Consider the following 144,179-nt stretch of genomic DNA (forward strand, 5'->3'; position numbering starts at 1 on the left):
TTCCACCCATTTTTTTTTCACTTTTAGAGCATTTATTTTCACAACACATTCTCATAAGTTAGTACTCTTAAAGCAGAAGTAAGACATACACTCCCACTTTCCCATGTGGTTTGTGTGAAGAGATGCTTTTTGAACTATACCCAAGCATGGAAATCCTGATATTCTTCTAAATTGGGTTTTCCACTACTTACATTTTAATCCCATGCCTTCAAAAATCATATACTGTGAAGACACTAGAAGCATCCTGAGGTCATGGAACAGTTTGATTGCCTGCTGGTTTTATGGTATATACATTGGTCAAAATTCATTAAACTATACAATTAAGATTATGCATAAATGCCCCATACATAAATCTTCTTCAATTGTAAAACAAAAACAAAAACGTGGGTCGTGCTGGTATTGTTTATTTGCATTTTAAGATGTCATTTATTTTATTAACAGAGACATAAACATGTGCTCCCTTCTTCTAGCTAAATCAAAAGGAATTAAGCTTGAAGTCTGGAATATGTGGCATCATTTTCACCTAGGAGCAGCGTTTTACTATTACAAGAATGAGATTGACAAGAAATGTCAGCACAAAGCTGAAAACAGTGAAAAACATGGTTTCACAATGATATAGCCATCTTTTAATTACTAGGGTTTCAGATTTCTTGTATTACTTTGGGACCAATGTCTGCTTTAATTTACAAAGAGCATCTAGAGTTTAAAGAGGCCTAATAAGCATTTTACATCACCTGAATGTTTCTAACAAATTGAGAAAAAAGGTAAAAAAGTACAAAATGTCAGTTTTATAAGGCTACCTTAACTGATAGAGTTAAGTGAGACCACGTGGGCTTGTTATCTCCTGAGCTTCCATCCAGGCCTGGCAGAACTCACCTGGGGAAGAGTTTAAGTCTGAAGAGCAAGTGCTCCTGTTTTGTTTTCTGTTTTACACTGGTTTGAGATGGAGATGGAAGAATAAATAAAATCCCCAGTGTTTATACTTTTTTGGTAGATTAGCTCTGTCAAATATAAAAATGCATACCAATAGATTTTGTCCAACAACCAGGTAATTGCTTACATCTGTGTAGATAAAAAGAAGTGGAGAAAGGGAGAAGAGTTTAGGGAACATTAAAATCTGAAGGGTGAAGGTGGGTCATTTCTCATTTAAAAATAATTGAAAGTCATATGCTGAAAATATGTGAAATTGGAATATGATTTTAGACATCACTGGCCTCCGTCCTTGACTTGATGTTATACAGATCACTATCATCAGATTTTAGTGACCTGCAAATGCATCAAAATTGTCCTTTGCCGACTTAGATTTTGTTTTATGTTCATATACTACAAAAACATCAATATAAAAAATTAAATTTTCAAGCACATTCATCAGGTACTGCTTGGTTAAAAGGCAAAGGTATTTGTCAATCCCTGAAAATTATTTCCCAGATCATAGTCCAGCAGTATCACCTGCTGGAATTAGCGGCAAATACAAGGTCAGGAGATTTCTGTATGTTTGATAAGATTATTACATCTTGGAGGTCAGAAAGAGTAGGAAAGAAATCAGACACAGGGTAGGACACTGAAGCCTGCTTGTAGGTGCAGCATCTTACCAGCAAAATGTCCAGGCCTCCTGTTACCTGTCTAAACACTCCAATAGTTTCTTATTTCACTCAGGGTAAAAGCCAAAGTTTTGTTAATGTCCTAGAAGGTCCTATATGATAAGGTCTGTTGTTACTTGTCTGTTCTCATCTATAACTACATACCCCTTGTTAAGTCTCATCTAGAAAACTTACTTCCTTTGTATTCCTCAGACACAGCAGATGTGACTCCATCTCAGGACACATCTGTATAGCTTATACTTTTATGTATTCCTCAGACATAGCAGATGTGACTCCATCTCAGGACACATCTGTATATCTTATACTTTTACTTTCTTCAATAATGTGTTTAAATGTTACTCTCTCAGTGAATCCTATCTTATGATTAAGTCAATGCTTCTGAAACCCCTTGCCCTGTTAGTTGTTTTCCATGGGACTTATCAACTGTCATTATTTAATGTACATATTTATTATATGAGAGTCTGATTCCCTTTACTAAAATACTAGATTCCACAAAAGAAAGTGTTTTCATCTCTTTTATTGACTGCTATATTTGATGAATGAACGAGTAGCCTCACATTGGATGACTAAAGCAGAGGGCATTCAGGATTTCTTGATGCTATAGGAAACATCTTCTGTTTGCCACGGTCTGTTATACTCCTGACACGTGCTCACCACGTGGCAAGCATTATCTTCAAGAACAACCTCCTTCTTAGGGATTTTCCCAGAATAATACTCCAAAGACCTTACTGCTTAGCTGTCTCTTTGATGCTTATCTATATGCCTCAGGACCAAACCTCAGTTCCTGGTCCCTTCATGTTGAGGATTGCTTTGGACTAACATTGAGCTGCTTGCCCTTCCATCTAAGTCTCCATATTGCATCCTTACTCACCATTCACCAGAATCACCTCCACCATCCTTCCTAATGGAGGAGGAGCAGCCTGCAGCCTGCTTCACATACATTTACATCTTTAAAATATGCAGCCTTCAGGGTATCAATTTGCCACCTACAATTTTGTACTTATAGCCATGTCTGCATTTTTAAAAATATTCCAAATAAATCATGTAGAACACAAAGAGAAGAGTCTCCTTCCACCCCTGCCATTGCCTTCATTTTATCATCTTATTTTCTCTGTTCCTCAGTTGATTTTCCTCTGCTTTCTGTTGAGTTACTTTCTGCTTGCCTTGGGGTCTCACTTCCCAGACAGTCTCCTGTGGGCCTATTTCCCATGCCATGCCTCCCTATATTTTAAATTTCAAAAGCAGGTGTGGAGTGCAGGCATCTGAAACACATCATCTGCCAACTAGGTACAGTGGTGAATACTGAGTGAAGGCCAGGGATGAAGCTGGGAAGGGGCTTGAAGCCAGGGCTGAACTGATTCATGCTGCTAAGCTGTGTAACAGAAGTCAAAGATCCAAGAAAAAGAGCCAGATATAAAGTTTTCATCATATAGAGGTTTTCATTCTGGGAACAAGAGTGATTTATTTTTAAATACTAGAGTCATCATTTGCTAGTGATGTTAAAACTTCAGAGAAAGTTTTATTTCTGCTGTTTTCATCTAGGACTGATAAAACCTGTTTTTACTGAATACATACACCCAACAAGCTCGGGTCTTCCCGAGGTTCACACCTTTGTGTAATAGTCTCCTTTGATTGTGGACAGGAGGTGTAGCCTGCTTCTAATACATAGAATTTGGCAAAGGAAGGTGAAGAGATGTCACTCCTATGGATATATCATATTATGTAAGATTCCATCTTGCTTTCAGACTAGCTCTAGGGACACTCCTTAGTGGCTTGATGAAGTCAACAGACATGTTAGGAAACCCAACATGACAAGGAAGGTAGCCACCTGCAGTAATTGGGGGAAACCTACAGCAGCTGTGGGTGATCTCTATCCACTACCCAGTCTGAAGCTGGGGCACTTAGTCATACAGTTGTGAAGAAAAATGAATCTTGCCAAAAATTTGAGTGAGCTTGAAAATAGATCCTTTCTCAGTCAAGCATCCAGATAAGAATGCAGCCCTGGCAGACCTATGCTGCAACCTTATGAGATGCTAGGCACACAAGAAAGCTCAGCTGAGCTCAGGCTCCTGACCCACAGAAACTGTGAAATGATGAATCCTGGTTGTTTTAAGCCTTCTATTTTTTTGTTTGTGATGATTTGTTACCCAGTAGGAGAGAACTAAGACCTAGTGGCTTCCCAATGACAAAAAAAAAAAAAAAAAAAAAAAAAAAAAGAAGAAGAAGAAGAAGACGACATTAAAGGATACTGTCATATCAGTAGACCCCACAGGAGCCCTGAATTTTATCAGATGAGATCATTTTTCCTACTATTCCAACAAAATTTGATTATACTAGGATTGAGCAACTGCCAGTTCCTAAACTAAGAGATGTTTTGACCTTAGTGATCACACTTAAAAATTGAACTGGACCAATGAGATTTTCTTTATGCAGTTGAAACTAAAAAATGGCCTACATGTCTCACAGGTTTTTAAAAAGAGCATAAAATTTGAAAGTGCGTATGGATGTGTTTACTATAAAGTGTTGCTCTACCCACACATAAGATATTAATATTTCATTTTAATTATGCCTTTCAAAATAAAAAGTACCTAAATGTCAGGTGTAGTCAGCATGGATTTACAATTATCTCTTCCGGGTTGTGTTGATGTTTCCATATTAGATGGATTTAAAAAAAGAAAAACCTTTGGTGATGTGTCCATTTATATTATTAAACACTCTCAAGTAAGAGCTCTTTAAATCTTAACTTTTTTTCTGATGGAAGAGAAGACAGTATAGGGCTCCTGAATTTAGTAAAGTGCAAAAGTGTGCTAATAGCAGAATGGTGTAGAATGTAAAGAAAAATAAATTTGTTAAATCATTTGAAATGTTTGGAGCAGTGCCTGGAAAAAAGAAAGTACTTGATATATGTTAGCGATGATTATTTTCATTGTGTTTATCACTCATTATCAGTGTCATTATTAGATATTTGGTGGGTGGGGATAGAGTTGAGTAAGAAGCAGTTCTCAACATTAAAGAGCTTGATAGGAAAGCCATAGTATATTTTACAAAAAAAAAAAAAACAACAACAACAAACAAACAAACAAAAAACAAGTGATATATGGTAAAGTTTGCTTCAACAAAGTTCGTAAACAAATATTGAACTCAGGTCAATGATTTGCATGCCAAAGTATTTAAGGATAAAGTGTACTGAGTTCTGCAACTGACTTTGAAATGTATCAAAAAGCTAAGATGGATTGATAAATAGATGGATGGATAGATATGGGATAAAACAAATATAGCAAAATGGTAATCATAGAATCTAGGTGGTAGATATTAGGGTGTTCAGTATATAACTATTTCAACCTTTATATAAGTTTGAGCCTTTTCATAATAAAATGTTAAGAATAGCATAAAAAGAAATTTGTAATTTTATTATGGTTTGTCTTGATGGAAATCCAAAATCAGTTTACCTTAATAGCTGTCACATAGTGTATCTGATGTATTTATTGTTTAAAAATAATAATTATTGAGTAGTACCTATTATGAAAGATGGCAGGTGCCATTGCTAAAGTGGTGAATATTTTGAAATAACTTAAAGAGTGTAATTGGATTGTTTGTAACTCAAAGGATAAATGCTTGATGGGATGGATACTCCATTCTCCATGGTGTGCTTATTTCACATTGCAAGACTGTATCAAAACATCTCATGTACCCTATAAATATATACACCCACTATATACCCACAACACTAAAAAAAGGTTAAAAAGGTATATAAAAAAAAAAAGGGTAAATAGGCACAGTACCTTTTGTCAAATATTTCACACCTATGGAAATATTATATATTTTAAATATTTATGATTTAACCATGATTAAAATTAATGATCCAATTAAAGACAAATATTTCAGCAATTAGTAAATGAGAAAATCCAGAAAGAAACTTTGATATTACATCTAAAGCTGTGACATTACAGAAGACATTACAGTGGTCCTTCCATGTCAATATATGCAGAACCCATGGATATACAGAACCAATTGTAAGAAATTTGAATATCGGTGGATTTTGGTATCTGCAAGAAGTCCTCGAATGAATCCCTTGAAGATACTGAAAGACGACTATATTCTTTTTTTAATAAAGAAAATAAATATTAACAAATATCTGCATACTAGTTGTCATTGTGAAAATCATCAGGAAGTTAAATTGTTTCAGATAATAAAATTGCCAAAGACCAATCCTAAATGACGAAAAGGTTTCCTTTCATAGTTCCAGAAACGTTTGATTTAAAAATTAGCAGGGCGTATTGGCGGGCGCCTGTAGTCCCAGCTACTTGGGAGGCTGAGGCGGGAGAATAGCGTGAAACCGGGAGGCGGAGCTTGCAGTGATTCGAGATGGCGCCGCTGCACTCCAGCCTGGGCAACAGAGCGAGACTCCGTCTAAAAAAGAAAAAAAAAAAAGAAAGAAAGAAAGAAACTTTGAATATATACATGCTTCTCACAGGGAACTAAATGCTAAACGTTGGAATTTTGTTGTAGAAAATAATGTTGATTCACTTAAATGAGTGAACTATGTTACAGGAAGTTGTCTGGATTGAAATATGAAAATACAAACAAGTCGCTCTGTGACCAGAGGAAGGAGCCACCAAAAAATAGAGGAGTAGGCGATGGTTCAGTTTTGTTTTGGAGAATGAGAATGAGTTGAAAATCAGAAAAGAAATAGCAGAAATAAGGACACAGAAGTGCAAAATAATTTTATATTAAGGACTGGTGTGTACCTTTATTGAAATTCTTCGTGTTAAGTATACTCAAGAAGACCCCTTTGAATATTTGTGGCACAAACCTCTTATTAATTACTTTTACCTAGTTTTAAGGTCCCGTCTCCTTTCTAAATAGTTCTAGGGTTATGATCCTACTTAAATTTTATGACCAGCATGAAAAATTCTAGAAATTATAGATCCTTATTATCTAGGATTTATATAACATCTGAAACTTGTTATTGATGTTATATAAATATAACATCAGACATCAACAAACAGACATCTCAGTCCATTTAATAGGGGAGTCATATACTCAGTATATTTTTAGAATATACTTTGTAATGGCAATTTCGTATATACTAAATTCTGTGAAGGGAGAGTGATGTGTAAGAAATACATGAAAGGAAATGTATAAATACCCAAAGAGTTCCTTGAGCAACGGAAATAGAACATTGAAAGTGCAATGTAAACTGTAGTGTGAATGGTTAATTTTTTGTATCAACTTGGCTGGGCCATGGTGCCCAGATGTTTGATCAAACACTGTTCTGGATATTTCTGTGAAAAAGTTTATTGGATGAGATTAACATTTAAATCACTGGACACCAAGTGAGGCGAATGACCTTCATAATACGAGTGGGTCTCATTCAATCACTTGAAGGCCTGAATGGAACAAAGACTGACCTCTCCAGAGCAAGAAGGAATTCTGCCAGCACACTATCATTGAATACAGACTGCATCTCTTCCCTGAGACTCCAGTTTTGTGGCCACGCCTGCAAATTTTGTACATTCACTTCCAAAGGTACATGAGTTAATTCCTTAGAATATTTTTTTATCTCTCTGTCTACATGAATGTGTGTGTGTGTGTGTGTGTGTGTGTGTGTGTGTGTATTCTATCCCCCTGACTAATACAACTGGTTTTGTAACAGTGAACATTTAATCACTGTGAATAATAATTTCCCATCTCTAAAATAAAGGAGTTGGACTAGCTGACTTCAAATTTCCTTGCATCCAGATTGTCTGTGAACTACAATTTTAGGTCATTTTCTCAACAAATTGTGATATAGCAAAGCTTGGATGCACTGTGTTTTATTTCCAGTGTTAATCACTTATAATATGTTCTTTAGTTCTAAAGGACAATAATTGTAATTACAAATAAATTACAATAGGAAATTTTACATACAAATTAAGTAACCATATGTATTTACTATGTTTCTAGAAAACAAGTTTGTAACTATATGAGACCAGCACAAATGTTTAGAGATGGAACATTTTTCTCAAAATATCACTTTGCTTATTTCTATGAATTTTTTCATGAACTGACCAGAACAACTGATACTTGGTTATCATTTTGGTTAAGAGTTATTGCTTTGATTGGAATTAAATTTATTTTCAAAGGTTTTTCCATGTTTACAACGTTATTTTGCTTTGAAAAGCTAATGATCTATGCAGAATGTTCATGCATATATCATCAAAAGCATTTACATAAAGACACAAAATAATTTATTTTTTCTGATAATCCATCCATGTTGGCAACTATGTTTTTTAAGCAGATGGCACTATGACAAATTACCCAATATGTAGAAATCATGGCATGAATCTGGAAACTTTGCACAGATGCTTATAATGAGATGTTCATGATCACATACTACTTGTACATTCAAAGAATAACAGATCCTTCTGTTATGAAAGAAGCTTATGTGGTGAGTTTTTTTAGAAATGTTTAGTGGCATTGCTTTGGTTTAAGGATGATGTATTCCTCAGTGAATATATTTATTATGTTTGGTGGTTTCAATCTTTGAGGTAAAATATGTTCAAGATTTTGATGGAATATATCAATTTAAAGTTTATTCATTTTATTTTAAAAGAAGCTGAAAATACCGTGGGCTTAAAGGTGTTTACAGAAACACCTTTTGTTCTGTAAACACCTTTAAGCCCACGGTATTTTCTGGATCTCCATACAATTTTACTATTTAACCACAGAGCTCTCCAGTCTATCATTTGAGAATAACTTCATTTTCTTACATGGAGAAAAATATTATTTCAAGTGAAAAATAAATGGTTATATCAAGATATATGAATTGAGGAGCTATATCAATTCTCCTCTAACTACAGGTTACAGAATAGGTAAAATGAACCATTCAGGAAAAAATAAAAGCTGTTATTCAAAGGAACAAGACTAATCAAACTGGAGTTGTAAAAGACTTTAGATAATATAAATAGAGAGCTAGTGACTTGGAATCTTGAGTGATAATTCCCAAGGAAGTCAAATAAATCACATGTAATATAAATACGAATAACTGGCAGAAACACAGATCATAATGGCATATTTCTCAGTTCTTTAATACTGAGATATTAAATCTCTAGTATTTGAATGTCTGAGTCTCAATTCTAACATCAATGTTGTTTCTCTGATTTATGTATGGAGAAAGACACAAAGGTTCTAGCATATTTTAGATCCTAGCTTATTTATATTACTCTCTGCTTTGTGTATGTCTCTCATTTACCACTCTGCTTACAAAAACACACTTTCCAAAAACTCAGTGGAAGAAGATACGAGACCATGTCGAACATACACAAATATTTCTGAATGTTTTAATTTCATTGTATGCTTTATATTTCAGTATTACAAATAACAATTCTCACCTAGCTACATATGTATTATACAGGCAGTCATTATTGAACTTTAAGAATACAAACCACAGCTGATGAATTATATGCCAATTTATGTGCCACCTATCTTTCAGTTTTATATTTCAAAACTGTATTACAAACACTTTTTACCTAGGCACATTTGAGAGTTCCTTCAAGTGTGTGTAAATTTGAATTTGGTTGATGCATAATAAATTTGATGTCTCCATTTTATTAAAATTTCAATATATCTGGAACTTTTATTGAAATAAATGATGACAGCATTAAAAACTAAAATTTAATGATTGTATGATGTTTTGATTATTCTTATGTGGTCCTAAGTTGTCATATTTTTCTCATTAAGAAAAATATAATATACATTTTTTTAACCATACTTTTGTAAATGTACCATACAAAATAAATCGATACAAATATGTGGAAACTGTGTTTTTCTTCCTTCAGTTTGTACTTCACATTAAATATACTCTGGCTTAGGAAAATTTTTTAAACATATAGGTAAATTTATAAGAGTATGACTTAAATAGACACAGAGAGAATGAATAGTTTTTCCCTATATTTCCTTTTTTTCTTTTGCTTATCTATTTACTTTTACATTTTTTTAATTGTTGAGAATTGTATTTAGTGGCTATAAGAAAACTACAGAACCATCCATGAATAATGAGGCCAGCAGTTTTTACAATGTGATCAGAGATCACATTTTCCCTAGGACCCTTTCGGGGTTTTCATAAAGTCAAACTATTTTCCTAATACTGAGACCTTGTTTGCCTTTTCACATTTATTATCTGAATAATGTATAGTGAAATTTTCCAGAGGTTGTACAACATGTGATATCATAACAGATTGAACTTAGAAGTGGATATGAGAGTCCAGCTGTCTTTTATTAAGGTAGAGAGTTAAAAGAATTTTCAAAAATGTGAAACAATGATACTCTTTTGATTATACTGTTTGCTGATCTGAAAAAGAGTTATTGTATATAAAAATGTATTTATGTTAACACGTAAGTGTATTACTGAATTAAATAAATTAATTCTTAAGTTTTAAAAAAAATTTTTAAAGGTCTAATTTTTAAAGTCATGTAGCTTATGCTTTTTATTGTTGTTTGGCAAAATCTTCATCAACAATTTCCTGCAGGTTGCCTGTGAATCATCCCGTGGAAGTGATTCTCACACATGCTTTTTTTTTAAAAGGTCTGTTAAAGCAAGATGCTTTAATAATAGGTATAATTTATATTTTAAAAATATTTAAAATATTTATATTAAATAATTTTTAAATATATAAAGGTGTCCAAAGTCTCAAAACTTTGAAAACTTCTGTCCTAGATTAATCTACAATTCGGAGATTACTGCCATTTTCTCCATGAATATGAAAACTTAAAATGACAAGTATCTCCTGCTTTTTTTCTCTTATCCTATTCAGTGAAAATATATTAAGAATTTTAATAATCAAATTATTGTACTAAGCATTGGGGCTAAAAGGGTCTGTAAAACCCCATGTCTATATCAGAAAAAAACAGTGTCCTGGAGCTATTATACGCTAATCAATAAAGGGGTGTTACCCGCTTGTGGTACTGGAGCATGTTTCTGACACAAAACATTGTTTACTGAATAGTGCTTTCAGTATTTCTTACGTTAATTATTTTGCCTTAGTTATTCTTTAGGAGAAATGGTAGCACTAAGTCAAAGTTATTACCTTCCTACACCTAAGATCCCAGTGCTTGAGTTGCGCAAGTTCTGGGGTGCATCTGGGCTATATATGCCGCCTCAAGGAAATTTAACATAGCAGGAATATAAAAAGAAGAAAAAAAGCCCTTACAATATAGGCTTTTCAAGGGTCTATTTTAAAATCAAGTTTTGATTTATAAAATTTAGCTTTTGTAAGAGAATAAAATTGTATTAATTTGCTTTCACACTGCTGATAAAGACATACCTGAGACTGGGCAGTATACAAGGGAAAGAGGTCTAATGGAGAACTGACAGTTCCACATGGCTGGGGAAGCCTTACAACCATGGTGGAAAAATGAAAGGCATGTCTCACATGGCAGCAGACAAGAGAAGAAGAAGGCTTGTGCAGGAAAACTCACACTCTTACAATGACCATCAGATCTCGTGAGACTTACTGCTACAAGAACAGCATGGGAAAGACCTGCTACCATGATTCAGTTACCTCCCACCAGGTCCCTTCCACAACATGTAGGAATTCAAGGTGAGATTTGGGTGAGGACACAGACAAACCATATCAAAAATATTCTCGAAAAGCAAAAGAGAAGTCATTTTAAATGGCAGGACGTATGTTTATGTCACATCAATAATTGGAGAAATGAGGTAAAGATGTGAAGCTTAGCCCCTAGAAGATATACTTCATCTGGTCTGAAATAGAGTTTAGAAGAAGACAATGAAACCTGCAATAGTGAGTGCTGAAACTTACAGTGACCATGTGTCAAGAAGCAAATACAGCATCATAAGCCTGGCCAGCATGAGCCCTACCACTCTCACTGAGCAACAAGGAAGGCAAGCCAAGGCTTGAGGTGTACCAGTTCTCACATGAGCACATGCCTTATGTAAGTTCGTTTGAGAAGTCATGTAGTTTATGCTTTTTATTGTTGTTCGGCAAGGTCTTCATCAACAATTTCCAGCAGGTTGCCTGTGAGTCATCCCATGGAAGTGATTCTCACACATGCTGCGAGATTTTTTTGAGCTTTATTCAAAATTGCCAGTGTGGACACTTCAATATTTACTTCTTGTACAATTGTAAGCCCTTTGAACATCATAAGAGAATTCATGAACTTATAGTGATATACACAGGAAAAACCTTAGTGATTGCACTATAGAGTCCAGTCCCAGATCTGTTATTCATGAGAACTTATATCCACACCACAGAATCATTACCAATCCCTAGAATAAAAACCAGAAGCCTAGTTATTTGAGCTCAAGGTCATTATCTTTTAGGAAAACAAACATATATACATGCATACCAAGGAAGAAACAGGTTATTCAGGGAAAGTAAGAAAAGAAGAAAAAGAGGGACCTATAAAATAACCTGTAAATCTTCTTTCTAGGACTCTGAACTGTCAACATATTGAGCCTCTTTTCAGGTACAGAATGAACATACCCAGAGCAACATCTTAAGCTCTAAGTGTTGTGGCCTAGAGAATATTTGAAAGGGGTGAGATTTATTGGAAAAGACCAGAGCCAATATGAAGGCCAGAAAGAAAATTTTCAGCTGGAAATGTGGACACGATGCCACTTTTGCGAGGTCTTGGGAAGTCAGAGAAGAATATCACACAGTTTTGTTATTGTTTAAGATATGAGGACATCTCCATCACTCTTGAGCCAGATGTCATTGTGAGTCACAACAGGATAATGATGCACAGTTGCTCAAAGAAAGCGCTGCCTGTGCTGGTGGCAAAGCTACTAATGAAGAAAATGTAAATTCATGGGCCCATCTCAGCCCTATAGAATCAGAGACTCTGAGGATGGAGGTCAGCAATATGCTTTAATTTGCCCATTAGGTGATTCTGAGGCACAATTACTGTTTTAGGGTAGTACTGTTTAAACTTGGTTGTACCCTGGCTTCCATACCTATTGAAATAATGGCATGCTGGCCGGGCGCGGTGGCTCAAGCCTGTAATCGCAGCACTTTGGGAGGCCGAGACGGGCGGATCACGAGGTCAGGAGATCGAGACCATCCTGGCTAACACGGTGAAACCCCGTCTCTACTGAAAAAAAAATACAAAAACTAGCCGGGCGTGGTGGCGGGTGCCTGTAGTCCCAGCTACTCGGGAGGCTGAGGCAGGAGAATGGCGTAAACCCGGGAGGCGGAGCTTGCAGTGAGCTGAGATCCGGCCACTGCACTCCAGCCTGGGCGACAGAGCGAGACTCCATCTCAAAAAAAAAAACAAAAACAAAAACAAAAACAAAAACAAAAACAAACAAACAAACAAAAAAGAAATAATGGCATGCTTTGTATTAGAGCAAGGTCAAATACAGCCTAAATAAAGTATTTATTGTTCAACTTTTAAGTTAGATGTCTTTTTTCATTTACAGAAAGATAATAGGCGTTGTTAATTTTCCCCTTACATTTTAGAAATTTCATTTCAAATATCTAGATGGAACTTAAAAATCTGAGCATGGCTCTTTGCTAAAGCCAAAGTATATAGAGGACATAATAGATAAATGCTATCATGGCAGCTTTACTGTGACTTAGAAAGGAAATAAATGTTTGAACAGTGCTAGGAATATAAATATCCAGATACTTAAGGTCTTGAGATCTCTGATAAGGACCCAGGCCCCAAGCCTTCAATTGGGAAAAGATAAAATAAACCCAAGGTTGGGAATGGGGTGAGCTGAAAGAGACCTTATCCCTGAGGTATGTGATAACCAAGAAGACTAGAAATAGCAGCCTGACATGCACCTGCAGAAGGAATGGCAAAAATGATGTCACAAGGATCTCTCAGCTTGCTTGAGGCATGCAAGAGCTGCAGAAATTCTTAATTTTCTCTTTGGATATGTGGCAACACCAGGAAGACCTGTGACCTATAAGACACCCTAAATTAGAATCAGAGAAGAACATAATCAGATAAACTTGTGATCTGAGACTTGGGGGGGCTACACAGTCATCCTCAGTGAACGCCAGCCTGATAATCTAGAACCAGTCAGAACTACGGGCACACCTGCAGCCATCAGTTCAGGACTGATGGCCAGTGCAAAGGTCAGTGAGGACAAGATGATGTGTATGGATAACACCTTTGATAAAGACTAAAATGCTTCACACTGAAGCAAGGCACTGAACTTCAAAAAGTCATGGCAGAAAGAGACCCTTTGAAGCAGAAAATAGTTCTGATAGTGTGTTTCAACTTTATATCGACAGAATATTTAACTGAAAATAAAATAACTGTTTTAAACCAGAAGAGATCAAATTACATTTTAAGAAGCAAGCGTAAGATCCACTCCTCTGCCACCATCATCAGCAAGAAAGTGTGTTCTGAGAGACAATGAGGTCGATTATAGACAATAAATTTACATTTGCTGAGTTAAAATTATAACTCAACACAGAAGGCGCCATGATCCACACAGCTGTCTTTTCTAATAGTCTTCTTAGGTCTTCCAAGTAAAACTCTTCTTTTACTTGGAAATGAGGCACTTTGGTAACATTTCAGATGAGTAGATCAATTTTCTGTCCAAAGCAATATTATATTTGAACTTAAGTAAATGCACATTCTTCATCAGGAACAATAGTTATCAGCAATTCATGCACTGCATAAAAGCAGCAATAAACTGTGTTTGTTGAAATGGAATTTCTGCTATCATACTAGCATCTCTTCAAATAAATTTGAGAAGCTACAATAATCAAGAAGCTTCTCTGGAATATTATTTTTGAAAATCAATAGGACTTATTTACCACAGCTAAGTTGAGTAACCTGGCATGTGTGTTTTTCAGCATTGACATCCATTCCAGGCCATCAGGTATATTGCACAGCCAAGATTTGAGTGCAAACAATCCAAGATATGCTACATAAAGTGATGCCAAATGTGATAATAAATGTCTTCTACAAAAACAAGGCTTACTCATAAAAGCCATTCTTTGTGAACAGATAACTCATGCTGACAGCTTGTGAATTCCAGAATTCTTTAGGCAGTTTTTCTACTGCTTTTCTCTCCAGCCCAAGTTTATAATGTTAACTGATCAGCACAAAAAGATAGTTAAGAATGCATTTTTAAAACAGAGTTTAGATAATTTGGTGTTTGCAATAGCATACAACAAAGAGCTTTGATATGTTATAAATAATCTTCTACATGTGTAGACCAGTACAGAAATGTAAGCATTAAAAAAAGATTCTAGCAAAGCATGAATGTGCATGTAATTGTTCGTTTCTTTATCCTTAGACAAAAGTTTCCAAAGAGGATATGTTTTAAAATGCAGCCATAAATCTACTTAAAGTGCTTCTTATTCAGGCTTGCAAACATAGCATTGTCTTTGTCAATTTATCTGTCATCTGTTCTGATAAGTGACATTGTTCTTGAGTAGTAATCAATTGATGTCTCCGTGCCATCTGGCATTCTGTTGCTAAGCACAGCTGCAACACTGTAAGGTGAAGTGTGAGTGGCAAGAAGCAGGGTTTATGTTCATCACTATGTAACATTCCAGACTACACAGTCAATAAATCCTTTCTGCGCCAGGCTGATACCATGAACTGCTTTATCTTAACAGGTGATGAAATGCCTTGGTAATTTAAGAAAATATGATGAAAAGTAATCATGTCAGTGAGATTTTGAAGATCTTTCTTTGTTTACAGAGTGATCTCACAAAAAAAAGGATACTGTTTTTTTTCTCTTGAATACATATAAATCATTAATAGCCATACATTACACAAAAATATATTACCATGAGTTCATATTTGTTTTCTGTCACATAGAAATATGTTATAGTATTTCTCATTGACTTCCTTTTACCATCAGTAAGGGCTTATGTAATTGGTCATTAAATATCTTAGAGTGAAAGCTTCCGTTATTAGTAATTATACAGAGAAAACAGGCATATACCAGAAGTCTCCCAGATAAATGTACTTCAAGTCTTCGATTACAGAAATTGAGCCCCATTAAATATTGTAAAATTTAAGTAAAAGCTTAAATTCTGATTAAAATAGCTCTCAAAACACTGCTAATGATCTGCCTCCAAAATGTCATAAATAATCAGCTGTTACTAAGATTGTGTGTGGTATATTAAAATTTTTATACAAATCTTCCTCTAAGTGAAAACAGTAAGTTTTTGATTGGAGCCATGATTACTAATGCCTACGTGCACGTATACATTCCATGGAGTCTCCCTTTGCCATTGTATTTCATGACTACAACCATTGGCATAATCACCTTAGGTACGTGTCTAACTAATTCAGGAATGTCTTTCTGAATTTGATGTTCCAGATTTTCTTTTGCCTTCCTTGGATAAAAGAGATATGCTCAACCTGCAGATAAATTGCTTCAATGAGTGCATCCAGTTGGAATAAAGCTGGCTGAGAAAATACCCTGGGGAAAGGTACTGACAAATCCTTGTAGTAGATAACCACCTATAATAGATGAATGGCTTCAAAAAATATCCCCAGTGATAAGGAGCATTTTTTAAGTGTGCTTTCTCTTTTTAACAATGAAATTCTTAGAGAAAGAGGCACACTGTACATTGAAAGAAGTTTTAAGAAAAAGAATAGACATATTTTATACTTTATTAATATAGTCAAACAAGTACCAAATTTTTATATAGGAGATATTATGTGCTAGGAAATTAGCAAGGTGAATTTTATCTTCATAAATTCACAAAATCAAACAAAATTAGGTCCCTTTTATAAATTCAAATATAGGAGTGTGACACGAGAAAATTAATATGTAAGCAACCATAAGGTATTTACTCTAAGTGCATCCATTTTGTTTTCTGCGACTACCTACCTCAGCCTTTTCAGATGTTTAATTGACTTAAGCACTGAGTATAACTAAGCTTAAAAATATGTCTATTTTTTTAGGCAGGTGAAAAGGAGGAAAATAGAAATAGGACTAATCACTATTGGCACTACAATTTGTGCTTTGGGAAACAGAATATGCTTAGCAATAAAAATAAAAATATTGGCAGAGTGCAGTGGCTCACACCTGTAATCTCAACACTTTGGGAGGCCGAGGCAGGCAGATCACCTGAGGTCAGGAGTTCGAGACAAGCCTGGCTAACATGGTGAAATCCCAGCTCTGCTAAAAATACAAAATTAGCTGGGTGTGGAGGTATGCACCTGTAATCCCAGCTACTCAAGAGGCTGAGGCAGGAGAATCGCTTGAACCCAGGAGGTGGAGGTTGCAGTGAGCTGAGATCATGCCACTGCACTCCTGCCTGGGCAACAGAGTGAGACTCCATCTCCAAAAAAAAAAAAAAAAAAAAAATATATATATATATATATATATTTTTTTTTTTTCTGGTCATATATTTGCAAATTATTGCCAATTAGTTAACTAAAGTTAACTAAAGACATACAAAAATACATAGGATATAAACCATATTTTAAAATATATCATAATTGTTTTACATTAACTTTTAGGTACATGGATAAATAAATTGAGAGATATCCATTTTACTTATAAGAAAACATTTTCCTTAATTAATGAAATTAACTGATGGAACTTTTAAAAATACTACACAATGGTAAATATTAATTGTTTTCTATACTATGCAAATTTGACCTTTTCCTTACTAACAAAATACAAATTCTATTCAGGGTTGTAATATGGCAGACTAAAAACACCTTCACTTTTTAGTTTCCTTTCATGGTCATGTACCTCCAGATTCCTTATGTAAGAAAAATAAAACTCATGCTGTCTTAAGCTAATATGAGTTGGTTTTCTGTTGCTTTTTTACAAGCCAAATTCTAGTGGATGGATATACTATTTTTTTTTATGACATTTCATCTAGAAAAATAAAAAGGTCCAAAGTCAAGAAACAATGGATGTTGGTGAAATTGCAGAGAAAAAGGAACACTTACACTGTTGGTGGGAGTTTAAATTAGTTCAACCATTGTGGAAGACAGTGTGGTGATTCCTCAAAGATCTAGAGGCAGAAATGCCATTTGACCCACCAATCCCATTACTGGGTTTATACCCAAAGGAATATGAATTATTCTATTACAAAGATACATGCATGTGTATGTTCATTGCAGCACTATTCACAGTAGCAAAGACATAGAATGAACCCAAATGCCCATTAATGATAGACTGGATTAAGAAAATGTGGTATATATATATACCATGGAGCAGCATGCAGCCATAAAAAGAAATGAGATCACGTCCTTTGCAGGGACATAAATGGAAATGGACACCATTATTCTCAGGAATCTAATGCAGGAACAGAAAATCAAACTGCATGGTCTCACTTATAAGTGGGAGGTGAGCAATGAGAACACATGGAACATGAACACATTGTGGGGGAACAACACACAGTGGGGCCTTTTCGGGGAGCAGGGGAAGGGGGAGCATCCAGAAGAATAGCTAATGGGTGCTGGGCTTAATAACTAGGTGATGAGTTGATCTGTGCCGCAAGCCACTATGGCACACTTTTACCTATGTAACAAACCTGGACACACTGCACATGTACCCCAGAAATTAAAATAAAGGCTGAAGAAAAAAAGTTCATATTATTTGGTTACCAAAAAAAAAAAAAAAACCCTCAACATAAAACATGCAAATCCAAATATAGTGTGATATATAAAGAAGAAAATATACAGTAATAGAACACAAAATGGAGTCAACAAATTCCCATTTTATAGCATGAACGTACTATATAAAGAAGGGAGAATAATGATTAAATTAACCATATAAAGATGTTTATACCTTTTAGTAACTTTAGTAATTTATAATTATTAATTCTCTATTTCACACTAGAGAGGGAAAATAATCACATACTACTATTTTAAATAAAAAACTATAATAGAAGAAAAATACATTAAGATCAAACTGAACGGAGTGGAATAATTTTTCAGAATATATAAATCTTATAAATGAACGTACAAAGATAATATTTAAATAATAAGTATACAATTATTAGAAAAAGATAATATCAAATGTGGTTGGGAGTATACAATATAGGGATTTATTCATTCAATAATTATTTAATGAACACCAGAGTTGCACTGTTAGGGCTGAGAACTAGTGGGTAATGAACTGGACATCGTCCTTCTTCTCATTTTAAAACCCATAACAATGGGGAAAAAGAAAAAACTGTTAATGAATATACAAATACATTTAAAATTCAAAATTTTCTATGGGCTATGGTGAGGAGTCAAGCGTCAACAAGTTCAATAAATAGTATAGATACATTATAAATATATTATCCCTCCATGTATAGCAACTATCCAAACATTACATTCATCCAACCAAATGCATATGCAGTGATAAACAAAACAAAAATTAGTATGTACCTAAAATGTATTAAAAACACATCGTGCCATTCCACATGTCGATGTTTTCTCTTAACTCTTTGGTATTGATGTTTATCTTCATTCTTGATTATTACATGCTATTCTACTTTGGACCATGAAAGTTTGTCTAGTCATAATCTGGTCCTTGTGTTTTTCATACATAGGTCTCATATTCATGCAGAAATACGTTTGTGTATGGTTTATAGTTAAAGTAGAAATTTAATCAAAATGCTTTCTATATGATGAACAATTGTTTCATTTCACTTATTACATAGGTCATGTTTTAATATCCCTCTAACATACCATATAATATATCCTTATATACAACTGAGGATATAGAATCTCTATTCTCTTCTACAAGGTTATTTATCACTATCCAAATGCAATATATCCAAATGCTATATAATTTTAATCATTGAAGTGCATTATTAAATATATCAAATGAGACAAATTAATTTCTCTTTATTTTTCTTCTCTAAAAATATATTGGCTATTTTGATCTCATTACTTTTCATAACTTTTCAAGTGAATTTTCAGGTTTGTTAAAAATTTTGGAGGAAATTTTATTTGGAATTGTGTAACAAATAGAGACTGAACATCTTGCAGGCCTGAGATTTCCCACGTGTGAACAAGATATATTTTCCTATTTGGAGGAGAAGAGGTCATCTGTTGATGAATTAAATAAACTGTAAAACATTTATCACACAAAGTGTATATTTTGTTATATTTATTCTCAGATATTTGATAGGAATATTTCAAAGAACTCAGTTCTGCTTTTTGTGCTCCCATTGTCATTCCCCCATCTTCTGTTTTACTCTTCTCATTACTACAATTTCTAATGTGATATTTTCTCTTGGTTTTCTTTATCCTTATTTTCTTTAGATCTTTCATGAGGGCGAGGCATCGCCTCACCTGGGAAGCTCAAGGGGGAAGGGAATCCCTTTTCCAAGCCAGGGGAACTGAGACACACAACACCTGGAAAATCAGGTGACTCCCACCCCAATACTGCGCTTTAAGCAAACGGGCACACCAGGTGGATATATCCCACACCTGGTCAGGAGGGTCCCACGCCCACGAAGCCTCCCTCATTGCTAACACAGCAGTCTGCAATCTAACTGCAAGGCAGCAGTGAGGCTGGGGGAGGGGCGCCCACCATTGCTGAGGTTTAAGGAGGTAAACAAAGCCACTGGGAAGCTCGAACTGGGTGGAGCTCACAGCAGCTCAAGGAAACCTGCCTGTCTCTGTAGACTCCACCTCTGGGGACAGGGCACAGTTAACAACAACAACAACAAAAGCAGCAGGAACCTCTGCAGATGCAAACGACTCTGTCTGACAGCTTTGAAGAGAGCAATGGATCTCCCAACACGGAGGTTGAGATCTGAGAAGGGACAGACTGCCTGCTCAAGTGGGTCCCTGACCCCTGAGTAGCCTAACTGGGAGACATACCCCACTAGGGGCAGTCTGACACCCCACACCTCACAGGGTGGAGTACACCCCTGAGAGGAAGCTTCCAAAGGAAGAATCAGACAGGTACACTTGCTGTTCAGCAATATTCTATCTTCTGCAACCTCTGCTGCTGATACCCAGGCAAACAGGGTCTGGAGTGGACCTCAAGCAATCTCCAACAGACCTATAGCTGAGGGTCCTGACTGTCAGAAGGAAAACTATCAAACAGGAAGGACACCTATACCAAAACCCCATCAGTACGTCACCATCATCAAAGACCAGAGGCAGATAAAACCACAAAGATGGGGAAAAAGCAGGGCAGAAAGGCTGGAAATTCAAAAAATAAGAGTGCATCTCCCCCTGAAAAGGAGCGCAGCCCATCACCAGCAATGGATCAAAGCTGGTCAGAGAATGACTTTGACGAGATGAGAGAAGAAGGCTTCAGTCCATCAAACTTCTCAGAGCTAAAGGAGGAATTACGTACCCAGCGCAAACAAACTAAAAATCTTGAAAAAAGAGTGGAAGAATTGACAGCTAGACTAATTAATGCAGAGAAGGCCGTAAACAAAATGACAGAGATGAAAACCATGACACGAGAAATACGTGACAAATGCACAAGCTTCAGTAACCGACTCGATCAACTGGAAGAAAGAGTATCAGCGATTGAGGATCAAATGAATGAAATGAAGTGAGAAGAGAAACCAAAAGAAAAAAGAAGAAAAAGAAATGAACAAAGCCTGCAAGAAGTATGGGATTATGTAAAAAGACCAAATCTACGTCTGATTGGGGTGCCTGAAAGTGAGGGGGAAAATGGAACCAAGTTGGAAAACACTCTTCAGGATATCATCCAGGAGAGCTTCCCCAACCTATTGGGGCAGGCCAACATTCAAATTCAGGAAATACAGAGAACGCCACAAAGATACTCCTCCAGAAGAGCAACTCCAAGACACATAATTGCCAGATTCGCCAAAGTTGAAATGAAGGAAAGAATCGTAAGGGCAGCCAGAGAGAAAGGTCGGGTTACCCACAAAGGGAAGCCCATCAGACTAAAAGCAGACCTCTCGGCAGAAACTCTACAAGCCAGAACAGAGTGGGGGCCAATATTCAACATTCTTAAAGAAAATAATTTTCAACCCAGAATTTCATATCCAGCCAAACTAAGTTTCATCAGTGAAGGAGAAATAAAATCCTTTACAGATAAGCAAATGCTTAGAGATTTTGTCACTACCAGGCCTGCCTTACAAGAGACCCTGAAGGAAGCCCTAAACATGGAAAGGAACAACCAGTACCAGCCATTGCAAAAACATGCCGAAATGTAAAGACCATCGAGGCTAGGAAGAAACTGCATCAACTAACGAGCAAAATAACCAGTTAATATCATAATGGCAGGATCAACTTCACACATAACAATATTAACCTTAAATGTTAATGGACTAAATGCTCCAATTAAAAGACACAGACTGGCAAACTGGATAAAGAGTCAAGACCCATCAGTCTGCTGTATTCAGGAGACCCATCTCACATGCAGAGACATACATAGGCTCAAAATAAAGGGATGGAGGAAGATCTACCAAGCAAATGGAGAACAAAAAAAAGCAGGGGTTGCAATCCTAGTCTCTGATAAAACAGACTTTAAACCATCAAAGATCAAAAGAGACAAAGAAGGCCATTACATAATGGTAAAGGGATCAATTCAACAGGAAGAGCTAATTATCCTAAATACATATGCACCCAATACAGGAGCACCCAAATTCATAAAGCAGGTCCTTAGGGACTTACAAAGAGACTTAGACTCCCATACAATAATAATGGGAGACTTCAACACTCCACTGTCAACACTAGACAGATCAACGAGACAGAAAGTTCACAAGGATATCCAGGAATTGAACTCATCTCTGCACCAAGTGGACCTAATAGACATCTATAGGACTCTCCACCCCAAATCAACAGAATATACATTCTTCTCATCACTACATCACACTTATACCAAAATTGAAAACATAAGTGTAAGTAAAGCACTCCTCAGCAAATGTAAAAGAACAGAAATTATAACAAACTGTCTCTCAGACCACAGTGCAATCAAACTAGAACTCAGGACAAAGAAACTCAATCAAAACCGCTCAACTACATGGAAACTGAACAACCTGCTCCTGAATGACTACTGGGTACATAACGAAATGAAGGCAGAAATAAAGATGTTCTTTGAAACCAATGAGAACAAAGATACAACATACCAGAATCTCTGGGACACATTTAAAGCAGTGTGTAGAGGGAAATTTATAGCAATAAATGCCCACAAGAGAAAGCAGGAAAGATCTAAAATTGACACTCTAACATCACAATTAAAAGAACTAGAGAGGCAAGAGCAAACACATTCAAAAGCTAGCAGAAGGCAAGAAATGACTATGATCAGAGCAGAACTGAAGGAGATAGAGACACAAAAAACCCTCCAAAAAATCAATGAATCCAAGAGTTGGTTTTTTGAAAAGATCAACAAAATTGATTGACCACTAGCAAGACTAATGAAGAAAAGAGAGAAGTATCAAATAGATGCAATAAAAAATGATAAAGGGAATATCACCACCGACCCCACAGAAATACAAACTACCATCAGAGAATACTATAAACACCTCTAGGCAAATCAACTAGAAAATCTAGAAGAAATGGATAATTTCCTGGACACATACACTCTCCCAAGACTAAACCAGGAAGAAGTTGAATCCCTGAATAGACCAATAGCAGGCTCTGAAATTGAGGCAATAATTAATAGCCTACCAACCAAAAAAAGTCCAGGACCAGATGGATTCACAGCTGAATTCTACCAGAGGTACAAGGAGGAGCTGGTACCACTCCTTCTGAAACTATTCCATTCAATAGAAAAAGAGGGAATCCTCCCTAACTCTTTTTATGAGGCCAACATCATCCTGATACCAAAGCCTGGCAGAGACACACACAAAAAAGAGAATTTTAGACCAATATCCCTGATGAACATCGATGCAAAAATCCTCAATAAAATACTGGCAAATCGGATTCAGCAGCACATCAAAAAGCTTATCCACCATGATCAAGTGGGCTTCATCCCTGGGATGCAAGGCTGGTTCAACATTCGCAAATCAATAAACGTAATCCAGCATATAAACAGAACCAAAGACAAGAACCACATGATTATCTCAGTAGATGCAGAAAAGGCTTTTGACAAAATTCAACAGCCCTTCATGCTAAAAACGCTCAATAAATTCGGTATTGATGGAACGTACCTCAAAATAATAAGAGCTCTTTATGACAAACCCATAGCTAATATCATACTGAATGGGCAAAAACTAAAAAATTCCCTTTGAAAACTGGCACAAGACAGGGATGTCCTCTCTCACCACTCTTATTCAACATAGTGTTGGAAGTTCTGGCTAGGGGGGCAAGAGAAAGAAATCAAGGGTATTCAGTTAGGAAAAGAAGAAGTCAAATTGTCCCTGTTTGCAGATGACATGATTGTATATTTAGAAAACCCCATTGTCTCAGCCCAAAATCCCCTTAAGCTGATAAACAACTTCAGCAAAGTCTCAGGGTACAAAATTAATGTGCAAAAATCACAAGCATTGTTATACACCAATAACAGACAAACAGAGAGCCAAATTACGAATGAACTTCCATTCACAATTGCTGCAAAGAGAATAAATACCTAGGAATCCAACTTACAAGGGATGTCAAGGACCTCTTCAAGGAGAAAAACCACTGCTCAGTGAAATAAAAGAGGACACAAACAAATCAAAGAACATACCATGCTCATGGATAGGAAGAATCAATATCGTGAAAATGACCATACTGCCCAAGGTTATTTACAGATTCAATGCCATCCCCATCAAGCTACCAATGAGTTTCTTCACAGAATTGGAAAAAACTGCTTTAAAGTTCATATGGAACCAAAAAAGCGCCCGCATTGCCAAGACAATCCTAAGTCAAAAGGACAAAGCTGAAGGCGTCACGTTACCTGACTTCAAACTATACTACAAGGCTACAGTAACCAAAACAGCATGGTACTGGTACCAAAACAGAGCTATAGGCCAATGGAACAGAACAGAGTCCTCAGAAATAATACCACACATCTACAGCCATCTGATCTTTGACAAACCTGAGAGAAACAAGAAATGGGAAAAGGATTCCCTATTTAATAAATGGTGCTGGGAAAATTGGCTAGCCATAAGTAGAAAGCTGAAACTGGATCCTTTCCTTACCCCTTATACGAAGATTAATTCAAGATGGATTAGAGACTTAAATGTTAGACCTAATACCATAAAAACCCTAGAAGAAAACCTAGGTAGTACCATTCAGGACATAGGCATGGGCAAGGACTTCATGTCTAAAACACCAAAAGCAACGGCAGCAAAAGCAAAAATTGACAAATGGGATCTAATTAAGCTAAAGAGCTTCTGCATGGCAAAAGAAACTACCATCAGAGTGTACAGGCAGCCTACAGAATTGGAGAAAATTTTTGCAATCTACTCAACTGACAAAGGGCTAATATCCAGAATCTACAAAGAACTCAAACAAATTTACAAGAAAAAAACAAACAACCCCATTAAAAAGTGGGCAAAGGATATGAACAGACATTTCTCAAAAGAAGACATTCATACAGCCAACAGACACATGAAAAAATGCTCATCATCACTGGCCATCAGAGAAATGCAAATCAAAACCACAATGAGATACCATCTCACACCAGTTAGAATGGCAATCATTAAAAAATCAGGAAACAACAGGTGTTGGAGAGGATGTGGAGAAATAGGAACACTTTTACACTGTTGGTGGGATTGTAAACTAGTTCAACCATTATGGAAAACAGTATGGCAATTCCTCAAGGATCTAGAACTAAGTGTACCATATGACCCAGCCATCCCACTACTGGGTATATACCCAAAGGATTATAAATCATGCTGCTATAAAGACACATGCACATGTATGTTTATTACGGCACTATTCACAACAGCAAAGACTTGGAATCAACCCAAATGTCCATCTGTGATGGACTGGATTAAGAAAATGTGGCACATATACACCATGGAATACTATGCAGCCATAAAAAAGGATGAGTTTGCGTCCTTTGTAGGGACATGGATGCAGCTGGAAACCATCATTCTTAGCAAACTATCACAAGAACAGAAAACCAAATACCACATGTTCTCACTCATAGGTGGGAACTGAACAATGAGATCACTTGGACTCGGGAAGGGGGACATCACACACTGGGGCCTATCATGGGGGAGGGAGGGGGGAGGGATTGCATTGGGAGTTATACCTGATATAAATGATGAATTGATGGGTGCTGACGAGTTGATGGGTGCAGCACACCAACATGGCACAAGTATACATGTGTAACAAGCCTGCACATTATGCACATGTACCCTAGAACTTAAGGTATAATAAAAAAGAAAATTAAAAAAATAAAAATAAAATAAAATAGATGTTGCATGGGATTCTTCACTGTTTACAATTGTTTCTTTTCCAACAAGCATTTACATCTATCAATTTTCTTTTAATAATAATATCTATTCAGTTGCAAGTTGCAGTGGGTTATATGTAGTGTTTTTGTTATACATTATTTTGTAATATCAATTTGATTCTTCTTTTTAAATCCAGAAATAGTTTATAAGTGGTTTTCTATATGTATACTTCAGTGTTTTAGAAAGATGTGAAAATCATAAAATATATACAGGATAAGAGGTGGGGTAGGTGATAAACCAAACTTTTGGCAATATCATAACAAGATATCTGTGTATTACTCCATGTGATTTTTTCCCCGAAACTTAATGAAATAGGTAAGACAGAAATGCATATTCTCTCTTGAGATCTTATATTAGTCAAAGTTCTCCAGAGAAAGAGAACCAACAGGATATGTAGAGATGGAGACGATGTAATTTGTCATGGAATCTGGTTTTCATGGTTATGGAGGCTAATTGCCACAATATGCTATCTGCATGCTAGAGAGCCAGGAAAGCTGTTGGTGTAATTCCATCTAAAAATGAAGGCCAGAGATCCAGAAGAACTGATCAACGGTGTAATTTCCAGTCCAAGGTCGAAAGGTCGACAATTGAGTGGGGATGATATATGTCCGAGAATCAAGAACCAGGAGCAGAAGATGAGCAGAGGATCGGAAGATGAATGTCTCAGCTCAAGAAGAGGGAGAAAATTCGCTCTTTCTCTGTCTTCTTGTTCTCTAGGTGAGGCTTCAGGGGATTAGATGACACCTGCCCATATTGGTGAGAGCTACTCAGTCTACTGATTCAAATGCTGATCTCTTCTGCACAGACCAAGGAAAAAAAAGTTTTCCCAGCTATTAGGGCATTCATTTACTCAGTTAAGTCGACACAATCATCACAGAGCTTTACATGCCTTTTCTGTGACTACTGATTTAAATTTACAAAGTTCATGTAGACATAGTTTTAACAATTTTTCCATAAAAATCAGTTAGATACGGTTGTCTATCTGCAGAAGAATACTTTGTGAGGCCTGCAAATAAGTTGTCCTTTCCAATCATGTTTCTGGGGGTTTGTAACACTAATCAATATGTTTTATGCCATTTTGATCATTTAAACAGAGCCAAAAATCTGACTTCACAACAATGATGATGCAGAAAACAGCTAAAGTACCATATTTGGGTTTAAGGAGGAAGTCAGGAATAAAACAGTTACTTGGAGGCAGTAAATTATACTGATGTTTTTTTCATGGCTAGCAAAATAAGCTTCTATGTATTTAGAAATACACCCTGAGTAAATCTCTTTTTTATGATAAAATCATGCTGTGAATATAATCACCAAATATGAGCAGACTGAAAAACATTGTTAAGATACAGATTGTACTAAGACATATCAAGATTAATTATTATTTGCCTAATTATATTTAGTAATTGCAGTCATATACTAGCAATACAGTGTTTAGCTAAATGTCAGATTATTTGGCATTACATTGGTGATCCAGTTTCAAAACAAAGGTGAATCTCAGCACTTCACAATTTCTGTATCATAGCTTTTGACTCCCCGCAAGAAATAAGATTTAAATTTTGGCATTTACAAAGCTATTCTGAAATAATAAAATACAGTTTCACAAAAAAATAAAAAAATAACAGAAAGATATCTGGGAATGTTGCAAAGATGATAAAGGGAAAGAAGACTGAAGACAAACATTGAGACATAGAAAAAAATCTGAGAAGACAGCACCAGATGACCCCGGTTTTGAAGGCGAGTCCCTGCTGTGGAGGGTACCACTGGTTTGCTCTTCTTTAACTCTCATGTCAGAAATGACTGCATGGCTCTAAAATGTGATCTTATGATAATCAAATACATTTTATAAGAAGCTTATTTTTACTTGAACATATTATATGCAAATTAGGAAACTTTTCAAATTACAGAAATGAAATTATATAAAATGGTACAGTTTTCTACCTCAGAAACATAATAGCATAACAATTTTTAATTAATTAATATATTTAATATTCAGCCACTTTATTATATTAAATGAGACTGTACCATTTTTTCCCTGGAAGCCCAACTCTGGATACTTTTGTATCCACTGTCTCTGTAACACATGTACACAAATACACACACACAGATACACAGAAATACAAAAACCCACATACACATCTGCTCCAGAACTTTTAAAAAACAGTGTTGGTTTCTCCTAACAAGTTTGAAGATTCTCAAGAGAGAATTACACCTCACCACAAATATCTTTCTAGAAGTCTTTATTATGCATCTACCTTCCCAAAACTTCTACTCTTTAGGGTGGTTTCCCAAATTGCTCCTTTTTCTTTAATTTGTTATCTTTAGTCTTCCTCTCAATTTGTTTACTCCATTTCCTCTTAAAATCTCTTTGCCTCAGTTTCTTCAAACTCCAACTTTTCTTTTCTTTTTTTTTTGAGACGGAGTCTCACTCTGCCGCCCAGGCTGGAGTGCAGTGGCGAGATCTCGGACCACTGAAAGCTCCGCCTCCCGTTTTCACGCCTTTCTCCTGCCTCAGCCTCCTGAGTAGCTGGGACTACAGGCGTCCGCCACCTCGCCCGGCTAATTTTTTGTATTTTTAGTAGAGACCAGAGTTTCACTATGTTAGCTGGGATGGTCTGGATCTCCCGACCTCGTAATCTGCCCGCCTTGGCCTCCCAAAGTGCTGGCATTTTATTATTCTTAACTTGCTTTGACATGAAGTTTGTATCATTTCAATAATGAAAGTTTGGCAGCTCCATCTCTTCCTGATTTTCTTAAATATAATGCAAAATAAAAATAAATCGGTTCCATAATTTTGTATAAATATCTCTGTCAAATCATCTGAGCATAAAGTCTTAATTTCTATTCTTCCAAATCTATCCCTGTGTGTGTGTGTGTGTGTGTGTGTGTGTGTCTCTGTATACGTGCACACCACAATGGGATTATATTTTTCATAATGTTCTGCAAGCCACTTCTTCAAGAATTTTCACCTGTTATTTTTTTCTAAGCTAGTACCACCAAATTATTTAAATTTCCAAAATTTATCCTCCAAGAAACCCATTTCCGGTCATGAACCACATACTGCATGTGATTATGTCTCTTGCATTTTGCCCAGGCTTTCATAGAACTTTACTATCATTGTTTTGTTGAAATGACCAAGCCGGAATGTTCCACTTTCAGGAATTGTCTGGGTGCTCCATTGAGATACAATTTGTTTCTTTCATTTGTTTTCTTTATTTCATATAAAGTGGAATTCATATCTCAATGTGATAATAAAAGACTCAAAATTTTTAGATAGACTAGGTGACATTGTTTACCTAACATTTTACTGATTCTGCTATTTGTGACATTAAAATTTACCGTTTGCTTTAGTTATAAAATTTGGATAGTAATATGTGTGGTTTCTCAAGAATATCATCTATCCAGTTTTCCTTCAATCATACATCTAGTGGTCTTAACACAATTATTAATTCTTAACTGAATGAGTATGTTCATCAAGGTTTGAAAATTGTTTTCTGCTGTGTTATTCCTTCTACATATATTAATTATCTTTCTTTTTTAAATTAGAGTTGTTCCATAATAACAGGGCTTTTCCTCACAAATAGTTTTATATTCTATTACTAGATTATTGATTGAATTCACTTATTATATTCACAGCTAGAGAGAAGGGAATGTTCATAGATCTTACCAGAGTGGTGAGGGATAAAGGACATTGGTACTGCAAATCATTGACATAATTCAGAAAAATTAATTTGTAAATGCACATATTTTATCTTATGTGTAAAGGAAGACATAATTGAAAATGGCTTAAAATATTAACACACAGTGAATCTGAGTAAATAGTATATAGAAGTTGTCTGCACTGATTTGAAAATTTCCATAAATTTAAAATTGTACAGAAATAAAAAGTTACTTTTTAGGAAATGAATAAACACCTGAGATATGGGTGGTCACAGTTATAAGTAAATAAATTAAAAATAGTACATTTTTATCAAATGAAATGACAAAAGAGAAAATATGTAACAATAAATTGTGTTTTACGGCATGAGAACAACATACAGTTTCCTGAACAGCTGGTGAGAGTATAAACTGCTCATGTGTTGTGAAGGTAGTTGGTTGATATATCTTAGTCATAAAAGCATAGATACCTTTTGAAGAATTCTGATTTAAGTAATTCTTCCACGGAAAATAAGAAATATTTTAAAATATTTGTAATTATTAAGTCAATTTTTATGTTACTATTTCCAGGAAAAATTTAAAATAGTCTTCATATACAATAAAAACAAGTTAGATAAATTATATTGTACCTATACAAATAATTAACATATAGGCATATAAATGAAATTTAAAAATATTTGGTAGCATTATTTTGGAAAAACTTAAGATAGGTTATATGAAAGTAGGCTACCAAAGACTATGTGTGACATATTTCCAAATTAGCTTGCAGCAAAAGGTACAGTTGTGCATGAGAATAAGGAATAAAAAAAAGAAAACGCATATATATATGGTAGCACAAAAATGTCCTTAGTATCCAGGCTCCAGGACTTTGCCTCTTAGTACGTAGTTTGTGAACTTCCTCTATCAGCTTCACAGAGGACAGTAGTATAACGCTGTCCTCAAGTCTACTGAAACCAAAGTCCAGGGATGTGGCCTAGAAATCTGGATGTTTAAATAGCACTTTGATTAATTTGATAACATGTTACTTTGCAATTTTTCTGAGAGTGAGACTCCAAGAATAGTTAAGGGTTTGGGAAGAGTAAATTTAAGCCAATTCAGTAAATTAGGTGATAAACAAAGAAGCTTGCTGTTTTTCTCTCTTTATTTATGTTTTAAAATAATGAGTTTCTCCTTTTATTTGCTCAAGCCCTGAACAATTTAGTTCAGAATTTTTTTTCTTACTTTGATTCTCCTGGCTTTGCCAATTCCATGAAAATCCACTTGGCACCACATTTCCTTAGAAGTTGTTGCTTTTTCTTGATTTTATTTCTGTCCTTAAAATCTAATATTCTAGTGTCTAACCAAATTGTCGTTGCCTGTAAATCTCTTTCCATAACTCCTTTACCCAAACTATCTGTATCTTCATGTAAAAAGCACCACAGACCTCCCATCACTCACTCTCCCTTAACCCCAAAATATCTATGTGTTATCCCTTACAGATGTCATTTCCTGCAAGGCCTTCCATGTTAGTCACCACAACATCACTAAAGAATTTTATTACCTATGGCACTGGACCTACTTCTAATATCTCTGGAGATATCCACCTTCAAACACCTGCCACATCCAGCTGTGAGGGTCTGGTCCCTGGGCTCCAGAGACATGTTCGGGTTAATTCTAATTATAAAAACATTTCCCTTTTGTGCCAGAATTGTTGGGAAATTATTTCTATTCAACAGTCTGTGTAGGATTCCAGAAGACTGAATATATATATACACATATACATATAAACATATATACACACACACATATACACACACATATATGTATATGCACTTTGTCCCCATCATATTTGTTTATTCCAATTCTGGGAAAATAAATTAAGAAAATAATTAAAAGATGCACTCAAATATTGATATACAAAATGCCTATTGTAATAATACTTACATTAAAAAAGTCAGAAACTAACCTCAGTATCTGTATGATTTGGAGCAAGTTACTTAAACCCTTTGTGGCTATATTTTCTCAACTGTAAAATAGGGATAATAGTAGTGCTTATTGTAAAGGTAGTCATGAGTTTTAAATGAATTCATGTATTCAAAGTGGATAGAATAGTGCTTTCAAGTAATATTTATTACCTAACATTATTATTACCATCATATAAGTAACAAGAGATACAACAAACCATAATATGCCCATATGATAATATATCATACAGTAATCAAAATATTTTAATAGGAAATTAATATTATAAGATAAAAAGCAAGAAGAATGATGATAAGCCATTTGACTACCACTGTATTTATCTGCATGACTATAACCACATACACATATTTTTAAAAATTGACTGGAATACACAAAATGATCTTTTCATTCTCTGTGATATGTAAAATGTAGAAATATACTTTTCTGGTCTGGATGCAGCAGCTCACATCTGTAATCCCAGCGCTTTGGGAGGCTGAGGCGGGTGGAGCACCTGAAGTCAGGAATTTGACACCAGCCTGTCCAACATAGTGAAATCCTGTGTCTACTAAAAATATAAAAATTAGCCAGATGTGGTGGTGGGTGCCTGTAATCTCAGCTAATCAGGAGGCTGAGGAAGGAGAATTGCTTGAACCCAGGAGGCAGAGGTTGCAGTGAGCCGAGATTGTGCCACTGCACTCCAGCCTGGGGGACAGAGTGAGATTCCATCTCAAGAGAGAAAAAAAAAAAAATATATATATATATATATATATATATATATATGCATATATACTTTTCTTTATATCCATATTTATTTCAGAGAACACAGTGCTATTGTAAAAAGTGAATAAAATTAATGTAAGTTTAGAGCACTTTTTTGGCATCAGTATGCCTAAGGGAAACTAATGTGTAATACAGGATTAATGTTTTTCACACCATCTCAAATCTTACTGAATGCTGCTATCTAGAAAAGAATGGTAACTGAGTTACAATGGGACCATAAAAGCAAAAAAACACTGTGACTGGCTAACTGAAAGTGATCACAGAGCCAAGACCATAATGATTGTCCTGCCCAAGCTTCAGCATATATGGTTGCAAAATCTGAGCAGTGTTAGTGCCATGTCAAGTGTCTTGTGGTATTTCATCAGTGTCGCTTACAAGGCATACTCAACATTTAACAGCAGGATCATTAACCATCCAGGTTGTGAGGTAATGGAATAGTGCTTGCCTACTAACTCTAAAACAAGCTCACTGTGTGACCTACATCCTTCCGCTGGATGTGTGTGAGAAAATGATGACCTCACAGAAACAAAGCAGCTGCTGTAAGTTGAGCCACAAGGAAGAAACTTCCAAGACAGGAAGAAGAAATGCTTTAGAGGTGCACTGAAATAATGAACTAATGTGGCATAGCTGTGAAATCATGTGAGGAAAAGAACTACAGGGGCAGTAACAGAAGATGGTTCTTTGAAGTAAAGACATTGAGCAGAAGAAAAATTGCCAACTTGTGTAATCAGTTGATGTTGCTAGTTAGCCAGTTTAAACGGGCATTAAAGATAAAGATCTGGTTGAAATCAATAATTTTATTGTTTGGCTTCCTGTTTAAAGATGAAAATGAAATACGTGTATATATGTGACATATTTTACATAGCAGTGAGTAGATACAGGAAGCGTATAAAATGCTCTGCTGAATTCACTAGCATCACAAAACATTCCTTAATAATTGCCAGGTTTCATAGGCTGACTGTATGTTAACACAGGAAACAATGCTGTGGACTTGTGTTGGTGAGAAGAATTTTGACATTTGGATTTTTAAAAATCATGTATATTGAACCCATGAACTCTCATGTAGAACATCAGATTTACTATATTTTAAACAGAAATGCCATCACTGTATAGATCATTGCAAATTTGTCAGTATACTTCCATTTTAAAAGCCTTTTCCTGCTTTAATTGATTTATTAATTAATTTATTTTCTTGAGACAGGATCTCACTCTGTCACCGAGGATGAAGTGTAGTGGCACAATCATGGCTTGCAGCCTCGACCTCCTAGGCTCAGGTGATCCTCTTACCTCACCCGCCTCCCAAGTAACTGGGAATGCAGGCGTGCACCACCATGCCTGACCCATTTTCTTGTAGAAATGGAGTTTTGCTATGTTACCCAGACTTGTCTTGAACTGCCAGACTGCAGCAATCCACCCACTTAGGCCTCCCAAAATGCTGGGATTACATTCGTGAACCACTGTGTTCCGCCTCCTTTTCCTCCTTTTTAGATAGATTATGTATTCTGTACCTTTTGTGTAACTAAGTTGTTATTACATAAACTATATTCTAAATACATTATAAATTATGATCATGACAAATTGTGATCGTGATATTTATTATTGAGTCAATACTGCCTAAGTAGCAATTTTCACAGAAAAGATAAGTTTAAAAGACCAAAATGGCTATTCTCTTGGAAGCATTTGACATGAAATAATAGACTAATACGGATTAAAATTCTGTTTCCCAGCAGGTACTAGAGGTAAGAAATATAGTAAGCTTCTGACTTGCATAAACCTTGGCTTTCTCATCTGATGAGGTGGTTAATAATAATAACTCTCATATTTGTTGGAATAATATAAAATATTTAATGTAAATTGTCAATTATAATGAATGGCATAAATTAGAATTACGATAAATGCCAATTATATTTGTTTGTTTGAAAATTTAACACTCTATCAAAAGGCAAAAAAAGTGCTCACCTGCAAATATTAATACATGCTTTCTGTTTACTCCATAGTGAGCCCAAAAGTAAGAGATTTAAAAGTGAAAGCTATCACTTACAGAAGATTCAGAATATACTGCATTGAGAAGATAGGGATTAAAGAGTTCATTAAAGGTTTTTTTTTTTTTTTTAATTATTTTCCTGAACATCATTTCAAGAAAGATGGGCGCCAAAGACATAAATATATTCGCCAGAGCATGTGCACTGCCAGTTGACAAATGTGTCTCTTTTATAGAGTTTGGTGAAAATTATTCATTTTCTTTTTCCTGTCTTGACCAGAAAATTGTGGCTTCTCATCATATATAACTGCCTGCAGGGTCTTCTGAAGAGGAAATTACCAATGCTGAAATTTGTATGACTTAAATAAGAGTTGGAGTGTGGGGGTTGAAAGGAGATACATATCAGAGACATCCATTCAGTTAGTAGAACTAAGTTTTTGATTTGCATAGCTTGTATATAGAGAATTCTGTTTCTTATTTTCTCTTTTACTATCTTCTCTAGCTGCATAATTAGCACAGATTGAAGCTATAATGGATTTCGATAATAGCGCTTCTTTAGAATGATGTATACATCTTTAAATTTTAAGACAAGCATAGGAAATATGTATATTCTAAAAATAATTTTTTTAAAGTTTGGATAGTGTTAAAAGAAACATGTATTTTCTGTTACATTTCAGATTATTTTAAAGAAGCTTCTATGTTTTTTTTCTTCATTCTTAGAAGACTACCTGCAATTGTAAAGCATGAATCCTGTAATACTACTGTAAATGAATCACTATTGCATTCATACCATTAGCCTCTGAACAGATGTCAGAAAGTAAAGACTGGCTGCCTCTAGATCAAGTTACTGCTGCCAACTCTCGCGAGCTTTGTCAGTAACAGTTGATTGCTACATTCAGTAACACTGAATGTCAGTGCAGTCCAATTTACAGGCTGGAGCAGCAGCTGCATCCTGCATTTCTCTGAAGTATTACATGATTTTCACTCCTTGCAAAGTTTACCACTTTTGTTGCAGAGAATCGGGTAAGTTGCTCTGAATTTACACCGTCATATAGAGATCCAAGTTACTGTAAAGCTGATTCTGTGGGATGAGAGTGATCTCTTCACGTGTTTGTTGTGTCCCTTTGGTGCTCTGTGGGGAATAGTTACTGAAGCTTGCAAATGGGACAGAGGAAGCGAGCCAGCAGGCACATGCATCAAATCTTCCTATTATTCAGGGAACGCAGACTTTGTTTATTTAACTGCTGAGAAAATAATGAATTTGTTCAACTCTGTATAAAGGACCATAACACGTGTGGAATCACAGTGATATATATTCTAAGTGAGTTTCCTAAGAAAAAGCATTTCATACTGGCTTACCCTTAAATGCATTGTTTATTGAATGTCTCTGTAAAAGTAATCTTTGACTAGTCTTTGTTTGTTTGTTTGTTTGTTTTCTTTTTAAGTGGGATACAGTTAATAGTTAACTTATTTTTTGCTGAACAAAATACTTTTCTCAGTCAACATTTTGTCACCTAAAACTTTAACAATAACAATTGACAAATGAAACATTAAAGTTTATTTTATGTAAAAAAAAAACTGTTTTCTAATTTGATTTACAAAGATTATGAACATGTCCCCTTTGCCCTTTTTGTTCACTTCTTATATGTTTGTTTAAATTGCAGCAAAATGTTTTACATTTGCTATTATTTTGCTATTATAGAAATAGTAAGCAAATATACCTTCTGCTCATCCTATAATCTTGTAAAACTATTATTTTGATAACATCAGTTCCACTTTAACAAGGGAATCAAATATTAAGGATATAAAATGTATGAATGATTAAAAGTAAACTGAAATGTGATTTCATTGTTTATGACTTCTATTTTTTATATACTTTTATGAGTATGTCTTCTATGTTTTTATGAATATATTTCCTGATAATAAACTCGATTAGGAGTTCCTTTCACTAGTCTGTGTAATACCTTCCTTAATATAAACTCATAGTTACAATAAATACAATGACAGTTTACTTATATAAATAGTTACTTTGTTTAAGGATGTCTGAGCTTTCAAGGTGTGGCTTTAACATTTGAATAAAAATCTTCAGAATTTTCTCTGGATATGAAATAAAGTAGCCTTTTGGATGCCAAATAAAATTTCTAATTGGATTATCAAAGTTCTGTTATATTCTCCTAACTTTTTTGGTTATCATTTGTTTGAAATGTCCCACTTTTTTAATTGTAAAAATATGTTTGGGATGTACTCCATATTTCATTTTTATAAAATATAAGCTAATAGTAGCTAAATAAGTCACATGTTATCTATAAATTTGGTTCCTTCTTTGATTCATTTCTTGATAAGTGTAATACATACTTATATTGTATATTATCTTCATTTCGATGGTTTCTTGCCAGCATCTGTTTATTCTTACTGAAATTAGACGGTCCCAGATGTTAAGAGAATTGTAATTGGATAGCAACCTAAGAGAAAATTTAATTTTCAATGAAGACTCAAGAAATCTCTCTAATAAATATTCAAATTATTCACACGATGAAGTTTGTGAATGTTCTCCCTAATTGAGGACAGATACACATCTTAAGTCTCTTATATCTAATGTAGTGTCTTCTATATGTATACATGCCTAAGCATAGCTGAAGAATCCCTGAAAGACAGTGATGTAGTCTATTTATAAACAGACTTCCTCAATTCCCTGCTTCACTTAGTCTGCAACAAAACAAGCTTTTAAGTTTGATATAAGATATTGTTGTTCTAATTTCATCAAATGCATTTAATAGTGCTTGTTCTAGATCATATTAATATTATCTAGATGGCTCTTTCTCTAACATTTTAGGAAGGTTTATTTCCAAGTAGAAATAAATATTTATTTAATTGTAACTTTTTAAAAGATAGGGAAATTACTATATACACAGGGAAAATATTATGAATATTTGCTTGACCATCCTTTAAAAATTCTTGGCTGGCCCATTATTTTGAAAATCTATTTGATATTCAAGTATCCCAAATAAAAGTTCTTTATACAAATTATTTTATCGTACTCATATCTTATAGTATAACATCTCGTATTTTTTCTTAATGTCAGCTAGGGAATTGTGATGGTACCTTTAAAATTGAACTAAAAATGCAAAAAAAAAAAAAAGTCACCTTTTTTGAAATTTATTGTTTTAACAGTTTAGCATTTTCAAAAATTGCCAGTAAATTTTCTCAATTCCAAACTAAAACTCAGTTCCTCCAAAACTCAATTACCTCAAAAACTCAATTCCTCAAAAACTGTGATTTTCTCAATTCCAAACAAAAACTCCTGTCTTTATTTCCAATATTAAATACTATTTTGATAAGCAAATTGTTTTAAGTTCAGATATACAGCTGTAATTGTGAAAATGTGCCTCATTCTTTATGATAAACATATTATGTTCTCTCAGAATCGTTTAATGAGACAGTATCCAATTGCACCAGAATTTATTGAAAGAAAAATAAGGTTTTATTGAATATCTTAATCATTAATAAAAATTTTGAGATATAGACTCAACATTTTTGTTCTATTTTCATTTATTTCTCTTTTGATTGCCCAATTACATGATAAACATATTAAAATTTGTAAAGTCTTTTAATGTCAAAACTACAGAGCACCATGTTAGAATAGAGAATACCAGATTATAAAAAGGGCAAAGTGATGCTTATTTAAAAAATAAAGTACTGCAATTAAATATAAAAATATTAGCCTACAATACACTAACAGTAAGTATATGAACATCTGCATATTTTTACATTAAAGTACACACTAAATGTCATATAACACTCTACAACAATACATATGAGTTGGCATTACACTGTCGTTCTTGCAGTGACTATATGCTTACAAGGATTGTTTGGATTGTTAATAATTTATTTGCAAGTTGATGACTCAGATATCATTACCAAAAAATTAAAGATTTTAATTCATATCATATTGTTATATAACAAGATTTACTCATCACAAAATATAAATAAAAACATACAACAAATTTTGTATTAAATCAAATTAAGTGACTTAGGAAGATATTACAACCATTTAGATGCTATAGCAACTATTTAACATAAACAATGAAACCACATTTCATAATTACACAAAACAAAAATCCAGTTTTGTAATAACTATATTACTTGTTTTGCAATAAGATTATTAAACTGTTTATAGAACAAGTTTGAAAACTATCAGAGACCAAAATTTATTACAATTTGGAGTTTGCTTTCTAAAGACAAACTAATATTCAACGAAAATCAAGAAAAAAAAATGATTTTTGCATTAGACTCAGAAGAACATTGACTGAACTAGGCAAGAGGGAGAATGGATACAACCAGGGATGCTGCAATTAATGTATTAAATTGCAGCTTAGAGCGAACAGCCGAATCAGCTTTGCACCTTATTCACTTTTTCTTCCCAGAGGATGTTTTCAAAAAAGAAAATAAAAAATCATACTAGCTCTTTGTTTTTCTCCGAGTGCTCTCCTGCATTTATTTAAGAGAAAGGGATTAGTGATTATCAGAAAGAAAAAAGAACTGAAGCAGTAGTGCCTCTAAAACTTTGATTATGTCTGAAATGTTATTAGTGTCAGGTAATAGGAAACTTTAAGTCATTGTTATATTTTATTTATTTACTATGATTTATGATACAGTCATACAATACATAATGATGTTTCAATCAATAATGGTGGTCTTATGCAATTATAATATACTATTTTCACTGTACCTTTTCTGTGTTTACATACACATACAGTTATCATTTTCTAACAATTGCCTACAGTATTCAGTATAGGAACATGTACAGATTTGTAGCCTAGATGCAACAGCCTATACTATATAGCCTAAAAGTGTGGTAGGCTATAGCATCTAAGTTAGCATGAGTACACTTATAATATGTGCACAATGATAAAATCGCCTAACAATGCATTTCTGAGAATGTATCCCTCTCATTAAATGGCATTTGACTGTACAACAAATTACATTTATTATTATTTAATAGTACCTAAATATCATGAATGTAGAAATGCTGTTAAAATATATTTTAATTATGTTTTATTGATCTTAGCACACATCTAATTCTACCAAACAGAACTGAAAAAATGATAATCTTGTGGATTGATTTTTTTTAAACCTTATTATTATAGCAGTCATTTTATATGTAAATATATATGCATATACATATGGATATTGTTAGAATTAGATATAGATATAGATATAGATATATCCATTAAGTATCAAGCCCTGAACCAAATGCTCCAGACCATGAATTAATCAATTCAGATATTTATTGCTATAAAAAATACTTGTAGGTCACCAGATGTCCTATGACCATTGGTGAATTAGGCTGATTTGAAATATGATATCCTAGGTCTGGGACATAGACATTAGAATTGTTATTTATTCTCTTTGTTTTGAGAAATCTAAATTAAATAAAGAAAAAAACTAATACAAATGCTTAGTGTTTGTAGGATTCGTTCATTGAGAAAAAATAAAGGGAAGACTTTGTACATTAATGGATCTTTGTTATTATTATGTAAATGAGAATCACTATTTGCAATTGACTATTTTAGTTGGATTTTTTTCAGTTACATAAACACTTTAGTTCTTTTATGGCCAGGCGTGATAGCTCATGCCTGATATCCCAGCTCTTTGGGAGGCTGAGGCAGGCAGATCACTTGAGGTCAGGAGTTCTAGACCAGCCAGGCCAACATGGTAAAACCCCGTCTCTACTAAAATACAAAAATTAGCTGGGAGTGGTGGCACACATCTGTAATCCCAGCTACTTGGGAGACTGAAGCAGAAGAATCACTTGAGCCCAGGAGGTGGAGGTTGCAGTGAGCTGAGATCGCATCACTGCATTCTAGCTTGGCGACAGAGTGAGACTCCATCTCAAAAAAAAAAAAAAAAAAAAAAAAAGAGACATTAGTTCTTTTAAATGATATTTTCATTACATTTTGCTGTCCCTTTTTGTCACAGTTTCCAAATCTGATTTTTAATTTCTTTCTTATTGAAAAGAAACTCATGTCTGCATTATGAATTTCTGATAAAACTTTGATCTCCCCAAATAGTCTATGTCATCCATTAAATATTGTTTAATATTTCATAAATGTCAAATACTTATGATTTTGTAGGTCACAAAGATTATTTTTGCTTCTGCCATGTGGCCCAATAGTTTCTAAGCTTCGATCCTCTAATTTCAGTCATTTTTTTCACTATAAAAATGCAAGTAATTTTGACTGTGCTAACACATTTAGCTTCACTAGGTGCATATACTTTAATCTGTTAACAAATTGCTATAACAAATATTAACATATGTTGAGTAATACTGAGTATAAAATTCCTCTTAAACCACAATCTTCTCCCAGACATTCCAATACTAGCCCCTGCTTCTCTCTATTGACATTATAAATGTGATAGAGAGTCCCTCATGTTTATTAAATTTTAGAGAAATTACCTGGAATATATCCTCAGCCTTCACTCTTTATTTTTCCATAGCCTTACTAGTGGTAGCATGTTTGTTAGCTTTCACAATTTGTAGAATAATGGTGACTACCATATATTCGTTACTTAATATTCTATGAATAATTTGTCTAAATTATCTTCAGTTTATATACTAGAGGAAGATATCATACAGAGGAAGATATCACTTGGCAAAAGAGACCACAGAAAAGACAAGGAAAACAGAAAAGGACAATAATGACAATCTATTGATCCTTAAAAGTTCTTAACCTACTTAACAGTGCTGCCAAGAACCAGCCAGTCATGATATTTCAGAGAATATATGAACTTGTATTTTCTCCTCTTACCAAGGTAGAAATTATATCTGATGTAGGTAGACTACTGTTTACTGCTTTTTTGGTAGAACTGTACATATAGTCAGAAGTAATATTAAATTTGACTAGGACAAACATTCTACTAGCTCTTCGTTACAAAGCTTTAGCAATAAATATCCCCAAAATGAATATTTTTTATTTTCCATTCCACTATTATTTTTCTAAATTGAAAACTAAAATATCTCTTGTTTTCATAATTTGTAGAATTACTAACTACTATATTTTAGGTAATTATCATCAGTAAAGTATAATATGCTATATGCAGAAGGCTTATAAAACATTATACTTACCTCTTTTTCAGAAATCAATATGCATAGCAAAGTCACAATCATATGCATCAGATTTCTCTTTTGGTTTCTTTTGCTCTGCATGCTTATTGGAAAGTCACATACTGAAGATGACATCGTAATTGCAACAAAGAATGGAAAAGTCAGAGGGATGAACTTAACAGTTCTTGGTGGCACGGTAACAGCCTTTCTTGGAATTCCCTATGCACAGCCACCTCTTGGTAGACTTCGATTCAGAAAGCCACAGTCTCTGACCAAGTGGTCTGATATTTGGAATGCCACAAAATATGCAAATTCTTGCTATCAGAACATAGATCAAAGTTTTCCAGGCTTCCATGGATCAGAGATGTGGAACCCAAACACTGACCTCAGTGAAGACTGTTTATATCTAAATGTATGGATTCCGGCACCTAAACCAAAAAATGCTACTGTAATGATATGGATTTATGGTGGTGGTTTTCAAACTGGAACATCATCTTTACATGTTTATGATGGCAAGTTTCTGGCTCGGGTTGAAAGAATTATTGTAGTGTCAATGAACTATAGGGTGGGTGCCCTTGGATTCTTAGCTTTGCCAGGAAATCCTGAGGCTCCAGGGAACATGGGTTTATTTGATCAACAGCTGGCTCTTCAGTGGGTTCAAAAAAATATAGCAGCCTTTGGTGGAAATCCTAAAAGTGTAACTCTCTTTGGAGAAAGTGCAGGAGCAGCTTCAGTTAGCCTGCATTTGCTTTCTCCTGGAAGCCATTCATTGTTCACCAGAGCCATTCTACAAAGTGGATCCTCTAATGCTCCTTGGGCAGTAACATCTCTTTATGAAGCTAGGAACAGAACGTTGACCTTAGCTAAATTGACTGGTTGCTCTAGAGATAATGAGACTGAAATAGTCAAGTGCCTTAGAAATAAAGATCCCCAAGAAATTCTTCTGAATGAAGCATTTGTTGTCCCCTATGGGACTCTCTTGTCAGTAAACTTTGGTCCAACCATGGATGGTGATTTTCTCACTGACATGCCAGACATATTACTTGAACTTGGACAATTTAAGAAAACCCAGATCTTGGTGGGTGTCAATAAAGATGAAGGGACAGCTTTTTTAGTCTATGGTGCTCCTGGTTTCAGCAAAGACAACAATAGTATCATAAGTAGAAACGAATTTCAGGAAGGTTTAAAAATATTTTTTCCAGATGTGAGTGAGTTTGGAAAGGAATCCATCCTTTTTCATTACACAGACTGGGTAGATGATCAGAGACCTGAAAACTACCGTGAGGCGTTGGATGATGTTGTTGGGGATTATAATATCATATGCCCTGCCTTGGAGTTCACCAAGAAGTTCTCAGAATGGGGAAATGATGCCTTTTTCTACTATTTTGAACACCGATCCTCCAAACTTCCATGGCCAGAATGGATGGGAGTGATGCATGGCTATGAAATTGAATTTGTCTTTGGTTTACCTCTGGAAAGAAGAGTTAATTACACAAAAGCTGAGGAAATTTTGAGTAGATCCATAGTGAAACGGTGGGCAAATTTTGCAAAATATGGGTAAGTGCTGATTTTTGTCATTGTTCTCTGACTTGGTTTGATCTGTTTTGCTTAGCTTTGCTTGGTCTCTGGGGAAAACTTTATTATAAAGACACAGAAATGTTTTAATTATTTATTCTATTTGTACCAAAGCTGGTTTTATTTTTTCTTATGAAGTGCGTTTCAACTCCCTGTGTCAGAGTGTTTAAAAGAAGTCATCATCATAGAAATTTTATAAAAAAAATCTTCTGATTTCATCTCCAGAATATTTCAAAGGATTTCAACAATGTTAGCCAAAGTTTGTATAGAAAAAGATGCTTAGTTGGAGAACTAAAATTAATGTGAGAACACTTTTTAACCTGCAATTTTACAACGTTCACAGATTAAGGTCAGAGTAGGACTGTTTCTTTCCAAGCTCTTCAGCTTGGTACCTGATACATGAAGTAATACATCTCATTCAATTAGGAAATTGAAGGAACATGGTCGTGATGCAATTGGCCCTCAGATTACCCAAAATACACAACATTTGCCATTGTATTGTTTAGTTTTTATTTTTTTCCTAATAGACCTGTTCAGATTTGAGGCAGCCTGTGTTTCACTGGGGCCATGAGGGTTTAGCTAAGCTGTTCTCCACCTGAGCAGTGTTATGGCTGATATTAGATAATCAGAGACATTACAAATAACATATTTCCTCCACATATTATAAATATTGTGATATTATGTCCTCAAGAGTCAGAAGAAAATAACCATTTAGAACATATTTTTTATTTTATTTTTATTTTTATTATTTTTATTTTTTTATTTTTATTTTTTTATTCTACTTTAAGTTCTAGGGTACATGTGCATAACGTGCAGGTTTGTTACATATGTATACTTGTGCCATGTTGGTGTGCTGCATCCATCAACTCGTCAGCACCCATCAATTCATCATTTATATCAGGTATAACTCCCAATGCAATCCCTCCCTCCTCCCCCCTCCCCATGATAGGCCCCGGTGTGTGATGTTCCCCTTCCCGAGTCCAAGTGATCTCATTGTTCAGTTCCCGCCTATGAGTGAGAACATGCAGTGCTTGGTTTTCTGTTCTTGTGATAGTTTGCTAAGAATGATGGTTTCCAGCTGCATCCATGTCCCTACAAAGGACGCAAACTCATCCTTTTTTATGGCTCCATAGTATTCCATGGTGTATATGTGCCACATTTTCTTAATCCAGTCCGTCACAGATGGACATTTGGGTTGATTCCAAGTCTTTGCTATTGTGAATAGTACCGCAATAAAAATACGTGTGCATGTGTCTTTATAGCAGCATGATTTATAATCCTTTGGGTATATACCCATTAGTGGGATGGCTGGGTCATATGGTACATCTAGTTCTAGATCCTTGAGGAATTGCCATACTGTTTTCCATAATGGTTGAACTAGTTTACAATCCCACCAACAGTGTAAAAGTGTTCCTATTTCTCCACATCTTCTCCAACACCTGTTGTTTCCTGACTTTTTAATGTATTTTTTAAATGCGTGCCTGTATCCATAGAAAATATTTTTTTTTTCTTTCCACTACATTTGTAAACCAAAACCACATTTTATACATGGGAGTAAATTGTACCAATGTGAATAGTTTTTAAAAAATAGACATTTAGAATTTATTTATACAAGAAATTTTTACATAAATTATAAATTGATTGATGCAGTAATTCAGTCTTTCACACTATCTTTTATAACTAAACCAAATGCTGATAGTTACATTACTGCTCTCTGGTGTTCTTTTCCACCCTCCATTTGGAATTCTTTGTACTTCATGTCACTGTGTGTATATTTCTACAATATCAATTGTACAATTCTTTTCAAATCGTTTAATACTTATTCACTGTAGAAAAAGTTATAATTCTTCCACCTAGCATTGAAAGGCCTCTATAATCTTGCTGCAACTCACATTACTCAGTAACACCAGGTTCTGGGTGAGCCAGTTATCTCACTAATACCAAAGATTCTCAGCTTAACTGCAGCTTAGAACTTTCTTCTAGCAATATGCCCTGTTTAAAACACCTCTTTCCTCTTTAATGACAAAGTGCTACATTTTTGAAGACTTAATTTACTACACATCTCATACAGCATTTGTTCACTCTCACAGAAGTTGACTGTAACTGGTCTATTTCCTCTTTCATTGTAAGCTGTTCCTCCTCAACTATACTAAACTACCCTCTTGAAACAGAATCTGTGGTTTTGATTTGATATTCATTGAATTACTATGATGGGTATCTATCATACTTAACAAATATTTAGCTAATGGTTGAATGAGAGCTGGTAAAAGGTAGTATGAGTAAAAAATATTATATTGCCTTTTCAAGATATGTGGGTTATTATATTACCTGTAGCTGTAAAATATTTTATTCCTTCCCAACATCAGCATAAATTTCTGCTCAAGGAATGAACCATCAGCTTATTTTTAGAGCTATGTTAGAATTACTTATATCTCATTCTGCTCTCTCCCTCGAGGCTTTATCCATATTACATCATTTATATATGTTTTTAATTCTCTCTTTAAATTCTAGGGACTGTAAATAATTTAAGGATTTAAGGATAATTTTTTAAATTATTGAAACCTAAATTTTTCAAAAGACTTCATTTCTTTTGCGTGTTGCAATAATTAAAGAATTTACATTTTCTTGTTTCATAATGGAGAACACAAAGAATCAGATGTGTTAAATGCCTTGTTTTTGGCACCCATATAATAGACCAAAGAAGAAAATCTTTGACGATAGAATTAATTATTTAATACTTAATTATTTAATAATTATTTATTTAATTATTTATTAAGTATTTAATAAGGTTATTTAATGTTACCCTTATAATGGGAAATAAATAAAAATTAACATTTTAAAAATAATAAATAAAAGTAATGGAGATCATAAGCTATAAAAAGTTAAACTGTAAAGTAGTGTAGCAATAACAAGATGTTATTTTAGTAATTTTATTCATAGATGATATTTGCACAGTTGAACAGAGAAAATAATACTATATATTCGTGTTAAGGGTTGATTTGATGTCAAGCATAATGTTAATATCCTGATGTTCATTATCTATTTTCAAAGTATACATGTGAATTAATATTGAAGCTTTGAATAATTAAGTGAACCGCAGTGAAAACCAAGTTGACAACTGTTAGGTCTGGAAATCTATCCACATCTTTCTGACCACAGACTTGATGTCCCAAATCTGTAATTTCCAAGGGCAAAGACTTTCCTCCTTGGACCCTTTCTTTCTACCCCTCAGGAACATTTAACAATGTCTGGAGCCCTTTTTGAGTGTCACTACTGGGGGTACAGATGAAGGCCCAGCATTAATGCCAAGATTGAGAAACTCTGCTAGTGTCTACTTCCTCAAAACTTCAAAATGTCTTATTAAGAAAGTAAAAGTAGAATTAGAGCTATGATTATCATTTAGGAAAATGAGTTATCAAGTTCATGATTCATGAAATGTTTAAATAAATTCTTCTTAATTAGTAAATCTATGTATATTATTTATAATCGTCATTGAAATATAATGTACATACTGTAAAAAATATACATAATAAACATACAGATCAGTAAGTTTTGCCAATATGTACAACTCCATAAAGATAAAGCATAATTCCATTGCCTCAGAATAAAGTCCCCCCATCTCTTTGCAAACAGTCCTCTTACTCCCCATGTCCAGTCAATCACTGATTCTATTTTTATTATAGATTAGTTTTACCTTTTCTGGAATTTTATATTCATGATATCATAGCTTATATACTCTTGTGTCTGGCTTCTTTTGCTCAGCATAACAGAGCTGCAATTCATCTGTGTTGTATGTGTAAGGAGTTTATTTGTTATTCACTGCTAAGTACTATTTCCTGTGGATGATTGTACCACTGCTTGTTTATCCATTCACCCATACGTTGTTTCCTTTTGGGGATATTACGATTAGCGTTCTATGAATATTTTCTGGAAGACTTTTGTCTTGTACAAAATCTGTAGAAGATTTTTTTTTCTCTTATTTTGAGTAAAAGTGAGAGGAATTGCAGGAACATATATAAGCACATGCTTATTTTTTAAAGAAACTGTTCAACCATTTTCCTTAGTTGAGAACTTTATACTCCCAAAAGCAATGATATACCAGAGCCCCACTTGTTTCACATCTTCAGCATCACTCGCAACTAATCAATCTTCAATTTTAGCTGTTCTTCTGGCTTTGTAATGACATCTCTTTGTGCCTTTACTTTGTTTCTCTCTGATGGATATAGATGTGGAATATCTTTTCTTATGCTAACTGGTCATTGGTATTTTTTCTATTTTGAAATGTTTAAATCTTTTGCAATTTTTTACTGGGTTTATCTCTCATTGACTTGTAAGAATTCTTATATATTTAAGATACATATCCTATGTACTTGCAGTATTTTCCCCCAGTTTTTATCTTACTTTGATTTTTGACATGTTGAATTTCAATGAATCTCAGCTTATTAATTTATTTCCATCTTATCAAATAAGTATTTCCCTACACCAACATTTGTAAAGATTGTTTTTCTTTGTTTTTTTTTTTTTTTTTTTTTTTTTTTTTTTTTTTTTTTTTTTGCTTTATGGTTTTAGATTTTTACTTTTGATTCATAATATATTTAAATTCATACCTGTGAACTTTTAATGTAGGGGTTGAGGTTCATTATTTCCCATATAAATATTCAGATATTACATCACTATTCATTAGAAAAAACACTTCTTTACTTACTAAATTACCTAGGCTACTTTCTTGAAAATCAACTGACCATATATGTGTGGATGAAAATCAACTGACCATATATGAGTACATTTTATTCTGTCACACTAAATGGTCTAATGTCTATTCTTATGCCAGTACTGGAGTGTCTTATATAGTATGTCTACACAATATTTTTTTAATTGGAGAGTTTAAAGGAGTACACTTTGTTTTCACAAACAAAACTTTTGATTTAAAAAAAAAAACAGTTATGTCTATTTTAGTTTTGCATTTCCAAATAAAGATTAGAATCAGTTTCTCAGTTTTCACAAAAGCTGATGAGGTGTTGAAATTATTGATTAATATAAAGAGAATGTTTATGTTAACATTACTGCTTTTTAAATCCATGAATGTGGTTTACCTTTCCTTTTATTTTGTTATGTTTTTAGTTTCTGTAAATATTTAAAAGTTTTATATGTACAGTCCTTGAATATATTTAATTAAATTTATTCCTAAGAGTTTTATGTATTCTAAAATTTATATTTTGCTAGTATCTAAATATACACTTGATTTTCTATGTCATGCAATCTTGCTAATTTCACATATAAAGTTTAGTAGATTTATTAATATTTTTAATTTGGGGGTTAAATAATCTATTTTCTGTGAATGGTTGTGGACAGTTGGCTTCTTCCTTTTCAATATTTATATCTGTTGTTTTCTTGTTGATGATTTTGTCATTGCATTCTCTAGGATTGTTAGCACAATATTAAATAATAGATTTGAAAGCATATCATTTCAAATCTTAGAGGGAATAAGCTCATCTTTTTAGTATTGTCTGTATTAACTATAGTTTTGCCCTTTATTAAATTTAGGAAATTCTCCTCTATTCCTATTTCTTGAGAGTCTTTATTATAAATAGATATTAAATTGTGACAAATGCTCTTTCTGCTTCTGTCGAAAGGACCATCGTGTTTTTGTTGCTTTGTTTTCTCATTAATTTTGTTAGTGTGGTGAATTATATTAAAACAATCTTGAATTCCTGGAATAAAAACAACTTTGTCATAATACAGTGTCATTTTTATATTGCTTTCTAATAATAATATAATTGATAGATGTTTTCCTCTTATTCATGAGGAATATCAGTATATAATTTTATTTATTTTAATTTATTTGTGAAGTTTTCATGTAAGAATAATCTTAGGCCGAACATGGTGACTCATGCCTATAATCCTGCCACTTTGGGAAGTCAAGGCAGGAGGATTGCTTGAAGTCTGAAGTTTGAGACTAGCCTGAGCAACAAAGTGAAAGAGTCCATCTCTACATTAACAAAAAAAAAAAATGTTGGGAGGCTGAGGCAAGAGGATCACTTGGACCCAGGAATTCATGGCTGTAGTGGGCTATGATCATGGCACTGCACTGAAGCCTGGATGACAGAACAGATCTCATCTCTGAGAAAAAAACATGTAGTAATCTTCCTTCTGCTTCAAGATTTTTTAGTTTGCATACCATTGAGATTATTTAAGTCTTTAAATATTTAACATATTTCATCAATGAAACCACTTAGATCTGGAGTTTTCCTGATGGGAAAATATCTTATTATAAATATAATACTTCATAGGATATAGAGCTATCTAGACATCTATTCCTTCTTGATTCAGTACTGATAGTTTATAGTTTTCAAGGATTATTTTTCCAGTTATTCCATTATCAATTGGCATTCTCCTTCTCTTAACTGTCATAGGTTTGCATTGCCCATTATCCAGTTTCTGAAATTCATTGCCTTGTTTGTTTTGTCCAGCATTATCATTGTTTATGATGAGAAGGCTAATCTCACCTTATCATGGATGAAAGTGAGAGTCCAACACTTTCCTCTCCATTGGTATTTTAAGGGCATCTTAACCTTATAGATCTCATTCAATTATATAAAACTCATTTTTCAGTTACTTTATAAATTATGAAAGAGATGGAAGATTTTCAAATTTGATTTCTTAATAAAATTAAAGGTTATTTTGAGCTAACACTAAAGGATATTCAGATTTGGTGTCTTCAGTTTCAGTGTTTTAAGATTTCTTACAAAATAGAAGTCACAATATAATTTAGGCCTTTGCTAACTGGGATTGCTACCTATATATATTTTATTTGCTTTTGTTCTTCCTCTAATGCTACCTGTAGAAATGAACTTAAAATTTTACCTAAATAGCACACAGGTCTATATGTGCATTATGTCTATTACATTATAATATATGCAAAAATATCAGTACAACATAATACGTCTACCAATCACCCATCCAATAAATAACTTGATAGTGAAAAAAATTAAGTTACCAGAACTTAATGAAATATTGTCAATACTATCCCAATGGTACAGAAAATTGGTGAAATTAAACTTGGGTTATGAAAAAGACTAGAGCACTAAAGAGGGAAAATATGCCAAATGTAATTAGTAAGATAGTATAAAATGGAGGTTATCATTATTTCAAAACCCCTCCAGCTTCTTTCTACTTTTGCAGATAATCTTTTCTTTACAATATCCTCCCTTGGTACTATCTTCATTCAGAGCTTCTTCAGTGTAAAATCTCAGAGAAAACCATTCACAGTGCAGTTGCACAGCCTTCCAGATCACGTGTGATAGCCAAAGTAATGTGCCCAGTGTCAGTCTTTCTACAGATCCTTTGTATATGTAAACTTAGGCAAACTACTTAAAATTCCGTGGTATTTTTTCTAATCTGTAAAGTGGGAATATAAATATAACTATCTCATTGCCATTAAAACTTGTCATTGACAGAAAATTGTATTCCTCTTGTCTATTTAAAAAAAATCAGTTATTTCTCATGCTCTAATCTCATCTAAGATTAAACTTAGATTCTGTGCCAAACAAAAGTACAATTGTTTAATTTCCTGACTCAAAACTACTTAATTAATCAATTAAGCTTTCAAACAAATACAGGTAAACTTCAATATTGAGGCAATTTACTTGCTTCTATACTTTTTCTTTCACTCATTCATTCATTCATTCATTCAGAGCCTCATTTATTTATCATTTATTTATTCAGCACCTCTCTGAAATATTAATATTTTCTAATGCTTTTTGCCAGGAATAAATGTTCTGACATGTCACTTTTATTTTGTCCTGTTTTGATATCATAAAATCACAAGCTACTTAACAAAGTAATTTGAAAGTAACATCATAGCACAACAACTGCTATTCTCATATCATAATATTTTATTTATTATTTATTCCCTTACACTTTAAGGAAATTTATCACAGAATGAGCAATTTATTAAACTTGAACAAAAATGTATTAATAAATTTTTCACTACTGAAGTTAACTGATCTGGAAAAAAGTAAATGAGAACAGTTCTTGATTTTTGTAATGGGGAGTGGGTAAGACTAAATTACATGCTAAGCCAAATGTTGTTAATACACAAGGTATTTTAAAATAATCAGGACAGTTTGAAAACAGATATTCACCTTTTTACTAAATTTTAATTGTAATAATCAGAAATTGCAGATTTGACAGATTCCTAAAGGAATCAATTTTGTTTCTGATTTGAGATACACACACTCACACTGAAGGAAGGGTGGCCATATAGATGGCCATAATGTCATTAAAATATCTGAAATACACTCAATAATTTATTCTCTAAAGCTTTTACTGTAGTTTTAATTTAATAATATTTAACATTAAATTTGTATATTTTTATATGACACAATAAAAAATGGATTGAAATAACAGTATTTTAACATCACTTATTTCCCAAATGGGTATATTTTCTTGGTGCACTCTCTCTTTTTTTTTTTTTTATTGGAACCATTCCATGTTTTTAAAGTACAACAGAAAAACAGGGTAAAGGTCAAAGAAATTATGGGTGGAGAAATCATGCTACTTCATTCTAAATGTCTGCATAGGAATTTAGCATATATTTATACTTATTATAGAGTATTTGTGCAAATTCCTTCACTAAGAAATTAATTTGCAAAGTATAATTGAATTTACATTTTGTTATATTTTTCAAATAATAAATATTATAGAACTTCACCACAATACAATTCTTAGAGGTCTCTTCAATATATCAAAATAATATCTGTTAAAGATACTCTTAACATGAACAGTGTACTATCACAACAACAAGGTGTGAGGTATGTACATTCTATTATTAGAATTTAAAAATGCTGAAATGATGAGACTATCTAACATTTTTTAAGTGAGAAAAGTGTGTTCCACAGAAGAAAAGTGAATTGCAACTAATAGGTGACAGAACAAAGATTAACTGTGACTCAAGGCTATTAACTTTCATTTCCTTGTATTATACATTAGCCAGGCTGCCTTCACCGTGAATTCTTAAAAGCAGCCATTAAGTATGCTTACAAAATGCATTTGGTTGCAAACTTGTAATTTTAAATGTTAGCATGCTTATACCTGCTTGGTTAAGGTTATAGAGGTAAGAGCAGAGAACAGACTAAAATTAGACATCATCATGAGATTTAGAGGCAAGTTTATGTTTGTGGGACTGTCATCTGGCCATCTAGTCCAATTATTATCAGACTTATAATTAGATTTTCTGACAGATAATAGTTCATGTGGTTTCCAGAGTGAAGAAAAAACATTTTACCCTCTGATTCTATAATTATTTGTGGTGTATTATCATAATTAACCCAATGAAACATTTTCATGACTTTAAAAAAGAATCAGGGCTTAATACCCTTGAATTTATTTTATTGCTATCATAACAGCATCAATGTTCTATCACTTTAAATCCTTTTTTTCTCCTTAGAAATTAATTTAGGAGTTACTCAGAAATGAATAAGGCAAAAATGCCAACTGCAATATTCCTGTAACTTACCTTATTTTAACAGATAGAGAATAAATGTAGGTTAAAAAAAAACTGATACCCATTAGTGTCATGTATTTGAAAAGAAAGAATTGTGTTATGAGACAATTTAAACTGTACATAAGACCACTTTCAGAACCATTTCAGAATGCAGCAATATTTTACAATAATGACAGTGGAATGAGATAGAGAAATCAGATGTCCCCCAAAGGGGCAAATCTATAAAGAGAGCTATCAAACTGAGATATGTGTGATCAAATATTTCAGAATACTCTCTCACAGTGCAGCAGAAAAAAAAACTAATGCACTCTTAGTATAAAATGGCTCATTAAAACATGGAAAATCTCATTTATAGGGTAAATTTACTTGGAAATAATCTGATTTGTTTTCTGTGTTTCCGCACGTTTTTTAGTTGGAAAAAGTATAACATTCAGTCCACTTGTACATATTAAGTTCAGTCTGATATTAATAAATCATTTTTTTAGAAATCAAAGTAATAATTTCAGGAATGTACACATTGATGTAATGCTTCAAAAGACCTGTCAGAAATAATAGCTTACATATTGCAAAGTAACAAAACATAGTGAATAAAATGTGAATTTAAATATTTTTCTGTATGGAATTTTCTGTTCCACAATCAGATATGACTCAGGCTAATGATTCTCTGTTTATTGAATTTAGCAAAAACATAAGAACAGAAGCACACCTAAAATATTTTTAAAACTACAAATGCAGAAGACAAGGTTAACAGCATAAAAGAAAATAATGATAGCAGCAAAACAGATAGAGCCTAAAAATAAATAAGTGTGTTGGTTAAAAATTTTTTTTTGTGGTTAAAACTCTTCTCATTGTATGAACACTATAAAAAGTAGAGTGACTTACTGGTAAATGCATTTGTGAAGGAATGTACTTCCTAGAAAATGATTGGAATGATTTTTTTTTAACATTTTTAAGAGATGTAATACTCTTTATTTTAATTACTTTTAATTCTAAAAATGTTGAAATAATCCCAGTGAGAAGTTAAAAACCTAGGCCGGGCGTGGTGGCTCTTGCCTGTAATCCCAGCACTTTGGGAAGCCGAAACGGGAGGATCATCCGAAGTCAGGAGTTCGAGATCCACCTGGCTAATACGGTGAAACCCCGTCTCTACTAAAAAAACAAAAATTAGCTGGGCGTGGTGGTGCACGCCTGTAATCCCAGCAACTCGGGAAGCTAAGGCAGGAGAATCGCTTGAACCCAGGAAGCAGAGGTTGCAGTGAGCCAAGATTGCGCCACTGCACTCCAGCCTGGGCAACAAGAGCAAAACTCCATCTCAAAAAAAAAAAAAAAAAAAAAAAAAAAAAGTTAAAAACCTAAACACACACTACTTAAGTATTTTTTATTATTATTATTTTTTCACCTCCAAAGAAAAGGCCTTGACTTTTAATTGAATTTCCAACATAACATGATGCATCAAAAGTGCATGGCATTAGAGGAAAACAGCTTGATTTTGAAGCCATGTTTGCCACACAGTTGCCAAGTTAATTGTTCCCTCTATGTCTCTATTTCTCCAATAAAACCTACCTCACATGGTTATTGTGAAAACTTGCCCAGTGAGTAATGCGTGTATATGTATTTTATTGTAGATGCAAATAGATCTGGGTATACCTATGGATAAGTCTGCAAGCAACAACTGGATTGGTAATAGGATGGTATTGTTGCTGTCTTCACTAATGTCCCTTCCTCTGCTTCATGATTTTCTTCGTTTTGCTAGTTTCCACTTACCAAATGTTTCATTAAGATCCAGGCAAGGTTCTAAATATTCCAGATAGATTTTGCATGTATTCTTTACAACCACTCTGTGTAAAATGCATCAATATCCCTATTTTACAAATCAAGCAACTGACAATTGGAAAGTTTAGGTCACACAACTAACATTTGCTTTTAATTTTTTAATTTTTCATTTTTGTGAGTTAATTTTTCCACCTGCATGTCTTGATTTTAAAAAGTTATTCTAAATTATGGTACCTAAAATAATACTTTAGTAGTCCTAAAATCAGAAAAACAGTAGTTAAACATAAGAAGAATATATTGTTGGCAGAAATATGTCTCATCCTACTTATGAAGTTACCATTCTCAGTGTAGTAGGTAAACTTTATCCAAAAAGACATTGTATAATTTCTAATTTTAAAATCTATTTATTTTTTACAGTTTATATTATATACATTGTTTCATATTTCATAATTATGTATTTATTTAAAATGTGAAAAATACATTTGATCATAACAATATTTCTGTAGCTGTAATTATAAACTGGTATAAAATTTAATAAAACAAGATGCTTCCGATTCTTCAGCATTCCCTCGGATAGACAATTTTGAATGAAAGTCATGAGATTGTTTCCAAGGTGCAGTGCTTTTAAAATCACAAGTTATTAAATAATACTTTTCAGTTAAAATAATTATGGTTAGATTGATGAGTTTTAAGAAATTATACCTGCTGCAATTTTCCTCCTCTGTCTATAACACTCAAGATCAGAGTGCTAAAAAGCAGAACCCCACCACCTTTATTTTCTATATGTTAATATTTTTTTCAGTATTCTTTTATCTTACCATAATAGGTACTCTTAACCTGATGAGATGATCCACACACTTATTGTACATGAAATGTTAATATTAACCAATCCACAGATCTCTGTTATTTAAAAACAAGTGAATTTTTACCTTATAAAAATTAAATTGAACACTTTTTGGTATATCAACATCTAGGAATTGATATCAAAATACTATTTATTTTATGACAAGTCAAAATATTAATTGGAAAAAATATTTTAATATATCATTAAAGAGAAACATCATAACCCAATAATGTAATTTTTAGGTTATGCTTAGGAGTCGTAATACTAGTCTTGCTTTGGGTGATTCGATAAGGTTTCTGGAAGCCTTATAATTATACCTTCTCTGGATGTGTGTGGTGGATCACACCTATAATCCCAGCACTTTGGGAAGCCATAGTGGGTGGATCACCTGAATTCAGGAGTTGGAGACCAATTTGGCCAACATGGTGAAACATCATCTCCACTAAAATTACAAAAAATTAGCCGTGTGTGTTGACGTTTGCCTGTAATCCCAGCTACTTGGAATGCTGAAGCAGGAGAATCGCTTGAACTCAGGAGGCGGAGTTTGCAGTGAGCTGAAATCATGCCTCTGCACTCCAGCCTGGTGACAGAGCAAAACTACGTCTCCAAAAATATATATATATATATATACACACACACACACACACACACACACATATATACACACACACACACATGCACACATATATACATACATATATGTTTTCTCAAGCTGCTTGAAATAAAAGTCTACAATTTTGATGGAAGACTTTGTAATTGTATGTTAAAATTTTTTGTATGATTAGGTCATATATTACGGAGACTTGTTTATTCATTCTTTCATTTATTTAGTCAACAAATATATTTGAAAGCCCACATGCATCAAGCATTATTGAGGTAATAGGGATGCAGCAGTAAACACAACATAAATAGGCAAAGATGACAAAGCAAATAAAAAAAACAGTGAGGCATGGAGAACAGAGAGAAAATTTTTACCCTCAAGGGCCTTACAATCTAAAGAAGGAAAAAGACAAAAAACAAATACATACTGTGTCTTATCATGGTGAGAGTTCTGAAAAAAAATGTAAAACATAGAAGCATAGAACAAGATGCAGATAGAATGTGTTATCATTTGTAAGGCGGTCATGAAAGGCTTCTGACAAAGTTGTACTAAAACAGAGGGACAGAGTAAATCATGTGAGTATCTGGGGAAAAATTTTCCCAGAAGAGAGAACAACCTATAAGACTAAAGTATTTGGGATGTTGCAGGAAAAGCAAGAAAGATAGTGGGGTTGGAATAGGTATGTGAAGGGGAAGTGATAAGAGGTAAAGTCAGAGAAGAATAAAGAGCCAAGATATATGATTTGAAGCTTGGATGAGTTTCTGAAATTTTTCCTGAGTGAGACATTTAGTTATGAAATATTCAGGAATTCGAGTAGTATATTTTGGCTCAAACAGTATAAAGAAATCTCTGACTGGTAGGTACACAAGAATGAAGTGTAGAGAAGAACTAGGAGGTTATTACAGCAATCCAATTAAAAATGATATATCTTAAATTGGGTAAAAGTGGGAAAGAATGATCAGAATCAGGTTATACGTTGAAGGAAGGTCTGACAATATTTGCTGAGATATTGGATGTGGAATATAAGAGAATAAATTGAGACAAGGATACTATACTGCAAACTTTTTGACTTAAGCCACCAGAAGAGTAGAGGTACCACTTCCTGATATATTGACAACTATTGGAGGATGTGGTTGGGACAGTGAAATCAAAAGTGCTATTTCAGACGTTTCAAATTTAAGGGACCTGTTTTTCCAGAAATATTTAAATTAAATTATTTAATTTAGATTTAAATTTTTATTGTGCCAAGACATCTGAAATTCAAGGGAGAAAAGGGGGCTAAAGTTATAAATTTGGTATCTAAAAGTATGAAGATTGTATTTAAAGCCATGAGACAGGTTTATTTCACTTACAGAAGTTTTAGATAAAACACATGTCTAAGTACTCCAAGGTTAGAGAGTGAGAGGAGGAAGAGGAAACTGTAGAGAGAGAATGGAGTAGCCAAATGAGTTGGAGGGCAACTACGAGAACATGGTATCCACTCAAGACTAAGTAAAGAAAATATTTCAGCCAAGGAATATCCGTATAAAATACAGAATTAGTGCAAAGAAAATTATGTGAAATTGTGTATGATTATGGGTTTGGAAATGTGGACATATTGGTAGCAAAGACATGGTTTTTTGATGGGATGGTGGGAACTAAAACCTTAATAGAGATGCAAATGAGAATGAGAGGAGAGGAATCAGTAATTGCAATTTGAGGCAACTCTTTCAAAGAGTATCACTCAAAAGTGGATCAGGGAAGTCAACTCAGGGGATGTCTGGACAAGAGAAGGTAGAGGTGTTTTTGATTGACTTTGCTTTTTCATGGGGAATATTGCAACATGATTGTGAACTGATGGGAATGGTATAGTGGTTATAGTAATCAATCTGGTTTTGTGTAAGCATCATGTCTATCTACTTAATTTTATTTGCTTTATTTATAGAAAACTATCCTCATTAATACAATGCAAGCCACATGGTTAGAACTTAAGTCATCAGTAATTAAGACTTGGTGGAGCTCAAATAAAAGGAATCAAGAGACAGGTAGCAAAGAGAAAAACAGGCAACATCCTAGATATTCTGAACATCAAAAAAAGTATGACAAATATTTATTTGATATGTATTCCATAGAGAAGGTCATATTGAAACCTATTGACTTGTAGTGTGCCCTAAATTTTAAGAGAATTACTCATTGATTTTTTTTTTTTTTTTTTTTTTGATGAAAGACAAATCAGAAACAACAATTTTCTAAGAAGGCATAGACAGAAGGCAAGTAACCTTAAAACAGAACTGAGAGGTCATAGTCTAATTGCATGACAAGAAACAGAGGGAAAATAACTTCTCATAAGAAAACTGGTATAAGTAGTGACAAAATATTGACCCTGAGACCACAAAACATGTACGTGCTGCTCTCTGTGTGTCCTTGAACATTCATAGAAGTATTATGTAACGTCTAATAGAAAATTAATCTGTTAAAATATAATGAATGTTATGATAAAAATAATTGAGTCCTTAAAGAATATACTTCTCTTGTAATATGTAAACAATAATAATAATTCAGCCTATCGTGTAGGTAGGATAGTCTTAAGAAAGTACCAACCAGTTAGCCTTTGGAGTCATAATTTTAAATCTATAATATTGACAATTACATCAATTAAATTTATTAGTTGCTAATATTTGCTCAGGACTTCACTTTCATGATTATAGCAATTCTCTAAAGAAGTATCATCATCCTCAACAGGTGTTAATAAGAATATTGAGGCTTACAGAGCTGAAACTGCTCAAAATTCCACAGCTGTTAGTGAAAACCGGAACTCCAAATTGAACTTTGTGGTGTGATGGATGAACCCAGATCCATCTTCCCTAAACTTTGCTCCCTCTTTATTAGAATTTTTGTATACCACTAGGAAAGGAAAAGAGCAAAAATTCCATCTCCTTTGACCTTAGGTTTTTTTTTTAATTTCTAAAATCAAAGTGTTAATACCTATCACCTTGGCTGTTACGGAAATTTGAGAAACTATATGTAATATGCCTGACATTATTCCAGATACATACTCTAAGTAATGTTGCCAGATAAAATACAGAACATTCAGTTAAATGTGAAAATAAGCTACACCAGGAATACATATGTAATATATTATTTTAAATATATAAGTATGATACTAATACTAGCATATATTGGTATGAATATAATACTAATACTAATATGTATTATAAATATACTTATATATTATAAATATAATATTTGTAATTAAACATTAGTATAAATTAAAAATTAGTACAAATATGATACTAATTATAATATATATTAGTATAAATATGCCCCATAAATCTGATGGGGCGTAATTACACTGAACATTATTTGTATTTTAGTTGGAATTCACATTGAACTGGGTGTTTTGCTTTGTTTTCACTAAATCAGGTAAACCTAACTGCAAGCTTATGGACTACAGAGAATAGGAAGTAGCCTGAAGGAAAAAAAATTTGACAAAAGCTGAAAAATATGTCAGAGAGAAGTTTAGAGAAGTTCAGCAAAGGGCCCAGGGGTTGGTAGGCAGAACAGAAATCAGGCCAGCAAGAACTGGAGAATGGGGACTCAAGGGACAAGCTGCATTTCTAAGATTTGGCTGAATTCCTGAAGATAGGCTCTTGGCTAGGCAGGGCTCAGCATGCACGTTTCAGGTTTCCAGTAAGGATTAGTGAGCTGAGGAAAGTAAAGATTAACATCATTAAAAAGAGCAAAAACTAAACTATTAACATTATAACTAAACTAAGCTTGCCTTCTCCTTTAACCTGAATCTCTAAAGTTATAACTATGTATTTGCATTTATTTTATTGTTTTTGGATTTTTCTTTCATTTTATCTTCTTAAAAAAGTGGTAACATCTAGGGAATAAATATTTCAAAGAAGACAGTCATAAAAATTTTGAATCATATTAATGAACCCTGAAATAGAGAATGAGAGGAGAATAAAATAAACCAGAAAACGTATTTGTAAAACCTTAAACTAATTCTATTTACAGCACTACACTGCAATCTCAGATTTCATGTGGAAATTATTTATTACTAAATTTACTACTTACAATAATCTTATATACTTAGTATATGATTAACTCAGATATCGTAATATGAGGGATACTACCTGTATTTATTAAAATGAAATCATTGTGGAAGTCAAAGAAACCTAACACTTATGAAAAATTACTAAATTTCTAGTACATACAAATCCTAATCTTGTTTTCTCCATCAAATTTGGGGTCAGATATTCTGTTAGTTACTCATACTTACAGTAGAGTATGTGTAAATTAAGACAGTTTTTTTTTTTTTTTAATTTCTACCTTAAATTATAGGTGATAGCTGAACTGGTTGTTTTTTAATCTTTCTTAATTTAATTACATTATTTATCTTCCTTTAGTACAAGGCAGATCATTTATATATAAAGAAAAAATAATATTAGAGTCAGATAAATGATTATCTACTAAATATAAAATTAAACCTTATCTTTATAATTGTCCTTTGTTATTCTTGAAATTTCTACAGAAAATATGCTTTTAGTCATACATTTATTTTTATTGTGTTTCAATATTTTTTCCTTCTTTTTTGGACTAGAAAAGATTTTGAAGTAAAGGAATCTAAATAATAAGTTCAATCACAGTTGTAACACAATCTGTTTGTAATCAACATTTCAATGAAATTTCAATAGCATTGACTTTACAAAATGTTGGTTAACCAGAAGTGTGAACCTACTTCAGGTATAAACACATAATCAAATATCTACAAATGGAAAATAATAAGACGATGAACATGCAATCTTTAGTAATTTTAGAACTAGAAACTGTTCATGTAACAAAGAACAAAAATATAAAAGAGAACAAAATAGATGATTATTGTAAAACATTAAACATAATGATTTGATTATTTAACACCCATACATAATATAAAAATTAGTTCAGCAATAGAAAGATTTCAACTACATATTAAATTATCTTGTAAATTTTATTAGTAAGTAGTCTTATTTAACAGTATGATGCAGAGAACTGTTTATTATAATTTTGCAACTTCTGCTGCTAAATTCACAGTAGTCTCTAATTTTATGATATTTTTTTCTGGTAAAAAAAGTTTTAAACAATTATCCTGACAGAAAAAAAAAGGACCCTCATGGAATGCTTCAGACCAAAAGTAAAGATGATAGAGTAATTAGAAAAATGTAAAAAGTCCTATTACATTATGAAGGATATTGAACATTTCTAGTAGCTTTCAATGAGGACACAGAGAAAGAAGTATAGAAAAAAATTCTGGAAGAACTAATGCTGGTGTAAAGTGCTATGGACCACAGTCCTTTAATGACTAGACTATACTTTCATTTCTGAGGGGGCATTTAGGAAGCACCTCTCCAATACTCAGACATGATTAGAGTATATGCATATTCACTGTATTATGCTTCCTTTCAGAGAATATTGATTAAATCTTTTTCATTATGAGAAACTACCACATTAAAATACAGCCCAAACTAAATAACAATTATGCCACTGGCAACTGAAAAACAAAATGGACATTTTTATGTAAAATATTTAATTCTCTTTTTGTTTTTCTGTTGTTCTACAGTAGTTAAGTTCTAAATACAAGCAAGAGATAAATTTTCAAATGAAATAAAGATATTATCATACAGAAAATTGGAAATGCCCATGCTAAATCCAGTTTAAGCATGGAACAGTCCATTTGTTTGAAAGTACACTAAAATCATTTTATTGTGTAACATGCAAAATAAATGGCTAGATTATCATGCCAATAATAACAGATAATGTCTAAAATTATATAGAGAGTATAAGTATGGATAAATACTTGATAAAGTGTGATAAAGATTTGATAAAATACATAATAAACTCTTGTAGTGGGACCACAAAAAAAATCAAAAGACTCATGAGATCCATTTTTTTCATTGATAGATTCATGTCTAAGAAATAGTTGGATAAGGATATTATAGTATTTTTAATACTTCCAAACTGTTCAGCCATTGATAAAATTTGTATCTTAGAGTTGGTACTAAAATATTGAGAATGAATAAAGATCAAAAATATTTATGTGTATAAACTTGTTTGTTCCTGATGTAATTCAGATGGTCCTCTGTCTGTTCTTGAAGGTCAGTATTCACAGTCTTTCATATCCAGCCTTCAGACATTTTGAGCTTGAACTAACACACACTAAAAGGAATCTCTGGAGATTGAAAGATGAGAAGAACAGAAAGGAAAAAGGGAGGGAAAACAGTCAAAAGGCCAGATATGGTTTGAAATGGGCTTCTGTATCCAAGTTTTTCAGACATCAGGGCCCATTTCTTTTCACTAGATCACCTAGCCATATTGTCACTCTAAATTTATTGTTTTTGATTATTTCTTAATCCTTACTAGGATCAGTACTTATTATTAATAATATTTCTGTTGTTAGGCTCTAACTGTATGCATTAGGAAGGTAAAACTATGGTTATCTGTGTATAGTATCCTCTTGCTGATGAAATATTATATCTAAATTATTATATTAAGTTTTCTTTGAATTTTATAAATTAAAAATAATAATACTGAGAACAGAATTCCAAAACTAGAATTTTCTAAGAGCAAATAACATTAATTTTTTGTCAGTTTAGATTTTTTTGGTAGACACAGAGAATTCAGTTATTCCTAGAGCATTACCGTTGTCTGTTCATGCAAAACCTCCCTTATGTTTAAAACAATTGTATTATTTTTTCATTTATCACACATTCTTGCGTTCCACACACACACACTTACACTGCTCTATTAGGCACATCTACATACAACTTGTTATCCATTCATTAATATGTGGGTAACTATGTTTTCACTTTTTTTGTCAGACTGGTTTCCTTCGGTATCAAATGGAAATTCAGATAGAAGAAGCCTTAAACCTGCACCTGCATCTTTAGAGATCATTTCTAAATTTAACCCTTCTGTCAAGAGTCTAACTGCCTACAAAAATGGAGAGGTCTAATCCTCAATTTTAAATTCACCTACAGTTTTACTTTTTCACTTCTGGACAAGAGAGTTTCAATTGTTGGGTTTTTATATTCTACTAATTAAAATATAACATTACTGTTATTTTCATGACCGATTTTTTAAAATAAAGATTTCTTGGATCTTAAATACCAATTAGGTAATGCAGCTCTACTTTTATCATCACTGTGCAATACATTTCAGTCACTTTAACTTATAACTCCAATAAAATGCAGAAGGAAAAGGATACTTCACTCCACTACATATTTTAGTTAGAGTTGTAATATATTAATCTTGAGCCAAATCCTCTGTTCTTCTAAAAGTTCTCCATCAGTTTTATCAGCTGGATATGTCATGGTGTGTACTTTGAGATGAAAGCACCACACCAGTTCTTCATTTAACAGTATACTAAAGACCAAAACATTTTGAAAGAGACAGAAGAGTAACAGCAAGCTTACCTCAAATACTGCTAAGGAAGCCAATGTAGAAAAACTTACTATTCATTTCAAATGGAGGAACTTAATTCTCCAGGTAGCCACAAAACAGAACTAATGAACACAATGCATCTCCACTCCCAGCAGTACTTTGACTAGTGGTGTTTGTTTGCATATTTCCTATCATGTTTGTCATGCCTTTAGTAGATGATTTGGCTGGCACAATATCCTAGCCTAGCCTCAGTGTAGAAATCTGGCAATAAAACAGCATATCCAAAGATAAAATAAGAACCAATGTTAAGTGATGAATCCATGCAAAGTACTCAGTGAATCTCTTAAAATATGCCTATCCACACACACAGGAAGGAAATGTATGTGCTGGGAATCTGCATTCTTCTGGAACACCATATGTAATGTCTATTGAGATATTTTGAGTGGGCATAATCTTCCTAGGAGGCATAATAGGGATAACTTTCATAGACACTTTCTGTGAACCAGAACCTGCTGCTAGAATATCAGAACTTGAACAGATGAATATCCTTACCTCACACTGAGTGTAACTAAAGATAACACAACTAATTCTTGTTATCAGATATTTATGTTTAAAACCTCAGTAAGCAAAAGGTAGCCTATCTGAAACATACTACTTTGTCTACAAAATATATCTCAACTCTGTAACTGATGTTAAAGAATTACGTGAATCATGTAATATGATGTCTATCATTTAGTAAGCATGACTAAGAATAGTAATTTTAATAATAACTTATACTACCAATAATCATAAACATATAAAAGTTTCCTAGGAGTGTGGAAAATTCTGACCACTGTAAAATACTAATGAAAGAATGAAAATAGGAGCATTTTCTCATAAACTATGATAACATAATTCTTAGCATGATAATACTTTTTAAAAAGTTTGACAGTTAAAGAAATTTAAGACAATGCTCTACTAGACACCCTTAAAGTGAGCTGCTGCTATTACTGTAAATTTAATCATTATAAAAGCAATGACACTTCTCTTAGATGATTTGTGTACATTATCATAGTATGTATTTTTTTCTTTGGGAAATACTATATCATGAAGGTATGATACCCTTGTGTTATGAAAATGCATGGAAATTTGGGTGAATTATTAGACTGAAATATACCTAACATTTGCTTTAATATACCTCTGATAAATTTGTGCAATGGATCTAAAAAGTTATACATGTAGGATTATATAGACATACACATAGTGAAAAATAACATTTTAAAGCATATTGGATATAAAAAGATTTAAAATCTACTCATTCATCCTAAATGTTTATTGCATAAAAATAAATGCATTAAAAGTATACAGTAAGTAAGTTTTATTCAGAATACCATACAAAAAAAAATACACGAACATTCAAATTTGGCAATAGTGATGTTTTCACAACAGCTGAAAACTCTCATACATGCTTAAAATTTAAACCACATGGAATTTGGGTTTAGCTACGGTTTTATACCTGGATTTAAATATTTTTGCTTATATTGGCTTAATGTTGTCCATCCAATCCCTCAAAAGGACCACATAAAATACAAATTAACATTTTTTCAATATAGAAACATGAGGGCCATAACAACTTTTTCTTCCATAATCTAAATACCAAACAACATTATGACATCCATTTAAAAACTTTTAATAATATTTTGATAAATACATATGGATCATTTACCTTTTAAATAAAGTAAGCATAAGTTATTGGCTTTCTTACTTTTTAAACTTAATATAATATATAAAGTCAAAAGGGATAAAAACTGTAAGTATATTACTCCATAATTGATAGCTTTCTTTCTCTTATGTTTTACTTTCTTAACTTATCCAGAGAGAAAATTATATTTAGCATTTTTCTGCAGTATATGCCCGTGTTTTGTAGATATGTATGGCTCTTTAGAAGTACATTTATAGCAATATAGATGTGATTCAAAATTAGTCTTTTTGAGTTGTAGCAGAAATAAAGTAACCATAGTATAGTCATAGCCTTTTTTTTGTTTGTTTTTTTGAAAAGACAGGATCTTGTTCCGTCTCCCAGGCTGGGGTGCAGTGGTGCAATCACGGCTCTCACTGCAGCCTCAACCAAACAGGGCTCAAACAATCCTCTCAAAGTCCTGGGATTACAGGCATGAGCCACCTCACCCGGTCTATAGTCACAGCCTTTAAAATTAAATATTTATTTTTCATGTTTATAAAAGAAGACCAAATTGGTATTTAAGTAAAACACATTTTAAAGATAGTCTTACAACATCATAGACTGTGTATCATTTGTTCATAAAAGTCACTAAAGTATTACAAATTAAACATATAAACAGCTACTAAAAGGAATATATGATTTTCTCATTATTTTCATATGGTATAGGTATCTGGTATGCAAAAATTAGGTATGTATTTGACATGTTAAAATAAGTCTTGGAATATGTTTTCCATCAGCATATACAAATTAATGACCAGAACCTGTCACTATTTTTCAATAGCTGGAGTTGGAACACTTAACATTATTTAAAACAAGCAACAATATACCAGGTTGTCAGTTTCTATTAAAGGAAATTCAACTGAACAAATGTTAAGCATAAAAACTTCACTATGAGTAAATAATCTTTGCATTAAAAAATCTCAACCAAGTGTAGTGGCTCATGCCTGTAATATCAACATTATGGGAGGATCAGTTTGGCGGATCGCTTGAGGTCAGTTCAATACCAGCTTGGCCATCATCGTGAGACCCCGTCTCTACTAAAAATATTGTACAAAAAAATAGCCAGGCGTGGTGGCATGTGCGTGTAGTCCGAGGTACCCGGGAGGCTGAGGCAAGATAATCACTTGAACCTGGGAGGCGGAGGTTGCAGTGATGAGCCAAGATCATGCCACTGCACTCCAGCCTGGGTGACAGAATGAGACTCTGTCTCAAAAATATAAATAAATAAATAAATAAATAAATAAATAAATAAATAAATAAATAAAACTCATAATAGCATTTCTTTACCTTTATCTCAGTCATTATTAAGTAAATATCTGAGTGTACTATGCTGCTGATGGTAACAACTATGTTTTAGGTATATTACAGTATTATTGTATTCCAAACAGGGAGAACTTTAACTATAGCTCCTAAGGAAATTTACTAGACAAATAAGGTTCCAGGAAATATGACTTGATTTTTAAAATGGCCCTTATCATAAGAGATCACAGAAAAAATAAAAATCATATTATGTCAGAAAGGTAGACAAACATTATAATTCAATTATAATTTACCTCAATCTGCAAGGTTTTTGTACTGAACTTATAAAAAATACCAGTGTGAAAAATTTTAATGAATTAACTTGAAGAACTCAGTGAAACATTTTCTTCAGTCTTGAAATCTTTTAGCTTTAAAATTAAAAAGGAAATGAAAATTAGATACAATTTACATTTCCTTTTCCACTCCACCAACCCCCAAAAAGGTAATAATTTCTTAAGGAAAATATGATAGACCATAGTTGTTTTAAAGTTAGAGATTTTGATTGTATTTGTTTAACATATCCTCCTAAAGACATGGTGTCATGTTTTATAATTATTTCTGTAAGATTATAGTGTCCTGGTCATGCTGTTTTCTTCCTTTAACAACTGAGTTTTGCATAGTCAATCAACACTGTCATAAAGAGAACCAAATATAGCGATTAAACAATTAGAATAATACTTAATTTATGATTTAGCTATTATTTAGGCAGATTTAAAAAACTATATAATGATTATTATAAAGATGTGTTTACACCATTATTTATGTATCTGGTTCTAATACCTTTTGGTTTTATCCAATATTATGAATGTAAATGATGATCATAAAATATCTGATATTTTATATTAAATTTTACCTCACATCTGTATGATTTATTATAATCATTTCACAAATACTTATTGAGCACCAATTGTGAGCCACACACTGGGCTAAGTGCTATGGAGTCAGTATGAGTATATCGTAGAATAAAATGCAGGCCTACCATCACAGAGGTTACCACTTACTGCTGGCAGATCACAGCAAATAAACAATTTACCAAACCACATAATGAGAACCATACTATGGTTAACTACAGGCTTAGGAAATAAACATAGGGGAACCCCAGTCCAGTCCTAGAAGCTTACAGAAACCTTTCTCAAAAAAATAAAAAATTTTGGGGGAAGATGAAACAGTACAGGCAAAGACCGAGAAGTGATAGAGAAAGAGAAAGTAAAAGGTCAGGTGTGAGGAGACATGATCTGGGGAGTTATGAAGAAACCAGATTGTACATTTGTAAACCAAGCTTGTTTAGATCACATGCCAAGAGCACCATGTGCAAATTTTTCTTTAATGTGAGGGGAGAATGCTATCAGATTTGAATTTTAGAAAAATCATTCTGTGTGCAGAAGAGAGAATGGCATAGAAGAGAGTTAGAAAGCTGACAGGGAGAATGAGAAGAGACACATTGTCGCATTCCAGGGCAGCAATACAAATTGTGTACACTGGGGAGTAACTTTGGGAATGAAAAGACAAACCAGAGGATGGATTTCAGATGTTCAGGGAATATGATCTATGAGCTCTGGTAATCAGGTAGATATGAAGAGTGTGTGAGAAGAAAGGAAAACCAATTAATGTGATTCAGTTTTCTTACTTAGCAATACCCAGGGCTATTTCATGAGTTAAGAATGTATGTAGGACTGAAAATTAAAGTAAGATGAAGTGTTTTAAAAATTAGAAAAAGAATTGTGGCATTTCTAAACGCAAAGAAAGTAAGTTTAACCAAAATAAAAGTGAAAGATTGGTAAAGATTAAATATACGGTCGTTGTGCTTAATGATTTAGGTTATTGCTGTCATCCGTTTGTGCTGTATCTCAGATCTTACAGAATCATATGAAGAGACATGTCTTTCCATCTGCCTATGTGCATATGAGTGTGCAAATATTATGTTAAATAATTAAAATATGTAACAAAACCTTGTAAGCCACTAAGAAACATGTTTGAAAGTCCTTTGGAAATAGGTTTTTGTAACCTGTTAGTAACCTTTAGTAACCTATACTGAAATCTACATTAGTCACACTAACACATTTTCTAAGCTTCTAAAGCCCTCAACTCTTCTTTTGGGATTTGCAATCTGGCAGCAAAACTAACTGCAGTTTCCATTTATGAACACTTATTTTACCTTTTGGCTTTAACTGATGCGTGACTGATCGTGAAGTTTCTATTTCATCTTCACCCCTCTCAAGTGATGACTTTTTTATTCCACTACTCATGTACATACAGCCATATATACGTATATATGCCTACTAAGAGCTCGTCATTGTTTTCAAAACATTATTCCTCCTTCCTCCACAGAATAAACTCTCTTGAAGTAGATTCTACTAGATTATATCAGAGTATACCATTTACATTTTGTTCTTGCTGCATTCATCTGCTTAAAGCCTGCTGAATCTTACTCATCCATTGGAGATGTTTTAGCATCTAGCTTACTTTCCTTCTATCTGCTAAAGATTTGTAAACATTTTTAATTATTTCAGTGTTCATACAAATAAACTATGCAATGCTTTGACCTTTTTATCTTAATCTTTCTCACCTGCAAGAATCACAAACTTGTTTATGTTTAAATATGTGATTGCTATCAAACAGCTTAATTAATGTGTCTGGATATAAACGTGTATACACACTATGTTAATAAATTCAAGACCTTAAACTCAAGAGATTCTTTAATGTTGCCTGGCATTAATGTCTCTAGCCAATTTATTCCCTCAGCGCTCCTAAAGGATATTCATACCTGTTCTGTCTTCCCAAAACTCAAAAATTTATTCTCTACTCGCACAGCTACAAGCTTGCTTTTTATGCAGTCACACACAAGAAAACAAAATCCAAAATTAATCAGATCACAAAATCAATTAGCCTATCAAAAACCATGGCCAAGTCCTCTCTAACTCCTTCCAGTTGCAATGTCAATTATGCCCTTGTCTCCCATCTAGACTTGCCGGTGGGATTCTCTAGAGCCCATTCACGCATGACTATGCAAGAATTTAGTTCTAAAAGCATTTTTCTTCTTTTTTTAAAAATCATTTTTGCCCTCCATTTAATTATTCATGTAGTTTTACTGATGTGGAAAAAAAATGCGTAATCTGAGAAAAGACCTCATATTGTTTAATAACTACTTTCCCATTTTCATATTCTTCTTGACAGCAAAACTCACTAATAATTTACCTCTACCAATTACCCACTTTTATCCTCTCATTCTTTATTTAAACTATTTCACTATACCAGTTTCCTCATTCCAACTATTCTCATATTGGTCTGTATTTCCATGTTGCCAAGTCACTTAATTATTTCTGAATCATCTTAGCCTATCATCAGTATTTGATGTGTGTGTAATCTCTCTTCTTGAAGCATCTGTTTCAGTGGAGTCATGGAAACCCAGGAATCATCAGAGTTTTTTTTCTAACCTTCCTAGGCTTACCATTTTAGTCTCCTTTGTGATTTCTTCTCATGTCAAAATACTGTAGTGTACTGCAGCTCAGTCCTTGGACAACTCTTTCTGTGCATGTTTATTCCATGGGTGATGTCAGTCGGTTTTACTGCTTTAGCTAACTTCTACATACTGATGACTTCTAGTTATATCTGCAGCCCAGGTCTCTTCCTAAACCCCTGTGCCTTATGTACATATCTACCTAAGTATTTAATATGCATTTCAAGCTTTATATATTCTTAATTTACTTTTAATATTCTCCTCATATATTTCCCCACTTCAGTTAAAAAAACAATTTCATTCTTTCTCTTGCTTATGCCAAAAAATTCAAGATCAATATTGATCATCATTCTCCATAGCCAGTTAATTAGTAAATTCTGTCAACTTGACCTTTAGAAAAATAACCAAGTCAGAATTATTTTTAAGAGTTTACATTGTTTATAATTATTATGCCCATTACATATTTAGTAATTTAGAATAGTCAGAAATATAGTCTGTGAATTGGATGATATTAAGAGATTATTGTTAAATAAATTGATTAAGTGTGAGAGTGTTGTTTTGGCTCAGTAACAATATGACCTTTTTTTTAGACGTGCATACTAAATTTCTTAGCTGTACAATATCATAGCATCTGTACTACAGAATTAAACAAGTGAATAGAATGAGTTAGAAACTCATTGCAACTTCCTACCCACTTAGATTTTTCCTTAGCATGTATTTACTTAACTGATTGATCTTGCTCATCTTTCTCTCTTTCACCAAAATGTAAGCTCTAAAAAGATGGGACTTTTCATTTATTTTGTTTGCAACTATATTCCCAGTACCTACGACATTATTAGGCACACAACAGGTAGTCAATGAATACTTTTTGAATATATGAGTAATTATTTATTAGATGGATTATTCCCACCTTCCCAATCTCTAAATCTTCCCAGAGCTAAGTTCTTAGATCTCTTTTCTTCTCTTTTCCTGAACTCTTCCTTAAAGAAAAAAAAAAAAATTATCTATTGGCCGGGCGTGGTGGCTCACACCTGTCATCCCAACACTTTGGGAGGCTGAGGCGGGGGTGAATCATGAGGTCCAGAGATCCAGACCATCCTGGCTAATATGGTGAAATCCCGTCTCTACTAAAAATACAAAAAAAGTAGCCAGGTGTGGTGGCGGGCGCCTGTAGTCCCAGCTACTCGGGAGGCTGAGGCAGGAGAATGGCGTGAACCTGGGAGGCAGAGCTTGCAGTGAGCCAAGAGCCTGCACTGCACTCCAGCCTGGCCGACAGAGCGAGACTCCGTCTCAAAAAAACAAAACAAAACAAAAACAGGCAAAAAAACAAAATCATTTGTTTCTAAATCATTTGTTTTTGTGACATTAAACATCATGTAAATGCTCATGAATTTATATCTCTGTAAATGTCTCCTTCATTAACAAGTTACAAAAAAAACCAATTTTGCTATTTTTAAAATTTTTCCCCATTCCACATCAGCAAATTCCTATCATCTTGACCTTCAAAATGGATCTGAAAGTAACTTAGGTCTCGTTATCTTCAGAACTAAAAGCCTAATCTGAGCCACCAAGGTATCTTTTCTGGTTTACTACAATAGCCAGTCTCCCTGGTCCCACCTTTTTCTCTTCATAGTTTATTCTCCTCCCTATGTTAGAGCGATCCTTTCAAAATATAAGCCAGATCTTAGCACTGCCTGGTTAATAACTCTTCAGTGATTTTTTTATTTTATCTTGAATAAAATCTAAATTTCTTATCATTATCTAAATGGGCCCATATGACAAATTCTTTGACAATCTCTGATAAAATAATCTCTCTGCTCACTATACTCCAACCAACTTGGTCTCCTTCATATCACTTATTGCAAATTAATGGATAAATATGCTCTGATAATTTGAATAACTTCATGCAAATTCAACCAGCTTTTAGTAGCAGACTCCAGTTGCAAAGCTAGTGATTCCAAACCATGCAAAATACAGTTCTCACCTCAGAGTCTAATGTGCTACTGGAAACAAGTTGGGGACATTAATGAAATTACAGAATATAAAATGCAGGGGCTGCGGACAGTGAAGGTTAATATAGCATGGTTCTGCAACACTGAAGTGGGTAATAGCTAAATATAGGTGTGTATGCAGTGTGTGTAATATTATGACTAGACCTCAGGAAGACATCGTGGATGAAAGAATGTGGAGACACAGATGTGAATCACCATGTGTAAGTATAATTAGAAACAAAAACGGATACATTTGTCAAAATAGTGTATAGAGAAAAGAAATTTGGGGCGAGGTTATGTCTTGGGAACTCAGAATCCGAATCATAGTTTGATTTTTTACTTTTTATAACATTTAAGTAGTAAGGTCTTACTTGTTTCTGGAATACTAGATCAACATAACAGCAATTTCTTTCTTTCTTTCTTTCTTTTTTTTTTTTTCTTCAGGCAGAGTCTTGCTTTGTTGCCCAGGGGATGGAGCGCAGTGGTGCTATCTCAGCTCGCTGCAACCCTGCTTCCCGGGTTCAAGCAATTCTCCCACCTCAGCCTCTCAAGTACTTGGGATTACAGGCACCCACCACCACACCTGACTAATTTTTGTATTTTTGGTAGAGACAGGGTTTCTCCATGTTGGCCAGGCTGGTCTTGAACTCCTGACCTCAGGTGATCCGCCCACCTCGGCCTCCCAAAATGGTGGGATTGCAGGTGTGAGTCACCACACCAGGCCAAAATAACAGTAATTTTAAAGGTGAAAAAGGGACATATATATCTTTAATACAATCTTTGGTTGGTAAATTTAAAAATCCTGAAAATCAGACTGGTACCATCTGCTACATGGATGTGTCTACTAATTACCAAAATTTCTCCTCATTCTAATTTTTCTTCCTATTGAGAATCATTGATTTATAGTGTTAAAAGGAAATGCTTTAGGAAAACTAAATTTAACAGGTTACTTGAGCAAATAATGATTCATGAATTGGTCAGCACTCAAAAACAGAAGAAGGTTCAGAGACCTATTCCCAACAGCTTATGACTGGCTAAAATGGTAGTAGCAAAACAGGTACAGCCTAAAAATAAATAAATACTTTAACTAAAAACTATTTTATGGCTAAAACTCTTATCATTATATAAACAATATAAAAAATATTGTGACTTACTGGTAAATGCATGCCTGAAAGAATACACTTCCTAGAAAAGAATTGGAATGATGATTCTTAAAATTATAAACATTTTTTAAAATGTAATACTATTTACTTTAATTATTTTTAATTAAATTGCTAAAAATATGTTTTATTACTTTCAAAAAATATTAAAATAATTCAGGTTAGATGTTAAAAACCGAAACACACCTTTAAGTATGAATTTCTTGGGTTTTTTCACTTTCAAAGAAAACACCTTGACTTTTAATTGAATTTCCAACATAATATGATGCATCAAAAAGAGCACGGCATTAGAGGAAAACAGCTTGATTTTGAAGGTGCGTTTGCCACATAGTTGCCAAGTTAATTGTTCCCTCTATGTCCATATTTTTCTAATAAAACCTGCCTCACATGGTTATTGTGTAAACTTGCCCAGTGAGTAATATGTATATATGTATTTTATTGTATGTGCAAATAGATCTCGGTATACCTACAGATGAGTCTGTAAGCAACAGCTAGATTGGTAATAGGATGGTATTGTAGCTGTCTTCATTAAAGTCCCTGCCTCTGCTTCATTATCTTCTTCTTCCTTTGATAGTTTCCATTTATTAAATGTTTCATTAAAATCCAAGCAGGGTTCTAAGTGTTCCAGATAGATTTTGCATGTAGTTTTTATAACCACTCTGTGTAAAATGCATTAATATCCCTATTTTACAAGTAAAGCAACTGATGATTGGAAGTTTAGGTGACACAATTAACATTTTTTAAAATATTTTAATTTTTGTGGGTTACTTTTTCCACCTGTGTGTCTTGATTGTAAAATATTATTTTAAATTGTGGTACCTAAAATAATACCTTAGGAATCCTAAAATCAGGAAAACAAGAGTTAAACATAAGATGAATATACTGTTGGCAGGGATACTTCTCATCTTTCTTATAAAGTTACCATGCTCGGTGTAGTAAGTAAACATTATCCGAAAAGACATTTTCTAATTTCTAGTTTCAAAATCTTTCTATTTATTTATTTTTATAATGTGTATTATATGTTTTGTTCCATATTTCATAATTATGTATTTATACAAAATGCAAAAAAGCAAATCTCGTTACAATATTTCTGTAGCTGTAATTATAAAGAGGTATAAAATTTAATAAAACAAGATGCTTCCGATTCTTCAGCATTCCCTCGGATAGACATTTTTGAATGAAAGTCATGAGATTGTTTCCAAGGTACACTGCCCTTAAATCATAAGTTATTAAATAATAGCTTTCAGTATAAAATAATTACCCTTGCCGTTTTCATTATGGCACATCTGCCTTGGACATAAGAAACGAAATCCTGTGACTGACTTAGTTGCAATTAGCAAGGCATTCAGAAATCACACTCATCACTATCATTTCAGAAGAGTCTAGAAGGAATTGCTTGTGCTATATTTAGCATGCATGAGAGCTGCAAAGTCCAGTCTGTTCATCTTTTTCACGTTTCTGTTTGTTTGGAAAAGCTAGAAAGCTGTAGCCAAAAAGGGCAGGAAGGAAGGTTGGTTTTCAATACCCTTCTTCAGTTCAACTGAGAACTCTTTTCTATGACTCAATAGTCAGTTCCAAATTACCACATTTTTTAAAAAAAATTGGTTATCATGCTTGTATTTTCTTCATAGATGATATTACTACCTTAATTCATATCTATTAATCAATTTATTATTTATCTCCAGTCATTAAACTGATGGAGCTCAGCAACCAGTGACTTATAGGTTCTGTTTACTGTTATATCCATTGCCCACATTCCTGGCACATGTCAGGCAATAAAATTCAATTATTGAATAACAAACAGTTTCCTGAAAAAAAGTCAGTTCAGTTTTTTTATTGTGGATTTTTAAAAAATCAACAGAATACTGGCCTCATATGCTATTTCTCCAGAAAAGAGTAATCTAATTTTTTCACAATAAAGAGGTTATCTTAAGTCTTGAGGTCTATATATACGGAGAGAGAGCAGCAATAGTGAATACATCTGGCATCAAGTACAACTAAAATTATGTCATAGGGAGAATTTAAATCTATTCTACAGGAAAAATAGAGAATCCCTGGGTAAAATTTATGGAGATATTGTTTAGCTTAGTATTATATTTGTTATTAATAAAGACACAGTTCTCTTTGAGAAAAAAAATAAAAATAGCCCCAGGGCCTGGAATTCTAGTAGGGCCTGAATGCAGGTCTGTTTTTCCAACTAGATTTAGTAATGAATAAAGTTATCAGGGATTGGAATGACTTTGTTTAGATTGTGACACATATTCCATTATTAAAAGTGAAAAAAACAGAAGTTAGAATAGCTTTGTGCAGATATTCTAGAGAGAATAAAACACTGAATGGAAGATTAGACAATATTACTTCAAGATAACTTTAAATTCTTTTAAATGGCCTAATATTATTTTGGATTAAAAAAAGTATTCAAGTAACAGAAAAAAAGTTTGGAGAAAAGAATACCCAGAAAAGTGCTACCTGAAATAATTTAAGAATAGAAATCTTTGATTATAAAATATTTCTGATTGCATGCTAATAAAGTACTTCCATGAGAAATAATTGAAGGCTAAATGGGACATTGTAACACTTTCAAATAGTAGAAAATATGGATGGGATATTTTTAACTTACTAACGATTAGTAAAATAATTGGGAAAAAAGAATTATGGAAAAATAACATGTCATTTTATATGGTAGGTAGCAAACATATCTTTATTGTTACCTTTCTAATATTAATATAGATTTGAAATTATTTTGGTTAAAGGTTTTCACCAATTAGCTAAGTATCTGAAATGTTTTATTAAAATGAAATAAGATTATTTTGTGTGTATCACCATTTTAATTATTACAAATTCAATGTTCAATGCTCACTTTGAAAAATTCATTAAGCATGATTTAGGCTCGAGTCTGTATGTATGTTTATGGTAATAAAACTAATTTACCGGCCAGGCACGGTGGCTCAAGCCTGTAATCCCAGCACTTTGGGAGGCCAAGGCAGGCGGATCACGAGGTCAGGAGAGGAGACCATCCTGCCTAACACGGTGAAACCCCGTCTCTACTAAAAGTACAAAAAACTAGCCGGGCGAGGTGGCGGGCGCCTGTAGTTGCAGCTACTCGGGAGGCTGAGGCAGGAGAATGGCGTAAACCCAGGAGGCGGAGCTTGCAGTGAGCCGAGATCACGCCACTGCACTCCAGCCTGGGTGACAGAGCGAGACTCCGTCTCAAAAAATAAAAATAAATAAATAAATAAATAAATAAACTGACTTGCAATATTTATTTGTTGTGCTGACAGCTTCCTCCATAAATAGTGTCATTGCTGTCTGTGGACCTTAAAGTGGCACATTTGGTTGTTACATCTTACTTTCCCTATATACAACATCATTTATGTAGACCTACAAATAAAATTAAATACACATAGATATATTTTAAATTTTAGCTTCACTAAATTCATTATATTACCTAAAATCCCCTCTTTGCACATTAGACACTGTGCGTATTATACATAAAATGACAATAGGTTCAACACCTTAAAGTTTTTAACCTAAATTCACTACTAGGCAGGAGTGTAGGTTCATAAAAGGAACTTCAACTAAAATAACATACAGTTTTTCTAAAGCAGGAAGAATATGTAAGGCAATTATATTCTCATTATTCCAAGATGAGATCTGTGCCATTTGGAAGGAAACACAATGCTAAATACAGAGAAAATATTTTGAAAATTGGATAGGATTTTCTTAAAGATTTCAAATAAAATAGAAAAAAATTATTTCAACTTAAAAGTTGAAAAATGTTTTATTCATCAAAGTTTACCAAGTTATCTGTAAGATGATACAAGTATGTGTTTTGAATAAGTAGTAAAGAAATAAGGAGACGAGATAGTCACCCACAGCCACAGATATTATCCTAAAAACTGTATTATTTGTAATTCTATCGTAGAAGGTGAAATTTTTTTATATTCTGTTTGTATCTCTGTATGCAACTATATACTCTAGTTTTTTGTTTGTTTGTTTTGTTTTACAAAATCTGCATGAGAAGACTGCTTTCTTCTTTTTTGTTGGGATGGGGAGCTCATTATGTTGCCCAGGCAGATCTAGAACCCTAGGACTCAAGCAATCCTTCTAACTCAGTCCAGCCTCCCAATTAGCTAGGATTACAAGCATACACAACAACACTAAGCAAAATTGCTTTTTATTGGGAAACAGTAATTTTTTTTTTAATATTAATGTTGAGGTACTTAGTTGAAACCATGAAAACACCAGATTTATGTTTTTGACATTGTAGGCTTTGAGATTTGAAAATTCACCTACCTCAGCCATTCAGGTTGTGTGACATTGGACATTCTCAGCTTCCTTATCTATATAATGTGAATAATAAAATTGCCTCTTTCAAATAATCATAGTTAATGTTAACTGAGTTTTTGCATAAAAAGTGCTTAGTTCAGTGTCTAATAGATACAAAATTTCTAATAAATGTTTTTAAAGTATATTCTTTTTTTTTTCTTTTTTTTTTTTTTTTTGAAACGGAGTCTCGTTCTGTCGCCCAGGCTGGAGTGCAGTGGCCGGATCTCGGCTCACTGCAAGTTCTGCCTCCCGGGTTTACGCCATTCTCCTGCCTCAGCCTCCGGAGTAGCTGGGACTACAGGCGCCCGCCACCTTGCCCGGCTAGTTTTTTTGTATTTTTAGTAGAGACGGGGTTTCACCATGTTAGCCAGGATGGTCTTGATCTCCTGACCTCGTGATCCGCCGGTCTCGGCCTCCCAAAGTGCTGGGATTACAGGCTTGAGCCACCGCGCCTGGCCTAAAGTATATTCTTCTTAAATTTACTCATATACCTCTGAAACAGATCTCAAACAACTTCAAAATATCTTAGCCAACATCCACACCAGTTGTTTAGAAGAGAAAATACACACACACACACACACACACACACACACACACACACACACAGAGTTTGTTTTTTTGTTTGAAAGGATACACTGTAGTTTCAAGGATACACTGCAGTACAATTCTAATCACTTTAAAAGTTCATTCTGATACAATTAGTCTAATGGCTTACTTACTTAGGTAAAACCTTTACCAAACAGCCTTTTGTCAAACATTGACTCTATGCAAGGCTACAAGAGTCAACAAAACAGACATTTTGTCTGCTATTATGGAGCCTTAAAGTCTAATGGAGGTGATTAGCCAAATATAGGGACCTCCAGTGAATAGTGATATAAAGTCAATAACTTTGAATTCAAGAATATTTATTTGATATGCTGAAACTACCCATTAAAGAAAAACATCACAATTAAGTTTTCGTATAATTTTCCTGGAGTATTATTTCCCAGGTCTTTTCTAATATTTAAGTATTCATTTAAAAATCAAGCTATTTTAAGATTTGTATGTGCTACTACAAAACTAAGTTTCCAGGACATTTTTTTGGCAATTCCTAGGCTCATTCCTGAAACTGTGGGCTTGCTGCCATCAATTCTGTGGCACAGACTAACGCAAACAGAAGTGAATAAGAGCAAAACTGATAGAATTTGGAAGACTCAAAAAAGAAGCCAATTTGTTTCAAGTTTGAGATTATTTTCTTATCTATAATTAATGCAAAGTCTGCACCCTTATTAAAATAAGTGTTCTAGTGCCATTATTTGAAAGTACGTTTGAGCTCTCTACAGATCATTAGGCTGTCACTCCTCTGGGATTCATATGATCACATCCAAATGATAACAGTTGCTTTGCTGTCACTAGAAAATGAAAATGGGTACAAACATAATGCATCTTCACATTTAGAAATTAGGGAAGACATCTGGATGTACTTGCTTAGCTAATGAATAAATGGAAAAATGGAAGAATAAAGGAAGGAGTGAAGGAAGAAAGGAGAGACGGGAGGGAGGGAGGAAGGGAGGAAGGGAGGAAGGGAGGAAGGGAGGAAGGAAGGAAGGAAGGAAGGAAGGAAGGAAGGAAGGAAGGAAGGAAGGAAGGAAGGGAGGGAGGGAGGGAGGGAGGGAGGGAGGGAGGGAGGGAGGGAGGGAGGGAGGGAGGGAGGGAGGGAAAAAAATGTCTAATTTTCTTTAATACGATTTCGTATTCAGCCCAATTCATTTTCTGGAGTTGGAGGAGGCTAAACATTGCCTAGTGTCCCTGTTTAACTCACCAGCTAATTATGCAAACCTTTATATCCAAACAATGCAGAGGAAAGAAGACAGAATGATCTTCCAGACCATGAAAGCTTTGTTCATCCATCATACCAACAGTGTACTAAAGATCTTAGAGATCTTTTGTCTGGCAACTCTTTAACCTTTCAGCTGATGAATAACTGAAGATGTGCAATACAAAGAAATTACTAGAAGAGAACTGTGCACTGGGAATCAATTCGTTTTCATGACTCTATCCAACTACTTTAGTGAAGTATTTAGGAGAGTGGGTTAAGTACACAAGCCTCTTTTAAATACTTATTAAGATTAAAATGTTCTCATAATAAATAAAAATGTGCTTTAAGTGGGCACTTGATCCCCAGTTAGAAATTTAGGATTAAAAAAACACAGTACATCTCAGCAACGGTGAAAATTTTGATTTGGATTAAAATCAAATCTACGTGAAGATTTTGATTTGGATTAAAAAGAGAAACATATTTCTGTGTGCTTAAGGCGTTTTTTACTCCATTTTATTTCCTGAACAGAACAGAGCTTAACAATACTAATTGACAACAATGAACAAGACTCTTCATTAGGACCTAGTAATAAAACAAATGATTAGAGTAAGGTAGGACTCCTGATACCAGAAATCACTCAAGAAGTCTCACCTTATATGCAGGGTTCAGTTTTGCATTTTTGTTTATATGTTTTCATTTCCCCCTAAAACAAAATATTTCTTTCTTACTTATGAGGCATCCACTTTGATAACACATGCCAAGCTATATTATATCATAATCGGTCTTTGCTTATTTCTAGTGATGAAGCCTCATCCCATATTTTTGCGTGAACTACAGCTGTTAACTTTTCTTAAAGTTTGAAAATTATGTGCAGCTGATATGTCATCTTCCTACTATTTAACTGAAGTGTAATTTGTTCCTCTTTATTAGAGCTGAATAAAAATGTCTTCTTTTTTTATTTCCTAGAAAGTTTAGCACATTGAAATGTTTTGCCTTTGATCAAATTTGTGTACAGGATTATACAGATTATATATTTCCTGTAGGGTTCTTCTCTCCTCCTCTCCTCTCCCTTTCTCTTCCCTTCTTTTTTCTCATAAAAACCTATATCCAGCCTGGGCGCGGTGGCTCACGCCTGTAATCTCAGCACTTTGGGAGGCCGAGGCGGGCGGATCACAAGGTCAGGAGATCGAGACCACAGTGAAACCCCGTCTCTACTAAAAATACAAAAAATTAGCCGGGCGCGGTGGCGGGCGCCTGTAGTCCCAGCTACTCAGGCGGCTGAAGCAGGAGAATGGCATGATCCCGGGAGGCGGAGCTTGCAGTGAGCCGAGATCACCCCACTGTACTCCAGCCTGGGCGACAGAGCGAGACTCTGTCTCAAAAAAAAAAACAAAAAACAAAAAACAAAAACCTATATCCAAATTCTCCGTGAAGCTGAGAATGTATTCCAATCCACAAGTTAGGAATGATGAAACAGTAAAAGTTCAATAAGCAGCTTGGCCATGGACTCTTATAGCACAGTATATTTAGATATGAGAAATCATCCTTAGTTAATTTCTGAATTTTTGCAAATTTCTAAGGTATGTTATTATAAACCTGTCCCTCTGGGTACCTTGCTTCCTGCCTAAAAATAACAAACCTTATTATTTAACAAAGATAGAAAAACTGAACAAACTATAATGAATCTAGGGAATTGTTTTTCAGTAATCATTTTTCTCATTTCTACCGTTAGCAATAGAAATATCTGGAGATGGGAGGAAGCAACTAATAAAAGTGAAGTAGATTTAGATATTTGCATTAAATATAATCTAAGTTGCAAATAATCCTCTTATAGTCTCTATTCATAGCTGTATTATACAGTTCACATTGCTTTAGCAACTAATTTTTTCTGCCTTTATTACATCTTCCAGAAAACAAAAATACAGTTATAAAGACCTTCTTAACAAACCATAGTAAGTCAAGATGGAGAATATAAGTGGGCCTTGAAAACTCTGAGTTAGATTTTAGTTTGTGAACAGGCTTAAGAGATATTCATCTATAAAATGATGCCTCATTAGCAGATGAAGCAAGTTGAAGTCAAACGTTGTGCTATCTCACCGCACCTGAAGAATCAGTGTGAGTTTTTAGTCAATGTGAGTTTTAGAAGATTAATATTTACAGGACATTTTACTTTAACACATGAGAAAAGGTTATTTTCTCTTTTTTAATAAAGTGAAAAGTTTTGTTTTAGAACTATTAGTGAATTGATCCAACATACATCCAAAGTTCCGAAAGCTACTCACTTCTCATTGCAAAAAGCATTTTTTCAATGCATACTTTCCTAGGTTTATCGTAGGCACTGGGCATGAATAACTAAGATAGATTTTTTTCTGAAGCTCAACATATAAGTTTTTAATTTATACAACTTGACATTGTTAAGTGTTTCATTTGTATCTTATAATATAAAATAAAATTTTATATAAATGATATTTGTTCAGTTATTTTGGGTATTTCTAATATTCGACTTACAGAATACACAGACGCACACACACGTTTGGCTGCTCTGTAAGCTGAAAGCTTGTGTGCCTCTAAAACTCGTATGTTGAAATGTTAACTCCCACTGTGATGGTATTAGGTAATAGTGTGTCAGGAATTGGTGGGTTCTTGGTCTCACTGACTTCAAGAATGAAGCCGCAGACCCTCGCGATGTTACAGTTCTTAAAAATAGTGTGTCTGGAGTTTGTTCCTTCAGACGTTCAAATGTGTCTGGAACTTCTTCTTTCTGCTGGGTTCGTGGTCTCACTGTCAGGAGTGAAGCTGCTGCAGACCTTCATGGTAAGTGTTAGAGCTCTTAAAGGCAGCGCGTCTGGAGTTGTTAGTTCCTCCCCCGTGGGTTCGCGGTCTCGCTGGCTTCAGAAGTGAAGCTGCAGACCTTCGCAGTAAGTGTTACAGCTCATAAAGGCAGCGTGGACCCAAAGAGTGAGCAACAGCAATATTTCTTGCAAAGAGCCAAAGAACAAAGCTTTCATGATTCAAAAAGCGACCAGAGTAGGTTACCACTGATTGACAGACTGGGGCAGACTGCTTTTATTCCCTTATCTGGCCCCACCCACATCCTGCTGATTGGTCCATTTTACAAAGAGCTGATTGGTCCATTTTGACAGCATGCTGATTGGTGCGTTTACAATCCTTGAGCTAGACACAGAGTCACAGAGTGCTAGTTAGCTAGATACAGAGCACCAACCAATGTACTCACAAACCCTGAGCCAGACACAGAGTGCTGACTGGTGCATTCACAAACCCTGAACTAGACACAGAGTGCTGATTGGTGCATTTACAATCCTTGAGCTAGACAGAGTCACAGAGTGCTAGTCCTCCAAGTCTCCACTAGGTTAGCTAGATACAGAGTGCTGATTGGTGCACATACGATCCTCCCCCTAGATATAAACATTCTCCAAGTCCCCATCCAGTTCAGGAACCCAGCTGGCTTCACCCAGTGGATCCTGCACAGGGGCTGCAGGCGGAGCTGCCCGCCAGTCCAGAGCCGCCTCTGCACCCCTCAGCCCTTGGGCTGTGGATGGGACCAGCTGCCATGGGCACCAGAGAGAGGCAGCTCAGACATGGCAGGGTGCAGGTCCCGAGCCCTGTCCGGCCAGAAAGCAGCTAAGGCCTGGCGAGAATTTGAGTGCTGCACTGGCAGGCCGGCACTGCTGGGGGACCCGGCACAACCTCTGCAGTTGCTGGCCCAGGTACTGAGCCCCTCACTGCCCTGGGCTGGCGGCACCGGCTGGCCGCTCCGTGTGCTGTGCCCTGGAGCCCACCCGTGGGAACTCGCACTGGCCGGCGAGCGCAGCCCGCAGCCCCAGTTCCCACCTGCGTCTCTCTCTGGACACCTCCCCACAGGCAGAGGGAGGTGGCTCTGGACTCAGCCAGCCCAGAGAGGAGCTTCCACGGTGCCGTGGAGGGCTGAAGAGCTCCTCAAGCGCTGCCAGAGTGGACTCCGAGGCTGAGGAGGCGCCAAGAGCGAGGGCTGCTAGCACATGGTCACGTGTCATTAGGAGGTGAGGCCTTGGGAAGGTGATTAGGTGGTGAGGGCAGAGTCCTCATGAGTGAGATTAGTGCTTTTATATCAGAGATCTAAAATAACTCCCTTCTCCCTTCTATGTGAGGGCACAGCAAAAAGACTGCTGTCTATGAACCAAGAAGCTCTCTCATCAGACCCCAAATTTCCCAGTGCCTTGATTTTGAATTTCCCAGCTTCCAGAATATGAGACATCAATTTCTGTTGTCTATAAGCTATCCAATTTATGGTATTCTGTTGTATCATCCCAAGCAGACTATGATAGCTTGTGTATATGTGTAAGTATGCAAAGAAAAAATGCATTTTTATTTTATCTTTAAAGATTCATCTTAGAAGCTTGTAGAAAACCATGAAATAAAAGGGTTTATAAAACTAACAAATTACCCAGGACATTGCCTTGTGGATTAAAATGGAACCAGCATGATTAAATTACTCGTAGTAATGCATTTGTGGGTTAATACTAACTTGCTCTAATAAAATTCAATGGATGTTAAATTCATTTTATTTGGATATATAGTTAACAATAAGTATTATAATTAATTTAATTTAATAAATCTGTGTAATTTTTTTTTTTTTTTTTTGAGATGGTGTGTCACTCTGTCGCCCAGGCTGGAGTGCAATGGCACAATCTCGGCTCACTGCAACCTCCGCCTCCCAGGTTCAAGCAATTCTCCTGCCTAAGCCTCCAGAGTAGCTGGGACTACAGGTGCACACCGCCATGCCTGGCTAATTTTTTGTACTTTTAGTAGAGATGGGGTTTCACCATATTGGTAAGGCTAGTCTGAAACTCCTTACCTCAGGCGATCCACCCGCCTTGGCCTCCCAAAGTGCTGGGATTACAGGAGTGCACATGGTAAAAAATAGTTTGCCTGTGAGACACTGAAAAGTTGTCCCAGGGTGTCTGATTGCCACAACAAATAGTTATTGGAAGCAGAATTTCACATTATTTGGTTTGGAGTACTGTTTTTCTTGAAAGTACAGAAATTGTCATCTGTGAACTATTTCCCATGTGGTAGTAGTTTTTAAACGTGAACATTTACTGTGAAGGACGAAGAGGTAACCACACATCAGTTGTGATGTTTCTTGCTTATTGTACCCATATTTCTTGCCTGCACACTATGAGTCAGGCACAATTTCAGGTTATCAACAAAACAATCAAATGATAGTTTGAATGAGACTTCTTAGCCTCTTATGAGAAAAAGGAAAAAGGACAGCTGAAGTACATGGAACAATATGAGGTGATAAACACTGACTACTTCAATTTGGTTCCCGAGGAAGGTCTGTCTGAAGAGATGGTAGGATGAGAATAGGACAAGGAGCTATGCTTTGGGGAAATATAGGCATTGTATATCCTATGAATTGTTATATTGCATTATGTGTGTTTTTAAATATTATAGCTGTGTTGAATTTTGTAAATTGAGTAACATTGTTAGTGTAACTGGGAGAATATTACATTTAAGAACTTAAGACCTAAAGCCATAAAATTACTAGAAGAAAACATAAGGAAAACACTATAGGACACTGATGTAGGAAAAGATGTTATGGCTAAGACTGTAAAAGCACAGGTAACAAAACCAAATTTAGACAAATGGGACGGTATTAAACTAAAAATGTCTTCACCACAAAGGAAACAATTAACAGAGAAAAGACACAACCTCCAGAATGTGAATAAGTATTTGAAAATCAATAAAAGACATTGTTTATAGGAAAAGTAAGATAAAACAACCAAATGTGCCACTTGAAGGTGCTCAGACAGCAATGATACTACTTTTTGGAGGAAGATGTCAGCAAAACAAACATTTTAAATCAGTTTTTATTGCAATACACATACATACAGAATTGAGCCTATATCATGTTTAATGAATTTTTCAAAGTGAGCATCTAAGAATACTGAATTTGTCACCATTAAAATGGTGATACATACAAAATAATCTATTTTGTATTAGTAATCCATTTCAGAATCTTAATTAATTGGTGAAAACCTTTGACCAAAATAATTTCAAATCTATATTAATATTAGAGAGATAACAATAAAGATATGCTTGCTACCTTCCACATATAATGGAATGTTGTTTTTCAATAGTTCTTTTCTCCCAATTATTTTACTAATCATTACTAAGTAAAAATATCCCATTCATGTTTTCTATTATTTGGAAGTTTTATGATGTCTCATTTCAGTCCTCAAATATTTCTCATGGAAGCATTTTATTTTATTAGCATATAATCAGAAGTATTTTATGATCAAAGATTTTTTATTCTTAAATTGTTTCAGTTAACTGTTTTCTGGGTAATTTTTCCTAAAAGAAAATTTCTGTGACTTAAGTTGTTTTTTTTTTTTTTTTTAATCAAAAGTAATATTATGCCCTTTAAATGAATTTGAAGTTACCTTGAAATAATATTGTCTAATCTCCTATTCAGTACAAAGCTATTCTAAGTTCTGTTATCTTTTCATTTTTAATCATGGAATGTGTGTCACATTCTAGACAAGGTCATTCCAATAAAAAATACAAGTTAAATAAGAACTTGTGGATCTAATTGAAATGCAGAGATTCTATCAGTAAAATCAAGAGTAACTGCAAATTTCCAACTGCCTACTTACCATCTCCATTTGGATGTAAAATTTAACACGTGAACTTAACATGTGAACTCTTTATTTTATTTTATTTTATTTTATTTTATTTTATTTTACTTTATTTATTTTTTGAGACAGTGTCTTGCTCTGTCACCCAGGCTGGAGTGCAGTGGTGAGATCTCAGCTCACTGCAACCTCCGTCTCCCAAGTTCAAGCCATTCTCCTGCCTCAGCCTCCCAAGTAACTGGGATCTCAGGCATGCGCCACCATGCTTGGCTAATATAATTTTCATATTTTTAGTAGAGACAGGGTTTCACCATGTGGGTCACGCTGGTCTTGAACTCCTGACCTCAAGTGATCTGCCTGCCTTGGCCTCCCAAAGTGCTGGGATTGCAGGCATGAGCCACCATGTCCAGCCATGAACTCTTGATATTGCATTCCAAACATGCTCTTCTTGCAGTCTTTCCTATCTCAGCAATGTGAACTACATTCATTCTTCCAGTTTCTCAGGCCAGAAACTTTGGAGTCAACCTTGCCTGCTCCTTTCCTCTTTAATCTATCGGCCTAGTAACAACTCTAGCTACAAAATATACGTAAGATCTAATTCTTTCCATTTCTGCCACTACTACTCTAGTTCAAGTAACCATCAACTCTCACATAAATTATTTTAGTAGCCTCCTAATTGGTCTTCTTGAACCATCTGTAGTTTATTCCCAACACTACAGACAGATGATCTTTTAAACAATGTAAATGAGATCTTATGGTTTACTTTTTTCTCCCACCCCCCAAGATGGAGTCTTGCTCTGTCATCCAGTCTGCAGTGCCATGGCGTGATCTTGGCTCACTGCAACCTCCACCTCCTGGGTTCAAGCCATTCTCCTGCCTTAGCCTCCTAAGTAGCTGGGATTATAGGGGCCCGCCACCGTTCCTGGCTAATTTTTGTATTTTCATTAAAAACGTGGTTTCACCATGTTGGCCAGGGTGGTGTTGAACTCCTGACCTCCTGACCTACCCACCTCGGCCTTCCAAAGTGCTAAGGTGACAGGCGTGAGCCACCATGCCTGGTCAATCTTGTTCTTTCTTTGTGCAAACCTTCCAATTCCTCCCTTTCTTACTCTGAGTAGATGCAAAATACTTTTGAAGACATACATGGCACTAAGTAATGTGACCTTACTGTCCCCTCTCCAACCTCACCTCCTACACTCATTCCCTTGCTGCCTCTATTCTAGTCACACTGCCCCCCCCCCCCCCCCGCCCCCCGCGCGCTTTCCTTGGAAAACTCTAAGCAAACGTTTTTCTCATGATCATTGTTTTCCATCCCTTCTGCTGAAATACTATTTCCCCAAACAACTGTTTGGCTCATCCCTTTTCTCCTCAAGTCTTCACTTCATTTTCTATTAAATATTACAAAGCTCCCTTACCCAGAGCTACAGAAAGTGAAGTTTAATCTTCCAGTCTGCGAAATTGGTCCAAGATTTCTCACACCAGTCAGAAGTTTAGGGTCCGCATGGCTACCCTCACTTCAGACTAGCTGTTTACAAATATGGAGTCCCTCTGGACTCCCTCAGATTTTATAACTCACAAGAGCTTTTCACAGAACTCAGGAAAGCCCTGTAATTACAAATACAGTTTTCTTATAACAAAAATATATAAATTAGAACTAGCTGAGGATGAGACACGTAGAGCATCTTCGACTTAGAATGTTCCAAATGTAAAACTTCTCTCTTCTCAGAGATCTATTATCTTCATGACATCTATTGTGCTTATGTATCTATGGAGTATTGCCAATCTAGGAAGCTCACCTGAGCTTTGTATCTCTAGTTTTTATTGGGATTTTATTATTATGTATAGGCAAGATAGATTGAATCATTGCTCGCATGGTTAAAATCAGTCTTCAGCTCCTTCCCCTCCGTGGAGGTCAGGATGATATCACATAGCTAAAAGTCTCATCCCTCTAATAACATGGATGGTATTTCTGGCAGGGCTAGTTTCTACCCTAAGATGATCAGTGTGGCCATCCCCACCCTGAGTCATTTCATGAGCCTAAGTTATTATATACTCACCATAAGGCATCATGTTAGCATAAGCTATTATGTGTAACACAGTATTCCAAGTGTTTAGAGATTACATCGCAAGAACAAGAGACAGACGACAATCAGATGTTTTATTATGGACTCCCTCACCATCCCCCTGCCACACACACACTGATACTTACTCACCTGCCATTTCTATTTATCCCCATTCCTCATTTTATTATCACTAGCACCTGGTATCATCTGACATATTATATCATTTCTTTATTGATCTTATTTCTTGTCTTTCTCATCAAATAAAAATGGCAAGATAAACAAATTTCTATTTTGTATTTGTTGAATCTGTTATCACTCAAATAATACCTGACCTAGTACACACTTTATAAATATTGGTTGAACGAATGAATGAATCTGTTTTCTAAATTTAGGTCTTCTTATAGCCCTTCTATTCCTTATATTAAAATAGAATTTCATTTAAGTGACATGGAATGGAATCTATAAATATTTTAACGTTTTAAAAGTTTTTCAATATATTTTCTTCAAACCTCTTATGACAGTGAAAGATTTCATCTAAATTTTTAATATATAACTATTAACTATTAGCTTCATTTTACTAGATTTTAAAGCTAATTAAAATACATTCTCTCAAAAACTACTATAGCTTACTTAGAAATAACTGTCTCTGAATTCCTAAGGATAATTTCTATTCTCATTTTAGGCTTGGGTAGGCAATCCTAGGATTCTATAATTCCAAGAAAACTTTATTTTTGAAGCTAGATGCAGAATTTTTCTTCATATCAGGGCATCCTGAATCAATTGATGTCTTTTTCTTTAATCTGTTCATAAAATGAGTTATCAACTGTGTGCTCAAATATCAATGTCAAGCAAGTAATTTTCTGTAACACAGATGTTAAAGAAAGATACTCTCTGATTTTTTTGTTGTTAAATTAGCTGTGTCTTAAAACCTTTCAAACCTACATATGAAGAAAATTCTAATGGGTGATCTATAGAGCATTTTGGTATACTACAAGGTAGAAAAAGAACCTGATACTGATAAAAATAGAGCATATACAACTTCATGGAAAATTTTAATTATTACTATTTTGAAGTCTTTATTTTGTGATGAGAACAAAAACTTATTTGAGAAACAGCAAAGTCAAGATGCTTAAATTGATCTTATGATTTTGAGATTTAAAAATGTAATGCTTTGGAATTGTGTATAGTGGAAATATGTTGTATTTCACTAAGTGTTTAATTGATACAGACAGAAAGAATTGTCTCTCTTGTTACTTTGTAAGTCATGGAGATTTCTTCAAATTAGAGAATAAAATACTTCATCACTTCAATAGCTATTTCAATCTTTTGAAAACTGTATCCACATCTACAGGCAAAGGAATGTTATTATCTCTAAATTACAATTTGGTATGTCATGAGTTATTTCATAGGACAAAGTTTGTTAAATGAACACCGGCAGTGCTTTGCTCTTGAACTCAAGTACAAGTCAGCTCTGTTTAAGTCGCCATTCACAGAGGACAGAAATGAATGTGCAGTTAAAATGGCGCTATAAGTAAATTAGAGCAGAATTAGAAGAAAAGTGGGCAATTTAGGAACATAAGAATTGCTGTACTGAATCAGACCATCGGTTCTCCTGGTTTAATATCCAACCTCCAGCAGCTGTACTTGTTAGTTTCTACAGCTTTAAAAGAAAGAAAAAAGACTACATAATTTACCTAGACAAGTGTGCCATCTGTGATCTAGAGAAATTTTCTTCTTGACCTCTCTGAAATAATACCCTAAAGCAGGAGGTTTCAACTCTGCTATGATATTGGTTTAGCTTGAATAGCTCTGATTATTAATAATTCTTATTAAAATATCCCATTCCTCCAAAAAATAAACTAGTACATCAAGAAACTATTTGTCTGTAAAGCTCCTGAATTCATGGCTGAACATGTCTGCATCTGTGATAAAATACGAATATATGGTGCGTATTCAATATAAGTTCTTGATGCAAAAATCTGCCTCTTGATAACCATACTTTTACTTGTCCTTCCAAATTCTACTGGACTTAGAGACTTTGGCTAAACAAAACAAAGCAAAACAAACTTAGATCTGCTCATACTACTCCAAAATTTCTATCTATTAATAATATGCAGAAGATATCTGAATGATGAAGGATTTTTTGTGTTGAACTTTTAGAAAAGTTCAACTAAAGTTTTTCTTACATGATTTTGCATAAGGTTGAATAAGAGCAAGGAATGAATTACTTATCTTTGTCACTTTAATCTTTCGTTTATGTTAGAGAAGGCTGAAAAACTTGATTATTCTAAATACTCACCTTGAGATCAAAAATATTATGCTCACACTAGCCATTTAGTAGCCATTTAGTCAAAAGTTCCTCAAGAGTAGTAAATGCCTACAAGTTCGATTCTAAACAATTTTCCAGGGCTGTTAGACCTTAATGTGATAACACTAATATGCTAAGTACATAAATTCAATGGTATCTCCTTCTATCCTAGAATTAAACAAAACTAGTTTTTTCATCATTATTTGAACTAAGAAGTAGATTAATCATTAATGTCTATGTTAATTCTAACCCTTTTTCTAGCTTTCCCAGCTTTCCTTTCCAGTTCAGTTCCTTATTTCCTCTCTTTCAGTCAGATTCCCATTCCATAAGGTAATTTCCTTTCAAGCGTGTAATGACTGCTCCCTCTTCTGAACAATTTGTGGCCCTTTTTTTAGACTTGGTTTATGCTGTCTTATGTTGTAGTTCTTTGTTTCCCTGGGTTTTCATGCTTATAAATTCCCTGAGGAAAACTTTGTGTTTCATATTTATATTTCTAGAGCCTAGATCCGTGTCTAACTCATACTAATAACAAAGATATGTTATAAGGAAATCTACAGATGTAGTGACTGTGTAGAGGCACTTTAAAAAAATTTCTGAGTTCCTACTTGTGTGACCTTGGCATTAATATATTATTGAGTGCTATAAAGGCATCAATGAGCTCAACACTATAGCTATTGAAAAGATAAAGTCGAAAATTATCCATTTTCAAATCACAGCTATAAATATGGAAAATATCATGAAAAGATAATATAAAAGTTTTGAATGAGTTTAGACACATAAAATTGGAAAATAAAAGAATTCTGAGCAGAAGTAACAGCTGGAGCAAAGAGAAGAAATGAAAAACGGAGGGATTTACTGGGGAACTCTACCTAATTCCTATTGGCTGGGTTTATAAAAAGAATATCTGAAAATAAACTTGGAAATATGGGTGGTACCATGTTCATTAACCTTAATATGAAACCACTGAAGAATTATTGAAAGATTTTTAATTGGTAAACAGATCTAGGAGATGTTAGATAAACTTAAATGTGGGACTGAAAGAAGTTTCCTGGAGTAATGAGATTATTACATAATAAGATTTGTAATTGAACTTGGTATTAAATTCAGGCAGTATTAATAAGAGTATATAGGATGAAATAGATATAAAAGATGTGTAAGTGATATGATTCTTTATTGTGAAATGATTGGGTCTAAGATAAGGGAAGAGAATGAAACAAAAGTAGCACCACCCTTTGAGCACGTTTAACTGTGAATGAAGATATATTTTATTGAAATAACAAATTTTTTCTTCCAATATGTTAAGCAGAAATGCATATAAAAAATTCAACTTTAAATTTTAATTCTTACAATTTTAAATAACATAGTGGTTCTCAGTTCTAAAACCACTAAGCCCAGTTCACTTACGTTTCATATCATCAATATATATCCACATTTTTTCTGTCTTAAACTCTTTAAAGTTCTTGTGAACACTGTTAGAAAACAATATTGTTTTTAATCTAACAATGATTTCAATTTTACTATAATGTCTTTATTTTATTATTTAGGAATCCAAATGGGACTCATAATAATAGCACAAGATGGCCTGTCTTCAAAAGCACTGAACAAAAATATCTAACCTTGAATACAGAGTCATCAAGAATATTGACTAAACTACGTGCTCAGCAATGCCGATTCTGGACATCATTTTTTCCAAAAGTCTTGGAAATGACAGGTGTGTGTGTTTTAGTGTTTGGTTATTTAAAAGATGATGGTTTATGTAAAAAAGGGATGAAGTATACTCTCTAAGGCATGATGATGGAGTTACTGTATGTATCTTTGACTTTAAAATAACTTGATTTAATGAATACATTATTTTTAAGACTTTCTTCTATCAAGTTTAGATATGTTTTGAACTCTTACTATATAAGTCGTACTTTAGTAGTTAAATAAAGAAAACTAAAATATAAATTTCACCCCTTGGAAATATGAAATAGAAAAAGGAAACTAAAATAGAACCCTACTTGTTATTCAGAAAATCTTTATAGAATTAATTAATGAGCAAAGAAATAAATATATCAATCATAATGTATAGAACTAAAAAAAGTATGCAAAAATTGATAAAAACAAATTTATTGATAAATAATAGAACCTTGATTTAAAGGGAGAAAAAAACTCCAAAGTTTACATATTTAAAAACACAATAAAAAATTTCTAAATATTCTGAACTTGGAAATATTTATCTAAGAGCGCACACACACACACATTACAAAATATAATATTATATAATATTACATATTATAAACAAATAGTTATTTGGTTAACTAGTCTTCAGGAAGTGATTGATGAGAAATATGTAAGGAAATACTATCAAAATTTATTCATTTATTATCTCAATATTCATTATTAAGAAAATATTCAATCCACTTGAGTGATCAAACATGTGTCACCTTAGTTTGATCTTCTCTGACAAATATGACATATATCCAACTCACTGTCTAATTTGTAAAATGTCTGCTGTTTATAATCCATGTGGTTCCTTAAGTGTACTTTCTAAAATTAATTTTCAGCCATCAGACATATTGCCGGTCAGGTCCTTCAGAGTTTGCTATTCTGTTCATCATGATGCTCTGTAATTTTCAGGCTATATGTTAGGTATCATAATACAGTAGATGTTTTCCATTTCTTGTTTAGATAAGTTAGGGGCTAGTTTCAGCAAATATGGGCATCTCAGAGCTGTATTTGATTGTTTCTTATGCCTTTGGATTATCAGACATTACTCACCAAAATTATAATAATGTACCCCATCTGCTTGGGAAATGTTTCTGATATACCAGTGCTCTGCGTATTACCAAATGTTCTGTGACATAATATATAACTAGAGATGGGATTCTGCTTCTCTTGGCAGAGCAACAGTGCCGTCCTTGTGCCCTCCGGGTGTAAATAACGATGAGGTAACTCATTAATCTGCCAAGAGACCCAAAGAGATACTATGATTTACCGTATCACATACTACATATTCTTAATCTTTATTTAAAATATTTTTATATGAGAGGGTTATAATTTGAGATAAAATGAGTGGGTTATTTTAAGTGACTTATTTGTTATAAGCCAAGCTGAGCCGTTCTGGTTGAATCACATGTGATCTATTGCAATTTATGTGATGATACAATAAAATTTGATTGTCAGCATTTTTAAAAACTATCCTTCACAAATTTCTGTTTCCAAGTACTTACCTGTCAGAAAGCAGATTAAATAAACAAACTCCAAAGTTTTTGGCCAGCTGCCGCTATTTCCCATACAATGTTGAACAAATTCCTAGCTTGTGTAACACTGAGCTCTATGGAAATACTTATCTAGCTGTGGTCTAGGACCATGCATAAGGTTGGGTTCAGTGTGTCTTGAAAATATAATTTTGTATTATACCATTTTTTCTAATTAATTCTCCCATAATAAGGTTTTCATATTAGATATATTTTATAATTTTAAAGTAAATGCATGATAGGATTATTGTAACATGTGTTCATTAGTAATAAAAATGTTACATTTGAACAAAGTCAGTTTGAAGTTAGAAGGATTTATGTTTTATAAATAAATAGTGTGGACAGATTAAAAAGATTAAGGGCCCATGTTCTTGCCATACCTTACATTTTTCAAGTCACAAAACTTCAAATATTTTAATCTTTAATGTTTTGAGAATGGGTTATTCAGATGACCTGGGCTAAAGTTTTTGGAATTTTTTTTTAAAGCAACTCTATACGTAAAGAAAAATTTCAAAGAATTTAAGAAAGCTGGCTTTCTTAAAAGGAAAAACATTTGCGTTACTCAAGATGGAAGCCCAATAAGCTTTGTAAGTACCACCTCAGCAGTAGTTTACATTTGAGCAATAAACGTTCTCAAATAAAATGATTCTTCAGACTTGTTTAAATACACAAATTCTAACGCTTACTTTCAGAACATACTTCAGCACACGGCTATGCTGTTATTGCATGCACCTGCAAGAAATAAAATTCACAATATTTATTTCAAATGTTAAAAATTCAAATTTACATAAGAATATAACTATTCAATATTACAATCTCATACCTATTTGAAAAAAGAAAAGGAAGTAGAAAAATGACCCATTGTCAAGGCTAATAATATTTTTTCACTAAAAGTGGAAGGGTAAATTTATTTAAAGAACAAAAGTCCTTCGTTTTATCCCAATGAAGAAAAAACATTAGATCCAGTAATTCCTCCTTTGACCTTTGAGTAAATCGTGCTTGCCAACACTAAAAACCACGTGTAAATTTAAGGGCCAAAATGCCCTTTGGACTGGTTACTTTGAGAGTCATTTACTACTATTTGCTAATCAGCAAGACTGTCAGTCAAAGATGAGGGAGTGCAAAGGTGATTTTGAGAAAATAATGGTACTAGCTTATTGTCTTCATATGCCTGAATTATAAATTCCTCATTAAAAGCAAAACAAAACAAATAAACAAGTGGCTTTGAGTAACTTAGTAATCAAGTTAAATTAACTGTTTCACTTTAAATTACATGAAGTCTTCACAAAGCCTAGCCTGAGTTTATACGGTTCACTCTATGATCTTACGCTATACTCAAAATTGCAACAGAACAATTAATGATTGAGATTTATTGCATAAAGAAGTATGCATTCCGTGACAAGTTTAATAACTGATCAAAAACAGAAAAATAATAATGTGATGGAGACAGAAGAGATTTTCAGTGAACACTCAAATACATGAAGAATGCTGTGGTTGTGTCTTAATTATGATGGCAAACATAATTAAATATCAGTATAATCTCTTCTATCTTCACTTCCACTAGCAATTGTGGGTTAATTCACCTCTTCATTCTCTTCTGCTAGGGTCTGAATGTTTGTGTCCCCCTAAAATTCATATGTTGACATCCTAATCACTAAGGTGCTGGTATTAGAAGGTAAATCCTTAGGGAGGTGATGAGTTCATGGAGACAAAGCCCATTCAAAAGAGATTAATGCTCTAAAAAAGAAAAAAAAAAAAAAAAATCCTGAGAGAACTTCCCCATTCCTCCATGTGAGAACATAGCAATGAGACTGCCACCTATGAACCAGAAAGCAGGTTCTCATCAGACACCAGTCTACTGTTGCTTGATCTTAGATGGAAGTCTAATCTGCTGGAAAGGCTCCTCAACTGTGAAAAATAAATTTCTGTTGTACATAAGCTACCCAGTGTATGATGTCTTATTATGGTAGTGTGAATGGACTAAAATATTTTCTAATTCCTTAGACTTTATTAAATAGACTTGGCTCTGGTGAAAATTTACTCAGTGTCCTTTTTGGCTAGACAAAACACAACAACCACACACACAAAAAAACTTATCATTATTATTTTCACAGGAGAGAAAACAATTTTTTTTCAAATAAGACAATACATGCAAAACAAAGATCACAAAGAAGTGAACTGAAAAAGTTATGCCAATATGTTTATCAATTTACTATTTCACAAATTGCCTTCCATGACTCTTCCCTTCTCTTTACCCTGTGAGACATTAAACAAAAAACTGATTCCCATCTTTTCTATCGCCCCAAAACTCACACACAAAGCAAGTTGTCTCCGTTTTACAATCACAACAAGACTTGGTGACATTTGAAATAATTTTAAAGCAGTGAAATCACTCATATTACTGAGTTGGTTAAAAAGGATATTATTATTGATTTAAAATTGGGCATAGAAAACTGAAGAATAAAAATATAACAGATTAATAGGTCATATGTATCTAGGTGAATATATATATATGTAATGTATTCATACTTATATGTAGAGCCTCTAACCTCTTATTAGATTTATATCCTATTAATATGCTTTGAAAATTTATACTAAAACTACTAGCCTAGGTATAAAGTACTATCCTTTTTCCAAGGAATATTCAGGTCAACAATATGAGTTGCTACATTTAGTTATGCACATTGTATCATACAAATTCACATTTTCTGTGTGTGTTTACCACTCATCCATTAGGCAATTACTTTTAGAAAATAAAAACTTTATTATTTTTCATACCACATAAAAATTTATAATCTGCCAGCTTTTAACTGTTTTATGCATACTGAGCCATTTGGTCTTTTGCAGAATTTTCTTTATTTTTTTATATACTTTCAGTTCTGGGATATATGTGTAGAACATGCAGTTTTGTTACATTAGGTATACGTGTGCCATGGTGGCTTGTTGAGCCTATCAACCCGTCATCTAGGTTTTAAGCCTTGCATCCATTAGCTGTATGTCCTAATGTTCTCCCTCTCCTCACTCTCCAAGCCCGACTGGCCCCAGTGTGTATTGTTCCCCTCCCTGTGTCCATATGTTCTCATTGTTCAGCTCCCACTTATGAGTGAGAACAGGCGGTGTTTGGTTTTCTGTTCTTGTGTTAGTTGTGTTAGTTTGCTGATGATGGTGGCTTCCAGCTTCATCCATGTCCCTGCAAAGGACATTATCTCATACCTTTTTATGACTGCATAGTATTCTGTGGTATATATGTACCACATTTTCTTTATCCAGTCTATCATTGATAGGTTTTTGGGTTGGTTTCATATCTTTACTATTGTAAATAGTACTGCAATAAACATACATGTGCATGGGCTTTATTTATTTATTTGAGACAAAATTTCACTCTTGTTGCCTAGGCTGGAGTGCAATGATGCGATCTCGGCTCACTGCAACCTCCATCTCCTGGGTTCAAGTGATTTTCCTGCCTCAGCCTCCGGAGTAACTGGGATTATAGGCATATGCCACCACATTCAGCTAATTTTGTATTTTTAGTAGAGACGGAGTTTCTCTATGCTGGTCAGGCTGATCTCGAACTCCCAACCTCAGGTGATCTGCCTACCTTGGCCTCCCAAAATGCAGGGCTTATAGGCGTGAGCCACTGCACCTGGCCATACATGGGTTTATAGTTGGATAATTTATGCTTTGGGTATACACCCAGTAATGGGATTGCTGGGTCAAATGGTATTTCTGGTTCTAGATCCTTGAGGAATTGCCACACTGTCTTCCACAATGGTTGAACTAATTTACATTCCCACCAATAGTGTAAAAGCATTCCTATTTCTCCACAGCCTCACCAGTATCTACTGCTTCTTGACTTTATAATAATTGCCTTTCTGACTGGTGTGAGATGGTATCTCATTGTGGTTTTAATTTTTATTTCTCTAATGATCAGTGATGTTAAGCCTTTTTTCGTATGTTTGTTGGCAGCATAAATGTCTTCTTTTGAGAAGTGTCTGTTCATATCATTTGCCCAATTTTGATGGGGTTCTTTGCTTTTCTCTTATAAATTTGTTTAAATTCCTTGTAGATTCTGGAATATTAGACCTTTGTCAGATGGATAGATTGCAAAAATTTTCTCATTCTGTAGGTTGTCTATTCACTCTGATGATAGTTTATTTTGCTGTGCAGAAGCTCTTCAGTTTAACTATACCCACATTTTGTCAATTTTGGCTTTGGCTGCAATTGCTTTTGGAATTTTGTCATGAAGTCTTTGCCCATGCCTTTGTCCTGAATGGTACTGCTTAGGTTTTCTTCTAGAATTGTTATTATTTGAGGTTTTACCATCAAGTCTTTAATCCATCTTGAGTTAATCTTTGTATAAAGTGTAAGGAAGGGGTCCAGTTTCAGTTTTCTGCATATGGCTAACCAGTTTTCTCAGCACCATTTATTAGATAGGGAATCCTTTCCCCATTGCTTGTTTTTTCAGGTTTTCAAAGAATAAATGGTTGTAGATGTGTGGTGTTATTTCTGAGGTTTCTGTTCTGTGTCATTGGTCTATATGCCTCTTTTGGTACTAATACCATGCTGTTTTGGTTACTGTAGCCTTGTATAGTTTGAAGTCAGGTAGCATGATACCTACAGCTTTGTTCTTTTCGTTTAAGATTGTTTTGGCTATGCAGGCTCTTTTTTGGTACCATGTTAAATTTAAAGTAGATTTTTCTAATTCTGTGAAGAAATTCAATGGTGGTTTCATGGGAATAGCATTGAATCTATAAATTAATTTGGGCATTATGACCATTTTCATGATATTGATTCTTCCTATCCACGAGGATGAAATGTTTTCCCATTTGTTTGTGTACTTTTAGTTCTTTGAGTAGTGGTTTGTAGTTCTCCTTGAAGAGGTCTTTCACATCCTTTGTTAGCTGTGTTCCTACATATTTCATTCTCTTGGTAGCAATTGTGAATGGGAGTTCATTCATGATTTGGCTCTCTGCTTGTCTATTATTGGCATATAGGAATGCTTGTGATTTCTGCACATTGATTTTGTATCCTAAGATTTTGCTGAATTTGCTTACCAGCTTCAGGAGGTTTGGGGCTGAGATTATGGGGTTTTCTAAACATAGAATCATGTTGTCTACAAACAGAGACAACTTGACTTCCTTTCTTTTTATTTAAGTACCCTTTCTTTCTCTTGTCTGGTTGCCCTGGCTAGAACTTCCAATATTGTGTGAATAGGAGTGGTGAGAGAGGGCATTCTTGTCTTGTGCCGGTTTTCAAAGGGAATGTTTCCAGCTTTTGCCCATTTAATATGATATTGGCTATGAGTTTGTCATAAATAGCTCTTATTAGTTTGAGATACATTCCATCAATACCTAGTTTGTTGAGACATTTTAACATGAGGGGATGTTGAATTTTATGAAAGGCCATTTCCCTTGCAGAATTATCTTTTTTTTTTTTTTTCTAGTTTCACATATGTCTACTTTTTTTTTTTTTTTTATTATACTTTAAGTTCTAGGGTACATGTGCATAACGTGCAGGTTTGTTACATATGTATATTTGTGCCATGTTGGTGTGCTGCACCCATCAACTCGTCAGCACCCATCAATTCATCATTTATATCATGTATAACTCCCCAATGCAATCCCTCCCCCCTCCCCCCTCCCCATGATAGGCCCCAGTGTGTGATGTTCCCCTTCCGGAGTCCAAGTGATCTCATTGTTCAGTTCCCACCTATGAGTGAGAACATGCGGTGTTTGGTTTTCTCTTCTTGTGATAGTTTGCTAAGAATGATGGTTTCCAGCTGCATCCATGTCCCTACAAAGGACGCAAACTCATCCTTTTTTATGCCTGCATAGTATTCCATGGTGTATATGTGCCACATTTTCTTAATCCAGTCTGTCACAGATGGACATTTGGGTTGATTCCAAGTCTTTGCTATTGTGAATAGTGCCGCAATAAACATACGTGTGCATGTGTGTTTGTAGTAGAATAATTTATAATCCTTTGGGTATATACCCAGTAGTGGGATGGCTATGTCATATGGTACATCTAGTTCTAGATCCTTGAGGAATTGCCATACTGTTTTCCATAATGGTTGAACTAGTTTACAATCCCACCAACAGTGTAAAAGTGTTCCTGTTTCTCCACATCCTCTCCAACACCTGTTGTTTCCTGTTTTTTTAATGATTGCCATTCTAACTGCTGTGAGATGGTATCTCATTGTGGTTTTGATTTGCATTTCTCTGATGGCCAGTGATGATGAGCATTTTTTCATGTGTCTGTTGGCTGTATAAATGTCTTCTTTTGAGAAATGTCTGTTCATATCCTTTCCCCACTTTTTGATGGGGTTGTTTGTTTTTTTCTTGTATATTTGTTTGAGTTCTTTGTAGATTCTGGATATTAGCCCTTTGTCAGATGAGTAGGTTGCAAAAATTTTCTCCCATTCTGTAGGTTGCCTGTTCACTCTGATGGTAGTTTCTTTTGCTGTGCAGAAGCTCTTTAGTTTAATTAGATCCCATTTGTCAATTTTGGCTTTTGCTGCCGTTGCTTTTGGTGTTTTAGACATGAAGTCCTTGCCCATGCCTATGTCCTGAATGGTATTACCTAGATTTTCTTCTAGGATTTTTATGGTATTAGGTCTAATATTTAAGTCTCTAATCCATCGTGAATTAATCTTCGTATAAGGAGTAAGGAAAGGATCCAGTTTCAGCTTTCTACTTATGGCTAGCCAATTTTCCCAGCACCATTTATTAAATAGGGATTCCTTTCCCCATTTCTTGTTTCTCTCAGGTTTGTCAAAGATCAGATGGCTGTAGATGTGTGGTATTATTTCTGAGGACTCTGTTCTGTTCCATTGGTCTATAGCTCTGTTTTGGTACCAGTACCATGCTGTTTTGGTTACTGTAGCCTTGTAGTATAGTTTGAAGTCAGGTAGTGTGACGCCTCCAGCTTTGTCCTTTTGGCTTAGGATTGCCTTGGCAATGCGGGCTCTTTTTTAGTTCCATATGAACTTTAAAGCAGTTTTTTCCAATTCTGTGAAGAAACTCATTGGTAGCTTGATGGGGATGGCATTGAATCTATAAGTAACCTTGGGCAGTATGGCCATTTTCACGATATTGATTCTTCCTATCCATGAGCATGGTATGTTCTTCCATTTGTTTGTGTCCTCTTTGATTTCACTGAGCAGTGGTTTGTAGTTCTCCTTGAAGAGGTCCTTTACATCCCTTGTAAGTTGGATTCCTAGGTATTTTATTCTCTTTGAAGCAATTGTGAATGGAAGTTCATTCCTGACTTGGCTCTCTGCTTGTCTGTTACTGGTGTATAAGAATGCTTGTGATTTTTGCACATTAATTTTGTATCCTGAGACTTTGCTCAGGAGATTTTGGGCTGAGACGATGGGGTTTTCTAAATATACAGTCATGTTATCTGCAAACAGCCCTTGCAGAATTTTCAAAGTTTCTTTTCCTAGAGAGTGGAAAATGTACTCACATCCATAGTACGAGATTAATATGTTGTCAAAATTACAATGAGTATGAGTAATGCTGGTATAATCCCCTCTCCAAAATACCACTTAACGTTTTTGTTAAAGTCAACATAAGTATTTTGCAGGTTGGGAGGGCAACTGGTTTGCAAAATGTGTATTAATGAAAACTAATGTGAAACGTTCCTAATAGCAATTACCCATGAAAATATAAAAAATGGAAAGAGAAAAAAAAATTCTAAATAGACATCTGTGGTGGTTTTAAATGGGTTATGTTTCCTAGGTGGTTGACAGTTAACTAGTTTCCGAATGTTTTTCAGGACATCTTATCAGATGTATAAGAAAATACCTATTATAAATATAATTTATCTTTTAAAAAATCTTTTTTGTCAACTAATTTGGTAATATTTACAGAGCCTATACACTGTTGCTGTGAGCCAGGAACTGCACTAGCAGCTAGAGCTGCACAGATGAAAATGACAGGGTCTGCTTACTCACAGTGAAGTGGAGTCAGGGCCCAGGACCATGAAAAGCTTTTAAGAAGAGAAGATACCTGCACTGAATCTCAATGTGAAGGCAAAGTGGATAAGCAGGAACCAGAGATGAAGTGTCTTGTGTATCATGCTAAGGAATTTAAATGATATCCTAAGTAAAGCTATTTAGTAATTTTAAATGGGAAACTGATATGTTCTGGTTATTGATTCATAAATGTATAAGCTTTTACTATATTCACGAGTTTTATTTTTTACTTTTGTCTTCTTAGAGTATGTAAGACTATTATATGGCATCAACATGATATTTCATTTCTGAGGTAGGGTTGTTCTTCCAAATAGCTTCTTTTGTTTGCTGGTTCATTCGCATCAGGAATATATTCACTTCTCTTATATTTATTTTATTTATGCTTTAAAAATTAATCTAAAATTGCTTTTTCTTGTTTTAGTGTAAAAATATTTACTAGTAAATTTGCCTCTGAATGCAAAATTGGAAATATCATCTATGTTTGCATAAACAGTTGACTCTGGAAAACACCCCGGGGGTTAGGGGCACCAACCCTTGCACAGTTGAAAATATGCCTGTAACTCTCGAATCTCCAAAAAATTTAACTACTGATTAAGTTGACTAATTAAGCCTACTTGACTGGACCTTACCAATAACATAAACATTTGATTACCATATATTATGAATAATATTTGTATTATATACTATATTATTATAATAAAGTAAGTTGTTGTAAAGAAAATGAAAATCATAAGATAGAGAAATTGAGTGAAAGTTGATTATCCTAAAGGTTTTCATACTTGTCATCTTCACATTGAGTAGGCTGAGGAGGAGGCGGAGGAGGAGGGGAAAAGGAGCTGTTGGTCTTGCTGTCTCTGGAATGACAGAGGTGGAAGAAAATCCACATATAAGTGGATTTGTGCAGTTCAGACTCCTGTTGTTCAAGGTCAACTGTGTGTATATTTTTTACTTTTTCTTTTGAACATTTGTACTTGCAAATTTGCTTTGCCCTTGCACACAGAGATTTGCTTTGGAGAAACTTGTTTTTTAATATCTCTATACATATGTGTAAGTTATAAACATTCACAAACTGTCTTAAGTATTAGATAATCTTTTTAACTGGTATGTCTATTTGATCTTTTGACATCTTGACATGAAATTTATTTTATAAAAAATAAATTATACAGTTTCCTATTTTACATATTTATATATTAAGTGCAAATTTAGTAAGTTCTATTGGGGGTGATAATTAATGTAACAACACATTATTTTTAACACATTGTTTTTCTTTGGCAAAAGTAAACTATCTATCTCTAAGGTTACATATGTTTTAAATCAACTATATTTTTACTACATAGTTATATGAATAAGGTCCTCAATGTCCTTATTTATTTCTGCTTTATTTTTATTTAAGAAATAATAAAGATGCATGAAATTCTACAATCATGAAGATATTTCTCTGAAAAATAGTTATGAGAATTGTAAGCTTTATTAATATTGAAGATTTAAAATCCTATTAATGTATACTTATTTACTCATTTGTTTTTTGGCCTTGATTGTTACCATGCCTGCTATACATGTTGCCAACTCTGATTTGTTTCTTTTATTTACATTTCTGCTATATATTTGCCCTTGTTCTTTTATTTTCACTCCTCTATATTACTGTATTTTACATGTATTATTTAAATGCCATCAGCTGAGGTCAATGCATAAATACTATGTGACCTATTGTTGATATTATGAATTAAGACACTTTTTATACATATTATTATATAGTATGATCATTAGAGTATGCATAAAAAGGACTTTATATTTACTCTCTACATAAGAATCTGGAAAGGTCAATCAATTGATTCATCATTTTTCTTGATAAAATATAATTAAAACCGTAATATATTATGGTAATCTTTCCATTTTGTTCACAGTGTCCAAAACACAAAATGTTACCACTATAAAGAAAAGAAAATAATAAAAAATCTCTTTCTACAAGTTAGGGTTCTTTATTTCTAAAATTAATTTTTATCTTCTTTAAAGAAAACGTCACATCAATATTTGACCTGTGAATTTAGTATCAAGCCTCCACTTTCTTTTTCGCTCTACACATTTATTTTTCTTCTCTCTTTCAGAATTTGATTATTTGTCCTTTTCTTATAAAAAATATTTATACTTAGAGAATGACAAAGTTGCTATTATCATTACATTTATGGACTTTCAGACACCATGAGGCATGAAAAGAAACATCGGTGGCAGCATTATTCTTCCTTTATATCTCTGAATTCATACAAAATATATATTGATTCCTTCACAATAAGTACGTTGAGTTAGAAGGCTGCATTTTGGTTGAGGTTACAATTCTAAGAAACTTGTATTGTTTGAGCATTATGACCATTCTACAATATAATTATGTTTTAATCAATTGTAAAGCAAATACATTGTCTACCATAAAGGTCTTTATTCCCTCAAATTTTAAATAAGTTAAAATTTGCTAATCAAGTTTAATCTCTGTTTATAATGTGCCAGCCCTCACTTTTTTATTATGATGTTCCAAACATTTAAGTTAGATGGTTTTTAATCATGAATATTGCTGATGTTGATAATAATATGAAAATTGAGTTGTGACTAGATTTTGTCTTGTTAGTAACAAACAAGCCAATATGAAATAAGAAGAGAAAAGAAAGAGAGGAGGACTAAGAAAAGAAGAAGATGAAAGAGGAAAACTTTTAATTTTGAATTTGATTTATTTCAAACTCAAAATTTTACTGACTTATTATGGCATATTCGCTTTCTCCGGATTTTGTTAGAAAATAATTAAACGTTTCATATTTTATTGTCTTATTCAGTGCGCCCCCTATTTCTAAAGCAGAATAGTATTTAGATTTATAGAGCATTTGTGCACTTAAAATCATTTAAATTGTATAGACATTTGATTATGGCACATAGGAAATAAATGTAAATTTATATAAATCAGTGAATTTGGTATTATTCCATGAACAAGAAAAGAAAATCAGATCTAGGACGCTTTCTATAAGGATTAAAATTCATGGTCTAAATTTTAAATTACCAAAAATGTATTTATCAAGAAAAGTTTTTTCTGGACTTTAGAGTTTTTATTTTATATAATAACATTGAAAACAGCATTTATTTATTTTTTAAAAGGCCATAAAAGTGGATGATTTGGTATGATATATAACATCTTTCTTCCACATGTAATCTTTTTTGACCCTTTATAGAAGTTCTATTATTCACACACAAAAAAATAGTGATTATAGTGATTAACCTTTTTAAAAGCCATTTTACATGAAAGTGAAACATTTTATGTAAACTTTCAAATATTTTTCCAATATCCAAGCATTATGAACATTTCAAACCTAAATATATCCTACATTACAAGGGATATTGTAATGTCTGTACAAATATTTAAGTATTTTTATTTTTGTACTAGCTTAAAATGAGTCACTACATTTTCTCCTCCAAAGTAATATCTTACAAAGTTTAATTAATTTCAAAGATTTCTAACTGAAAAGTATGTATTAGAAGAGTTGCCCATCCCTACTTTCAGTATACATGAAATTACTTAAAATTTTTTGGTAGCTTAGCATTCTAAAAGTTTAAAAAGTAAGAAAACCACAGTTATATATAATGCTTATTATGCCTTTATATCAGGAACAGAAATATGTGTCTTAAAACATGGTAATTTAATAGTTTTTACTGTTCATAATCTGTATTTTTTAGCAATACACTTCCAAATAAATCAGAATTTCAAAGTTCTTGCAGTATATAGACCATTTGTGGTTCACTGCCTCACACTATTCCTGCCTACACACTCCTTTCTCCTAACACATGCATATAGTTTGCAAACTACTTTTGAAAACATAAATTATCTTAATCATCTTTCTATTTTACAACGCAATTAATAAACTGCTTTCACAGTAAGTGGCTGAAACAATGACTAAACATTGTTTCCTATTAAAATGTATTGACCAGGGACGGTGACTCATGACCGTATTCCCAGCACTTTGGGAGGCCAAGGCGGGCGGATCACCTGGGGTCAGGAGGTCGAGACCAGCCTGGCCAACCAACATGGAGAAATCCCATCTCTACCAAAAATATAAAAATTAGCCAAGCATGGTGGTGACGCGTCTGTAATCCAGCTACTCGGGAGTCTGAGGCGGGAGAATCTCTTGAACCCAGGAGGCAGAGGTTGCAGTGAGCTGAGATGGCGCCATTGCACTCCAGTCTGGGTGGCAAGAGTGAAACTCTGTCTCAAAAAATAATAATAAAATAATCTATTATAATAAGGGTAAAATCTATGTGGAATGACAATTACAAAGTTATCCTTATGCATTAATAAATACAGTATGCCCTTTGTATTTATGGATTACACATCCATGGATGTACCTAACCATGAGTCAAAAACATTTGATAAATAAATGCATCTATACTAAACATATGCAGACCTTTTTTTCTTGTGATTATTCCCTAAACAATATGATATAATAAACATTTATATAGCACTTTCATTATATTAGGTATAAATTATCTAGGGATGTGCATAGCTTATATGAAAATGTTATGCCATTTTACATAAGGGACTTGAGTATCTGAGGATTTTGGTATCCCTGAGAGGTCCTAGAACCAACTCCCCACAAATACGAAGGATGACTGTATTCATATATAATTTTCATCAGAAATAATTATGTTTTATAACTATATATGTAAATTAGACCATTCAATGAAATTTATGTTATTTTAAAACGGGTCAAGAGAAGAGCACAATATCTACATATCTTCTTGAAAACTAAAGAAAATATACATAATGTAATTATGCATAATACAATATATAAACTCATTTTCTATTTTATGTGTTACATTTTATATAAATTATATATATTATTTGCATTGTCACATAATCTGTAAACATTTTATTAAAATCTCTTTTCAGGCAGAGAGCTAATAATAATAAAGAATAAATGAAAAAAGAAAATAATGCTGTACAGTGTAGTTAGAGAAAATGGCTTTTGTATTCTAAATTGTTTTTCAATTAATGAAACAGATTAAAATTTAGATTAATACAACTTATTCTATGTTTTATAGGAAATATTGATGAAGCAGAATGGGAGTGGAAAGCAGGATTCCATCGCTGGAGCAATTACATGATGGACTGGAAAAATCAATTTAACGATTACACTAGCAAGAAAGAAAGTTGTGTGGGTCTCTAATTAATAGATTCACCCTTTATAGAACATTTATTTTCCTTTAGATCAAGGCAAAAATATCAGGAGCTTTCTTACACACCTACTAAGAAAGCTATTGTAGCTGAAACAAAAATGCCGGAAGGATAATATCAATTCCTCACATCTTTAACTTAGTATTTTACCTAGCATTTCAAAACCCAAATGGCTAGAACATGTTTAATTAAATTTCACAATATACAGTTCTACAATTAATTATATGCATATTAATACAATGTCCTGCTTCAATTTATTTCTTAATAAATTTAAGTTTTTCCACCCAAAATTATCAGTGGTCTGCTTTTAGTCACATATATTTTCATTACCACTTGTAAAAAGGTATCTTTTTTAAATGAATTAAATTTTGAAACACTGTACACTATAGTTTACAATATTATGTTTCCTAATTAAAATATGAATTTAATGTCAATATGAGATATTAAAATAAGCACAGAAAATCATTGGTCTCTTTGTTTTTTATGTAAAGGCAAGAAAGAATCTTAAAATGAGAGAGTCACTTTAAAACACTTTATAATAGAAACAGAATGCTGCTACCAAGAAACAAAATGTAAAATAATGTAATTATTTACGTAATGTCTTCAAATTACATTCTTCATTCGATTCTTGCTCTCCCTCACCTCCTCTTTTCTCAAGTATCCACAAACATGTATATATGTGAATTACCTTTCCTGTAATTCAAAAATTTTACAAACCTGGATGCGTAGAAGTCTAAAGTTAGGTTGTGTACCATCTGGGACAGGGGAACCCTTGCCTGGACCCAGAAATATTAACATATTAGTAGGAAAATTGTTCAATTCCAGAAGAGAAATGGTTGTACTTTCTGTAGACAAGCTATCTTATTTTTGCAATTAAAAAAATTACAGAGCTGCATTTATTAGCATGCTTGGCAAGGGAATATATGCCATTGAATAAATTCACTGAGTAGTTTACTAAAGGAGAGAAGTCAAGATATTTTAAATTGCAGAACAAAGGAGTGTATATTATTTATGCTAATTAAGCATTGAAAATTTGCACTCAGTATAGGACAAATTGAATTTATAGGTCTGTATACTGACGGTTAAAGCATGCCCTATCGTTTCTTTCTCTTTTTTTTGAGACAGAGTCTCCCTCTGTCACCCAGGCTGGAGTGCAATGGCACAATCTCAACTCACTGCAACTTCCGCCTCTCAGATTCAAGCAATCCTCCTGCTCCTGCCTCAGCCTCCCGAATAGCTGGGATTACAGGTGTGCGCTACCACACACGGCTAATTTTTGTATTTTTAGTAGATACAGGGTTTCACCATGTTGGCCATGCTGGTCTCGAACTCCTGACCTCGAGTTATCTGCCTGCCTTGGCCTCACAAAGTGCTGGGATTACAGGAGTGAGCCACTGTGCCTGGCCACATGCCCCATTGTTTATTGGTCAAAAAGTGTCTCTAGTTAGATTTAGTATGTGTCTGTCATCAGCACTCACTCAAAGTTCATGGTACCCTAGATACAATTATAATAAGAGCCATGCCAGTTTTTATATTACTTATGAGGTTACTGTAAATAAAGATATTTGTTTTATAGCTTCTCCCTCATTCTGAGAAAAAAAACAACCACATACAGGATAGATGGGTTATTAGATTCTCAGTTCTACACCACCATCTTTGTTTCAGGTGTCATTCTTTCCAGATTCTACTGTTTCTCTCAATCACTTGAGTCTCCTTTTGATGTAAAGTACTCTGATATATAAAACAACAGGAAGACACCTGTTCAACACCATTAAAGACCCTTTAAAAACATACTTGTTAAGATTAATCATTAGGAAAAGAACAGATGTTCATAGAACATATGTAAAACTGCTAGATATTGAGAGGTGACAACGTGCTAGCAGCCCTGGCTCTCGGCGCCTTCTCGGCCTCCGCTTCCACTCTGGCAGCGCTTGAGCAGCCCTTCAGCCTGCCCCAGCACTGTGGGAGCCCCTCTCCGGGCTGGCCGAGGTGGGAGCCTCCTCCGTCTGCTTGCAAGGAGGTGTGGAGGGAGAGGCCCGGGCGGGAACAAGGGCTGCGCGCAGGCTCATGGGCCAGCGCGAGTTTTGGTGGGCACGGGCATGGGCTCAGCAGCCCCGCATACGGAGCGGCTGGCTGGCATCGCTGGCCCAGGGCAGTGAGGGGCCTAACACCCGGGTCAGCAGTTGCAGAGGGTGCCAGCGGGCTGGCACTGTGTTCGAGTTCTCACCAGGCCTCAGTTGCCTCCCTGCGGGGCAGGGCTCAGGACCCGCAGCCCATGATGTCCGAGCCTGCTCCTGCAGTTGGCTACCGAGCAGCCCGCGCCTCCCCAAGGGGTGCCACCCCCTGCTCCATGGCGCCCAGTCCCATCAACGGCCCAAGGGCTGAGGAGTGCAGGCGTGGCTGGGGGTGGCCGGCGATCCGCCTGCAGTTCTGGTGCAGAATCCACTAGGTGAAACCAGCTGGGCTCCTGAGTCTAGTGGGGACTTGGAGAACTTTTATGTCTAGCTAAGGGATCCTAAACACACCAATCATCACTCTGTGCCTAGCTCAGGGTTTGTAAATACACCAATCAGTACTCTGTATCTAGCTAACCTAGTGGAGACTTGGAGAACTTTTCCTTCTAGCACTCTATGTCTAGCTCAAAGATTCTAAACGTACCAATCAGCACTCTGTGTCTATCTCAGGATTTGTAAATACACCAATCAGTAAGTACTCTGTATCTAGCTAACCTAGTGGGGACTTGGAGAACTTTTCTGTCTAGCACTCTGTGTCCAGCTCAAAGATTATAAACACATCAATCAGCACTCTGTCAAAACGAACCAATCAGCTCTCTGTAAAATAGACCAATCAGCTCTCTGTAAAATGGACCAATCAGCAGGATGTGGGAGGGGTCAGATAAGGGAATAAAAGCAGACTGCCTGAGACAGCCAGCGGACACCGCTCAGATTTTCTTGTATGTAGGTGGAAGCTATGTTTTCTTGCTCTTTGCAAGAAATCTTGGTACTGCTCACTTTTCAGGTTCATGCTGTCTTTAAGAACTGTAACACTCGCCACCAAGGTTTACAGTTTCACTGCTGTCGGCGAGACCATGAAGCCACCAGAAGGAAGAAGTTCCAGACGCATCTGAACGTCTGAAGGAAAAAACTCCCAGACACACAATCTTTAAGAACTGTAACTGTCACCAGGAGGGTGTGTGGCTTCATTCTTTAAGTTAGTAAGACCAAGAACCCACCAATTCTGGACACAGTATGACAAGTCCTAGTCATATGGAAAGATCTCATGAACTACTTTGTCCCATTTTGCATAAACAATTGCTGTGCTCTTGAATTACGTCTAGAAATTCCTTGACTTATTATAAAGCGTTTGGTCAAATGCAACAAGAAGTGTCAGCCAGCACATAAACCTTTCCATGTTTGTTCTATAAAAAGCTAACGTGAAGCTACTCTTCCCAGCGCTGTTCCAGAAATCTAGGTTAAGGTTATAACAACAGCAACAAACCCACAAAAAAGTTGCATATCAGGGTCTATGTGAGTTTCTTTACTGAGATCACCACTTAAAGGTCAGTTTAGAGGGAGGATTTTAACTCAGGGACTCCCAAGTGATGGTAGAAACTTGGAAGTCAGTATTTGTGACTTCTCCTTGGAAATGTGTACTTCATGGGCACATAGATGACAAAAAGTTTGCTGAATTTAGACATTAACAGTGTATAAGTATTAAAACACCAAATGGAATAAAACCCTACGTACAGGACGGACTGTGGTGAGATGCTATCTTAGCATAAATACACAAAGCCACGGGCATTTGTATTCGATACGAAGCCACAGGGGGTATTACCTGATTTTGGCAAACTTTTTAGGTATGTTTCTTCAAAGTGTGAGAAAATTAGCTCTAAGTTTAGAAAAGAATAAGTGTAGTAAATCCAACCAGTATCAGGGCATTTAGCCCAATCAGTATTTTAAGTACTGGAAAGTAATTGTCCTTTATCATTTGGTATTTAGGTAGTATTATAAAATTAACAGAAGTCACATTCCTTAAAAAAATTACAGCTGGTTGTGTTTTTCCAGAAATTGGCTGCTGAATATTATTGGCATGAAGAGTATACTAGTCCATTCTTGCACTACTATAAAGAAATATGTGAGAATGGGTAATTTATAAAGAAAAGAGGTTTATTTGGCTCACAGTTCCACAAGTTGTACAGGAAGTATGATGGCTTCTGGAAGGGATGGAGAAAATTTTCAATCATGGTTGAAAGTGAAGGGGAAGCAGGCACATCTTACATGGGTAGAGCGGGAGGAAGAGAGAACAAAGGGCAAGTTTTACACATATTTAAATAACCAGCTTTTGTGTGAACTCACTCACTGTATAGTATCAAGGGGGATGTCACTAAATCAGTTACAGGAACTCCACTCCCATGATCCAGTTACGTCCCACCAGGCCTCACTTCCAACACTGAGGATTACAATTTCACATGAGATTTCATATTTCAATATTGGATCCAAACAATATTGAAGAGAATAATTTTTAAAGTTAAGGTAATAAATTTCTTGCCCATCCAAAACTAAATCTCATAGATAAATTTTAACATGATTTTAGTTATGGCATTTATGAATAATATTCTAATAAATAGAACTTTCCTGACATTGCTGAAGAAGGGTGAAAAACTCAGTACAATTTCTTGTTGTAGCTGTAGTCTTACTAAATTCAATATTCTCTGTAATGTAAACAGTTTGTGTTAAAATGAGACAATCAAGAAAAAAATTAGATTTTTTTTGACTAAATATACTTAATGTAAATGTAAATCAGAAGCACTATTTATGAACACCATCTTGGTGATACCTTCAGACTGAAAAAGAATAAAACTGGGACACCAGTTTTATAAATGTATACATGCATATGTACATGTATACTTACATAATTTATACATACAGGAGACTGTTAATGTCCAACACACGATTACAGGGATGAAAATTGCATTTTATTTTTAAGGAGCCATTCAATAAATGTCTCCAAAAGAAGGAAAAAAGAAGGACATTTTGAATCCTAGAAAAGGACAGTCTGTGGTGATCACATGAAGGTCATCTAATTAAACATTAAGAAGTAATACAAAATGATACAAATTATTTTATATACATATATAATTTTAAAATTAAAATACATAATGTATAGAATATAACATATATTAGGGCCAGTTGTCATTTTTGATTTGTCATTTTCAACTGCAGCTGTAACTGGAAAACATTTCTATTTACAAATTGAATTAAATATTATATTACATTGTCAGTAATTGAGTAAAAAATATTATCAACAAAAATAGCAAGGCATTACTGTTTTATTGGAGGAAAAAATAATAAAAATATCTATATAGCCACACTGAAATTTAATCATATATCCAAAGTAAATAATATCTATAATTCAGAATTTTTTGAAAAGTGAGAGAATGAGGGAGAAATTTTCCTCTACAGTTAGCCATTAACCCCCAGATTCAATGAAGTTAACTTACCTTGACCTGTTTTTCACCTGGTTAAAAATCAATCCATTAGAGTTTGCAATAGAAAGAGGAGGCAGAGCAAGATGGCAGAACAGGAGCTACTACAGGATCGTCCCCCACCCCCACAAAGACACCAATTTAACAACCATCTACACAACAAAAGCATTTCCATGAGAATCAAAACTCAGGTGAGTTCTCACAGTACCTGGCTGTAGTTTTGTATAACTAAAGATGACTCTGAAGAGGTAGAAAAAACAGTCTTGAATAGAGACACCACCCCTCCCAAACTCCTCAGCAGCCCTGACATGGTGTGGGGAACATTTCTGTGCACTGGGGGAGGGAGGGTGTAGCAATTGTGAGGCATTGAACTCAGTGCTGTTCTGTTATAGCAGAAAGGAAAAGCAGTTAAAACACATCTGATGCCTGTCTACAGAGAGAGCAAACAAGCCCTAGCCAGAGGGGACTTGCTAATTCCAGTAGTTGGAACTTGAGTTCCTGCAAGCCTCACCATCACAGGCTAAAGAGCTCTCATGCTTCAAATAAACCTGAAAGGCAGTTTAAGCCACAAGAACTGCAACTCCTAGGAAAGTCCTAGTACTGAACTGGGTCAAGAGACAATGAACTTGCTTGCCGGGGGTGGGATGCGGGGCTGGGGAGAGGCAGCTAAAGGAGAGCTAGCCTCACCTCTCCCCTAACCTCAGGTTGCACAGTTTATAACTCCAAAAGATACCCCTTCCTTCTGTTAAGGAGAGGAGAGGCAAGAATAGGGAGGACTTTGGCTTGCAATTTGAATACCAGCTCAGTCACAATAGGATAGGGCATAGGTCAGAGTCATGAGGCTGCCTTTCCATGACCAATGGTCTAGACAACAGTTCCAGGCACACCCTGGGCCAGAAGGGAGCCTGCACCTTGAACGGAAAGACCAAGTCCTGGCAGTATACATCTCTTGATAACTGAAAAGTCCTCGAGTACTGAATAACCAGCAGCAATACTCAGGTACTATGTCGAGGGCCTTGGGTGAGACTCTGAGACTTACTGGCTTCAAATGAGACTCAGCACATTCCCAGTTGTGGTGGCTATGGAGAGAGCCTACTTATGTTTGAGAAAAGCACAGGAAAAAGTAAAGGATATTTTTGTCTTGCTCATTAGGTAACAGTTCAGCCAAGGGGAATAAAGCACCAGGAAAGCTCTTGGAGTACCTGATTTTAAGCCTTGGCTCTCAGATGGTGATGCTGGACCTGGCCTCAGCTAGAGCGGAGCCTACTGCCCTAAACAGTGAGTGCTAGATGAGGCGGAACTCAGCACAAGCTGACTGAAGAACCCTTGGGCATTAAAGGAACATCAGCAATAGTCTGGCAATACTCTCTGTAGTCCTGTGGTGGCAGTGGCCACAAGTTCAGGCTCCCTTACCTCGTAAACTGAAGGAAGAAGTGAAAATAAACTCTATCTTATGATTTGAGTGCAAACTCATTCACAATACAATAGAACAAGTGGTCAAATTCTAAGGTTTTTGACTCTAGTCCTTGTCTCCTGTACAACACCTCTGGACTCGCCCAGGGCCTGGGAAAGCTTGCCACTCTAAAAGGAAAAACACAGGCCTGAATAGTTCTTGTGGAGGTCCAGGACCTTGAATGAACATAGGGAGTTGCCAGGGAGTGATTACAACAGGCCTTGGGTAAGATCCAGTACTGTGCTGGATTCAGGTTTGACCCAGTGCAGTCACAGTGGTGGTAGCCACAGGGGTGTGTCACTCCACCCCTAGCATCAGGGGGCTCAGAACAGAGAGGAAAAACTGTTTGGGAGAAAGTAAGGAAAGAGAACATGAGGCTCTTCCTGGTAATCCAGATAATCCTCCGGATCTTGTCCAAGACTATTAATGTGGTATGCTGTGAGTCTATAAGAACCACAATGTTACTGAGCTTGGGGTGCACCCTAAAGCAGATACAGCTTAGATCACAACACCTAAGTCATTTCAAATATCTGGAAAGCCTTCTCGTGACAAACAGTTACAAATAAGCTCAGACTGCAAAGATTATAATAAATATGCAAGTCTTCAATACAGAGACACAACTGAACATTTCAAGTATCAAAATAATCCAGGACCACATGATATCACCAAATGAATTAAATGAGGCAGCAGGAACTAATCCCAAAGAAACAGAGATATGTGACGTTTCAGACAGAGAATTCAAAATAGCTTTGTTGAAGAAACTCAAAGAAATTCAAGATAATACAGAGAAGGAACTCAGAATTCTATCAGATACATTGAACAAGGAGATTGAAATGATTAAAAAGAACTAAGGAGAAATTCTGAAGCTAAAAAATGTAGGTGGCATATTGAAAATGCATCAGAGTTGGCTGGTCACAGTGGCTCATGCCTGTAATCCCAACACTTTGGAAGGCCAAGGAGGGTGGATCATGAGTTCAGGAGTTCAAGACCAGCCTGGCCAAGATAGTGAAACCTCATCTGTACTAAAAATACAAAAATCACCCAAGTGCAGTGGCAGGCACATCTAATCCCAGCTACTGAGGAGGCTGAGGCAGGAGAATCGTTTGAACCTGGGGAGGTTGCAGTGAGCCGAGATAGTGTCACTGGTCACTGCACTCCAGCCTGGGCTACAGAGTGAGACTGTGTCCAAAAAAAAAAAAAAGAAAAAGAAAAAAAGAAAATGCGTCTAAGTCTTTTAATAGCAGAACTGAGCAAGCAGAAAAAGAAATTAGTGAGCTTAAAGACAGATTATTTAGAAATACACAGTCAGAGGAAACAAAAGGAAAAAGAAGAAAGCAATAAACCATGCCTAGAGAACCTAGAAAATAGCCTCAAAGGGGCAAATCTAAGACTTATTGTCCTTAAAGAGAAACTAAAGAAAGAGATAGGAGCAAAAAGTTTATTCAAAGGGATAGTAACAAAGAACTTCCCAAACCTAGAAAAATATAGCAAAATCCAAGCACAAGAAGACTATAGAACACCAAGCAGATTTAACCCAAAGAAGACTACCTCCAGGTATTTAATAATCAAACTTACCAAGGCCAATGATAAAGAAAGGATACAAAGAGCCACACACAAAACAAAACAAAACAAAAAAATATTTTGGAGCTCCAATATATCCAGCAGCAGACTTTGCAGTAGATACCTTACAGGCCAGGAGAGAGTAACATGACATAAAGTGCTGAAGAAAAAAAAGAAGTTTTATCCTAGAATAGTATATCCAACAAAAATATCCTTCAAACGTGAAGGAGAAATAGACTTCCTCAAACAACAACAACAACAAAATGCCAAGGGATTTCATCAACAGCAGACCTGTCCTATAAGAAATGCTAAAGGGAGTACTTCAACCCGAAAGAAAAAGACATTAATGAACAATAAGTAATCACCTGGAGGTACAAAATTTACTGGTAATAGTGAGTACACAGAAAAACACAAAATACAACTGGCGAGGATGTGGAGAAATGGGAACCTTCATACACTGTTGATGGGAATGGAAATTAGTACAACCACTATGGAGAACAGTTTGGAAGTTCCTCAAAAAAAAAAAAAAAAAAAAAAAAAAAAAAAAAAAAAAAAAAAAGAATTACCACATGATCCAGCAATCTCACTGATGAGCATATACCCAAAAGAAAAGAAATAAATATATCAAAAACATATCTGCATTTCTATATTTGTTGCAGCACTGTTCACAGTAGTCAGGATTTGGAAGCAACTTAACTGTAAGCAATAGATGAATAGATGAAGAAAACGTGGTACATATACACAACAAAATACTATTTAGCCATAAAAAGAATGAGATCCTGACATTTATAAGAACATGGGTGGAATTGGAGATATAAACATTACATGTTCTCACTCATTTGTAGAATTTTAAAATCAATACAATTGAACTTGTGGAGAGTGAGAGAAGAAGAATGGTTACCAGAGGCTGGGAAGGTAGTGGGGCTTGTGTGTGGGGGGATGTATGGATGATTAATGGGTACCAAAAAATTGTCAGAATGAATAATACCTACTATTTGATAGCACAACAGGTTGACGGTAGTCAATAATAATTTAATTATACGTTTAAAATACCTAAAACACTATAATTGGATTATTTGTAACTCAAAGGATAAGTGCTTGAGCGAATGAACACCTTATTCTCCACAATATGATGATTATGTATTGCATGCGGATATCAAAACATCTAAGGTATCCTATAGATATATATCTACTACGTATCCACAAAAATTCAAAATAAAAATTTAAATTAAAAAATAAAATAGAGTTACCAATAAGTGAGATAATAAGTCAACAAAAGTGGCATAATGCTTTAGAGGTGAATCCTAATACAAATAGATACACATATGAAACATGATATTTTCCTGACCCGTTCATGGGCAGGAACTGGGGTGCATGGGCGTCAGCAGGGGTGAACACCACTCACTCGCTGCTCCACCCTTTATAGGATGGGGAGCGCAGATGAGCAGGCACAGGAGCCAAGGCTAGAGTTTTTGGGAGTCAGTAATAGCAAAATCCGTACTGGCCCCACAAAAGCATCTAGGAGAGGGTGCCCATGACCCCTGAAGCCCCAAAGGAAATGTTACAATGCTCTTTTAGCTTTGCCATCTGCAGATGGCTTAAGAGCTCAGTGGAGGGTCAATGTGACAGCCTTTTGCACCCACACTTATGGCGCCTGAGTTCTTGTTCAGAGTGCAGGAGAAATGATGTTGCACAAATGAGTTGAAGATGGTAAATGCAAGGGATTTTATTGCCAAGGAACGTAGCTCTCAGTTGAAAGGGGAGCTAAAAAAGGGACAGGGCAGGAAGGTGACATTCCCCTGAAGTCTGTTCCTTTCTGAAGCTACACCATCAAGCTGACCCTCTGAAGTCAAGCCACTTATTTCCAACATCTAACCACAGTCTCCAATGTCCAGCTGCTTCTTCTGTCTCTGCCATCTGAGTCTAGAGTTTTTATGCACACCAGATGGGGGTGGGAAAGGGCCCTGAATGGTTTTAGAAAAGGCAACATTCGAGCAGGACAACAGGGATGTAAGTTCTCATTTTGGGTCAAGGTGTCAGGCTTTTCGGAGTGAGGATGGGGCCCTTACTTGGGGTCAATACTCTTCTGGCCAGAATTTCTCTGCCTCATGTCCCTATATATAGATAGAGCACAACAGAAACCCATATATCTCACCAAAAGAAGGCTTATTTCTCTTTCATATATTAACCAATTTCTTAGTTTAATACTTTATTGCTACTCTAAAGGCAAAAAGAAAACAAACAAACAAACAAACAAACAAAAAAAAACTTTTAAAAGCAGTTAGCTTTCATTGCCTTGATAGTAAGCAATTCATCTCTGGATATCTAGTTGACACTAAATGCTTGCACAATGCTTCCATAAGTGTGTTTGGTGCTTATTAAGTGGATGAATGGAATAATATATGAAAGAGTTTCATTCTGCTATGTGGGAAGAAAATTTCATTGTGAATCTTTGGGAAGCCAAGGGGGTATATGTGGAACCAAGGAAGAGGAAGAAAGAAAGGAGAAGATGGAGAAGGAGGAAGAGGAGAAGATGGAGGAGAATGAGTAGTAGCGGGTAGTGGAAGAGAAGAGATATCACTGCAGCCACTTGGAACTGAGTTTTTCCAAATGAGCCGTCTAGGCATTTGAGAGTTTCAGCTTGGAAGAGGTAATAGATAAGGAAATGGAGATACACACAATGGGTAATTTTATGTAGATTTATGGGGCATTTAACTCAGTGATTCCTAACTTTCTACCTTAACCATACTTTAGAATCCCTGGAGATAATTGTGGCCTGCTGCACACTAAGCGAAGTAAATGAGAATATCTGGGAACAGAGCCTAGATATTGGTATTTGTTTTTTAAAGTTTCCCAGGTGACTCTGTTTTATTTTTCTATGACAGCACTATTTCTTATGACAGGTTTAATGGCAATGCTTTCTCCAGAGAGGCAAGTATAGGTCCTAGATCACTAGTTTCCAAAATGTGTTACATATTAGAATCAGCTGGGAAGTTATTAAACATTCCAATATTCATGCCACAATTCATCCTAATTAAATCACAATGTGAGAGTGGGAGTCAGGCATCAGTATTTTTTAATGATTACTAGTTGGTCCCAATATGCAATGAAGTTGGGGAACCAATGACCCATTCTAGATAGTTAATTTAAAGAACTGGGGGAATATTCATATTGCTAGAGTACTCACAAGCACATAGCTATAAAACCTGCAATTTTATGCTAGAAAGAAATGAACTTGTTAGTGAACTAATTGTTTCTCTCTGAACAAAAAATGTACACAGTTTACTGATTATTTATAATAAATTTATAGTATAGATTTTTTATTCATGACTTATTCACTAAAAGGTTATATTTTTAGATGGGCCCAGTGATTCACACCTGTAATCCCAGCACTTTTGGAGGATGAGGCAGGCGGATCACCTGAGACCAGGAGTTTGAGATCAGCCTGGCCAACATGGCAAAGCCTTGTCTCTACCAAAAAATTTGTGTGGTGGTGCATGCCCGTAATTTCTGCTACTAGGGTGGTGAGGCAGGAGAATCACTTGTACCTGGGAGGCAGAGGTTGCAGTGATCCAATTTCAGCAAAAGATTTTTAAAAAGCACAAATGAATGTTACTAATATATCTAAACCAATTTATACATGAAATATAAATTCAAAATTATTAGCCTTGACCAAGATACAAGATAGCCTTAACTTTCTTCAACATGACTAAAGTTTAGACAGGTCCCCCCCACACCCACCAACCCCACCCACCCCCCCCTCCCCACCCACCCCACCCCCCCTCCCCACCCACCCCACCCCCCCTCCCGGCCATAGGCCTTGACTGCTCTTTTCTTAAAGCAGTTAGTTGCTGTAGAAAACTTGCAATTGTAACTTTTGTATCTGCCCCTTTGAAACATAAAGAAATCTACTTCCAGCCTCTTACCAGTTTTATAATCCAGGATATTATGGTTTTTCTCAAGGACTGGGGAAATTTAATGTCAAAAGAGATAGTGTTTCCATTCCCCCAATGTAAGTATGAAGGTAAGAACCTAACTTCAATGGGCACCAATTTCCAAACACAGATGGCCCAATCACAGTGAAAAACATTCGCAAACTCAGGAATTATTCAATGTGCTCTACACATTCCATTGATCAACCCTCTTCTAATGCCTTTTAGTACTTTTCCACTAGCTCACCTCAGCACTTAAAAACCATGTTTTTTGTTTCAATAAAGTTGAGTTCAGTCTTTCTCCCCTATTGAAATAGTTTTAAATAAAGTCTTCCTTGCCTGTTTAACTTTATCTGGTGCATTTTTTACTTTGACAGTAACCAAAATCCAACACTTCTTAAAGTGCCTAGGGCACACTCTAAATTTTACCGATTTTCTATTACCATATCAGGAGAATAAAAGCATGTGCCTACAGCAGAATTCCTTTAGAAATAGTGATTCCCTTGACAATCTAATGAAGTGAGTAGCAGACCCTGAATTTATAAGAAGTCTTGAATACCTACTTTTTGTGTAATCTTTTGCTAATATCTTTTAGACCCTAGGCAGATAGTAATTTGCGTACCTGTGTTAATCTCAAATTGTTGGCATTTGCATTTTTAGTATTTATTAATGTTGTCAGAGTCTTTTTTTCCTTCTTCTTCCCTTCTATATCAAATCTAAGTTTTCATGGTTATACTGTTTTCCTGACAGAAAGACTGTAAACAAATTAATTACTTTATTTTGTATAAAGGGTTTCTTTTCTTTCTTTTTCCATTAATGCAAAGGAATAGCTAGAGAGCTTGAGTCATGGTCTAAAAGTCACTGGTGATTTAAAGGATTACACTTACATCTGTAATGCAAATTTTCATTATATCTTAGGCCTTTGGGAACAGGCCCTGGAAAATAACATTCTGCCAGAAAAAGACTAATCAGGAAGCTAAAATAACTTACATTTTAGAGATAATGACTTGCAAAGACCCCTTTCAAAGGCACTGTCTATAATTATATATTTGTAAATTTATATCATTTTTATTTTTATTTTTTTTTTTGAGATGGAGTCTCGCTCTGTCACCCAGGCTGGAGTGCAGTGACCGGATCTTGGCTCACTGCAAGCTCCGCCAGGAAGAGGGTTCCTTAAAGTGTCTGAGTTTCAGGATGCATAAAACTTGGTTTAGCTCTTGTTTTTCAATACATCAACAGAAATTTGTCTTTAGTTTATAGTCTCAGATACAAAACAACACTTCTAGTCCTAGAGGGTGCTTCTTCTCCCATTTCTTTTAAAGATATCGCCCTGGTTTTCTTTTGTTGAAATGTGCTATCTTTGTTTTACAACATTGTAATATGATAATTTTGAAGTTACTATCTTCGTGCAAGGTAATAAGTGAATGAAAATCTCAAATGCTAACATCTGCTGTGGCATTTCAATATTAAACTAAATGTGTGCATAATATTCTCTTTGGTAAGTGAATTAACATTTTCACATAACCATGAAAGATAAAATTTTAATAATCTCCTTTGGAGTTGTCTCTTTGAAGTCATGTGTAAAATATTAAATGAGAATTATAACAGAACACTATTCCTTCTCTCTTTTCAGATTTTGTAAGCTTTCAAAGACAGGAAGTTAGTACCATGCCCTTCCTCCTAGTTCATAGTATAACAGCCAGTTAGAGAGGTAGTCATTTACTTATAGTGGATTGAAGGTGACCAAGGAAAGCCTCAAATTCCTAATAATCTAAGGTTCTTGATTATCAGTTTGCACTGGTATATAAAATTCTACCATTTTGCATGCATTCTTCATTGCCTGAAAAACATTCTAACTTTTCTAACTTTGTCTAGTACCTCTTACTAACCATTTATTCAACCTCTTTTTTAATTGCCACTACCCCTTGAAAGGAGAAAAACTCAAACTATTATAAGCTAAACTTCTAATGAAAAGTATTTGATGGATCATATCACTATTATCACTGCAATGCATAGGGTGTCAATTTCAGTAACATAAGTCTAGCTTGGATCCCATCTAAAGACATTCAATGGTGGAATATTTTGAGACATTTTTCCATCTAAGGTGTTCCTACTGAACAGATTTAAAAAGCAGCCTTAGAGAAGACTCCTTGATAAAGTATAAGAGGTCAGGTATCCTAGGTCCTCTATCTTCAAAACAATTTGATGGTTGTATATTCATTTTCCAATTAATTATCTTCTATTTTTCTTTTTCATTTATTTCTAGAAAATGTTACTAAGATATGTCCTTATTTTAAAAATATGTGTGCATTAAAAAAATCTTAAAAAATATGAAAAAATTGAATTATACTGATTAGAGATAATCTCTATTTTTATGATATATTCCCATGTGCATGTATTAATGAATTTTTATATTTTGTAAAGCTGCATACATATATATTATATATACATATCAAAATATTTCTCAGGATATACTGGGACACATATACACGTTTTTATTTACAGTTTAGCAGCTATTATTATTATTGTCCAAGTATAGTTTTAGGCACTTGTGATATGGCAGTGTTCAAAATAGAAAAATCTTCTCTCATGGAACTCAAATTCTACTGGTATAGGATACACAATGAAACAATAAACAAGAAACAGTAAAAGTGCATAATGTGAGGGCCAAGAATAAAATATAGCAGAGTAAGAAAATAAAGATGTACAATTGGGCAAAGCCTGTTTGATGACAGATGATATGTCAGCCAAACCTGAAGGAAATGAGGCAGTAAACCATGCAAATATCTTGGGGAATATCAGTTCCAACAGAAGAAATAAATGAGAAGGCTCTAGGAGGCTTCTTCTCATATATGGTGTTTAGAAAATTTCAAGAAGGCAAGCAGCTGGGCGCGATGTCTCAGCCTGTAATCCCAGCACTTTGGGAGGTCGAGGCGGGCGGATCACGAGGTCAGGAGATCGAAACCATCCTGGCTAACATGGTGAAATCCCTTCTCTACTAAAAATACAAAAAGAAAATAGCCGGGCATGGTGGCAGGCACCTGTAGTCCCAGCTCCTCTGGAGACTGAGGCAGGAGAATGGAGTGATCCCGGGAGGCGGAGCTTGCAGTGAGCCAAGATCGCGCCACTGCACACCACCCTGGGCGACAGAGCGAGGCTCTGTCTCAAACAAACAAACAAAAAATATAAAAGAAAATTGCGAGGAGGCATACTGCTGGAGAAAACAAGGGAGGCTGGTAGGAGATGAGGATAGGAAGTGGGGAGAGGGGCAGATAGGAAACCATTACAGGGCTTTGATCAAATGTGCAACAGGATCTGAATTATATGTTACTTCAGAAGGGTCACTCTGGCTCCTTGGAGACTAGCAGGGTAAGTGTGAGATTGAAAGAAGCTATTTAACTATTCTAGACAAGAGAGAATGGTGTGGCCTAACTTAGGTCATAGCTGTGAGAAATGGCAGGTTATATTCATTACTTTTAAATAAAGGATTTTTTCATAGGCCTATGCTAACACACTATTATAGAGGTTGATTGAGATGAGTTTTGGCAAAAATTGTTGGGGCTTCTTGTTCAAAATCTCCAGGCACAAGAAAAGGAAGAAGAGTAAGATTATATTTAACATGATTGATTTATCACTGTGGAAATCCAATATCTTGCAGTGTTTAAAGGAAATCCCAGTGGAGTGCCCTCCCACAGAGAAGACATTTATATGGATTCTAGAGAGTTCTTTCCCAAAATAGGTGAGAGAGACAGAAAATTGCCTTAGCAATGCTACATTTCATTTTGGTTTTTATTTTTTATTTTTTATTATTTATTTTATTTCATGTTATTTTAGCCTCAAATGAACATGGTCATTGGGATCACCATCAAGGTCTGTTTGCTCTTTGCCTAACTCCCTTTTCAGTAACAGCAAAATTATTAGTTTAAATGGTAGAGTCCAAAAGCTTCTGACTGCAGAAGACTTTTTTACATCATAAAAATGTGAAGCAACATAGGTTGGGATTATGTGTGACTTGGTGCAGAAATTCCTGTCTTGGAAAAAGTAATACAACCTGTATATCCTCAAAAAGTTTAGGTGAATCAATGTGTCAGAGGTCTTACATCAGAATCTCAAAGGGTAATATCCCCCACAAAAAAGTAAGTAATATGGCTACATTGATATAAACAGGTAACCATAATATTGGTATTAATTGTTCTATTAAAAGAGGCATCCAAAAATATATGTTAGTGCAATCACATAATAGTTAGAATTCTAAAACTATTTTTACTGAATCACATTACCCCAGTTTTCAGTTCAACTAGTACATCTACCAAGGATCCAAGGATTTTATTTCTTTGTAATAGACAGAATAACTCTGACATATTTTCTTATAACATGTTTATACGTTCAGTAGCATTTAAAGATTGCCTTTATTATTCATTGAAGTAATTTTTAATTGAGTTAAGAGGTGTAGTTCTAACCCTGCGTTGCAACAAATCAATTCTTTTTTCTCTAATGTATTCATATGCCTCTTCTTTTTATTATCTTAAGGATAACATTGGTTGATAAAGGTCAAGTTGAACAAGTGAGATCACTAAGCTAAGAGATTTTAAGACGTATATCTAAATATAAAAGTGTATTGTGTATATAATAATTTATTTCAATAGTAAAGTTAGGAAATGATGTCTTCATTTAATAATACCCTAAACAAATTTCTGTCTCACATAATGTTTCTGTAAAATGTGGGTCCTAGAACTCAACACAAATTTGGAAACTGGCAGAAGATATACAGGAAATACTGGGGTGAGAAAAGAAAACAGGAAAATAAATGATGAACACAAAAAAACAGTAGAAAAAGAAAAAATATTTAAAGGAGCAGATATAAATTGTGACCAAATATGTTGTTATTCAATAAGAAAATAATAATACAACAAGAAGTGACATAAATCAGCAATTCAAAGCCCAGAAATAAGAATTCAGGAAAGAGGTAGTAGATTCCAGTGACAATGCATGAGTTAGCAGAACACAGGAAAGACATAGAAGAAAAAAAAAAAAAAAAACTCTCAGTTATGAAATCAATATTAGGGGTAACACAAATTAGAACAATCATGAATAAAAATAGAATGAAAATATAACAGGACTGAAAAGTAAACTAAATAAAAGGAAAAAAGTTTTAAAAAACAGATAAAATATGTAAAAAAGATTTTTTTAAAAATCCAATAAAATCAGCACACTAAAATCTGAAAACTGAAATTGCAGGACAAAATAAAATAAAATAAAGATGTAATTGAGGAAAAAAGTGTATTAAAGGAAACTTTTGTTTGTAAGTTTAAAAAGAGCATTATTTTGAGAAATGTCTGTTCATATCCTTTCCCCACTTTTTGATGGGGTTGTTTGTTTTTTTCTCGTATATTTGTTTGAGTTCTTTGTAGATTCTGGATATTAGCCCTTTGTCAGATGAGTAGGTTGCAAAAATTTTCTCCCATTCTGTAGGTTGCCTGTTCACTCTGATGGTAGTTTCTTTTGCTGTGCAAAAGCTCTTTAGTTTAATTAGATCCCATTTGTCAATTTTTGCTTTTGCTGCCGTTGCTTTTGGCGTTTTAGACATGAAGTCCTTGCCCATGCCTATGTCCTGAATGGTACTACCTAGATTTTCTTCTAGGGTTTTTATGGTATTAGGTCTAACATTTAAGTCTCTAATCCATCTTGAATTAATCTTCGTATAAGGGGTAAGGAAAGGATCCAGTTTCAGCTTTCTACTTATGGCTAGCCAATTTTCCCAGCACCATTTATTAAATAGGGAATCCTTTCCCCATTTCTTGTTTCTCTCAGGTTTGTCAAAGATCAGATGGCTGTAGATGTGCGGTATTATTTCTGAGGACTCTGTTCTGTTCCATTGGTCTATAGCTCTGTTTTGGTACCAGTACCATGCTGTTTTGGTTACTGTAGCCTTGTAGTATAGTTTGAAGTCAGGTAGCGTGACGCCTCCAGCTTTGTCCTTTTGACTTAGGATTGTCTTGGCAATGCGGGCTCTTTTTTGGTTCCATATGAACTTTAAAGCAGTTTTTTCCAATTCTGTGAAGAAACTCATTGGTAGCTTGATGGGGATGGCATTGAATCTATAAATAACCTTGGGCAGTATGGCCATTTTCACGATATTGATTCTTCCTATCCATGAGCATGGTATGTTCTTCCATTTGTTTGTGTCCTCTTTTATTTCACACAGCCAACAGACACATGAAAAAATGCTCATCGTCACTCGCCATCAGAGAAATGCAAATCAAAACCACAATGAGATACCATCTCACACCAGTTAGAATGGCAATCATTAAGAAGTCAGGAAACAACAGGTGCTGGAGAGGATGTGGAGAAATAGGAACACTTTTACACTGTTGGTGGGATTGTAAACTAGTTCAACCATTATGGAAAACAGTATGGCAATTCCTCAAGGATCTAGAACTAGATGTACCATATGACCCAGCCATCCCACTACTGGGTATATACCCAAAGGATTATAAATTATTCTACTACAAAGACACATGCACACGTATGTTTATTGCAGCACTATTCACAATAGCAAAGACTTGGAATCAACCCAAATGTCCATCTGTGACAGACTGGATTAAGAAAATGTGGCACATATACACCATGGAATACTATGCAGCCATAAAAAAGGATGAGTTTGCGTCCTTTGTAGGGACATGGATGCAGCTGGAAACAATCATTCTTAGCAAACTATCACAAGAACAGAAAACCAAACACCGCATGTTCTCACTCATAGGTGGGAACTGAACAATGAGATCACTTGGACTCGGGAAGGGGAACGTCACGCACTGGGGCCTATCATGGGGAGGGGGGAGGGGGGAGGAGGGAGGGATTGCATTGGGGAGTTATACATGATATAAATGATGAATTGATAAAAAAAAAAATAAAATAAAATAAAAATTAAAAATTAAAAAAAAAAAAAAAGAGCATTATTTCTCAAGGGGAAAAAATGTTATAGTAGCACATAAATTTTAGAAACTCTACTAAGCTTTAAACTCTACTTTATTAGAAAGATTAGAAAACAACCTAAGTGTCTACCAATAGAAAAAGAATTCAAGTTAATTTGATTTACTCATAAAATGAAGTATTGTGCAGCAGTTTGATGAGGTAACTCTTTATGTGCTAATATGAAAAAATCTCGATGATTTTTCTTAAATTAGAACAAATCAATGTACATAGTATTATATCTGTATTTTGCTTTCTATTTTAAAACATATGCATGATTTATATGCTTGAAAATGCATATATTATCTCTAGAGGCCCACATTTAATAAGTATAACATAACAACAAATACCTGTGGGTAGCGAATGGGATGGCCGTGATACACGTATGAGACTGAGAATGATTTCTCATGTTCTCTATTTGAGTGCCTTTTAGAGTTTGTAGCATGAGTATATATTACCTATTCAAAACAAATAGTGAAATTTAACTTTAAAACGGCTGCCAAACCTGTTTAATTTTTCTCAGGGGAAAAATTACAACAACTGAATATCCATACTGTTCCTTTTAGGAGGTATTTTTCAGCATTTTAAAAGATAATGCTAAATAATTACTTCCAACATGTTAACGCCTTCAAATACTTGGAATAGCACTTCATTGCTAACTAATCCTGAAGAACCCATGAAGACAGTGGTACCTAAAATTATACATTTGGCAAGGGTTTCGCTAAAGTTCCCCAATAATTGGCAACATTTCCAGGGAAATGCGTCTCTTCCATGCTCTGTGGTACAGAACTCTGGGATCTCAACTAAAGCACTGGTTCTTTCACAAGAAAGAGAAATAATCAATAGGACCCTTAAATACAAATACAATTATATTCTTCAATTTACATAATGGGATATTAACATGATAACTACAGTATTCTCCCATCAATATCTGAATCTATGTATACACTAGGTTGCTGGAATATAGACAAAATGGACATGAGGACCTGCCTAAAGCCCATGTCATTTCCCCACTTCATAAGAGGCACCAAAATTTTGGTGTCATAACCACATCCAGACAGAATTCCTTTAAACTTCATACTACTCACATAGACTACCTTCTTTTTTCCATTAAGATAATAAGGGGCAGTAATAACAAAGAGCAAAAAAACAGAATAACATACCCAGTCAGGTTCTTTATCAGATTCTCAGATCTGTTTTCTGATCAAGATAGATCTGACTCTCTGTAGAATTTTCACCATAGAGGCTTCTGTAGTTTATGAATAAAGGAAGCACGACTGTTACACAAAAGATATTATATTTGCCTTTTTTTCTAATACAGCAAGTCTTTCTCGATAAAGAAAGTGGTGCCTTGTTTTACATTCTGGCTCCCATTTCTTATTTCCATTTCCAGCTGCAGTACTCAGAAACAGCTTACTTAGAAAGGCACTGTGATAGCATATGCCTAGAGGATATCCTTAGGTTGGGTGGTCAGGAGTCAGTAACACTGAAATCTGAGATGAAGATGGCAATAATGAGACTGTCATGCAAAGATCTGAGGAAGAGGCTTTCTAAGCTAGTGCAAAAACACAAAGACAAAAATAAACTTACTGTGTTTTAAGAAAAAATTGGAATTTGGAGAAAAACAGAAAAGCCATAGGAGATGAAGTTGAATCATGTAGGGTCTTATAAGAGCATTAGGCTTTGTTATTTTATTTTCAGTTCAGTGGAGATATTGGAAGGATAATGAGCATGGTAATAACATGATCTGACATAGATTCAAGAAGATCACTGTGACTCTGTGTGACAAATAGATTCTTGGGAAAGGTAGCCCTGGAAGAAAGGGGGGGACCAATAAAGAGGCTATTGAAATAGTCCATATAGGAAATGACTTGGGCTGAAATAATTGTGGCTTGAAAGAGAATAGTAGTAGTTAAGTTTCAGATAAGAGAAATAAAATATGCTCTGAAGGTGAAATCATCAAAGATTTTTAATGTATTAAATATGGAGTGTGAAGGAAATGAGTACTTGAGAATGACTACGATTTTTGTTTTAACTGCATATTGTGGCGGATATTGTGGTGAGATGAGATAGAGAAGCTGAGATGGGGAAACTCAGGAAGTAGAACAAATCTGTTAGCTGAGTGTGTAATTCAAGTGTTCTGTTCTGGACATGCTTATAATCTGCATTGCTTATATTAAAATAAACCTCATACTTCCTAGGATAAATTATTAGATCTTCAATTTTGATCCAGAATCTCTCTCCAATCACCTCCCTAGTTAATCCCAATAAAGATACTTAAACCATATCTTCTAAAATCAACTGTTACTTTATTTTCCTTTGAATTACTTATATCTGCATACTTTCCTAATGGAATATTACACGTCCTGTATAGTAAGCATACGTCAGTTTATTTCTTCAGCTTTCCATGACACTTACCAGGCACAATTGCTTCTCTCTAGCAGCAATCTTTCACTTTATCTATACATTCTAATAGAAGGTATGAAGAGTGAGTAAATATTTAATTCATATAAAAATTTCTGGAAACTAGCTCAGCATATAAAGTCTTACAAAAAGCCATCTTTTCTATGAACTAATGCTGAAAAATAGCTCACAAGCAGTATTTTCAGTTCCACCACATATAAAAATAGTAATCACTCTTCCTAGATACATCTTCAAGCAGGAAAGTCAAAGGTATAGTTGAAAAACCAAAGGTATGATTTGAAAACTACGAGTAAAAATATGACTTTTCTCAAAGCAAATCTTTTATAAGTATCTTTTTATTTTTGTTGAAAAACATTTAATTTTGGTTGAAGAAGTTAAAGTACTATCTTCAACTTTTGTCAGTTCCCACCACTTTGCTACTAGTAGATATGTATCATTTGTTCTTTGTGATTGAAAAAAAAGAAAGAAAGTGAGGATTTTACAAATAACAGAATAGATTAGTAATGGCTGCTATGTGACAAAAGGAAAACTTTTAGTTTAAAAAGAAACTAAAAAAGTTCTGTAATTTGAGGAACATAGCCTTTGCTTTCATTAATGACTTGTTACACACAATTGGATTACCTAGTCCAGTAAAGGGGTAAAAGAATGATGTCTTACCAAACAATCCAAAACATTAGGTGAGTTTTATTATTTTAGATTCTTAAGTAACAAAGTTTTCATTAACCGAGACTCAACAAAAATTGTTTTTGAGTCAGAACTTGTCTGAGCTGAAAATACCAATATTGCATTATCAATGAAAAGAGACTTAATAAAAACATAACTGTAAAAATATTTATGGGAAAATGTAAAAACTTATTTTAAAGGCTTTTATTGTACATTTTTGTCTGCCAATATCCTAACAATGTATAAATTACATATAATATACAATAGCAACTACCACTTAGATTTACTGAGCACATGTCAGTTGAGGTGTTACAAGTATTTTATTTTAAGCCTCTTGAAGCTGTTAAAGTTAGAAAACTGGGGCTCAGAGAAGTTACCTATCTCAACCATTCAACAAAATGATCTATTTAATATGTTTTAAAGTAAGTTTTATTTCTCTTTATCTTTTTTTTTTTTTCTTTCTGGCTCTATTCATAGTGGTACCTATCAGATAGTACTTAATAAACATTTCAGTCTCTAAGCTATGGAGACAGTACAATCCAATATTATTATATTATAAACTACATGTACAATATTCTACTAGCTGAGAAAATCAATAGAACACAAAATACCCATGGAATAGGTCAATGAGAAATATGAAGGATAAAAACAAATATTTGTCACAATAAAGTTCAGGTGCAAAATGATAAATTTGTATTTTAAGAAGTAAAGTTTCTGACCAAATCAATTAAATGACAAAGATAATAAATGCTTCCCATATATTTGCTTTAGTCTCTTCAACTTTTAAAACGGCATTTCTAAAACAAATTCATAAAAATTTATACTAAATATCTCAGTGTAGTGAGTACACAGATAATTTATATTTCAGAATTTTGCTCCTCTGTATTTTAAAATTCCTACCTATTCACAGTGAAATAAAAAAAAAAAACTGAAAGGCACATTTAAGATTGCCCACTATAAAAAATTATCAAGGTATACATCGAACTAGAGATCTGAAGTTAAATTAATTTAAAGCAATGTAAAATACTTTCATAAAACTAGTAAGAATAGATTCTTCTAAATTCTCTAGTGCATAGAAATATTCACTGAGGATGCATTCTTCATGTTAGATTGTGCTGATTCAAAAGGTGTTCATGTTTTCTATCATTTCGTTAGAATAATTTTCATATAGAAATGTTGAAATAATTTCACACTAAAAATTCATATATACACTGTCAACTCTGCAATTAACATTTAATATATTTACATTTATCAGATATCTCTTCATCTTGATGTATCTAAACATGCCTCTAAGGAACAATTTATTTATTTTATGTTTGATGCATTTCAAATATGCATACGTAGATATCAGTCTACGTATTTTTGAAATGAGGGAGTTCCCCTAACCACTTCATGGGACTTGTGAACAGGGTGGTTCATTTACTCAGCCCACAGTTTTCAGCCCCTCATAGGAGGGGAAGCACACAGGTGAACAGGTAGAGGAGCTGGGGTGAGTGCCTTTGGGCAGTGGCAGGAAGGAACCCAGTGCTGGACCCGCGGCAACATCTAGGGGGCTACCCATGACCCCTGACGCCTTGGAGGGAGTGTTATAGTGCACTCTCTTAGTTTTGCTGTCCGCGGACGGCTGAGTATTTAACAGCTCAGTGTGACAGCTCTCTGTATCCCAGGCTCTTGTTCAGCGTCCAGGAAGAATCAGGTTGAACAAACGAATTGAAGATGGTAAATGCAGGGGATTTTATTGCTCATAAAAGTGGCTCTCAGTGGGATGGAGAACTGGAAAGGGAATGGAGCGGGAAAGTGGTCTACCCTGCAGTTTGGCCATCCCCCACCAAACTCTTCCCCAAATTCCTACCGTCAAACTGTCCCCCTGAAGTCAAGCTGCTTCTCTCTGACATCTGGTTGCTTTTTCTCTTCTCTCCTTCTCTGCCACTCCACCATTCTGCCAGTGGGGCCTGGAGTTTTTATGGGTACAGGATGCAGGCAGGACAGGCCAAAAACAGCAATCAAGTGGGAAAACAGAAATTCATGTTCTCACTTTGGGCCATGGTCCCAGGCTTGAGGGTGTGGCCCTCACTGGGGTCCACCCTCTTCTACCAAATATTTCCCTGCCTCCTGTCCGTATCATTTACACGTACTTCAACATGCATATTATTAACCAGAGTTCAATATTTGTTTTCAGTGACTTTGTCATTGTTGTTTTTGAGGTAAATTGCACATCAAGTTAAATGCATAAATCTTCAGTGCTCCTTTCAAAGAATCCTGACAAATGCATCTATATATTAGTTTAATATGGACTTAAGCTCATCTTCTTGTTGTTTTCTCAATGTCTTTCTAGTTTGGTGGATTGAGGGCTATAAATAAAAGGCATCCAATCAACATCAATAAATGGCATTTTATGAGCACTTTCTCAATATATATCTAGAATTCTAATATGTAAGCAAAAGAAACCAATGCAAATGGATCAAAATCTTTTCTGCCTAAGCAGCAAAGAAATTTACTAAAAAATTTTTAAGTTTACATGTTTCCATTGAAAAGATAGTACTAGGAAGCTAGAAGAGTCAGGCTTTGACACAAGTGGAAGCAAAAACCATGGTAATAACTAGGATCATTAAACCTGGTCAGGGAAGACACAGCGTAACAGATACTGAATACTGCCATAGATGCCATCATTAACTGGAATAAATTCATTCTGAAGTAGCTAGTTGAGCTGCCATGGCCCACGACCAAAATGAGTTTACTCTGTTTCTATTTATTTATTTATTTTTTTAATTTTTTATTTTTTATTATACTTTAAGTTCTGTTTCTATTTATAACTCTACATTGTGATGCACAGTCCTTGGTGAATTCCCCTTATTGACCCACGTAAATTATATGTGTTATGGAAACTCTAACTGTAAGAATTTAGCAACTTTTTCAACTTCTATAGTGCATGAGGGAGTTTAGTGTCTCAACAACAACCATAAAGAAAGAAATTTTCTAAATATTGAAGTTCATATGATTAGCACCAAAAAATTACAAGTATTCAGTAAATATGCAAAATTTTATTTTTCTGCCAAACAATCCTATAAAGTCATAACAAGGGGTTATAGAAATAGGGAAAAGAGCAAAGTACTTTTATTATTCTCACAGACCACTCAACACAATGCTTCTGACAGCAGAGTCTCCAGCAGACACCAGCTATGTGTCCTATAATTCAGTTCTGACATGGAGATATTTGTCACCTATACTTCTGACCTATCAGCTATAAATTGGAATTCTCAAAACTGTTTTCTTGGGTTTGACTAATTTGGTATGATGGCTCCCAGAACTCTGTGAAATGTTTACTAGTTTAATAAAGAAGGATATAATAAAGGATACAGATGATAGCCAGATGAAGAAACACATAGGGCACAGTATGAAAGGGTCCCAAACACAGGAGCTTCTGTTCCCATGTGGTTGGGGTGAGTCACTCTTCTGTCATGCAGATGTATTTGTCAACCTAGAAACTCTCTGAACACCAGGTTTCAAAGATTTTTTGAAGCTTCATCACTTAGGCATGATTGATTATTAACTAATTTTCTAACCACTCTCCCCTCTCCAGAGAATGGGGAGCTCCAAGCTTCACATCATGGCTTGGTCTTTCTGGTAACAAACCCCCATCCAAGAGCTCACCAAGATTTGCTTCATTTGAATGAGATATGCTCTTGTTATCCAGGAAATGCCAAGGGACTCAGAAGCTCTGTGTAGGAATTGGGGGGATTAAAGACCAAACATTAGAGAAAAAGATCCTGCTTAGCACTTCTATCATTCAGGAAATTACAAGATTTAGGAGCTCTGTGCCAAGACTGGGGCAGAGACCAATATCTATGTAGATACATTATTTCACACAGGATCATCAAATATTCTTAATTTATGGATGAAGGAACCTTATTTAGAGAGCTAATGCTCTGTGAATTTGTTCTGGTTTAACTAGTGAGTTCCTGTCAAATTAGAACATAAGACCTCTCCATCTGGACATAGTAGAAGGGATGTAAAACCTGTTGAGGTTAGATTAGGGATGGTGTAGGCCAAATAGTTCCTTAGCAAGGATTCTAGACATTTAATCTCTGTTATGACACCCCTCTACTATAAAGGATTCTAAACTTGAAAGCTGAAGGCAGTTTTTTTCAGCTACCAGATGAAATTGGTCATCAGTAAGACTGAACAGGCCCAGGTAATAATTGTAGAGAAAAAACTGATGACAATCGTATCAGCGGTTCCACTTATTTTTCTGAGTCCTAGCCACAGGAGGCCGTCATGAACTATGAAGTACCCTTATATTCCACTCTAGTCATAAACTGTCCTTTTAGGCCAGGAGTGGTGGCTCACATCTGTAATCCCAGCACTTTCAGAGACTGAGGCGGGCAGATCACTTGAGGCCAGGAGTTCAAGACCAACATGGCCAATATGGTGAAACCCCATCTCTACTAAAAAAAATACAAAAAAATTGCCAGACATGATGGCATATGCCTTTAATCCAAACTATTCAGGAGGCGGAGGCAAGAGAAACACTTCAACCTGAGAGGTGGAGGTTGCAGAAAGCCAAGATGGGGCCACTGCACTCCAGCCTGGGCAATAGAGTGATATTCTGTCTCAAAAAAAAAAAAAAAAGAAAAAACCCTTTTGATTAGGCAATTTCCAGTGGGTTAGTTATTTGCCAGTTTGAGTTATAATCATTATATTAATTATTGCTAGATCATCCTGATCTTAAACCTCCCTTTACCCTACATTGCAGAAATATATCTGAATTTATTAAATGTGGACCTCAACGTATTTCAACAATAATCTTTCATGTAATTAATGCTAAATATATTCCCTTCTTAATAAATAATGCCATCGAATAATCACTTTCTTTTAAAGCAAGGAATACCTGCTTCTACTTTTAGAAATAGATGTGAGCTCAAAAAAGAAGCAAAAAGTACAGAAGAACTATTTCTTCTTTATTTAAATTATTATTCATTGTATCTTCTCCACCCTGTTTCTATAAAACATTAATAAGACTGTATATCTAAGCTCTTATGTCATTGTAACTGCACGTAGCTTTTGTACTCTTCAAAAGATTGACTCCAAATATGGCATTTTCTTGCTACAAGTAATGTGCGTAGAAGAGGCAATAACTTATCTCTGCAAGCTCTAATCCCATAATAATTTATTCCAAGACCTTGGCAGCTCATACTTCAAGCACTATTAATAGAAAACTGTGCAAGTAGTGTAGGTGGCACTTTCAGTTTAGTAATGCTGCAGTTAATTTCTTTAATTTATAAAGTATTTATAAATCTCATCTTTGCAGAGCTGCTGAAACCTTGTAGACAGAAATCAGTTATCTCTTTATCTCAGAGCCTTCCAAATTCTATCGACTCTTGTAGCCTGAATGATCACTTATATTCCTCCTGCTAATTCCATGTGTGACTCCCCCCCCCGCCCCGCCATGGATCACTGTATTTTATGAAATAGCTAATTATATTTATGGGTCATAATTAGGAATTATTTTGTTATTCCAATTACTCTACAGCAGTTTTTTTCTTCTTTATTTACAGAGGACCTGAGGGCTTGCTACCATCCGGATTCCTGGGCTCTATCCCACCACTGTCAGCAGAACTTTCAAATTGTACCTTTATAACTTCCCCATATTGATGTGATGCTGGTATAACCATATCGGCCTTATCATGCTCAGTGTTGGCATAGTATAACTTCTCTCATCCATTTATTTTCAACTATCCTGTGTTCTAATAAAATACTGTTTATAGACATAAGTAAGAATTTCATGTAATTTTTCACATCATACAATATTTTCCTCTTTTGATTTTTTTCACAATAATTTAAAATGTAAAAAATCACACTCAGCTGTGGGTCATCCAAAAACAGTCAGTGGGCTGAGTTTAGCCCCTAGACCATTGTTTGCCAACCTCACTCTAAAACACAAAATAAAGTTGATGATATTGCAAATGTTTAATTTAATATTTATAGCTTATTTTTATTTGCTTAATTGATACTTATCTAAATCAAGGCAGGCACTGCAGAATTATAAAAGTAAATAAGTAACTCAGGCAGGATTCTAAAATTTCAACAGAAGAACTTATACATACAAATATATAGGTAATCCAATATTGATGTGGTGACTGACAAAATGGTATTATATAGAACACTGGGCAGTGCTTTGAGGTTACATTGAGATAGAATTTTCACGCTATAAAGCACACAGATAAATGTATAGCCTGAGGAGTTTGACAAATTTGTAGACCCACAAAACCACTGTCCTGATCAAAACCAAACAAAATTTGCATTACCCTGAGAAAATATTATTTGTCCCTTTAGAGTCAAACCCCTATCAAGAGCAACCACTATTGGGATTTCCCTCAGATTAAATAAATATTTGACGTTCTAGAAAGTTATGTAAATAAAACTGTACAGTGTGTTCCTCAAACAATAATTGTAGATTTATTTAGTTTTTCGTTTTAGTTCTGGCTGCTATTGCTTCATGTTTTGCTGAAGCTCTGTTATTCAGCACATACAAAATTTAATATTTGTAGACCCTTTTGTTAAACGGACTGATATCATTAAGACGGTCCTGGCCGGGCGCGGTGGCTCAAGCCTGTAATCCCAGCACTTTGGGAGGCCGAGTCGGGCGGATCATGAGGTCAGCAGATCGAGACCATCCTGGCTAACACGGTGAAACCCCGTCTCTACTAAAAAATACAAAAAAAAAAAAAACAGCCGGGCGAGATGGCGGGCGCCTATAGTCCCAGCTACTAGGGAGGCTGAGGCAGGAGAATGGCATGAACCCGGGAGGCGGAGCTTGCAGTGAGCTGAGATCCAGCCACTGCACTCCAGCCCGGGCGACAGAGCCAGACTCCACCTCAAAAAAAAAAAAAAAAAAAAAAAAAAAAAAAAAAAAAAAGATGGTCCTAATATCTGATATTAACCCATGTCTTGAAACCTACTTTGTCTGCTATTAGCACAGCAATATCAGCTTTATTATGCTCTGTATTTATATAGTATGTCTTTTCTCATGTTTTTATTTTCAACTTTCCTGTGTTTGCATAGTTAAAATGCATCTCTTGTAAACTGCCTTTAAATGAGTTTGCCTTATTTATTCAGTTTGAGAATCTCTGACTCCTAATTGTATCAGTAAGTCTACTTATAATAACATAATTGTTGATATGTTTGGGTTTAATTAGACTCTCTTGTTATTTGTCTTCTATTTTTTATCTCTGTACTTTGTCTCATTTTTCCTCCTTTTATTTGCTTTATTTTAAAATAATAGACTATTGTTATCATTCCATTTTACCTCCTAAATGGAATTTTATCAACCCTTTCAGTTAGTTTTATCATGCTTATTTTAGAAATTATAATATGCTCCCTTAACTTTTAATCTACCTTGAATTAATACCTACCACTTCACATAAAATGCAAGAACTTTATATCTCAGAATTGTTTTCAGTCTCACTTTCTTCAACCTGATTAACTTCCTGTAGTGGCTCTTAGATTGCTGGTCAATTAGTAACAAATTCTTTTGGGCTTTTTAATCTAAAGTTTTTCCATGTCACCTTCATTGTGAAGGATACTTTTACTATTAAAATATTCAAGGTAGATGGGTTTGTTTCTCATTTTTGAAAGTATTTTAATATATCATTTCATTGGTTTCTGCCTTTCATTACTTCTCGTGGGAAATGTTTATTGCTTTTTTACTGCATGCATTATCTTACTTTTCTTTACTGACTCCTTTAAAATGCTTTCTTCTATTTGACAGTTTTTATTTGTTTTATTTTTTGACAGTTTTTAATTGTGCCTTTATTCAATTTAATTTGTTAAAAATATACTTGTTTTGACTGGGCATGGTATCTCAGAACTTTGGGAGGCCAAGGCAGGTGGATCACCTGAGGTTAGGAGTTCGAGATCAGCCTGGCCAACATGGTGAAACCCTGTATCTATTAAAAATACAAAAAAAAAAAAAAATTAACCAAGCATTGTGGCAGGCACCTGTAATCCCAGCTACTCGGGAGGCTGACCAGGAGAACTGCTTGAACCCAGGATGTGGAAGTTGCAGTGAGCCGAGATTGTGCCACTGAACTCCAGCCTGCGCTACAAGAGTTAAACTCCATCTCTCTCTCTCTCTCTCTCTCTCTCTCTCTCTCTCTATATATATATATATATATATATATGTATATACACACAGACACACATATATATACATGCACATACATAAACACATAGTTGTTTTAAAGATTCTATAAATACAGTGACCACCCGCCCACTAACGTGGGATATAGGTCACCCGTCAGCATGTTACTTACTTATATTTTTAAAGCAGTATTTCTTATAGAAATTGTACTGATCACACAGTAGTTACAATAATGTCACATATAATGACGCATACAATCTCAATGAGACAAGCTAGTTAAGAATTTACAAACCTAAAAATATACATGTTAAAAGTTAGCCAAGTAGACAGATGCATGCACAGAGGAAGCGGGTGACAGGAACTTCTTTAATGATCCGTAGAGGGCCCAGATGTAAAGAATCTTGTTTTCTCTTTTGTTACAGTAAACAGCTTTCACTAACATACACAGGTATTCCATACACATCTAAACACACAAGAGTAGGTTGTGACCTGCTACACATATAGTTTGAAGTGGTGTAACTGTGCTCTTCCTGGGATACTCCCTCAAAAATGGTAAATAGTGAACCTGATTCAAGTTTATGTCTTATTATTAGTAGTTTGACTATGTAGTGACCCTCACATGATTTTTATTTTATTTATTTAATTGAGTTTTCTTTATTCTTAAATGTGTGAGTAAATATTTTTTAAAATTTTTGAAAATTTTAGCCAGTGTTAATATTTTCCCCATTTTCTCCTCTCCTTTTCAAAAATTATGTACTTTAACCTTCTTGTTATTATCCTTTAATTCATTCAGGCTCTGTCCATTTCTTTCAATGTTTCTTTCTATTTGTGTTTATTAGTCAAGACTCTCCAGAAAGACAAAACCAGTAGGGTAAAGAGAGAGAGCTCTTCCCACATTTCTTTGTCAACAATTTTCTAATATGTTTGTTCCAAATTCCTGATCATCTAGCCAAACCATTGGTTACAACCCATGAATTGGTATATAATCACACATCTGACCATTTTTCCTTCCAAGCAAGGTACACAGCCAGGGACACTGCCCAAAGTCCTCCTGTCCACTGAAAATATTATTTTTCACCATTGTCCTTCAGAGAGGTTCCAGAAAGAGGCTGTAATGCTGCAGCTGTCCATTTTTGGGTGGTGCCTGAACATTGCAAAGAACCATATGTAATCTAGGCCTTAGTCTTTTCTTCCTCTCTCAACTGATCATAGGATACTCCCTATGAGGCCTAGGTGCAGGCTGGGAGAGAAGGTAGTGTAGTTTGGGTAGGAACCATTGACATTTGGGCCATTTCTTCATGTAACTTACTTGTATCTTCAGGACCTGCTCAGACCCAATCACAGATATGCCATTTACATTTGATGATGAAATGATACTGTGCACACCCAACTTGATGGCTTGGTGAGTCACATAACACTCAATTTATAACAAGAAACTCAGGTTGCCTGGTAACCTGGTGGTCCGTGGTTAAGTGTTTAGTTTCTACTAAGATTCAGTAATAGGCCCAAGAGCTGCCTCTCAAAAGGAGAGTAGTTATTGGCAATAAAGAAGGCCTTGCTCCAAAATCCTAGAGGTCTGTTCTGCAATTTATCTATTGAGACTTGATAAAGAGTCCAAACAGCATCCTTATCTGCCAGTGATATTTAAAATATCACTGAATCTGCTGGATCCGATGGCCCAAATGGCACAGCAGGTTGCACAGCAACCTGGACCTGTTGCAGAGCCCTCTTCTGTTCTGGACTCTAGACAAAACTAGCAGTTCTTCTGCTCAGTCAATAAATGGGCCAGAGCAACACACACAAGTGAGAAATGTGTTGCCTCCAAAATCCAAATAGGCCCACTAGGCAGGTGCCTCTTGGTTGTAGAAGGGGCCATATGTAACAATTTAACCTTCACCTTAGAAGGTATATCTTGACATGCCCCTAGAAATTTCACCACTGAACCCCTAGAAGTTTCAGTGAAATTGATAGCCCCTGAATTTTAGACAGATTTTTTTCCCACCCTCTGACATGCAAATGTATTACTAGTAAGTCCATAGTGATTGCTATATTTTGCTCATTAGGTTCAATCAGCCTAATGGCATCAATGTAATGAACTGATGTGAAATCCTGTGGAAGGGAAAAAATGATCAAAATCCCTGTTAATTAAATTATAATAGGGCTGGAGAGTTAATATACCTCTAGGGGAGGACAGTAAAGGGGTATTGCTGGTCATGCCAGATGAGATAAAACTGCTTCTGGTGGACCTTACAGACAGGTATGGAGGAAGAAACAAACAAACAAACAAACATTTGCCAGACTAATAATTGCATTCCAGGTACCAAGAGATATGTTAATTTGCTCAAGCAATGAAACCACAACTGGTACAGAGCTGCAATTAGAGTCATTACTTGGTTAAACTCTTGATAATCATGCCATTCTTCAGAATCCATCTGTCTTTGGCACAAGCCAAATAGGAGATGGAATGAAGTGGTGGGAATCCCCACCCCTGCACCCTTCAAGTTCTTGATGGTAGCACTAATCTCTGCAGTCGCTCCAAGAATGCCATATTGCTTTTGATTTACTATTTTACTGGATAGAGGAAGCTCTGATGGCTTCTATTTGGCTTTTTGCAACATAATAGCCCTCATCCCACAGGTTAGGGAACAAATGTAGGAACACTGACAACTGACAGCTGCTTAGTAGGTCTATCACAATTATGCATTTTGAAATTGGATAAATAAACGTTGTACACACAATGAGTCATACCTGGGCTAAAACTCCATTGATCACCTGCCCTTTATAGCCCTCTATTCTGACTTGTGTACTATCAAAAATTTATTCATCTAGAGGACTCACCCTCTTCTTCATTAAAGAGATTGTGACTTGGAAAACTTGCTCAAGTCAGGGAATTCTTTGAGGGGCTATGATTCTTCATTTTTATGATTTGAGTTAGACTTTTGTTCATTTGACTTAAAGGTTGCTGCTACACAGATCAAGTAAGGATTTAACAGGTTTTCTATCTATTTCACTATTTAGGAGCACCATGAGTAACTTGCCAATGCCACAAGTCTATATGAGTCAATCTTGTCTAATTGTGGCTTTGCCTCTGCTCTTCATTATGGTAACTATGCTCACCTTGCATTTGGCAAGCTGCCACTTGCTTGCTGACACCCTGGTATACAATTATTCACATTGCATTTAGGTTTTCCAGTTGAGTGACTTCAGTTCTCACTGTAACTCTGGCCTAAGGAGAATAGCAATCATAGAGTTCTGGGGTTCCCCTCAGAAATCTACTTTTTAATGTATTGGTGAAAAGTATGCCTTTTGGAGCTTCCCAGTGTGGTAAGTAGGCTTTAAGTGAAAACTGTATTCTTTCATTCCAATCTCCCTAAGCCTTTTCATCTCTTTCTCTATGTTAAATCAAAGGGGATTGTGTATCTTCTCCTTGCTCACAGTACGTCATTTTTTCATCCATGTTTTAGCCAATTAACCAACCAACCAAACAAACTGTTAGCATCTTTTCTAATGACTTGAGCTGCAATATTAAATGCATAATTCTTGCTTAGTGGGCCTCTTTCAATTAATTCAGCCTGGTCCAACTTTATGTTCCTTCCACTATTATTTCATACTTGTAATATCCATTTCCACACATGTTCCCCCTATTTCTGCTTGCATAAATTAGAAGATTCAGGTGTTTATTTTTCAAGTGTTATGCACTTCTTCATAAGTCACGCTTTGTATTTCACTTTTAGGAACCTGCTAGGACTTGAATCTAGTTACAGTAGAGAAGCAAACACGGGTGATGTTAGTGGGTCCTGAGGAAAATCAGCATTATCTTTCTTGTCAACGGCCTTAGGGAAGACCCTTACTATTTCCTCAGGCAACACAGATATAATCCCAAAAGACAGATGTGGAAAGGCTGATATCATTGTGTATGCGGAAGGTGTTTTTTTTTTTGTTTTGTTTTGTTTTTTTTTTTTTGCCACTTTCACTGACCAAAAAAAAAAAAAAAAAAAAAAAAAAAAAAGCCATCAGAATTTAGGAGTTTATTGTTCCAAGCTTCATCAGGGTCTTTTCACATCTCATTCCAACTTATAAGATATCACCTTTTTTTTTTTTTTCCAACCAATGCCCTGTCTTGAATAGTAGACACCTGCTAGGCTAAGGGCTTAATTTTCATTGTAATTCTGCCAATTGCATGATTAAGGCTTATTTTGACCCTGTGGCTACAGGAAAAGAGATTCTCCCTTAGGACACATAGAAGCTTTTAGGCTACTGATGTGATGGGAAATTTGATTATCTGAGCTGCCCTTTTTTTTTTTTTTTCATCAATTTGTGGAATGACATTAGAAACAACTGAAATCATTATATTCCTTAGTTTTTCCTAAATGTTTGAAAGTTCCATTTACAGAGTCATCAAATTCCTTGCCACTTACAAGTGGTGTTTAGGTATTCAATGCAGGTATTTTGTGTACCTCTATTAACAGGCATGCCACAGATTATCAGTACCATTGGAAGTAGATTTTTTTTTTTTTTTTTTTTTTTTTGTATTTTAAAGTCTAATAAGATTAGGAAATAAACTCAAGAAACACCAAAGTGAATTGCAAAAACTCACTTTTAAAATTAGGTTCTTTTAGAACCACTTCTGGTATTAAAATGTATATTAGGGTCCTCCAGAGAGACAGAACCAATAAGATAGATAGATAGATAGATAGATAGATAGATAGATAGATAGATAGAGGACTTATTAGGAAAATTAGATCACATAATTATGAAGGCTGGGAAGTCCCATGATAAGCTGTATGCAAGCCTGAAAAACAATGAGGCCAGTAGTGTGGCTCGGTCTTAGTATGAAGACCTCAGAACCAGTGGAGCTGATGGTATAACTCTCATTCCAAAGTCCAAGGCCTGAGAATCGTGGGTGTTGCTGATTCTAGTCTCAGAGTTAAAGGCCAGAAATCCTGGAGTTCTGATGTGCAAGGGCAGGAAAAGGGTGTCCCAGTTTCAGAAGACAGAGAGAGAAAATTCACCTTCCTTCTGACTTCGTGTTCCATCCAGGCTCTCAGTCATTTGGATTGTGCCTACCTTCATTAAAGGCAGATCTTCTCCACTTGGTCCACCAACTCAAACACTAGATTACTCTGGTAACAAGGTCATAGACACACCCAGAAATAATGCTTTACCAGCTACTTAGGTATCCCAAATCCAGTCAAGTTGATAAATTAACCATCACATGGTACTTCAGATTAAACAACTTCTGTTAACTCGTCTGTAAGAACACATATTCTTTCCTCTGAGATGCCCTATCTGCCATCTATCCCATTGAGCAATTATCTTTTAAATATTTTTCCTTTTTAGTTTTAAGATTTCTGTTTGGTAGTTTTTAAAGATATTTAATCTCTCTCCTGAAATTTCATATGTCTTCACTATTATGTTCATTATGTTAATTTATTGATACATAATTTAGCATATTTATCATGGCTATTTTAAAGTCTTTGTCTATCAATTTCAATGAACATGGTATCTGAGTATCTTTTTCTATTCATTTGTTTTCTTCTTTGATGTGGATTATGTTTTTCTGCTTCCTCATATATCTAGTAAGTTTTAATTATATGCTAAATGTTATAGATAATATGCTGTAGGAAGTCTTGATTGTATCTTCATCTTAAGAGTGTAGAATTTTTCTACCTGCAAGTTAAATTCTTGGTGAATCTCCTTTACACTGTGAAGGCTTTGTTTCAGAATTTATTAGGGTAAATCTATATTTGTTGCATTATACCTACAACGTAGCTCTACATTGAGAGAAAGGCCCTTACTCCTAAAACATTGGCCTGCCTTTATTTCGTTGGAGCTCCCGAAGTGCTTGTCAAGATGTGCCAACTGCACAGAACTTAAGTTTCAAATTCTAACTTTCTAAGGCTGAGAAGCTGCTAATTCTCTGGTCAGATATTTTCTCATTACAGCTGTTGCTTTCCAAGTGGTTCCTTGTAGTTAAGCTCTTTGATCTTAAATCTGATCACTTAAGATGGTTTCATCATATTGTTTTCCATTTTATACTAGCATTGATTTTTCCTTTGTAATTAATTACTTATCTGCAAATTCGCACAAACACACACCTTAATTTTCACCAAATGATCCATTGATGTTTCTTACCTGGAGGATTATAATTATTACAAAAGTAATTGCAATTTGGTAATATTCTAATTCTATGGTTCCTTCAATATTTATCTATTTTTTCCATAATAATTAAAAATAACTTTTTTTAAGAAAAGCATTTTCATCTCTTCACAATTCTATGAATAATTGTAGTTTCAAAGATTCTTTTTCTTTCTACACAATTTATAAAAATTTTAACTGTCATTATTTTTGTGATACTCAAATTGTTCAAATATTGTCTATCTAAGCTGTGTAGACACCTGTAAAATTTTGATACACCTTCATCAATATATTAGCTTTTTTTCCTCTTTTCAGTGTAGTAAAAATTTCTAGGCTTATTTTTTACTTTTCCTGTCTCATTTCTGAAAGCAGTCATTGCTCCAAGAAGTTCTGGTTCATTTTAGTGGTTAGCAGCATTTAGAGCACAGTTTTGGGTACTGGTATTCTTATATCTACAATACGTCATTACATCTGGACCCATTCAGTAGAATGGGATAGAAAAAAAGACAATTTTTTTCTTTTATTAATAAGTAATATTTTACATATTTATGTAGTATATGAGACTGTTTGTTACATGCGTAGAATGTACAACATTTAAGTCAGAGTTTGTTGGGTATCCATCACCTTGAATGTCTACCATTTTTATGTGTAGTCTTTGGTCTTACATTTAGGTTTTTATCCACCTTGAGTTGACTTTTGCATATAGTGAGAGATAGGAGTTGTTTTATTCTTCTACATATGATTACTCAGTTTTTCCAGCACCATTTACTGAAGAGGGTGTCCTTTCCCCAAAGTATGTTTTTAGCAGCTTTGCTAAGATCAGTCAGTTGTAAATATTTGTATTTATTTCTGACTCTGTTCTTTTGATCCATGTGTCTGTTTTTATACTAATAACATACTGTTTTGGTTACTATAGTCTTGTACTATGTTTTGAAATCACTTACTGTGATGCCTCTAGCTTTGTTCTTTTTGCTCTGGATAGCTTTTGTTATTCAGCCTCTTTTTGGTTCCATATAAACTTTAGGTATAATCTTTATTTTCCTGTGAAAAATGAAGTTGGTATTATGATAGGAATTGCATTAAATCTGTGGAGTATTTTCAGAAGTATAGTCATTTTAATGATATTAATTCTTCTGATCCATGAGTATAGGATGTCTTTCCATTTTTCTATGGTTTTCTTTTTTTTCTATTTTATTTTATTT

General features: G+C 34.7%; 1 protein-coding gene across 2 annotated transcripts; it reads left to right on the top strand.

Moving 5' to 3' along the window:
* Nucleotides 1-35,084: 35,084 nt before the first annotated feature.
* BCHE (butyrylcholinesterase) lies at nt 35,085-106,678 on the top strand. 2 transcript variants are annotated; one of them, XM_010355292.2, is made up of 4 exons: nt 35,085-35,243; nt 41,358-42,882; nt 91,335-91,501; nt 106,081-106,678. In XM_010355292.2, the coding sequence occupies exons 1-4, from the start codon at nt 35,129-35,131 to the stop codon at nt 106,203-106,205; spliced, it is 1,932 nt and encodes a 643-aa protein (XP_010353594.2). In that variant the 5' UTR covers nt 35,085-35,128; the 3' UTR covers nt 106,206-106,678. The 2 variants fall into 2 exon arrangements, with proteins under 2 accessions (XP_010353594.2, XP_030783915.1); XM_030928055.1 differs by having other exon boundaries at nt 35,228-35,243; nt 41,441-42,882.
* Nucleotides 106,679-144,179: the final 37,501 nt, after the last annotated feature.

This window comes from Rhinopithecus roxellana, chromosome 1 (assembly GCF_007565055.1).
Source record: "Rhinopithecus roxellana isolate Shanxi Qingling chromosome 1, ASM756505v1, whole genome shotgun sequence".
Taxonomy (NCBI): domain Eukaryota; kingdom Metazoa; phylum Chordata; class Mammalia; order Primates; family Cercopithecidae; genus Rhinopithecus; species Rhinopithecus roxellana.

What these genes read in the sequence shown, in the direction of transcription:
- BCHE (XM_010355292.2), top strand. Translation starts at nt 35,129, where the DNA reads ATGTCAGTGCAGTCCAATTTACAGGCTGGAGCAGCAGCTGCATCCTGC. An exon ending in CTTTTGTTGCAGAGAATCGG is followed by an intron (nt 35,244 to 41,357) that starts GTAAGTTGCTCT and finishes CCTCTTTTTCAG; the next exon opens with AAATCAATATGCATAGCAAA. An exon ending in AAAAGTCTTGGAAATGACAG is followed by an intron (nt 91,502 to 106,080) that starts GTGTGTGTGTTT and finishes TATGTTTTATAG; the next exon opens with GAAATATTGATGAAGCAGAA.